Raw genomic sequence first — 143,362 nt, 5'->3', positions numbered from 1 at the left:
TTGCAAAGCTGAGAGTTAGGCTATTCAAGACCTGCATGAAAGCTGTCACACTCTAGAAGGGGCAGCATCTGCATCTGCTCCCACCTGCCTCCTGCCGCCCTTCCCTGCTGTCAAACAGAGAGATGCAAATGCTTCCAAAAACTACCACTCAACAAGTTTCTCCTTGCCTTCTCCACAGCATCTACTGGGTGGAGCAAGAGGGCCCCAGATGGCTGACTAGTAACAGTTTCGTCCATCTAATGGAGGAAGTAACAGTATAACAAAATGGAGCCTACATCTCCAGCGGGCTCCTAGCCTTGGAGATGGTCCAGCACCCAGAGGCTCCTGGAACATGAAGCAGGACCCTGATTGGCACACTTGAGCACAAGGCAGAGAGGATGGGGAGATACCCACGCCCAGAAAGGCCATCAGGTTCAGCTTCCAACTCTCCCTCTATAAAGTAGGAGAGAACACCAGAGCCCTCACCTCCACCCCTACCGAGATATCCCTACCTTAGAGAGCAGATACGGCCACTGAACTCCAAGAGCTCATGCACAGAAATAGGCCATGATTTGGGGCCACATTTCATCCTTCGAAAATTGGTTCCAGACATTATGCACTGTCTATGATGAGCACACCTGCTTCGGTAGACAAGCTGACAGAGGGGACTGTGGAAGGAGTCTTCTACAAGATGTCAGAGGCAGTGCGGCATAGGTACCAGCAGCCTGGCCTTCCTCCAGAGGGGAATCTCCAAGATGACCTTTACACTGAACACTCATTCACTCAGCATCTCCCTCCTTACTCGTCCCAGGTCACCCACACACCCGTGACACCAGCCCTTTCCCATCCATCCTGCCTCTCAGAAAAGGCTGGGCAGGGCATCTGGCTGTGGTGAGTGAATCCCAGTCCTACCTGAAGGGTCTGGAAGATACTGGTGTCTGGTGTGCCACTCCCTCCCTGTGGCCCGCTCCCTATCTGTCCAATAAGAAAATGCAGAACTCTCTGAGGTCCTTCCCAGCCCCAGAAATCGTTATGATTTCATGAGCAATCATCATTATCCCTGGATAAACTCTGTGTCTCCCAACACTGTGGACCAAGAAGTGAGTTCCAAAACCAAGAAGCCCTGTAGAGACGTGATGTACACACCCACAGCGCCAGCCAGCAGGCCTGGCACGATGCTGTGACTACCCGACCTTACATGGAAAATCCACGTCTGAAGTCCTCCTCTGATCATCTGGGATGCATTAGGCTCTGGCCCTTGGTCTGGGCAGAATATAATGCAGGCCAAGGCCAGGGAGTTTATTCCTAAAGTGATGATAAGTCTCTCAGCTTTAAGGAGAAAAGCCCTGGCCAGCCTTAAGAGATCTCTGTCCCTGAGAGACCAGATGCTCCTGTGACTGCACCTCCCTGGGATCAGCAAGGCAACAGAGTGTGAGGGCTGAGCACCACGAATCTGCAGCTGAACAGGGCTGGGTCCAGTGTCTGCCTCTGGCCTCTGCTGCCTCAGCTCGCTCCAGACAGCCCAGAAGTTCACTTCAAAACTGCCTTTCCCTTATCGTTTGCTGTCCCCAAAGCCTAGGATGGTTTTTTTTTTTTTCCTGGACTTGACTCAGCCCCTGCCACAGAACCAGGCCAGAAGAACCAAGCAGCCAGTTCTTCAGAAGCATCCTTGGTCTGTCAAGGGAGACTTATGGAAGGTAAATATCTCAGCTTCCTCTGCCCTCGAGCTGGGAGCCCAGCGAGCATTTGAATCACCATTCTAATGTCCTCATGACTGGGCTCAGACATGCCTGCCTCCCACCCTCCTTCCAGATCTCCTCAAACTATACATGCTTCTCTTCACTCCCTCAGAGCCTTCTGCGTGGGAACTTAGCCTAAATTAGTCACACCACGGCTGCCGGCTTCTTCCTACCCAGCCAGAGGAGCATGGGGACTACATGCCCAGCGCTACCGGAGAAGCATTCCTTGGAAGCCATGAAAGCAGCCGTGTCTGGTGGCACAGACCTGTGACCTAGCTACTGGAGAGACTAAAGCAGGCAGGATGATCTCAAGTTCGAGACCTTGAATGCCCACTGCAGAGTGAGTTCAAGGCCATTGACTTGATGAGACGTTGTCTCAAGATAAGTAAAAGAGGGGCCAATGATGCTGCTTATTGGTGATGTGCTTGTCTGGATTGTACAAGACCCTGGGTGTGGGCTGGAGAGATGGCCCAGCACTTAAGAGCACTGACTGCTCTTCCAGAGGTCCTGAGTTCAATTCCCAGCAACCACATGGTGGCTCACAACCATCTGTAATGGGATCTGATGCCTTCTTCTGGTGTGTCTGAAGATAGCTACAGTACATTCAAATATATATATAAAATCTTTAAAAAGAGAGAGAAAGAGACCCTAGGTTTGACCCCTATAACAGAGAGACAGGGATGGGGCAGAAAGAAGAGCAGAGAACCGGGGAAAGGGGGGAAAGAGAATGAGAGAGAGATTGTGAAAGTATGAAAGAGATTTGCATTTATTTCACACAGCACACAGAAACGAACCAGATATGGTCCTTGTAGAGTTTGCTGGCCCCTCCGGCCCTCCACTTTGGATCGTGACAAAGCCAGGGAACCTGGATGTGTGGTAGACTCCAGGACAGGCTCAAGGCCTTGCTGTCACCCTAAGCACCCCATCCATTCAGCTCACAGTTGGGGAGGATGGAGGGGAACTATGGTAGTGAGCACTTAAGAGTGGGGAGCACTGTGTCGTGCACACTTCTGCCTTGTTCCATGCAATGGCTGTGACCTCTACTTAGCACAAAGAGGTTTAGGGAAGGCAGTCAGTACTGGTTCCCTGCAAAGTCTTGAAGAGCAAGCACTCCTGTCTTCTATAAGGATTTGGCTGAGTTATTCTGACAGTCCTGATAAGCCAGAATCAACCACCTATGCTTAATAAACCAATTAAAGCAGTGAGAAGGGGGGTTAGATTTATTCAATGTAGCCACATTGGGAAAGGAGACAAAGTAATTCCGTGCTCATACTCACACACACCGAGACCATCTTTAGGGTCCTGGCGTGTGGTTTAGGTTTCAGTAGGACTCTGCATAGCTAGACAGTGCCAGTCAAGGTGTGGTTCAGCCCTTCACAGACCCATCATTGTCTCAGCTACAACCTCTCCAGCAAGGTGTCCTGACAAGATGCAAAGCTCTTTCCTCTGGCTGGCTCAAACTTCCACCGAGGACGTGTTGACTTCTTATTTCCTGGTTGTCAGGTTGACTATGTCTGGAATGAACTACAATCCAGAATTGGAAGGCTCACCTGTGATGCAGATCTTGAGGCTGGAAGACACAGGCTTCTGGCCTGGATCTTGACATGAAGATCTTGAGGCACAGTAGCCATGAAAAGCTTCGGCCTAGACAAGGCAGTACATACCTTTAATCCCAGAAGCCTGAGCAAAGTAGAGCTCTGAGTTCAAGGCCAGCCTAGGACAAAGCGAGTTCCAGATCCAGGTATGGTGGTACACACCTTTAATCTGGGCCTCACCTACTGCTGGAGGCCTACATAAGGACATTGGGAGAAGGAAGGCTCACTCTTTTTCACCTGTTTACACTTACTTGCCAGCACATCTGTTGGAACCAACATCTTCAGGATTTCAGCTTATACAGAAAACCAGGTAAAACACCTAGCCCCATAGAAATGAGCAATTATTAGATTTTTAGATTTCTCATTCACAGCTGCCCATTGTTGGGTTAGTTGGACTACAGATTCTAAGTCATTACAATACATTCCTTTAATATATAGAAACACTCCATAAGTTCTGTGGCTCTAGAGAACCCTGACTCATACAACCATATATCAATAGTCTGATAGGCAAAGGGAACACCCTCATTCTTACCAGGATGGCCCCAGGGGCGGGGCCGATCAGAGCTACCATCTTCTCATCAGAGATCAGACTCTGTGGTGGCGTCCTATCAACTTTCTCTAGCTTGCCCTGGAGTCTTACATGGTCAGTCTGAAGCTCATGTGATTGGCAGTGACCTTTCTGTGTTCCTCTGTGATTCTACACACTAGTTACATTCTCATGCGTCTGTCCATATGTAAAGATCTCCTCTTAATGCTGTTTAGTCACATGATCACATCTGCCTGCCTTCCTGTGGGTGCAGAGTTGGATTCTAGGTGTGAGCTACCTAGAATATCATTGTGTGGACACATATGGCATGGCCCATGGGTGCGAGTGGTTCTCCCTGGGAGAAAATGCCAGGCAGCAGCAGGCAGTATATTCAGTCCCAACAGCCACCCCTGAGTGATCTATCTCGGCTACCCTCATCTTGCAGAGTGAGTGACTTACAGGGCTGGCCCATGCATGCTCCCCCCCACCCCCAGGTTGTAGTATTGTCCCACCTGACATTCATAAGCCCTGGATCCCACTTGTGTTAGCTGCTTTCCTGGGTGCTGGGATGAAACACCTGCCCTGATTCGCTTTCTGTTGTAGTGAGCGAAACCAACTTGGGGAGAAAAGCCAAGGCAGGAACTAAGGCGAAGACCGTGGAGGAACGCTGCTCTCTGGAGTGCTCAGTCTGCTTTCTTTTACCACCCGGGACCACATGCCCAGGGATGGTACCACCCAGAGTGCTGGTCTCTCCAGCATCATTGACCCATGATTATTAATCAAGAAAATGCCTCGTAGCCTTGCCTACAGGCCAGACTAATGGGGGCAGTTTTCAAATGAATTTTCCTCTTCCCAGATGACTCTAGCTTGTGTCAAATCAGGAGGGGAATGGTGGGGGGAAGAGGAGGAGCAGAGGGGGCAGCAATAAAGTCATACAGTACCTAACAAAAGCAGCTTAGGGAAGGAAGGGTTCATTTGGCTCACTGTTGGAGGGGACAGTCTCTCATGATGAGGAAGACATGACAGTAGGAGCCTGAAACAGCCAATTCCACCATGTCATTGTAGAAATAATTACAAATTAATAAATTCCAGTGGCTATCCACCCAAATGAAACACACACACACAGCCTTTATATTGTAATATACCTTAAACAGCACAATAGCTGGGCCTCTGCCTAACCTCTATTCAGTTAATCCCGAGCTATTGCTTACTAACTGTGTTCTGTCTTAGCTGCTGTAGACCCAGTTGGGCAGCCCTCTGGGTCACACTCTCCTGGCTCCCTCACATGGAGGCCTCTCTGTTCTGGTGTAAGACATTTAAAAACTAGGGGATGGAAAGACGGACCAGTGGTTAAGAGCATCGGCTGTTCTTCCACAGGGCCCATTTGGTTCCCAGCACCTACACGGGGTGGCTCACAACTATCTTTGAGTTCAATTCCAGAGAATTTGGCATCTGCACACATGTCACACACACAGTAATGGTGATGTTCAAAAGTGCACTGAAACCTAGTTACCAATGAACAGAAAGAACTAGCACACTGCTGATGCCTGCTACTAGAACCACAATCCCACCCAAACACTGCTGTCTAACTACCCCACACATACCCAAACTAAGAGTTCAAATATGAAATTACTAAGCACCTGCAGACATGATAAGGTCACTCACCTGACAAGCTTTAAAATGAAGAGAATATAAAATGCAGATGTGGAGAAACTCATGCATGCCTTAGGTTTTGGTATTTGGTCTGTTTAATGGTTTTTTGTTTGTTTGTTTGTTTGTTTGTTTGTTTGTTTGGGGTTTTGTGGCATTTTTTTGTTTTGTTTTTTGGGGGGAAGTTTGGGGGTTTTCTTTTTGGTTTTGGGGGTTTTTTGTTTATTTTTGTTTTTTGGTTTTTTGGATTTGGTTTTTTCGAGACAGGGTTTCTCTGTGTAGCCCTGGCTGTCCTGAAACTCACTCTGTAGACCAGGATGGCCTCAAACTCAGAAATCTGCCTGCCTCTGCCTCCCAGAGTGCTGGAATTATGGGTGTGCGCCACCACCGCCCAGCTTAATGTTTTATGTGATTTGCCTGTGTGTATGTATGTGCACCACCTGCATGCCCTGGTGTCCAAAAGGCCAGAAGAGGATGTTAGAGTCCATGGAGCTAAAGTTCCAGACACTTATGAGCTGTCACTTGGGATGCTGGGAATTGAACCTGGGTCCTCTGGAAGAGCAACCAAAGCTCTTAACTGCTGAGCCATCTCTCCAGCCTCTGCACAGCAGTTTGCTTTTTTTTTTTGTTTTTTTTGTTTTGTTTTTTTAAGAGACAGACAAACTTGAGCAGCAGAGGGAAAGATGGGGCCAAGGTGATGTGTAAGATCAGGCTCTCCTGATGACTCGGCCAATGAGGAGGCGAAGGAGGACCTGCAAAACTGTTGTCTGTGTTTGGTCAGCACCTTCCATTATGGAGTGACACCAGGCTTTGCAAAATCCTTAAAAAGTAAAAGCTTCCTTGCTCTCACTGTCCTGTCTCCAAGGTCCCCATGGTAGAAAGGGAATCTTTGCTTCTCACAGGCAAGAAGCAGGTGGGTGCTGGCCCGCAGCTCGCCATCTCTCTTTTTAATCCAAGTGCAGGACTCCAGCCCTGAAGGGTGCCGTCATTGTTAGGATGGGTCTAACCATCTCCACTCACCCAGTCTCGATGATCCCTCGCAGACTCGCTCAGAGGTTCACCTTCTAGGTGATTCTAGTGCTAGTCAAGTTGGTAATCAATATTGATCCTCACACCAGCTGGAAATGAAGAAGTAAGCAGCTCTGTCTGACCTGTTAGCCGACAGTCAAAGTGAAGTCGTGCCTGGCTCAGACCAAGCTGGGCCAGCACAGTCCTGTGCATCTCTAGGGAATGTGGCAGGATCCTGTAAGACTTCCCTAACCTCCCAACACCCAGAGTCTAACTTTCCATTCAGTCTCATACAAGGAACAGCACCCAAGGCAACAAGCAAGTGGGACCTCCTGGTTCTACCTCGCTTGCTGGCAGAGATCACTGGACCACAGTCCTTGTTCCTCCCCCTCTTGACCAACCACAGGCTCTTCACACCTCTCTCCCAGTGACATGTACCCTGAGGTCTGCAAGCCAAGAGGCCTTTGCTGCCCAGCCCTCTCTCTGGGCCTCAGTATTTCCTACGTGAGAGAAAAATATGAGTCTCTGAAATGTCAAAATGTCTCATTTACTCCTTAGTGCATCTATTTGAGGTGTGGACACCAGAGAACTTGCAGGTAGAACCAAACTCAACATTTAAAGGTCACATTGGCTAGATCCAGGAACAGCCTAGGATCCAGAGCTCTCAGAGTGATGTGACTACCGTTCTTAACTCAGATATAGATCACCAGCTCCCAGGGCCCTGAAGAGTCCCTTTGCGGAGAGACACTGCTGCCACCTCTTGCCAATGACAAAGGCTAAGTCACACCATAGCTGGTGACAGAGGCAGCTGCACCCCAAAGCAATGGAGTGACCTACACAACAAGAATAGTGGGCACCAGGAGCCCAGCTAAGTGGGTGCTGGGACCAGGGTGCTGGTCCTAACATTGGACAGGCTGAGTATGCCTTAGGTCCACTTTCCTAGGCCACAGAATCTGTGCTTGTCCGGAGAAGTACCCAAGTCATTTGGCAAAGGCATCTAAGGCCTCCCGGCCTGGCAAGAATACCACCTGCAGCAGTGGTTGTATGGCTGAAACAAGCAGTTCTGCAGAAGAGGGGCTTGCTTTGAGACCTCAGGCATCAGGGCCACACACGCCTTGCCACAAACCCTCATAGTATACAGTAGTGCCCCCTAGTTCTGCATGGAGATGGGGTGAGCAGGACACAGGGCAATGGAGCTGCATGACAAGATGGTCACCCCTCTGCCCTCCGAGCTGGGGTACTCTGTGGCTGGACTTGTCTGCAGGGAGAGTTGAAAACAGGCAGCACAAAGTTCTCATGGCGCACCTAGACTGGTCCTTGATTGACAGTGCAGGAAAGTGTCAATCAAAAGGCCTTAGAAGGGGGAGGATCTGCGTCCCCCTGCTCCAATTTCTTTCAGCGAAGCTCAGGAAAGAGCCCCAACCTTGCCCTGGGGCCCCTGCTTTCAACTTCGCTCAAGTTCTGTCTCCAAGGACCATGTGTCCCCTCCCTAGAAAGGAGGGTGCAGAACCGCATTCAAAGCATTTTTTAAATTCGTGTAGCAAGCATCATAAAACCTACACGCAGCTAATTTTGTCTGCCTCGTTTATGTATTTCCTAAATAAATCTTCACAGAGATCTAGAATTTTTTCCCATTCCTAAGTGAGCTACAGAGCACATCTCCCAGGGCGGGGTGAGCTGAACGGTGCCAGAGGGTGGAGGGGACAAGAGAGACGCAGAACAAGAACATGTGTCTGCCTCCAAGAGGAGGACCAGCCTAAAGCCCGGGCTATTTCATCAGCTGCTCCTGCCCCAGATTCACCCAGAGCACGCCAGGAGTGGGTGCGGTGGTTCCTCAGGCCCCAACAGAAAAAGCCGTCCAGCCACCTTCCCCCAGCTGAGTCAGAGACACCCAGGCCACAGCTAGCCCCTTGGTGGCCAGGCTGGCAAGCACAACCTCTCTCAGAGTGACATCTGAGAAGGGAACGCGGGTAGCGGCGGGGTGTGGGGAGGCATCCTTATCCATTCCTCCCCCTTCCAGAAGTCCATGAGCATAGGTCCTCTGCCTGTGCCTGAGGAGTGAGGTCTAGAGCCTTCTAAATAGAGTGGACAAGACAGTAGCTGCCACCAGTTGAACATGTACCATAAGAAAAGTATGAGATTCCCTCTGTGCACGCAGGGAGACTGAAGCATCAAGAGATGAGGAGCCATTTTCTCAAGGCGGGGAGCCAGGCCTTTGCCCTGCTTTGCCCCAGTCAGGCATCCCAGGACCATCTTGCTCACCACAGACAGACAGTCCAGCCTTCGGAGCGCCCACCTACCCAGCCCTGCCCTTCTGCAGGGTGTTCCAAGGACTCTGACCAGAGTTGCTCCCCACAGTCTCCTCAGTCCCAACCCACAGCAGACCCACACACGGGCTGGTTTGGGGAACAGCAGAGTAGGTGAATTACCTGGCAAGGCTGGAGTCCAGTGAAGGATCATGGGAAAAGATGGGACAGGGCAGGCCCTCTGCCAACCAACTTCCTACCAGTGGTTATTCTTGGAGTCACAGCCTCCCCAGGAGCTGTCCAGAAAGAGGGAAAGCCACGCAGGAGAAGGGAAGAAGGCTCCTTGCAAACATGTGGCAGTTTCCAGACAGCCCTTCCTTCACCTCTGCGCATTGGACGTCCTAAGAGGACGGGCAGGGTCCTCTTTGTCTGACCTATCACCTGGCTTTCCTTCCTGTCATTCTAGACACCTTCTCACACTCCTGAAATATAAGAAAGATGTGCTCGTGTGTCTCTGGTCCACAAAAACCTGTTCTCCTCCAACAGCAGAGTTTTTCTCCCCCTGTTAACAATGACAGATGGGTCTGGTTCTAGTTCCTTCACCTAACAAGGAACAAGCCTGCCAGGCACAGTAGGTGGCCGGGAGGTCTCCTAAAGCGAGCCGGTCTGACACAGGGTGTGGTACTAGTCTTCGTCCATATCTTGTTTGAACCATAAAGAAGAGCTATCTAAATGTAGCCAGACTCCTGGTAGCATCCCTTCCACATTCAATAAATACTTTCTCCTCTCTATCAGTAGTGGCCTAAGTCCCCTGATCCTGTGTCACCTTTCCCTATCCGCCCCACCCCCTTTTCCTCAAATAAAAGGACCTAAGGTTGGGCTTGCCGCTCATTCAAGAGGTAGGAGGAGGATGAACTGGAAGCCGGCCTGAGATACAGAGTGGATTGCTTGCTTCTGCCCAAGGGTCCACCCTTGGGTTTCATCTCTACAACCAGGGTGAGTCCTGTGTCATCCCATATAATGTTTCTAAGGGGGAATGTGGGGGCCGTGACAGGAGAGTAAAGGGTAATGGTGAGGTAGCATCAGAGAAGGGCCCACCCAAAGTGAACCTGAGGGCAAAGGTAGATGTATGGATCCCAGTGGAGGGTCTTGATGAGGCCAGCACAAGAGGCCAGGCTAAAGTAATACGGCTCCATCCAGGGCCCTGACCTTCCTCCTGCCTCTTGTTCTGTGAGGGCCAAGAGAGCAGTCTAGAGCTCTCTTGAGCAGTCTAGAGTCTTGGCTTCCAAGTATCAGGGTAGAATCTCCTTCTGACTGTGTGTCTTCTCAGTACACCAGTTGGAAGGACTGATTTTTTTTTTTTTAGCAGGCTCGGGGTCTCAGTGAGGACAATTGACTTGCCAAAGCTAGGGGCACGCTAGCAGGGAGAGAATGAGAGATCTCCAAACTTACTTCAGGAAAACCTCAAGGGCAGACTCAGGGGCCCTCCCCAGTGAGGCCACATCTTCAGCCTCCCAGCTTCCCTGCCAGGAATGTCAAAGATCCTAAAAGTAAGGCTTAACTTTCATCATCAACTTCATGGGATTTAGAGTCACCCTGGAACTAAATCTCCAGGTGTGTCAGAGAGGTGTTCCCAGTTTAGCTGAAGAGAAGAGCACACTGAATGTGACTGGCATCATCCTGCAACTTTGTTTTCAAAACCTATTTTTAATGATGGTTCTTAAATGCTGTAACCTCCTTTGTAGCCCACCACCCACCAGAGGTAAAGGAAAGAAAGGATACAGTGGATGGGGGAGAGTGGACCTGTTTAGAAAGGTTCTTTGGAGCAGCTCCCATCTGAGTTATCAGGAAATCAGCAGTTTAGTTCATAGGTCCACAGCAGCAGCTCCATCCACTCACAAACACTTCACAGATACACCAGCAGTCCAGCTGAGTAGAGTCACGATAGCAAACACCGAATCAGCAGTGGTGGCACTACCTAGCGGAGACAGCCAGATCTCAGCCTTGGCTCTAGTCAGCAGGAGGGACCCAGAGGGACACCAGGAGAAGTTCTCGGCTGTGCCTCTCTCTCGGGGAAACAAAGATCAGCAAAGATGCGAGACCCAGGAACGTTGCACAGCTAGCTCTATAAGCAAGCCTAGCTCAGCCCCTGTCACTCTCTGTTGAGTGACATTTATACCCTCCATTTATAGCCTCCAACCATCACGTGACCTCCACAGGTCTTGCCTCAGCACATGCATCTGTCTCGGTTGACATCACTCCACCAATCAGCCCGAGTCCAAGGAAGTGGCACACACCAGAAGTCTTTTGGTGTGTTTCTTTCTATGGAGTCCTGACAAATGGAGCTCAGCTACACAATGTAAGGCAAACCAATGCATGCATGTCATTAGCAAAGAATCCTTCATCCCATGTCCTCTCACGTGCTTGCTTTAGAAGAACATCCTCTCTCCTGTGTCTGCTTCAGCCAAATGTTCCTTCGTGAGTCTGCCTTAGTCTTTCACCTGTGTCCACTCCAGGAAAACACTCCTTCACGTGGTCACCCCAGCAAAACACCATCCAACACAAATGACTTTCCAAAGAAACCTTAAGTTTCTACTTCACCATCCCATGGACCTAATACAAGGGAGAACTGAGCTAAGCACTAGCACCCACCTCTCTGCCTCCTGACTGCTGGTGCTATCTGATGAACCCATTTCCTGCCATAAAGACATCCCTGACATCACAGATCATGCACCTTCAAATTGCTAATCACAATTCCTTCCTTCCTTGAATTGTTTTTGTTGAGTATTTTTTTCTCATCAATTAGTCTATATGGCCTTCAATAAACAGCTCGGCATATCACAGAATGTGTCTCTGACTGGTCCAGCTTCTCTGTGGCAGCTGACACTCCTACACCTCAGAGTAAGGTATTCTCAGGGAAGCCGGATGACAGAGACCAGAGGGCAGCCCTCGAGGGACACTGGAGCATCTGCCTAAGCTATCCCCATCCCACAGTATCCGCAAGTCACCTCCATGCAAGGCAGGTGTTTAGATTCAGTTAGAGACTGGGGGTGCAGAATGCTGTGGTTTGAATGTTAAATGTTCCCTACAGGTTCATGTGTTCCAACACTTGGCCCTCAGTGGTGGGCTCTGGTTTGGGAGGCTGTAGAACTTCTAGGAGGTGGAGCCTTCCTGGAGGAAATAGGTCAGTGGAGTAGGTCAGTGGAGTAGGTCAGTGGGCTTTCAGGACTCATAAGTTGGCTGCACTTCCTGTCTGCTCTCTGCTTTCTGACTGCAGATGCAATGTGACCAGCTGCCCCGTGTCCCTGCCACCATGCCTTTCCTACCATGATGGTATCAGCTCAAGTCAGGAGCCAAAACAGATCCTTCCTCCTGTAGATTGCTTTGGTCGTGTATTTACTGCAACAGGGAAAGTAACTAAGACGCAGGGCCAATGGCAGTCATGGAGTCAGTAGCTGCAACGGTGTCCTCTGCGGCCCTGAGGACAGGGAGGACCTCCAGCGGCATCTCAGAGAAAACCGCAGGTCTCACTTGGCCTCGGAGTCTCCTCCCACAGGCTCCAGTGTCACCCTGGCCTACTTGTTCATTGCCCCCAATAAATACAGAGACAATGTCTGCCTTCAAGGGAGTGGCTCAGGTACCCAGCATCTTCTGAGTGTGGACTCACACCTCCAGAACCCTGCCTGCCCCTCCCATCCATGTGTGAGCATGACTGACCCTCACACCTCCATTACCTATCACTCTAAGAGTGAGCCTCGTGGGTCCCTGTAGCTCCAAGAGGAAGACCACAGTGGGCCTATCCTGGTGCTGCACTCCACAGCCACCAGATCCATATCCCCAGCTCCCACAGGATGGAGTGTACAGGCAGAGGCCAGGACACCAGTGTGGCCACTGTCCTGGTAGGTTTATTGGAACAGGTGCACATGCACCTCTCCGGCTGAGAACGGAGAAAGGGTATACCAAGGAAGGACAACAACCCTGTGTCTGTACACGTTGCCCGGCCTGCTCGGCCTCCTAACTGCCCTGTCAGCTTAGCGTGCTGTCCACCCAGTGGCTTCCCCAGCAAGGACAATGGAGAGGGCTACCCAGGAACCCACAGACCCCACTGAGCAGCACTCAATTCTATATCAAACTGACATGAAGCCCGACCTCCTAACCAGGGAGATTGATTAGCAGCAGCAGCCCATGCGACTGACTGGGAAGACCAGGGCATGTGGGAAGTCACAACCCTGAGGCCATGAGGGCCTCCTCTGTGTCCGCTTAGATCCTCCGTGACCTGTTTCCTGCCTGGCTGGGATGGTTCGCTTGTTCCCCTACATAATTTCTCAAGAGGAACCATACCCAAGTGACTCCTTCCTGTGATTTGGGATAGGACCTGACTTCAGAGAAGTTAGCATATCCCAGTCAAGGGAAATAAACAGAGAGCACAGGGTAAACATGAGACTCGGGGCCGAAATGTACATGGTGATCATCAGTTACTGTTGAAATGGACCTGAAAAACCCAAGCCGTGCTCCTAACTCAGTTCACATACTTAGCTAGGGAAGTCTCAGGACACTCCTGGTATGAGAAAGGCCAAAAAAGAGAGAAGGACCAGGTACTCACAACTGAGACTCCGGCTGCAGATGCTGGATGTGTTGAGTCCCTGAGCTATAGGTGCATGACCTCTGTAGGCTGTAGATAATTGTTCCGACAGCAGGGGTCAGTGAGTGGAGGACCCATAGGAACACTGGGAGCCAAGTAGAATAGGCTCGCCCCAGACACCTCGCTCCAAACAAGTTCCGTGCTGGACGCCATGGCACTCGGGGGACTTGCTCAGATGTAACCTCACCTACTCCTCAGGAACAACCAGGCAGAAGAGAACCCAGGATAATACGCACACACATACACACACACAGACACACACACACACATACACAAACAGACACACACATACATACACAGACAGACACACACACACACACACACAAGGGCTGAGAACTCGGCATGAGTACAACCTTGGCTGCCACTGTACTCACTGCCAGCTCCAAGCATCCGAGACCACGCACAGGAGAGTGGGCCCAGAGCTGCACATAAGCACGGGGCAGATGGAACCCCGCCCTGTGAGCTTCATCGGCCCCCAGGTGCTGCTTCCAAGGTCTGTGTCAGAGACGCAAGCACAGGAGGCCGCGTCTGGTCCCCGTGCTCAGAACTGCCTTCCTGGCCTTCTCCAGGATACTCCCGTGGATTCGGGGCCTGCATCTTAACATATTGCCGCGTCCCCCAAACTCCTCAGTGGGTTCAGACCCAGTTACTCCCTGCCTCTGTCTTTAGCTGCCTATCGGGAAAGTAGAGCAGGCCTGTTCCCAGGATGCTGGTGGGGGAGGGTCAGGAAGAGACAAACCTAGGACTCCCAGGCCTGGAAATGTGGTAGGACCCCAATAAAAAGGTTCACAATGGACCTGGGGCCTCTTCTCTTTCCTCCTACTCCCCCTTCTCCTAAGCCCTCCCCTCCCCCCACCAAACCAGTACTGGGCCTGAATCCCATGGAAAACAGTCCCACACATATTTTTCTGAGATGTTTTAAACCTTGTTTTGGCAACGCTGCCTCTGTTCCACGGCCCAAGCTGTCCTGACATAAGACAAGCCTGACCCAGAGTCTTGGTCCCAGTCTGTGGGGTGGCCAGTAGCCAGGGCCACACTCCACCTCCTAGCCAGCCAGTTCCCCCCAACTGTTGCCTACCCATTAGCTCCCAGACTCACGCTTACCCAGATGCAGGACACAGGAGCAGACAGGAGAGACCCGTCAATCCTGGCAGTGGCTTTAGGAGTTTCCAAAGCTGCTCTGCATAGCACATCATCCTGAATGTAACAAGACGCCCAGGTTGACGACTTCATTCTCTGCTGCTGCCGTGAGTCAGGAGAGGGTCCAGTCCAGTTGGTAGAGAGAATTCATAGTGCTGCTGAGAATTAAGTGCAGAGGGACTCTCCAGGGCAGAGAATGGCCAGCTGGAGGCGGCCTGACCGTGCCTCCAGCAGGCAAGTCGGACTTGGTTGGGGCGGCACCATCCTGCATCCGGAGCTCATGTCACCTTTACTCCTGTGCCTTTCTGTTAACCCCACAGAGAAGGCAATGTCACCCCATTTCACAGATTAGAAGCTGAAGCTTGGGGAGGGGTCCTAGGTAGAGCTGACATTCTGTGGCATTGGTGTCAGGGCCAATCAGGCTGGACCTTGTAGGCAATCTCAGCATCTAGGCGAGCAGGCGGATGCAGGTGGCCACAGCCTCAGCCTTCGGGGTTTGGAGCCCATGATAAGGATGTGCAGCCTGGCCTCGGATCCTGAAGGAAGCTTGGCCTTACCTGCTCCATCTGAGCAGGAAGTGCCATCCTGAGAGCAGGCTCTGGCCACTCTTGTCTTCAAGGGCTCCAAGCAGGGGCCTGTGCCTAAAGCCTGGCCTGGGAAGGGAGCATTGTGGCCAGAAGGGAAACAGGGGAACTGCTGCCACCATTGCTACTTGCAGCTTCCTGGTGGCGTCCAGGAAGGTGACAGACAGGAATGAGGTTTCAGGCGGTCCTGCACACACACCTCCTCGCTGACAGAAGAAGCTCCTGTCAGAGACCACAGGAGTGGTCTTTTCCATCTTGAAGTGCGAGCTGAGCCTTCTTACCTGTCTTTAAGGGTTTTTATTTTATTTTATTTTATTTTATTTTATTTTATTTTATTTTATTTTATCTTAATGAAAAGAAGCATTGAGTTTCAGAGTGTGTAAAGTTTCCGCTATGGAGAGGTCAGGAACAGGGGTTTGTAGCCTTCACTGACACAGGCTCTTCTGGAGGGTGTGGTCTGCTACCAGGTTTCCCTGGGTGACCAGAGCCTGCCTTGTCTCACCATGCCTTCTCTATGGCCTCCTGCCCCTGGGAGCCATATTGGCTTTTGTATTCACGGTTAAGCTACTATAGAAGTTCATTTTTATCTTGCTCCAACAAAACTGATGCCCCAGCTCTGGCAAGCCATCATCTACCTGCAGACCTAGAGTCGTCATCGTGGTGACTGTATGAGGGGACAGGAGTACTGAGACAGAAGGGGCAATTGGGCCCGCCAGCTCCCCACAGCCCATAGGCTCTGCTGGTAGACTGTCAGGAGGAGCTCCTGCCCCCTTGGCACTCTCCAATATGAGGACACACCTCCCCGAAGGCTAAGGTCGAGCGCAGGTGTGCCACAGCCTGGCTACTGGAACTGTAAGGCTCACACTGAGCATGCACTTGGCCAGGTGCCTTTCTGACACTACTTTCTGGCATCCAGGGCAACTTCTGTCACTCTGCTCAGCTCACATGTGAGGAGGCTGAGGACACTCAAGCCACACCTCCGTCTTGTCGAATATTCTTCCCAAGCCACAACAAGTCATGCAAAGGTCCTTCAGGCCCCGCCTAGCTATTGCCCTGGATGGAAGGCCGTGGGGAAGCCCGGGCCCCAAGCCAACTCAAACACACCTGGCTCTTCTTGCCAAAGAGGGGATCCAGGCACTCGCTACATGGGCCATGTCCTCAAAGGCCACCTTGGAGAATGCCACTACTGGGGCCTGGCTGAGTTCAGGACAATCCAAGGGGTCAGGTGACCAAAAGAACCCTTTGGGGTGACAGTGTATGACATCTGAGGCTGACTGCTCAAAGGCAGATCTGCCTTGGCCAGATGGGGGTCTTAAGCCAGGAAGGATAGCACCATATTGAGGGCGCACGTAAACTGCTCTATGCATCTGTGTGGGGAGGCCCAGTTGCATGGTGATCACTTGAAAGTATCCTGATTCACCTTCAGGTGATGCAGGCCTGGTGGCATCTAGCTGCAGCCAACACACTGCTCCTGGGCATGGAGGAGACCACTGTATAAAGGACACAGTGAAGCAGCAGAACCCTTTGGGACACTGACTGAGTAGAAGTCCTGTATAGTATGAGTGCTGGAACATTCTAGAAGGATTGAACACAAAGTTACAGAAAGGCTGCCTTTTAAGGACTCAGCTCCAGAAGGCCTCATCTCTCTCTCTCTCTCTCTCTCTCTCTCTCTCTCTCTCTCTCTCTCTCTCACACACACACACACACACACACACATTCACACTCACACTCAAACATGCATATACACTCACACAGTCAACTTAACACTTAAACACACATACATACCTATGCACACTCATACGTACATACACTCATACACACTCACACACACTCAGATACACACTCACACACATGCACACTCACACACTAATACTCACACACACTCCAACATGATTTGTGCTAAGTCCACCAGGCTCAGAAGCCAGATGGAAGTCAGTCTGAGTTTGAGTCAAGACACGGACACTGCCATTAGCTACCTATGCGACCTCAGTGGGCACCTCCCTTCCCTGGGCCTAAGCCTCTCATGTGTCACCCAGCAGATCTCTCAGATGGGGCCTGAAGTTCAGAGTGTATGACCTTCATGAAGGATCAATAGGATCAGCGAGCTCTATGGACAGATTTCTGACGTCCTTGCTCCTAAGAGCCAAAATTAGGGCCCCACTCTGGGTTCAGACTTGATTCTGATCCATGCCCCACTTTCCAGACGATGTCCTCAAAAGCAAGGTGAGCAGTGAGCCCCAAACTACGGCCAGAGACCCAAAGTCATTGTCATAACTGTGCACAGAGGGCAGAACTAACTACACCTAGTGGTGGTGCTACACACAGCTCTGAACACTGCTGTGTTAACAGGACACCCGGAAGTCCCTGTGGCCCATGTGCTGAATTCGGCAGAGTCCTGCAAAGGAGGAAGTTGGACCTGACTGGGTCAGCCTTGGTGGATTTCCTGGAAAAGGGTTTGCCTTGGCAATAAGGACAACTCCCCTTAAAGATCTCCTCTCCTGTGATCACGGCTTCCATGGCTACCTGAAGCCTGGAGCAGCCTCTTAGTCCACAAGTGGGGTAGGAGTGTGTCTCAGGCCACCTGCAGATTCCTGACCTTCAAACACACCTGCTATTATAACCTCAGCATCACCCAAAGCGCATCTGCAGGCCTAGGGAATCCCAGCTGGCTCTGGGAGACACAAAGGTTTTCCAGCACACTGTGGAGGATCTCACTGACCGCTCAGGGTTCCCAGCAGAGACCTAATGGGGACCCAAGACAGACAAGTGCCTCCCACAGTGATGGGTAACCAAGGTAAGGACTCCATCGGGAAATCTCCACAGTGGCTGCTCCCTGGGTCCAGCAGTAGTGCCAAGCAGCAGACATCACTTGCCAGCCTCAGGAGAACAAACACAACTGCCTAAGGCCCACCAGCCCTTCCCTCTCCTTGAGCAGGTTGAAGTTGAAGAGACAACTTCAGCCAGCCAGGTTAATCCTCTTTTAGGCCTGTCTAAGATGGCTGCCGTGCTGCCTTCCAGAAGGCCTCTATCAGACAGGGACCAGAACAGAGGTTCCATGGAGAAGTCCTCTCTGAGGCACAACTAGGCCCAAGTCCAGATGTCTGCCACCGAGTGGTGCTCTGACTTCAACTCAGGCTGACTGAAAGTCCCACAAAGATGGACAGCCCCACTAGTGCTGAACAACAGCACAGTTCAGCACCAGGGCCCCCAAAGGCAGTGGGAGGGGTCAAGAGCTCAGGGCTCCCAGCTATTTCCACAGGGGGAAAAATGCCTTCAGGCCTCCCAGGGGCTCACATCCCAGCTGTGACTCAGGGATCCCTGCTGCCAGATGGCTTCTTGTCAGATTGCTTGGGCCCTGGCTCCTGTCACAGTGAGGGCTGCTCCAGGCAGGGCCCTAAGGTCAGCTACATAGCCTACAGGAGCTAGGCCTCTCATCCTGGCAGAGACAGGAGTCAATGGGGCCCAGCTGATTTAAGTCCAGTGACAAATGCTATGACCTTATAAAGTGCACCATCAAGCTGTAGAATGGCTCCCAGGACCCTAAAAATCCACCGGTTTGTTCAACCCAGCAGAGCTATAGGGCCTGAGCCCTGCAGGGCTGGGTTCCCAAGCCCAGCCTTCCACAGACACAGTTTCCCTGCGCCATGGGCATCTCCATCAGACTTAACCTTATGCCACATTTTCAAAATCAATATGAGGCTGTTTGTCAGACCTATGTCTGTACCATGTACAAAGATGGCAGCACCCATATCCCGCATGTCCTCACCAGCGACAAGCCTCTCCACCCCTGAGAAGCCTTGGCTGCAATGGCAGAAAGTGGGCAGGCCCACCAGGGTGGCCGTGGACCCCTCCTGGGGGGATGTACCTATTGCGTGGGCCAGAGTCCCTGGGAGCCCCTGAAATCTTTGCAATACCTCCTCGTACAACCAAGACCACATGGGCAAGGCACCCACCTAGCTCAGAATTGTTCCAGATCAGGAGAGACAGAAGGATGGTCGGAGCCGCATTCTTCCCCATACTGCACAGCGGCCAAGATCTGAGGACACCATGAGAGGCCCAGACAGCCAGCCCTGGAAAACCACAAGAAACACCAAAAAGCTGCTGGAACCGGGGGGACAAGAAAAGAAGGACAGGATGACGGACGGCCATATCCCTTGCCAGGCCCTGGGGGTGATGGAGGGACAGCAGAGCTGGAGAGAGGCTGGGGTGCTTCTACCCACGGGCCTAGCAATGTAAGAATGGGGATGAACCTCTGTGCTCTGCCTCCTGTGGCATGGAAGGGCTGGATGGGAGGACCCGGTACGTCCCTGGAGAGAGACCCTGGACTCTGCACTTCCGGGAAAACCCATGCGCCATCCCACTCCAAGCAGGGCTAGGAGAGAGCTCGGGATGTATTTCATGTTCTGTGTCACCAAACCATGGCGAGCTTCATATTTTCCCACTGACGTCAGCGGCGTGGTCTGAAGCGGCTGCAAAAGCCTAGGCGGCATAATTGCAGCTGTCTCCGCAAAGCGAAGTCAGATGGATTTTCCGACCTCCAGCCCCCGCTCCTCCCCCAGGCCTCCCTCCTTTTTATTATGTTCCTTGGGCCCCATCCAGATGTTCCCTGCAACAACAACCCTCCAAAAATTTACAAAAAGGGAGTGAGAGCGAGCAGCTTCCTGCCGGCTAGGGTGGAAGTGGCGACGTGGCAGTGTGGGGCAGCCACGTCGGCGGGCCTGGCGGGCGGGGGAGCGGCCACATTCAAAGAACCAGGCACGCCAGACACCCTTTAAAGCCCATGTCTCCTTCACCCCATGCCTTGGGTCCTGGGGACATGGCTGAGGGGCCTCTGGACCCTCACTGCCTCTGGCTGAGACGGGGAGGCCTCAGCCCAGGCTGTGACCGAGCAGAGATCAAGACACTGTGGTCAAGACCCGGCCCATGTTCAGACCGATCTGGCATCATGCCAACTACATGTGTAGCTAGGGTCTCCATGCTGTGGGGGCGGTGGCTAGAGCTTTAATTAAGATCAGTCTTCGTCCGAGCGGGCAGCCGGCATCACCTCACCTGGATGAGAGCACCCAGAGACAAACACGGCCCCTGGCCAGGTAGACACTGGAGCAGAAGAGAGAAGGAACAGACTCTCCAGCTTTGGGGGACAATCATCAGAGCCTCCAAGGCAAGCAAGGGCCACACAGGAGCATGCAAGGGCGGACATTCCTTACAGAAGAGCTTTGCTCAAGGCTCAGGACTGGACCTGGAACTTCTAGGCCACAGGCACTTTGGGAGAGCTGTCCACCTGGCCACATGCTATGTTCTGCCAATCCTGGATGCCAGGAAGACTAGCCTCTACTGCCCCACAAAACGATAAGCCCCAGTGCTATCTTAAGGGATGCTGGTCCTACCCAGTACATCCTGCCCTGGCGTGCTGACCCAAGAACGCAGAGTAGAGAGAGGGAGTTGAGGCCAGCAAGCTAACGAAAGCGGTCAACAAACTATAATGCACGGCCTATGAACCCCATGCCGCGACAGAATGACCGGTGACACCTCCCTGTCTCCTGCCCTCCCAACCAGTCACTGAAATGCTAGCCCTGAAGCTCTGGGTCCCCAAGACCACCTCAGACGCAGGGATATGCTGAGGGTCTTGGAGCACCCAGCAGTTCCCATAATGTTTGGGGCTTGCTTGGGAACAGAATGCATGCAAACACCAGCAGAGAGGAGAGAGCCCAGGAGAGGCCAGGCCTACGCTGTCGCAGGTTCCCAAGCAGAAGAGGCATGCCATCTGCACTGCCTCCTGAATGTGTAAGCAAGCCAGGTGAGCCTCTGCAGCCTCCAGGCTGGGGTGGGGGTGTCACTGGAAGTGGGCTGCACTAACGTGCCTCAGCACCGTATAGGAAATTGCGGTCTCAGCTCTGCTGGGATCAAGTGACCTAGCATGGCTCAAGGCCCCACCATAAATCACACTGTCAGCAAGGACCACTGAGGTGACCAGAGACCATCAGGCAGACACAGACACTGTCAGGCCAGACTCTCCAAGTGGGCTGAGGTCAGAGGTCACCTACCAGGAGTTCTGTAGAAGCCATGCCTTTGGGAACTGTGCAGGGTGTGGCCAAACCAAGCCTGCCAAGTTAACCCTTGACTAGATAGTGTCCCCAGAGCAAGGTGGGCAGGGAGGCCATCACCTCATCTCTAATGAGCCCTGTGGGGGCAGCAGGAGAGACAGATGGTGAAGCCTGGAGGAAGTTCGTGGTGCTGTAGGGGGAAGGTGAGGTTGCCATGACATGTCCAGGGCCCAAGACCACCTTGACAGAACCTAGATTCAACTGGTCTCCCACTGCACACTCCTCCCATCCCCAGAAGCTTCTGGAACAGGGAGTAACTTCCAGCATCCAAAACGGGCATTTCTGGAATAGGTGTGGCCCCTCTTGAGAAGGACCACAATTTCTTTCCTTCACTTAAGAAGGACTTAGACTTGAATATTAGAGTTACCATATCTGTGGGGTCCCACTTGTTCCCTCCGGGGTGGGGATGGGCCATCTCAGCCCTGCAGGGAGGCAGGTAGTATACCTCCCAGCTGAGGGAACCCTGTTATGGGGGGAGGGCTGTATTAGATACAGACACTTTACTGCTTCCTGCTGGGAATCCAGCCCCACAAGAAGAGTGCATTGAACCAGCAGCAAGAGGGACTTCAGTTAGACCCGAGGAAGATGGTCAGAGTACAAGCCTGCTTACAGATGGGTTCCAGGAATTCCCTCTGTGTCTGAACCACATGGGAGAAGTTTCTGGAAGCTTCCCAAGCATAACACAGTGGTTGAGAACAGCCTTGATGAGCTCAGAAAACCCTTAGGAAACAGTAGTCGGACCCAGTTAGAAGAGCCCCAGCCCCCTCCAAAGTGCAGAAAGGAAGGGCTGGACCTGCTCCAAGCACAGTGGACAACTGGCTCTGCAGGGTCTCTAGGGCACCACCTGCAGGAGAAAGAGTGAGTGTCTGCTCCACCCAGATGGCCGGGGCAGCAGCAGAGGCAGACAAAGGCAGACCATCGGGCCTCCCAGCAGCCAGGAGAGGCTCATGTCGCACAGTAGGGGCGTGGAGCTTGGCTGTGGCAGAAGACTTCACTACATGGTTTCTTCGCAGAGCCTGGTGGGAGGGCCACTGAACACACCTGATTCCTTCTGTCTGTTGGTGATCTTCTGGAGACAGAGCCAGAAATGACACTGAAGGCTCTCTTCTCCCTGTTTTGTCTTTGAAGAACTCCTATTCATCCTTCAGCACCTAGCTCAATTGCCACATCAACCGGGAAGACTTACCAGTCCCCTTGCCCACGGTCACTCCACTATAGTGGCCCGCTCGCCTGTACCTGCCACCGGGATGCAGGCTGGGAGAACACTCCAGAGCCTGCCCGATCAGATGGTAGAGTGGGTCTGAGAGCCTGGCCTGTGGCAGGGCCCAGCGGAGATGTGCCAGAGAGGTCAGGCAGGCACCCGGCCTTGAGGACTGGAAACCGACACTCAAGCAAAAACCCTTACTTAAGCTCATATTGAATTCATGTGGAAATGGAAATGTTCACATACTGGGCTAAATAAAATACGAAATTCATTTCACCTGGTTTTAATGTGGCTAGCAGGAAGTTTTCAATTTTCAATTGCATATTTGGTTCATGTGAGTTTTCTGCTGAACAAAAACTCCGCATTCGCCTGCAATCATGCTCATGACCTGGCCACATGCCTCCCTCCCATGGCATTTTCTGAGTAGATGAACGGATGGAGGACGGGTCAGTGGATGGGTGGGTGGATAGGTAGACGGATGGAAAATAGGTAGATATGTGAATGGGCACTCAATGGAATATGGATAGGTGGATAGCTAGATGGACAGATAGGTGGATTGGCGAGACCGCTGATGGGTGGGTAGACAGATGGGCAGATGGGGACTGGGATAAGTGGAGGGACAGATATATGGGTGGTAGATGGATAGATACAGATAGATGATGGATGGATGGATGGACAGATGGACAGATGGATGGATGGACGGATGGATGGATGGTAGAGTAGATAAATGGATAGGCAGATGAATGGATGGACAGATGGGCATACGGATGGATGGACGGAAGGATGAGTGGATGGATGGATGGACGGACAGATGGACAGATGGATGGTTGAGTGGATGAGCAGATGAATAGTGGATGCGTGAGTGGGTAGGTGGGCAGATGGAGGTATGCACGGATACACAGCTGGGTAAACAGATGATTATGTGGAGAAGCAGCGCCTGGAGACAAACGTCTCCGGTTGCCTGAGGCCCTGGCTAACTGCCGCACGCTTCTGCCCTGGCCCAGCACAGACAGCTAGTCAAGCCCACAGAACCATAAGCTCCCTTCTCTGGGTCTGCGCTCAACCTAGTCATCTGATTGTCCCCAGCGGGCCCTGGGGGCCTGGGACAGCAAGGGACTGTCAATGTTTTCTAGCACACTTCCAACCATGCTGAAGGACTGGTGCTCTATGACACAGGAATAAAGGTCTGCTGAACTCATCCTGCTCAGCGCCTGCCTCTCACACCTTGCAGCCCTGCACACCATCAAGGATCATGCAGGGGCTCTGCTAGCCTCTAAGGTCATTCCCAGGCAGGACCTTGGCCTCCTGTGTCTGGGGCAGCATAGGTGAACTCAGCTGGGCCTTGAAAGCACAGAGGGTTGCTAGGAGATGTGTGTGTGTGTGTGTGTGTGTGTGTGAGAGAGAGAGAGAGAGAGAGAGAGAGAGAGAGAGAGAGAGAGAGAGAGAGAGATTGGCCTGCACTTAGTGAGGTGATACTGCCCTCTGGTGGTAGATATGGGAACTGCCAGATAATACACAGGTGCCTCATGTACTCTGCCTGGTTCACAAGTGTACTACAAATACCCAATTTACAAGGGACAGAAACAGAATAAAAAATCAGGGTTGTGGTGAGTCCAGGGAGCAGTCTGTCCCTGGTGACATCAAGTGGAAACATCTGGCTACAGGACATAGTTTGTGAAGTCCCTCTTCCACTCACAATAATCCATGGAAGTCTCCCCTTCAAAGCTGTCTTCAGTCCAGCTTGGAATGAAAGACAGCATAGCCTGCTGTCAGCTCCAAGATTGGCACCCCAGCTTGACAGACTGCAAAACTTCTGCAGACAGAAGGGCCAGTCTCTGCTGGGGAAAAGGCACATAGGGAGTAAGGAGGTTTCTAGAGCTCTCCAGTGGGGCTGATACCTGATCCCACCAACAGGTATCAACAGACCCTTACCTGGAGCCTGGGATGCTTAGGCCCTGCTGAGAGCCTCTCCTGCCTGCACTCAGCCCTTCGCAGGCAGCTGACGAGTCACCATCTCCTGTGCCCAGGCAAGGTCTCTGATCTTTCTTCCCAACACAGTGGCTGAAGCAGTCGGCAGCTCAGAGTAGCGCCTTCCTCACGGTGCATTTGCCGGTTGCTTATTGTGCACTGACTTCCTTTGCTGTTTAGAATGACATGTGAGCGGAATTCAAAGCTCACCTGATTCACATTTACTGTCAGATTCCTGGACTTTCCCACTGACTTGTCCCCACTCAGGACCCTGGCAAGTCACAGTCCTCCGTGACAGCATGACCCTCAAACCTTGGAGAAGTCTCCACCACCCAGCCCAGGATCTTCAATCCCAGAGAGCCAACTTGCCGTCCACCCACACCCTGCGCTGCTCTGCCCTGCAGTCCAGTGTGCCTCGCTCTGTGGACACCTCTAGTTCCTTGCCACAGTGCCTTGATTATCGACACCCTTAGGTCTGTAATAGATTCTGTGTGTGCTAATCACACACATAGAAAGCACTGAGTCGTCAGGCAATGGGACGCACGCATGGCCACCCACAAGCCAGCAGTCACTTTATAAAGCAGTGTGTGTCCCAGCACACCTGAGCAGGAGAGTCATTAGAAGTAGGGAGCAGAGAAGAAGAGAATGGAGAGGATTTCCCAGGAAATCCTCTCTGCTTGCCCCACACCACAGGACGCTTGCTCTTCTCTTCCTCCCTGTCTTCTCCTTGGACAGGGACAACGCCACACGCGTTTTTTGAAAAGCCATGTCCTTATTTATTATAGCTAGGGTATCTCACAAGGCCTTCCATTGAACAAACTGTTCCTAGGAAACACACAGGCAGCAATTTCTCTAGAACTCACCATGTAGACAGGCTGGCTACACACACACACAGAAATCTGCCTGCTCCTGCCTCCCGGGTGCTGGGATTAAAAGTGTGTGCCACCACACTTGGCTGTAATCTATTATTATATAGAATTAATATATGCTAATAAAAACATTAAACAAAAACTACCTGGCCTAGTTCCTGGTGGCTATAACAGGGCCCGCAGTAGGTATTGTATAATGACCACACCCCATAATACATTTTTAAACCTTAGAATGGTTTTAGGTTTGCTGAAGACTCGCTGTCACAGAGATTCTACCCATTCAGAGTGTGCCTCCCTTCCTTCCTCCCTTTCCCTCCTCCCTCCATCCTCACATCCCTCCTCCTCTTCCTGCCTCAGTCTCTCCCCTCTGTCGGTCTTTAACACATCCCTTAACTGAGGTAGAATTGATAGTTTGTGATCACAACATCACTGCATCACATTTACTCAGCATATCTCCACAGGGTTCTTGGGATGTCCTTAAGGGGTCTGGAGTGCCCCGTGTGGAGTTCATCCTCCTGGCCAGCTCCTGCTGTGACTCTGTACGCTGGAAGTACATCACTGCCTCTCTGGTTCTACTGGGGCCTATGCAGAGGGAGCTTTGGGCTGGGTTTTTTTGTTTTGTTTTTTAAAGAAAGGCTCTTAGAACGAGCCAGGCCTCAAAATTGGGATGTGATGCTCCTGCCTTGGCCTCTTGAGTGAGGGAACTACAGGAGTATTCCACCATACCCAGCTTGTACTGGGACTGCTTCAGACTTCCGGGACTTTTAGTGATAGACTTCCATGAGTCTTTGAATGAAGACTTTTGGCTTTTCAGTGTCAAGTATCTCCCCCAAAGGCTCGCCTGCTAAAGGCGTGGTCCTCAACTAGTGGCACTACCAAGGGGAGAGTGGAGACTGAAGCCACTAACTCTGAGATGGGACTAACCCACTAGATGGGCAATTGAGAGCCGGTGGCTGGCTGATGTTCACAGGGGACCTGAGTTAAAGGCCATGGCTTACCCTGGACCCTCCCTCTCTCCCTCTGCTTCCTGACTGCCACGAGATACACAGCTCTGCTACTCAGCATGTTCTGCCCCACCCACCCCTCCCCATGTGATGAGCCCAGAACCAGCATGACACATGGGCCATGACCGAAAATGTCAAAGAGTGATGGACAATCGTCCCTACCTGTTTCCCCCAGGACTGGTCAAGTGAGGGGGCTAACGTCCATCCGGGTGATGGCGGATGTGCTATCAGTGTTGCCCTGGGTGAGTGTCACTTTTCTCTCCCTTGCACACCAGACTCCTCCAGGGAAGTCACTGTGCAGGCCCCACACGCGGGTGCAAACGGAAGCTTCCACTCCATATCTGCTGAGGGCGGCGAGGTTTGTTTGAAATTTCCCTTCCTCTTCCCCACTCTGTTTATTTATTCAATCATTTATTTACATGAGCACAGCCTTGTGGATTTCAAACTTCGAGCTACAATCCAATTACTGCACTATTCTGACATGGCAGGCTTGACCTCCGCTGGTTCACCCTCCCCGGCTGCCAAGGCCAGGCAGCTGTCTTGCCCTCCAGAGAGGATCTACTCGATGACAGGCTAACCACGTCCTCCACCTCTACCTCCACCCTGGGAGCCCCTGACCTCCTGTGAGCAGTGGGTTGTCTCACGATGTCAGAAGCCTCTGGGGTGCTGACAAGTGCCCACTGACCCTGGAGAGCCCAGAATAACTTTACTGCTCTACAAAGGGCCCTGGCTTTCAGCAGCTCTGCCTTCCTCTTCCACACTTTGTGGCGCTTTGATCTTTCCATCATGTGAAGCCTTTAGGATGCTCCCATGTGTATCCAGGGTGCCCCAATCCCACCCACTTATTGCTGAGCAGCCCGGCATGGTGCAGGGGCGCGGTCATCAAGGAAAGCCTTTGTCACTTCTAGCTTGGAGTTATACGGAAAGGTGTTACCAGTGTTCCCTGGCAAGGTTGGGGGTAGAGGTAAGTCTTCGCACCTGAAGGGTGCATGCCGCGGATGGTGACCCTCGGCCATCTTCGTCCTCTCAAAAAATGTTTGCCAATGGCTGCCCTCAGGCCTACATCCAGTAGGGCTATTGGAAGCCTCTGGCGGCAACCGCCTGTCTTCTTTTTGAATCCTCAAATGCATCTTAGGAATTTAGAATATGTAACACACACACACACACACACACACCAGGCCTGCAGTAACAGAAAGTTGGCTTCACACCGGGCATTGGTGGCACATGCCTTAAATCCCAGAACTTTGGGAGGCAGAGGCAGGTGGATTTCTGAGTTCAAGGCCAGCCTGGTCTACAGAGTGAGTTCCAGGACAGCCAGGGCTACACAGAGAAACCCTGTCTTGAAAAAACAAAAAAAATTAAAAATAAAAAAATAAAAAAAGGAAGGTGGCTTCTGCAGCTGTGCTCCTTGCCCATGCTGAGGCCCCCAGCCCTCCTGCCCTCCTGCCCTCCATCTCCATGCTTGACTCTAAGCAGCCCTGGGCTGCAGGCCCTGAGTGTGTAGCTCCAGCACCATAGCTGTGAGGTCCCCAAAGGCAGGCATTGGCCTGGGATCAGAGGCCTGCCGGCTGACCCCGAGCAGTGACCCCTTCTCCTGGACAATTTCTAGCCTGAGCTCTTGGCTAACTATTCTTGTGATTGTGTCCTACAGGACACAATAACTGTGGCAGATCTGACAGCACCCATAGGTGGAAGTCTGAAGCCAGGACAAGAACCCAGGCCTGGTTTCCTGGCCCTCACACCAGGGCATGGGGTACCACTGCCCCCACACAAGCTGGACCACACACTGACAGCTGCTGACAACAGGATGACAGAGGTGATGTTCCAGCATCTGCTCCAGAGGACAGAGCTCCCTCATCTTTCAGCACCTAGGACATTGGAGCTGGTTTCTTGCTGTGGCATCAGTCACACTGCTTGATGGTGACAGGGCCAAGAGGAAAGCAACCTAGAGTCTTAGGGATTCCAGCTGATGATGCCTTCTGTCCTGAAGGGACAGATAAAGCCCCCTCGAGGATGGGACCCCAGCCTAGGAAATGTTCAGATGGAGAGCCAATAGATAGGGAGATGGAAAGATGGATGGACAGATGGATGGATAGTCGGCTGAACCAGCGGAAGAGTAGAAGAGCAGCTGGGTAGACAGTGGGCGAGCAGTTGGAAAAAGAGGAAGATAGACGGGCAGAAGGCTGCAGAAATGGATGAGAGCAGGAAGAAAGGAAAGGAAAGGGGGCGAAAGATAAAAGGAGAACCAGAAGGGAGGGAAAGGGGAGGGGAAGAAGGGGGAGGAGAGGGAGAGAAAAGAGACAGACGGGAAGGAGGAAGGGATGGAGAGAGGGAGAGGAGGAGAGAGGGAAGGAAAGTGGAGTGAGAGATAGAGGGAAGGATAGAAGGGAGGGAGAGAGGAGGGAAGAAGGGAATGGAGGGGGAAGAGAGGGTGAGAAAAGAGAGGGAAGAAGGAATGGACAGAGAGAGGGAGGGAAGGAGAGAGGGAGGGAGGGAGGGAGGGAGGGAGGGAGGGAGGGAGGGAGGGAGGGAGGGAGGGAGGAAGGGGAGAGACAGAGGGAAGGGAGGGGAGCTATCACGTTTCCTCACAGTCCCAAGCTTTCCCCTATTTGACCTCGGCGGGCAGCTCTGAGACTCAACTGTTCACCTCTGAGGGTGCCATGGTGCCTCCTCTTCCAGAGCCTTCTTCCAGGAGACAAGGGAAATGGTGCCTTTTCCTGGGGCCTGGGCTCTCTCAGCTGCAGTCTTCAAGGTGGGTCTCAAGACTGGTGTCTGAATCCACACTGCCCTACATTAGAGCCTCTTTACAGCAGTGGCACCTGAGGACCATCTCCCAAGTGACTAGCACTCTTGTTACCAGGGCCCTGGGCATGGGGATCCTGTCCTTGCCAGAGATGGGGAAATAGACCCAAGGTTTGCCCCTGCTGCCAGTCAAGCACTGGTGATAGGAGCCTAGCCTTGCACATTCCCCAGGGTCCTGGTGAACGTTCCAGATGCTACAACCCTGCCGAGCCCTGCTCTTGTCAGCATGGTGAACTGTCCCCCTTGGGACCAGGAGTCTTCTAATCACAGGGATACATGGCAGAGCACAAGGCGGGACCAGGTCCTGGAAGCAATCAGCCCTGTCCAAATATTTCCAGCAGGGGGCAGCGCTGCCTTACATTTGGGAACTGATTATGCTGCGGTCAGTCCTGGGCCACCCAGGCCAGTTTCCAGGCTTCTCATCCACATTGCACTCCAGGCAACTTCTTTTCCTCCAGTGCTCTGCAAGCTGGCAAGCTGGGCCTTCATCCTGGACCCCCCCGGAGCTCCCCCCCCCACATTTCTCTGGGCCTCTGCATCAGCTGACAATCCACTTGACTGAACTGAGTCAGCCAGGATGCACTCCCTTCTGTGGATCGCCACCTCCGACTCCCTCAACGCTCCAACTGCCCCAACTTTCCTGACACAAATTAGCCCTTGCATGGCACTGCTGTCCTCAGGCCTGGAGGCAAGGCTAGCCCCATTTGCTACAAGATGTGCCCACTACTACCACCACATACTCACTTTACCACTATTGCTTGCTGATGGGCAGGTCTGTTCTTTCCTTTCCCTTGGTTCCTGGTACAGCGTATAAGACTTGAGAATGAAAATTGGGGGGAGGGGGTCTTGGTGATATTCCATGAAAGCATCATGTGTCCCAGTCCTGAGGCCCTACTCCACCCTGGCCTCTCAGGTTACACAGGCCTAGGGGCTGGCTCAGCCTGCTGCTGCCTGATTCTACTGCTGATAAACTTATCAAGCCCAGCATCTCTGGTCCAGAGGGACTGCCTGAAGCAGGCATTGCCATGGCAACCAGAGGCAGCAAGGAGGCCTTAGACCAGGTTGTTAAGTGATGCCTGCCGGCAGGCAGCCTACTCACTTGGTGGACCATTCTGCAGTACTGTGTCCCTGGAGGTGGCCAGAACCACGTACCACCCTAGGGAGACCTGAGCTAGGGCCAGCCCTGCCCCACCCGGACTTGCCTTCCTCAGTCCCTTCTTATGCCATTACCCGTAAGTCACTAAAACCCAGCACCAAGGGCCCTGAGAACTGTTCTTTCTGCAGCTGTTGACCAGCTGGTTGTTACCTTGCTCTCTGCCCCTGATCTGAAGGCTCTCACAGCGTCCCTTGTCCTTTCTGACTTCTGTAGAAGGCTTAGGGCCAACAGAGGACCGACCTAGCTTCTGACGCATGGTGAGGTCAGTACAGAAGGGATACAGAAGCCAAGTCACCACTCCTCAGAGATGACTCTCTATCCAGACCAGCATGATCCTTGAGCACAAAAATTTAATCACAGAGGACCGGACTGGGCTGGCAGAGGGACTGGATTCACCCAGAAGCATCAGGTAGACAGCTCAGCGATTCAGAGACCCTCCAGGTGTCCCCAGCTCTGGACTGCCAAAGGCCCACACTGACCCTAGGGGTGACACTGGCTCAAGTCAGGGGAAGTCCTGGCTCAGGACAGAGACCCTCCTAGTAAAGAGGAAAAACCGCATCTTGCAAAGTCTCACTAACTAGGGACCTGCGGACGGCTATTTCAAGGAACAGCAGTTTTCTGTTTGGGGATTTATTTGGGGGGTGCACACGAATGTGTGTGTGTGTGTGTGTGTGTGTGTGTGTGTGTGTGTGTGTCTGAAGAAGTGGGAATGGCTGTATTAATGTTCTGAGTCCCAACAGTCTGAGCCCAGCTTCTAGAACCTTCTGCAGCTAAGGAAGATTAACACACAGGGTATTACAGTGACACATGTATGGAAGTGTACTGTGACTGAGTGCTTCTAAGCAGGGATCTAAGGAGCCTGGCTCTGCAGGCTGCTGGCCACAGCTAGAAAGTTGTCCAACATCACAAGGCCCCTTAGTGCCACTGCTTCCAGCCTCAGACTGGTACCCAGTGTCTCCCAGGTGTGTACCCATCAGCTGAGAGGGGCGTGAGATGACAGGGCAGTGTCACCAAACTTGGGGTCAGATGCAGCCCAACCTGCAGACAGCACGGAGACAAAGGGCATTTATCACATGCGATGGCACAGACGGAGCGTTGTTAACCTGTAATTAATCAGGCAGTTAGATGACATCACATATCTGGGCCCCTCCGTGTGAACCTCCTGCCCACTCCAGCACAGAAGCAGAAGCTGGGAGCAGGGAAGCCCGGGGCTTGGCAGGAAGCGACCCATGGATTGGGAATGGCTTTGTACAGGCCTCAAAGGGGCCCCAGAGGAGGGCAGTACAGCAGAGCAGGCATGGAGGAGACCCTCCCCAAGGAAGCCGGGGACCAGAGCTGGCCCACAGGGCGGCCCACTCCCCAGAGAGGACTCCCCAACACAGACAGATGAGAACCGAATGGAGATATATTTTGAAACGCTCATATTTGTCTCTCCTCTCACGGTTTTTGTTTCATTTCTACAATCCTGAGACTGCTGTTCATCAACTCCCAGCGTCTGCACCACAATGTCCCAGAGAGCAGTTACGCAGGGAAGTCAGTTCACAGTCAGACAAGCGGCAGCGAGCCGGCAGGCAGGCACCGAGGGCAGAGACAGGTTGTTCAAATCACCGAGAAGAGGAAGGAAGCCCTGCCCATCGTGGCCCTCCCTCCACCAAAGGAAGTGTCTGTCTGTGCTGTTCTCACGAGCGCGCGTCGGCCTCCTGGTAAGGGCCTCCTCTGCTGTCTCGGCGTCAGGGTGTCCCGATGCTTCTTGACACTCAAAGCAGAAACGAAACAGGTCCCCCGCCATGCCATCCAGTTTACACGAGGGATAAAATTACATTTGTACAAAAATAGATTCATTTACCCTTCCCGGTGCATTAAACATTCCTCTATCTTTACTCCCTGCGGACACAGCCTCCTCCCCACGGTGGCCGCACATCCCAGCTAAGGCATGGCTAGAGATCAGGGCACTCCAGCCCTGAAGCATCTGAAAATAGATGCATCCCCTGCCTCCAGAGAGTCAGCAGAGCCCGACTTCCCCACACACAGAAGGGGACCCCAGGTCCTTGCTCACAAGAAGCAAATGTACAGGAAAATGGGAAAGTCTTGATTAAAAAGAACACAAAACATCAGTAACTGTGCCGCATCTCCCGTCGCCAGTAGGCAGTCTCTGTATAGTACATCCGTGTTCACACCACACACCTGTGTGCATAGGGACCAGGTCACACACCCCAGCTCTGCAATGGGGACAGCAGATGACTAGCCATTGGTTGCCTGCTTTGGCCGGGTATCCTGGGATGCCAGGGAAGGGGGCTTGGGTGTCTCTTGGCACTGTCACCAAGTTGCCCAGTATCCTGGGGAATGCTGTCGTTTGGAAAACTGAGGGCATGGAGCCAAATTCCCCCCAGTGACTGTGGTTTCAGGATGACATAGCCCAGCAGCTGCCACCGGCCCTGTGGTCATCATTGCTTCTCTGCCACAGGAGCCCCCAAATGAATCTCCAAGCGGAATGGTGACACACATGAGGAATACGGCCTGAGAAGCTGCAGTGTGGAAGTCACATGACCATTGGTGGCAGCCGTTATCCAACCAGGCTGAGGTTGGGATGGGTGCAGGGTAGCTAATGAGCTGATGTTAGTGCTATCTTTAGAAAATTAAAGATCGCTCCACCAAAATAATAACAATAATAATTACAATCACCTTAATTGAGCCAGATTGGTAACACGACTGAAGGGATGGTTAAATGAAGCCCCAATTTTCTCCTTAGTGACACCACGCCCAAACAAACAGCACTACCCCCATGACCGTGACAATGAGGCTAAAGGGGCAGAAGGCTCACCAGGGAATCTAGTGACAAGCAGTGGCAGGTAAGGCTATGTGGACCAGTGGGGCTTGCGGCCCCAGTGCCTGACAGCCAGCCAAGCCCAGACATGGCTCGGGCCCAGGACGTCCTCTGCTGGAGCCACTGAGCATTCTCAGAGGCACAGAGGGGCAGAGCACAGTGTAGAGTGGGGCTGGCATGAGCAATGGAAGAGGAGTCTGTAGAAGGCACGGGGCTGGGGCTGGGGCTGGACTGGGGAATCTGCTCCTCTGCCTGAAGCCACCAGTCCCAAAGGCTACACAGATTTTCTAGGAAAGCCCAGGAAAGGGGCAGCCAGCCGGTCAGTCCTGGGACCTGGGATGTGTCCATGGACAGCTCCCATGCCACTACATGGAGAGAAGGGGTACAGGGAAGATGTTTCTGGAATCTTTTATAGGTACCTCTGCTGGTTATGGTTTAGGATTTTGAAAGGGTGGAAAATCAGTGTGTCCTTCCCGACAGAGCCCAGAAAATTGGCTCCTCCCACCCACCACCTCTAGGTCCAATCCCCTAGATGGTCTGTTTCACGAGGGCCTTCCTTCCCCCTCCCACCCCACACACCAATGCGAGCCCAGCTGTGGGGAGCCAGTATGGCCATGCCCACTAAGCCACTTGTTCCTGACAAACCTAGGCCCCCGGAGTCTGAGACTAGATCGTGAAGACTGGCAGCCAAGGAGGCCCCACCATGCAAACAAGGCTGGCCAACTGGAGAGGCACACTCAGCCACATGGGACAGGGCTGAGGCCCGAGTCTGCAGCCTGCCACCTGAGCAGGCGTGACAGAACCCTTGGGTCATATTCTGGGCAAAGAGACACTACCATACCAGAAGGAGTCCCAGAAAGTCCCCATCAGGACTCTTAACAGAAATGGCCAGTGCAAGAAAGGGCCCATGCTAGAGTCCCTCACAGAGCCTGCTGAGTCAGCCATGTCTGCACGGTTCATCTCAGGCCCCAGGCCCCCTTTCCAGAGACCAGACAACAGCTCTCCTCTCTTCCCTGAGCCTCAGTATGCCCAGTGTCCCACAGGACCACTGAGGTGGAAACCCCATTCTACATGAGCCAGCGCTGCCCTCCAGGATGATCCGTGGTGCCACCTTGCAGAGCAGAAAGGAAGATCTGTGATAGGGAAAAGCCAGGCTACCAGAGTTGGCTAAGCCTGGGTTGGTGAGACATGACAGGGGCCGAGGACATAAACGGGAACTGGGGGACGTGACAGAGGACCTCCAGCCTCGAGGTGGACCCAGAATCCTGCTCAGGGTGATATCTCAAGCAATCTTTGGAAAGAGGCTTTACAAGTCAGCGCTGACCCAGGAGGACACGACTTGTCCCACCCGCTCCCTCTTGACCCCAGGCAGATTCCCACCCTAGCTGGGTGCCAGGACTCTGAACAGGCAAAGATGGGGCACTGCAAACAGAGGTACCACGTGGGCATGTCGAGAACCAGCAACAGCAACCAGCAAGCCCTTCTCCCAGGTCTTGCAGCTCCAGGTGCTGAAGGCCCCATGACGTACCCCAAGGCCCTCAGGGTGACAGCAGCACAGCCTTACAGCCTGATGTAGGACAGGGGGCTAGCGAGGTGTCACACCAGCTCCGCCATGGCTCTGGGCCAAGGCAAGCACTAATACAGATGGCAAGGATGGTGATGCATCTTTTGGGACCATAGGGACACTGCACCCCAAAGATCCACACAGGCCATCAGAAAGGGCAGGGACAGGGCTGGAGCTGAGCAGCTGTGTCCAGGCAGGGCGCGGGACCGGCACATGGTGGCAGGGCCCTAGGTGGCTTGATGTGGGGCCTCCAGCATCTCCATGAGGAAGGTGTCGATGGGCGTGTCCCCGATGAGCTTGAAGAAGAACAGGTGCTCCAGGCACTTGAGCCCGATGGAACGCAGTGCAGGCAGGCGGAGCAGCAGCTTGGCAAACCTGCAGGACGGCAGAGCGTTAAGGGCAGGCCAGGAGGCAAGGAGTGCTCCCCTCAGAGTGCTCCCTGCTCTCCTTGGTGACTTGTAGCTTCCCTGGAGACCAGCCACGCCCAGTGCCTGGGACAGAGCCTTCAGAAGCTGTGGGAACTAGAGAAAGGAGGTTCCTTGGAGACAAAAGAGCGCAGGAGAAGGGGAGTGGCCAGGGTGCAGTAGGGGTGTGGCGGGGTGAGGTGCATCGAGATCCATGAGGCCCTGAAATGAGAAGGAAGAGCCAATGGAAGACTACTGTGGGCCAGGACAGGCCCAACAGGGTTACAAGTGTGGGCTTGCTCCATGGGCAACGGGGAGCCAGGACAAATTCCAGCAGGAAGAGCATGAGGGCGTTGTGCGCATCGGAGGGGCCTCGGCAAGAGCTGCTGTCTGTCTGGAGGCAATGGGGCATGTCCCAGGAAGAGGCAACAGAAAGATCTGTGGGCAGCCTCGCTGGTAGTAATACGCATGGAACTCGGGGTGACTGACAAGCCACGGGGTGGAGACCCCCACTGGAGGTGGGGCCAGTAGTGAGGGGTGTGGATTCTGTGCTTCAGCAGGAGCATTGGTTCCTCTACCTGGAGTGTTTCCTGGGCAAAAGACTGATAGGCATGGGAAAGGAGTCTAAGAACTCACAAAAGACAGACAAGAGAGGAGAGTAGTGTGGGGACAGGACCTGGGGTCCTACATGTGACCTCTGTGTCTGCTCAGGGCCTCCCTATATACTGGAGGGGGCTCTGGGTCTCATTAATTATTAACAGTGTCTTTCATTTCCAGGGAGGAAGCCTTGTGGCTGGCTGCCCCGCAGTCCTCAGTTTAAAGGCACAAGCTTAGCTTGGAGGCTGGAGGGGCGCCAGAGAACAGGCTGTTTTCTGCTGAGCTGGCGAGATGGGCTAAGGCAGGAAGCCAGGAAAAACAAGCCGCTGCCACCCTCCTGTCCTCCTCCGGGAAGTTTCACTTTAAACCAAACCAGATGAGGGCTAAACAGCAGCGTGGACAGTTAACCATGTGTGTGCCAGGCAACAAGATGGGTTAGTGTGCACGTCTGCCCAGTCGTCCGCTACCGTCTCACACCTAGCCTGCAGACTGGGAGACTGCAAAGGGAAGAAGCAGAAATGAATCCTTGGAATGCACCATTTCTCCTAGACACCTACTGTGTGCCTAACACTACACTGTGCACCCAGCACCTGGATCTGAACATGACTAGATGCCAGTCTTCCACAGGCCAGCAGACTGAATGTGTTCTCCAGACTCAGCCACCTACTATGCACAACTGTAAAGCACCTACACTGTGCTGGCATTTCCAGGTCACCTAACAGGTGAAGAACAGAAGGCTTCATATTCGTAAGTAGCAAGGACTTACCACGCACTAAGAAATGGATCAATTCTCTCAACTGGGTACAGGGGAAAGTGGGTTGGCACTCCTCAGAGCTCATGAGTGCGAGGGCTGCCTAGCTCCCGTCAAAGCCCACAAAGCATCCCAGGCTGGTTTGAGGAGGACGCCACTGTTTGTGGCATACAACGGACTTTGGAGATGTGTGGCTGAGCCCAAGGGTAGAGGCAGGGGGTTGTCCGAGGATGGAGCTCACCTGCCCGGCTGCTCGGGGTACTTGTGTTTGCAGTATGCTTCTAGTGATGCATACACCTTCTCCCTCAGCGCCTCCACCTCAGCAGGGTTTGAGAGCCCCTTAGAGTCTGTAGAGAAAAACAGGCTCAGGTCAGAGCCCCCAGACTGTCTGCTACACACATGCAAGCACAGCAAAGAGCATGTATGCCACACAACTAGATATGGCTACCCTGCAGACCCAAAGTGCCCAGGCCAGGCGGATGGGCATTCTAGCATCATGGATACCTCCACTCAGCCACATGAAAGTCAAGTGACCCTGAACCAAACCTTGTCGTTCGAGGACTTAGTGTCCCCCTCTTTCTCTAGGTAACCATGAGAGATAACCAATCCTTTCACTGCCCTTGTTTCTGGGCCCCAGTGAGGGCAAGAAAGCTCTTCCCTGAGGAGCTCCCCACACCATGAGCACAGGAGGCCCCTCCTCAGAGCCTAGACACTGGCCACAATACAGACTGCAGAAAAGCCACAACCACAGTCATCAACACCATCAGGGCACAGCGTGCCAGTAAGGATGCTGGCAGTGCCTTGGGATCTGGGAGTTCCTTAGAATACATAAGACACCTTCAACTGACCTGGTCCCTAACAGTTCCTCCCTATCACTCGTGGTCCCAGGCCCCGGCCTCCCTGGTTCGCCATGCTTCTAGCCAAGCCACTCAGACCTGACCTGGGAAACGATGAGGCTGGCTCAATTACTACAGCCTGTGAGCTATCCAGGGTGGAAGTCTATGCCCCTTCCCTCATATCTTCTACTCACCCTGCGCAGGGCTGGTGAGCTCCATCAAAGCTTCCAACCCACATTTATCCCTTCCCCGGCAGACAAGAATGAACTTTCAAACTCAGAAGCCCATGCATACATACCCTGCTGCAGCAAGGGCTCCAGCCTCAGCAGCTTCCTAGGGCCTGGAAAAAGCTACCCACAAGCCTATGGGCCATCCGTGAATCCCTGAAGTCCTTCCCAGCAAGAATCCCACACCTTCAGCTGTGTATTCCCATCACCACGTGGGCTGGCCACCAGTGGCATCCATCTGCCACCAACCCAATGCTCTGAGCACAGGCCTGGGCCACTCCTCACACTACAGCACGGTCCCACAGAGAAGATAGCAACAGCTGTGTGACAGCAACAGCTTGGAGGCCCCAAACACCACAGCTCCAGAGGTACCGAAAGGATTTGCTGTCCTCAAGAAGTGGCTCTGCTCTGACCCCAAGTATCCTTGAAGCCATGGCCTGAGACTGTTAGCTATCCTCAGAACACCTAACAAGATGGACTGACCACCAACCCCATTCTGGGAGCTCACTCTAACATCAGACCACTGCAGGCAGGAGAGCCCAGGAGGCTCAGCTGGAGAGCACTAACATCAAGTGCATACTCTGGCTGCATAGAGTGCCACTTGAGCCTCTCCATTAAGTCTCCAGACAAGTGGAGGCAGGAGATTGGTGTCTGTTGTGATGTAGACACTGGGCCTTGAAGGTCAAAGCATGAGGCGGAGCAGCTGGGAAGGCTCTCACGCCCTTGGCCATGTGGGAGGCAGGAGGGCCGTACCAGGGTTGAACAGGACAATGGCTCGTAGGCAGCCCAGCTCCGTCTTGTCCATCTGCATGTCGCGCATCTTAGACACCAGCTCCGTTAGCACCCTGCAGGAAAAAGCAGGTGCCAAGGTCCACGTTAGACATGTCCTTACCAGAGCCCCACCAAAGTAGATCCACTTGGACTCGTGAAGCCCAGGTTAGACCAAGAATAAGTGGATGCACTGGGCCTGGCCAGGTCCACAGGAAGGAAGCATCACCATGAGCTCACAGTCCTCTGGAGGATGGGGTCCCCCACTCCAGCAGAGCCTGGGAATCTGAGCCTAGGGGAGGAACCCCAAGATTGACAAGCCAAGGAGAACTAAGATGAGATCTCCTGCTGTGTGGCACTCAAGGTTGTCCTGCACTCAGCACTGTTTCCTTTAGCTCCAGGTTAGACTTCCCTGGGACAAGGCCTCTCGGTGGGAGTCATTTTTCATTGGCAGGTATCACAGAGCTTCCTCAGCAAGACGGGGTCCTCTCCAAAGGACCTTCAAGCATGCTTAGACCGCTCGACATGTGTGGAGTCTGGAAGAATCCTAGGCTCCACTCCCAGGTCAGCCACCTAAACCAGAGTCTCTCTGACCTTGGTAGCCAGGAGGAGCCCTGCCACCAAGGGTCGGACTTCACCGTCCACTCACTTTAACAGCAAGGATAAGCTAGGACCTCTCCAGCCAGTGCTCGGTGTCCCCAGAAGATAGAAGCATAAAGTCCCAGTACTGTCACTTCACATTTCCCCAAATCAGACCCCATCCAGCTAAGCTCCAATACCGTCCCCTGTGGAACAGCCCCATATGTTAGCATGTCAAAGGCTTGCAGCACAGAGCCTGGTGCCGAGCTGAGGTGAACATTTACCTGCCTGTGTGCTCCAACGGGCCTTTCCCTGGGGAGAGCTCAGTCTGTGCTGTCCTTGCCCTCCCAGAGCACTGGTGGGTGGCTCTGCTCACCTCCAGTTTTAGAAGCTCAGGAACTCCCCTGCTTCAGCTCTGCCCCACCCCCTGAATGGGCCACCTCATCCCTACACACTGCCCTATGCCCCTGTACCACCCCTGACCCCCCCAAGCTTCAGCTGCCAGCAACTGACATCCAGGTCCCCAGAACACTGAGGTGTGCACAGGCCCTTAGCTTACACACCAAGGCTGGGCATCCAGACATAGGGACAGGTAGTCACAGTCCCTCAGGGGTGGGCACAAGTAGGACAGGCTGGCCGGGCCGGGGCCTTTGCCTGTGGCTGCACTCCAGGCAGCCTGTCCCTTTGAGCATGTTTCTAAAGAGCAGCTAAGGCATGTGCAGAGCTGCCTCCCATACTCAGGTCTACTGGGGTTGTGAGGAGCAGCAGACCAGAAACACCAGTTTTCAGTGACAGGTCAGGGCACAGGCCACCCTGGGATGACAAGATGTGCCACTTATAAAACCGTCCCTGTGGCACATCTGTCTTTGTTGTACTTGGGGATACCCAGCTCACAAAGGAAGAGGGCTGCCTGTGGCCTCAACTCCCCAGACAGTGGACTCCACAGGCAGCAGTCTCCATTTGTCTGCCCTGCGTTTTTCACATTAATGTCTTTATACACAGAGGCTATGTCTAACAAAACAGGAGGAGACTAAGGGGCCTGTCCCGCCTGTCAAAGATAGTCCCTACCCGACATACCTGGTCACGATAGCCCACCTGTTGACAAGGATACCCACCCAGCTACCTGTTGAACACAATCCATGCTCAGCCTATCAATCAAAGACAATCCCCAGCCCACATACCACTGAAGATGATGCTATATCACTCACGAGCTGAAGGCGACACCCACTCTTCCCACCTGTTAAAGATGGTACCCACCATCCACACCCTGCCCACCTATCCAAGACAGTGCCACCCAGCTCACCTGTCAAAGATGGCGCCCACCCCGGCACTGTGCGCGCTGTTCCGGTGTACGTGCAGGCCGGTGGCAAGCAGGATCCCGTCTCTCACGGCTATGGAGCGGTGCGAGAAGGAGGCGATCAGCAGCTCATTCCAGCCTGGGGGGAGGGGCAAGGAAGCACACGGTCACTCTGCTGTTTCTATGACGCCATCTCTGTCCCTTCCCCTCACCCACAGCCAGATCTCCGGGAGGAGCATGTTCTAGACTCATCTCTTTCCACACTCAAGTCAGGGTTCCTAAAGTGGGACCCCAGTAAGTGTACCTAGACAAAGGTACCTAGACAAAGAGCCTCTTCCTTCTAGCAAGTACACATTCTATCAATGTTCCAGCCTGGGAAGATCGCCCCGAGGACTCCCTCTAACAAACACAGAACATGTGCCTCAGTAGCTGGGAGACGTCCCAAGGACGCTCCCCGTGACGGCTATGAGAGGACTGCTGACAGTCTGGAGCATGCAGAATGCCAGCAGAGTTGAGAACTGAGAGGAAAGGCACCTTGGAGCCACAGGCCCAGTGCCACACGTCCAGGCTGTAGCACCCACCAACCAGAGCTCTTACAAAAGCACTAATAGGGGCCTTGAAGAGGGAGAGAAGAAAGGACTCTGTACAGAAGCCAGGGGCTCCTTGATGAGGTGACACGAGCCATTTAGCAGGTCCAGAAACGCCCTGTGTCCTGAAATCCCAGGCCCTGTTGTCCCCATACCACAGCTCCAAGCCTACTGACCCGTTTTCCAAGGGAAATGGAAGCGGTCAGCACTTGAGAGATGAGGCCTGATATGCTTCTTGCTACAGGGGAGATCACTCCAGAAACGTGACCTCAGGGTCCCCATATTTAGGCACCTGATCCCCACACAGAGCAGGCCATCTGAGGCTCCACCCTAGGGCTGTCCTCCATGGGACGGCATGCCTCAGTGGCAAGGCTCATTGAAACACCTGGTCAAACCATTGGTCCAAGGCTAGAAGGCCAGGCAGCTTTGCTGTCCCCATAGCCATGGCAGTAAAGACCTAGGCAGGGGTGTTCCTCCTGGACAGAGTGCTTCCCAGCCTCAGAGAAGTCCTATATTCCCAAAGTGCCTCATCCCAATGGGACACAAGGCCACCTAGGCAGAGGCAAACATGGCAGGATCCATCCTGCTCATCTCGGCAGGAAGGTCAGGGCCTATGTGAGCTTCACCCCAACTAAATAGATCCCGAAACACTCCATGACATACAGGGATCCACCTCTGTTCATTTTATCTACTGGGGTGGGCTGAGGCTGCCCTTAGTGCACGCAGAAACCTGAAGCAGGTCAGGGCATTCAGGCCCCTCAAGACAGCATGGTCTCCAGGGTCCTTCACCAGAGTGGGGCAATGTCGACTGTCACCACAGCTCTGCAGAAAGCAAGAGCTGCAGATGCCATTCTCAATATATCCCCATCTCTCCACAGACTGGAGAGCTAAGTCTCTCACTCTTAGCACCCCTACTGGTGACTTGGTGGGATCTGAGCAACAGTCAGCGTGCCCCAGTGCCCAGTTAATAAACAAGGATCAGGGCAGCCTGCAGACCGAGCCTCATCCCAGGTTCCAAGTCTACACTCCTCCCCAGCAGTCCCCTTGGCGATGAGAGACATATTCTTATGTTCCAGACACTCGTATCAAGACCTCTGCTCAGAAAAAGGCCTGAAGCTTCCAAGGTGACATGGCTGCAGAGGTCACACAGACCTGGTGGGCAGCCTGAGGAGACCCTTTCCTGACTTTCTTTGCTGGAAGGGGAAAGCAGCTCTAGCCAGCAGGAGTGGGCAGAAGCCCAGCGACGCACTCACAGCCCCCGCTCCAGACTGGCTTGCCCACGCCACTCACCTGCCCGGAGCAGTATGACCTGGTCGTCCAGGGGCAGCTCAGAGAAGTGCGGGATCCTCTTGGCCCACTCCACCAGAGTGAAGAGCTGCTTGTCTGCTGCTTGACAGATGTTGGTAACAGGGTCATTTGGCTAGAGTGGAGGAAGAACACTGATCAAGCCTCGCACCTCTGACACCCTGATAGAACCACCTCACCCCACACAAATCACCCATGGGGTAGAGTCCCAGAATCTGCAGCCCAAACCCTGGCATCTGAGGCCTGGCACAGTGAAAGGCCTCCGAAGAAGAGATCCACCACAGTACCAGGGATTGAGGGAAAGACCCTGGCCATGGCAGCAGTCATCAGAAGTAGGAGGCTTGAAGTCAGAAGGGATGTAGCAGGAAAAACAGATTAGAGGACATGGCTGACCTGAAGCTGGCAGGAGTCCCAAGTCAGGGGGCTGGGGAACCTCTAAATGCAGGCAAGGCAGGAAGAGAAGAGTCAGCGCTGCCAAAATCCTGACTGAGGTCCACCAAGACAGATTAGGGTCACACAGCTCAATGGCTGAAGAAAACACAATTTGTACCATGGGAGCCTATCAGGTCTTCCCCACCCGAGAGGCAGGTGCTGGGGGAAGAGGAAGAGGGGCATTTAACAGGTGAGGGACCCCATCTGTAAAGGTAGCAGTAGCCCACCCAGGAGAGAAGTCCTATCAAACGTGCAAGTACAAGCTTGGGGCTAGTCCTTGCTTGACCCGAATTCCAGGTTGCGGGTAGAGATGATGTCACGAGAAGCCTTCTAGAAAGTTCTGTCCAGAAGAGGAACACCCAGTCCTTGTCATAGTGAGGAGCTCTGGTGGGCCCTACAGTAGGCCGGGAAGCCCATCCCAGTGCCTGGCAGATGGGCCAGGGTCACGGACCTCTGATCTCAGGGTGTGGTGGATAAGAGTACCCAGGAACAGGATGCAGGACTCCTGGTTTTGAAAATAGAAGTGGCCAAGCATCGAATAAGGAGAGACTTGCTGGCTTTAAAGGGCTTCGGCTGACAGAAACCATCTGCTCAGCAGTGACATTCAGTCTAAACACCCGGCCCCGTGTGAAGGGCCTGTGAAGCGCTCAGTGAAGGCATTGACAAATCAGTTTCACGCCACTGGCCTGTCAGGGCCAGCTGCAGGGGCCCCAGGACAGAGTCCAAAGGAACGGGTGACATCTCCCAGCCACACGACCCTCAGCAAACCTAGGAGGCAGGAGAGCCCCAGACCAGCAGGAACTAGGGACTGCCTCTGTTTAACATGAAGACTGTGCAGCCTGGCTCTGACTCTCAGCCACAGGGGGTTGCTCCATGGATGCCTTCCTTGCCTGCCATCTGACTGGGAGCACCCCCAAGATAGGAGACAGTGAGGGCCCTAAGCCAGCTGTGAGTATGCAGGTTTCATACCCAAGCTCTGTGATTGCTGCCTTGCACGAAACACCTTTCTCCTGGCCACCTTCTTGAGTCCAGTGCCACAATGCTACTATGATTGGGAAGAAGAGCTCAAAGTTATTCCTAAGCTGACTGTGGCCTCTGCGACCACATACACATGTGCCATTTGCCAGGGCTGAGCACAAGGCTTGAGCAGACGACCAGGGAAGGAAGGCAGCAGGGGCCATCAGGTGTAAGGGCCCAAGCCCAGGAGGCAGCCACTGGAGGGCCACCTAGAAGGGAGGGGCTGGGAATGCTCTGGCTCTGCCCTGGTCCATCCCACTGCGTAGCTTCACTCCTCTCAGCAGACTCCACAACAAACATCGAGTGAGATACTGCTTCCCAGCTAGGCATGGTCACAGACCACCCAGGCAGGGCCTAGAGGAGCCAGCAGCCCTCAGTGAGGCTAGGCGCTGCCATGAGAGAAGCCCACCAGGTCCATGTATGGAGCAGATCAAGGCCAGTCACAAGACACTGGGAGGACAATGACCTTCCTCCACTGTGTAGCTCTGAAAACCTGAACCCTCGTGGAAGAACAACTAAGGCCATGTCTGACACCATTCCCAACAATGGCCTTATTTGAAATAGGAAAACCCTCGTCACCCTTCAGACCCCAGCCGACCACCCTCAGGTCCTATTCCACCCATCAGAGTCCTGAAGCCGTTTTCCTCTCCCTCCCAGGACTGGTAAGAGGGCTTAGGGAACAAACTCCCACCAGAGCACTGGGCAAGTTCCAGTAGGCAAGGGTTTTGGGGTCTCCCTTCATCAGGAGGTGTCTTAACACAGCCAGGATTGGGTCCAACAAGAAAGACTACCTGCATGGCCCTATGCTGTAAGGCAGCTCTAAGATTAGACAGAGGAATGCTGGGTAATGCAGTTGGGGGTGGGACAGGGACGGTGTCACAGGTCCTCACAAGTATGCAATGGAGGATGTCCACTCACAGACTACAGAGAGAAGAGACATGCCTGAGCCCCTGGGACAGGGCAAGGCTGCTGACCACACTGGGATAGTTCACTATATCGCTGCCCTGTGCCTGGAGGTGAAGGGAAAGAATGGGAACTCTGTGTCCACCATGGCCTTGGGCTGAGACAAGGGCACTAAGATGCAAGAGAAGGCCAGTGTACGTCTGCTTCAGAGGAAGAAGCCAATAGGGCCATCTGTGATGTCTTCCTAGGCTAGATGTCCAATGGTTAATGGCAGGACTCTGGTCCCAGGTCTGACAGGCCCACACAGGGGGTCCAGATGAGGTCAGGATACCAATAAAAAGCACACATGAGGCAGACGTCGCTGGACTCTGAGACTGAGACAACATGAGGCCTGTGGCCCTATGCAAGGGCTTGTTCTTGGATTTGCACAAGAAATGTCCCAATCTGGGACATGGCTGCAGCCTCCTCTCTGGGGCCTTGGGCAAATAGAGCATCGAACCCAAACAAGACCACACTGGCCAATGACCCCTGAAGTGACATAAGGAGCAGGGCAGGGGCCCCTGGGGGAATAGTGAAAGTCCAGGGACAGGCATGGAAGCCAGAAAGATCTGAAACTATGACCTTGCAGGCAGCCAGGAAGAGACCCAGCAGTGGAAACTGTGGCCCTTCCGGTTTTGTCTGGAGGCTACGACACCTAGAGGTGGCAGGTGGCACAGGAAGACTGGGGAAGGTGGTTGTCTGGGCCATTCCTATAGGTGGCCAGTTTGATGGTGACCAGCTGAAGGCCAAGAGACACTTTTGCTTCAACAATAGTCACAAGAGCTGCTACCCACGAGCGCCTCCCTGTTGGCTTCTCCACCTTCTCACAGCAGTGAGTGGAAAGGGAGGCTCGAGAAAGCCACCCTGTGACCACGAACTGGTGGGAGAGCCAGCCTGGAGCCCACGGCTGCTTCAGAGCATGCTGCCCGAGTTTAGCTCCTCACAGCTTCTCTGAAGGATTCCCCCACACCGCACACAGGCCTTGCTGTGCATGTAAGCCAAGACCCCACAATGACAAGGCCCGGCCCCGACCCTGCTGAGTATTTAGATGAGACGGACAAGCAAGGCCAGCAGGAAGGCTGGGATATCCCCCACTCACAGGGTCACCCAGCTGGACAGAGGTCCCACCAGTTGGGACAGAGGCCACAGCAGCAGAAGGGCTCGAACCGTTGGCTGCTCGAGCAGGAGGGTAAGCGAGTAAGTACAGGGGAAACTGAGGCAGGTGAGCATCTGACACTCACTGAGCTGGGGTTCAGCCCCATGTTTGCCTCCACGTATGTCTCAGTCTTGGGCTCAACAGCGAGCTCAGCTTCCAGAATCTTCTCTACAGGCATGTCCTCGTTGGCACTGCTGGTGGACTCCACCTCGTTCTCATTCCGGTCTTTGCCTCGTTGCCGCTCCTCCTGCACGGCTGCAAACAGGAGACAGTCACCTGGGCTGGCCAGCCCCACAGTTCCTGGGACGTCCCCCACATGCTCAGGGCAGACAGGGCTAGCTCCAAGCCAGTGCCTTGCCACTGCATGGCTGTATACCCTGAGCACACTCAACTAAAAATATAAATACACCAGATCCATCTGAAGTCAAGGCAGATGGCCTTTCCTGGAGCTGATGGGTCACAAGAATACTAACATGGGTTTTCAAGACATTGGTGGTCTGAGGATGTGGGGAAACCCAGGAAGGCTTCCTGGAAGAAGCAGGAATGGGCCTGAATGGGGACGTAAAATGAGGAAACTAATTCAACGGAAGAAACAAGGTAGAAAAAGGCCCAGAAGAGTGCAGGACATGCTCCTGATCAGGAGCAGGGGGTGGTGACTGTGATAAACAAGTGACCAGTGAAGAGCAAAGGACAATCACACTCTGTCTGTCCCACTGTCCCATGCTCTCCATGCTTGTGTCTGTCGAGAAGCACTCCAGCCTTACACAGCCCGTAGCTAGGCCCCCTTCCTCCACGATGCGTCACACCCAGACAACAGTCCCCACGTAGCTGTGAGCAGCCTGGCTCTCGGGATGGTCAGAGGCAGCCCGGAAGGAAAAGAACTAGTGGGGTGGGCAGGCTGACTCCGACAGCTTCCCGGCCTGCAGCACCTCTGGAAAGCAGGGCCAGTGAAGAGCCTGGGGCGGAAGCAACAGAGCGTGCTTTCCCTCCTGCCTGCCTTCCCTCCTGCCTGCCTCTAACAGCTCCTGTGATCCTATTCCATTCTGTTCCTGCCCGGACAGACGCCAACAGGCCCCTCCCTCCATTCTGCAGCAGGCTAGGTGCAGACCTGGATGGCCTCCTCTCCACACCAGTGCCCTAGGAGGATGCCTTTCCAAGGACCCAAGGGTGTGGCCTGAGGGATCTTCCAGACACTGCTATCTCAGGACCTAGGTCAAAGCCTCCTACCCAGGAGTTCCCTAGGTGGCAGGGCACAGCTTAGCAGCCTAAAGATCTCAAGAGCAGGCAGCACCAGCTTCCTCTGCAGCCAGCCCCACCTCCTGGCCCACAACCTCCTTAAATGCAATGCTTACAAAGTGAAACCCAGGGCCAACAGGAGGGCTGAAGCAGAGGTGGGGGGCTTCGCACAGGGCAGCGGCCTCCTTGCCCAGCTAGAGCTCCGGGCAGCCACCTTCTCTCCCTGCCCATCTCCCCTCAGTCCTCCCAGGCTCCCACTGTAAGGCTCAGCCCAGTGGTTCCCTTTCTTGCCACAGCTCTGTGACTCTGAGTGCCATTTTTAATCTCCTGGCTACTGCTCCTTGCTGGGCCCACCAACACCATTCTGCTGGGGTTCTCCCACATTGGGGCTAAGCTCCCCAAAACCCAATGGCCTGGTTGTAGCAGAGACTTTCTACCTGTGAACAAGCCAAGCATAGGAGGCTGGTCTGATGCCTGTGGAACACCAGCTGGGCTGCGGAACTGGGCAGAGGCTGCTGTTTTGCAAGCTTGGCTCTTTTGGAAAATCTGACAGCAGGTTGGGGCTGGTGTAGAGCTGAATGCCATGGGCAGACGGTGCCCAGTCTATGGGGGCTGCAGAAGGCTGCCAGGCTCCATCCCTTCCCAGCTGGGCTTCTACGGGCCCTCCATGTGGCTGCCAGCACATCTGGGTTAGGGTCATTCCACAAGTCACTGAGGACTCTGGCCACTCAGCCCACCAATACTAAGCAGCCCCACTGAGAGGCATCTGGACAGACCAATCATAGCCAGAGCCAGGCAGCCCTCCACCGCCACCCCATCCTAAAGCCAGATGACAAAACTCTTGAGCCTAGGGCTAGGACAGTGTCAACTCAACAGCCTCACCTTCCCAGGTGGGAAAAGCAGACTCAGAGCCACAACAAACTGCAAGCTCTGGACCGAGCGGTGTGCCTGGAGCAGCTGCGGTATGCTGGGAACTCCTCTGGCTTCTCTGTACCCACCTTCCTGTAAAATGTCCGTGCAGAGCCTGCCCTCCAGGGGACCCTCAAGGAAGCACCTGAGCAGGCTGGGCCCCACCCTGCTGGCCCAGTTTCATTCGCCAGTAAAGGACTTCCTTGCTCTCACAGACAGCCTTGGGATATGGGAAGCCCAGAAGGCAAGCCCGGGTGCAGGCCCTCGCAGGAGCCAGTTATCCCTGAGTGCCTGGCCATGGGCGGGTGAGGGGCTCCTCACACCTGCCTCCCATGCGGGGGCAGCTGAGAATTAATTAGCAAATGTTTTGTGAAGCACTTTGAAGCCTCCAAAGGCCCCAGCAGCTCAGGGCGGCATCGTTATAAATATTATCGTTTTATTTATAGACAGCGGAGGGGGCAGAGGGAGTGGGGGATTTATGTTTTGCCAGCTCAATCACCTTTTAGACACACTCATGTTTGACTTATGCTCCACTGGCGCCGGGAAGCCTCGGGCGGGAGGCGTCTGTAAATACAGAGCCTCGTTATCCTTCCAAGCCCGCGCAGGCCTTGCGGGGGAGGTGGCTGCCTCAGAGACTGAGGCTCCCTCGGCCGGCCGGCCTGCCAGTGGAGCCTGAAGCCTGTGCTGAAGATTCAGATGCAGGCTGAGCAAACGACCCTCCTCCAGCACACCTGGCTCCCACTTAGGACACAGAGTCAAAAGTGGAGTGTCTGGGGGATTGCTCAGCCACTGGGCCCCAGAGGAGCAGGATGGAGAGACAAACAGCTATCCCAGATCCTAATGCTGCCCAGGCTTGGGGCTCTGCCAGAAACTGTGGCCTGCCTCTGCCCCTTAAAAGCCCAGAGCTGGGCCATGAAATAGGCAGGACCGGTTCTATCAACATGTGCTGGCCTACTGCCCCTTAATACACAGGCAGGGTCGGACCAGAGCAAGTGGCTTCTTCCCAAGGTCCCAAGCTCAGGGTATGGTATTCCCTCCCTCAAGGACAAATCCAGGACAAGCCACAAGAAGAGTGAAGACAGACAGGCATGCATACATGCACAAGCACAGGTACAGCACAAAAATACACTGTGGCCGCCATGATCCAACCTCATTAGCAGCTGTCTTCTGCTCTGTTCCACCAACAAGCCTCAGGGGACTTTTTACTGAAGCCCCAATGTTCAGATGGAGGCACTAGGTCCAGAGAGGTAAAGGCATAATCCTAGAGAAACAACTAAGACAGGGCCATTTCCCTACAGTAGAAATGGTGGAAATGGTGGGCTCTCCCTTGTCTGTGTACTTGTGTGTGTGTGTGTGTGTGTGTGTGTGTGTGTGTGTGTGTACACGTGTGCGCCTGTGCTAGAAACTGCCATTTCCGCACCCAAGAGCTCCAGAGCCAGAGGACAGGGTGCAGGAAGCTAAGAGAGTCAGGAAGGAAATGCAAAGAGGCCTCAGGGGAAGGGAGCTGAGGATGGGGTGTGTAGTGTGCAACCTCTCCAGCCTGCAAATCATCACACCTGCAGGCCCCCCAGCCCTACCACCACCTGCCCCAGCCAACAGGCCCAGGCTCAGCCTGAGAAGGGCACTGCCTACCCCCAGCTGGAGAATGCTGCCAAACAAGTCCCCACGGCTGCTTGCACACGCAGGCCCCTGCTATTGCCCAACATAGATGCTATCAGCCTACAGTATCCTTCATCAGCCTGAAGACAGGGTGCCTTTCCCAGGGCAGGGCCACCCCACAGGGAGACACAGCCTTCTTGTGGTCAGCTCCCCCCTCACAGCACCTCTACACCAGCCTCAGTTTCCAGGGTTGTGTGTGATCTGGAAGACAGAGATCTTTAGATTCAGGCTCCGAGGGTTAATGACTGCTCCCCGCCAGGGCTGGGTACTTGGGAGCTGAGCTAGCACGTCCTGCGTTCTCTGGGCCAAAGGCCCTGGGTTGGCAACCAGCCTCATACTTCTCCAAAGGCTGTCAGACTATCCAACTCATACAGCCAACAGCCCCAACCGCTACTCACAGAACTCTCCTAGTGGTTAGCCCAGGAGAGCAGAAGGAACCAATATTAATTCATTCTGGGGACTGGTCCAGATCCCAGGGTGGAGTGGGGGCAGTGTCCAATACCTAAATGCAGGCAGAAGTAGGGACCAGCTCTTGGGAATCCTCTCAGAGACCCCTGCAGGGTGAGCTCCGAGGCTACTCTAGGGCCAACCACCTCAAGAGCGGGGCTGGACTGGGAAATATGACAGGTCTCAGGTAGGCAAGAAAAGTCCCTTCCCCTAGCCAAGGGCCAGACATGGAATGGCAGTGCCCACCAGGCCTGCGGACCTCCAGACATCTTAGAGAGGGCACACAGATACCTGTGCAGCCCAAGGGGCCAAACTGCACGGCTTCTGTGTCTAGCACAAGACAGTGCTTCACGGGGCTTGTACTAAACACTCATAAATTCATCTGGAACAAAGAGGCACGGGGTGGGGTTGGGTGCATCTCTCCAGAGGAATGGGTAAATCATTTCTCATGTGTCACACACACACAGTGTGGCCCAAGGAACAGAGCAGGCTGCGGTGGAGTCCTCTTCTCTGCACCCCACTTCCACTTCTGTGCAGGATAGCATTCAGCACAGGCATGGGGGGGGGGGTAGGCACAAGGATTTTATGTTCAAGGACTGGACAGGGAGTGCTCAATGCCACACCCACAGGAAGTCCACACAGTAAGACCTAAGTGACTCCAGCCTCCCTACCTCAGACTTACTGCTCTTCTGGATTAGGGGGCATCATGTACAAAGCCCACACCTCTGGAAGCGCAGGCAGCTGGTGTCTCAACACCAGCACCCAAGAGTAACCACAGGAGCAACGGAAGAATGGGCCATGTGAGCTAGAGAGTCCCTCTCTGGGGTCCAAACTCTAGTATCCACCACATGCCGGGTCTGTTGGTAGCCCTGGCTTTCACGGACACTGCTCCCTCGAGCTAGCACACAGTACCTAATCTGAGCATGCTCAGGCATCAGCCTGGGTATCTCTACACAGAGCCATGCTCACCACCCAAGTCTGGGTCAGGTACCAGCTCCCAGGCTCACGCTGACCAAAGCCAGGAACCTACCTGTTTATCTGGTGGCCACTTTCAAGGGACAGGAGATCATACCCAGAGATCATTAACAGTGCCCATCATCAGGAACAGCACCAAGAAAGAGTGCACGCGGGGCGGAACTCAGCTCCTGAGAGGCTCGCACAGCCTGACGCCCACCTTCTGGACAGGCACACACCTAGCCACAGCCCACCCCAGGTCTACCACTCAAGGGCTTGTCCTCCAGAGGGTATTGGCTACTCCCAGTAAGCGCTCCCTTGAGGGTATGTCCCCAAGGACAGACAGTGTGTCCCCTCCATTTGCAAAGCACTCCCCACCTCTGCTTACTCATTACAGAAGGGGGGGCAGAAGGGGGGGTCTAGCTAGGCAACTTGTGCTAAGACTTGGCCCCTAAAGGCCATCTGTGGAAGCCTCTCAAGGAGGACCAGAACATACCAAAAGAAGGGGTCACTGTGAAGAGAAAAGCAAACTCCAGCACTGGCCCTACTCACGCTGGTCCTGGACAGGGGCAGCTGAAGAGCTGATGGGAAGGTGGAAGGACACACAGTAGGCATTGGTCCCTACACACAACCCAGGCAGAGGACGCTGGGGGCGCAGTGCTGAGTGCAGAGCTTGCCTCAAAGAGTACCCAGCCCTGTGAGGCCTGGGCCTCAGACTGATGAAGCAACCTAACCCAGGCACCCATATAGGCAGACATACTGATAGACAGACAGATACACCCAGACAAACAGACACACCCAAACACACACACATACACACACATGCCAGAGAACTACTGTCCCACATGGAGGGCCAGGAGGACACAGAGTGGCTCAGGAGGTCGAGCTATACAGCTTGACATCTGGGACCTCTGGGGAGTCGCCTGGACTTGTCACCTAGCCTCCCTCCTTTGTACATACACATCTTGCTGATCAAACAGGCTCAGAATCCTGTTCCTCAGAGGACCGGTAGGCTAACAGGCAACCCTGCCAGGGATGAAACAGGAAGTGGCCTTGAGAAGAAGGGAAGCCCAGGATGACCCTCACGTGAATTCAACAGGCTCTGGAGATATTGGTGGTCTCTAGCCCCTTCTCCCACTCCAACCAAATGTGCCTCGTCTCCCGGCCTCCCTTCCCATCTCCTCCCTGGGCAGCCAGAGATCCTCAGACACCAAGCCTCTCTTCCCACCTTCCTGGCCCTCACTTCTGCTTCCAACCTCTCCTGCTATGCTTCTGGCCCAGTGTTTGGTCTCCAAGCCTCATCTCTCCCGGCAATACCTCAAGAGTAGACTATCTGCTCAATTCTTGTCCTAGGAGCCACACTGCCAGTGGGGCAGGCCTGGTCTGCCTTGTCTGTTCTAAAATCCCAAGACTTAGATGCAGAGCAAACATTTGGTGACAATCTGGTTGGGAGAAGGGAGAAAGGCTGGTGTGAAGGCACGCTATCCAGACCGCCATCTTCACAGCATAGGCCAGGGCTCTGCTGAGCAGGAGGCACACCAAGAAACCCGCCAGGCTAGTCCAGAGTCGGGCACACTGCAAAATGCAGGCCTGGACTCTGTATCCAAATCCCTCCACATGAAGAATGCTGAGGAGGGGGTCAACAGAAGCCCCTGGAGTCGGATGAGAAGAGCGTGCTGGGCAGGAGGGTGCTCAAAGCCTACCTTCCCGCTTCATGCCCATGGCCAGGCACTTCTGGTAGCGGCAGTACTGACACCGGTTCCGCTGTCTCTTGTCGATCAGGCAGTCCTTGTTGTCTCGGCAGGTGTAGGTCAGGTCTTTGCGTACTGTCCTCTTGAAGAAGCCCTTGCATCCCTCACAACTGTATACCCCGTAGTGTTTGCCTGTAGGGCGGCGATAGAGGACATTGAGCTTAATGACAAGGCCCTCGCCCATGTGCCATGCTGCAGGCCAGGGCTCTGCGTCCAGGCTTTAGAATCCCTGTCTGGGTTCAGGCTGGACTCTGCCTGGCTCCCCCTGCTCATCAGAGAGCAGGTCCACCTCTCTCTATAGGCTGGGGCTATGGGTCACCAGCCCTGAGGACCAGGATCACCAACAATGGTGGTCTTGTGCTCTCTGTGCCTGAGCTATTGTGCCCTAGAAGAGGATGGGGACTGTTCTCGGCTCTCAGGCTTGGCCCAGAGTGGAGGCCAGCCGACACTGCACCTCAGCTATTCATGCCTGTGTCTTCTTGGCATGCCTCTAGACCACCCTTCCCACCCTAATGTCCATCTCACTTAAGGACAAAGTGAGATCCCTGGAGCTCCCAAACCACCCCTTATTCTATCAGGCACAGGGAGCTGCCCTGGGTTCTTGCTTCCCTGCACCCAGCCCAGTGAAAAAAGCTGGGAGACACGGTGAGCTGTGCCCAGGTAGCGTGCCCCTGCCCCACCAGGCAGTCCTACCTGAGGAGCGGTCCCCACAGATAGCACAGATGTGCTTGGTGAAGGAGGCCATATTTCCTGAGGGATGGGCAGGAACCTTGAGGACGCCATTGAGGCCTAGTGGGGGCTTGATATCCTCACTGCTGCTCACGGGGTTCATGGGTGAATTGAGCTGCAAGAGGAGAAGGGGTGGGGTAAGTCAGCCCTGGCAGGCTGGGGATGGGCACGAAGAAGAGAGAGCTGGGTCTCCTACATGGAAAATCTCCCCTCTACAGAGCCTCACTCAGGCCAGAACGGCTAAGGGCCCGCAGGACCACCATCTTTCAAACAGGCCTCAGAGTAGCCTCAGAGTAGCCCCTCAGCAGACTCAGGCCACTGCGGGGAACCAAAGACCTCACATCTCGGTGATCTCAGCACCATACAAGAGGGGGGGCTCACTTACTCCCCACCACCCACCAAGGAGCCTCAGCTGTCACCTAACACTTGCCATGGGCCCTAGACACATGAGAGCCCAGTCACTCAGCACCCCTCCCCTCCAGGTGAGGATGAGAGGCCCAGGCTCAGGGCTGCAATCTGGCTGAGCTCCCCAGAGTCACACATGTCCCCACCACCCTGCATGACAGTGGTATCTGGGAGCAGAACAGGAAAGGAAAGCCAGTGGACACCCCAGACATCAAGCCGTAGGGCCCATGTGGCTATCTTGGCCTCGGGCACACCCCTTGCCTCTCCCTGCCCGCTGGCCACCAGGGGCAAGCCTGGGAAACTCACCCTGTCACCCAGGCAACAGCTGCAGCGTCGCAATGACACAGCAGTTTTGGTTCCGCAGCCTCCAGCCTAGCTCTGCAGTAAGCACAGGGCCCAGAGGCACTTCCCTCTGCCTGCCTGTCTGCCAGGGCGTCAGAGCCCAGCTGGGTAGTCCCCCACTTCTGAAAACCCCTGACGAAGGCAGAAAGCCAGCTGGACAGTCTGCACTGGCCTTGTGTAGCCCCTGCTGCCCCCTGCAAGGGGAACCTCACCTCCTTCCTCAGGGCCTCCTGCCCCATCCCCCACCCCATTCTCACAGGACAGGAAAGAGCAGAGGCACCAGATTTCTATTAGGGGGCCTGCGTCCGGAAGGATTCTGCAGCCCTAGCTGGCCAGCATGTGAGACAGTGAAGCTGGCAAGGATGCCCTAGTCCTGGCTAGCTTTAGGTGGACTGCTAGGAAGCCTGGAGGTGTGGCAGAGGGAGTTGTCAGGACGAGGAAGGCCTTGGTGGCAGTCAGGACATCTCACTGCAGAAGAGAGCAGTCCATGAGCTGTTTACTGGTTGAAGGCCCTCTGTGGGAATCCTGGGGCAACAGGGAGACATAGGTTTCTGATGGTCTTAGCTCTGGGCAAAATAAACAGCTTGGGGGCCCCTAAAACCGGGTGTCAGGGCAGACAAAGGCTGGGCTGTAGCACCAAACCCTCCTACTGGCGCATGTACGTGTACACACACACACACACACACACACACACACACACACACACACACACACACACGGTTCTTCAGAGCTCCTCTAGTGGCAATCCGGGAATCCCATGACTGGGAGGATGCTTTTTTGCCCTTCCCAGATCTGAGCTGATGGACAAAGACAGTTTCTATTCTCCCCTTCCTCAACATCCCCCATGAACAACAGCCCCATTCTCCTGGGTGCTTCTGGCCCATCTCTCAAGAGACCCAGGACAGGGCAGCGCTCTGCTGGAGTCCGAAGCCTCCCTGGGTGGGGGCCATCCCATTTCCCCTTTCATATCCTTAGCATTTATTTCAGTTCCACTCATCACTACCGCACCTGGGTCCCCACCTCTCTTCCACTCCTACGTCATCCTACCCTCCCAGGCCCGGGCCAGCCCTCAACTAGCTCCACAGGGATGAGATATCCAGAGCAGACCTGCTCTCAGCCTGTGTGCTCCCCACAGCTCGCTCCCCATCTGGCTGGCTACAGGCATCATGAAACACCCTGCTTACAAAGTCACTGTAGCCTCCACAGTTCGAGATCCTCCCCGTAAATCAGGACAATCAGAGGCCTCAATGCCTCACTCTCTCCTCATCTGGGCAGTCAGAAGTGCTTCCCTGTTGTAAATTACCCAGGGAAGCCAGCATGGCCAGACAGTTGGGTTTGGGAAGTAGTAGGGAACATGTACCCCTGAGCCCTGTGCTAGTAGAGCCCCCAAAACAAATGAGACACACAGATGGATTGGGCACCAATCATTAGGTTCTAATAGAGCTAGATCCAGACCCGGCAAGGGGTCTACGGAGCCGAGAGCCAAGGGGGACCACCACTGAAGCCAGGGAATCGCAGAGATCAGATCTTCATCTACCCTCACTACTCATGGCTTCCAGAGCTAGCAAGGGTATAGAGAAGCTATGATGATAAAAAGAACATGACAAGCCAGGGGAGCTGGCTGGGTGGTCAGGCCTGCTTCATGCCTGCATGCAGGTAGTCATGCCACCAGCACCTTAGACCTTCTGTCTGCTTCTGAAAAGCAAGGTGGGGAGCTGGGGACAGTGCAACAGATTGCTCATAAATAGAACCCTAGCTCTTCTATATGTTCAGGTACTTGTGCTAGCATGCATGAACACACACACATACACACATACACACACACACACACACAAACTAGGGCAAAGAGGCTTAGATGGAATCAACCTAGAAAAAGCAGTCAGACTGTCTTGAGGAGAAGCTTAAGAGGCTCAGACCAGTCTCAACAGGCTACCTGGTGAGGCATGAGTGGTCTCTCCACACACCCCAGTACCAGGAAGGGGGCACAGAAGACGGCATGGCTCAGGGCACAAGGCTTTGGAAATCTAAGGGACACATAGGTGCTGTTGGCCCTTTGGTTCTAGTGAGGACAGTCCCTGGTATGCCACTGGGAGGTGGCACAGCCAAGCTATTGGGGGTGGGGAGGAAACAGAACCCAACCTGAGAAGCTCAGAGCAGAAAGGGGATCCCTGACCTGTTTCAGAAAGGGTAAAAGGAACCCCAAGGAGCTGGCTCTCCAGATGCAGAGTTTCATGTACACTAAGGACAAAAGTCCTGTTAGAAACTCACCAAGACCCTCAAGAAAATAGAAGCAGGGTGAGGCTCTATAAGATACCCAACAGGTATTCAGGGCCCTGGGAGGAAGGGGCTGAGCAAGACCCCTAGGGTACCCACAGCAGGACGAGGGCCCACAGAAAAGGAAGTCACACCTTGCAGACAGCCACAGAAAGCCAGAGGCCGCACACAGGATGCCACCAGGGGTCTCTGTAGAACCTAAGGATGGGCATCCCAGGACCAGGATGCGCTTTCCCTAAAGGCCTAGGGATACTGAATCCAGTATCCCGGGAAGGGGAACCTATGAGCCCAGGGAGCCCTTGGGGATCCCTGGAAGACCCCTCTAAGCCCAAGGAAGCAGATACCCCAGAGTTCCACAGTTATGGGGACAGGCTCCAAGCTGAGTTGAAGACCAGCTGCAAGAAATGTCAACTGACAGCGCTTTAGAAGCCAGTGTGGGCCAGCCAGAGTAAGGCTCAGCCCTACCACTACCAGCATGACTCTCTGAGGCTAGCTTTCGCTCTGTAGCCCACTCTCATGAAAAAAAGTAGACATCTTAGTTCTGAACCACTGGTTCACAGCCTACAGGTAAAGCTCCCACTTTCTGTCCCATGTCCCCAAAGTTCAGCCCAGCACTCACCTGGGGGCTACCAGTCCCAAAGCCCAATGTGGGTGTGGTGGGTACTGACATGGAGTGCGGGCCCATGGGGGAGCTGATGACAGAGAAGGGTGGACCCATGCCATTGATGGGGGAGCTCAGGGTGCTGATAGGTGAGTGTAGCTGCCCAGGGGAGCCCAGTGGAGAGCCGATTCCAGGACCCAGGGAGGGGTGCAGCGAGGGGGCAGCCATGGAGCCTCGACCCGTTGGAGAGTTGAGGGACGAAGAGTTCACCTGGGTAGAGAAGTCTGCAAGACAAGAATTGGCAGGAAGGAGGGTTAGAGCATCCTCTAGGACCTGGGAATCGCCCACTCCCCTACTCACTCAAGAAACAGGCAAGCCTAGGGTGCCAGGACTCCTCTCCACACTCTAAAAGCCAGCCTACCTTTGAGGAGCCCAAGAGGTGCCGTTGGCATCCATCTTGGACTCTCTGGGGTTAGGGCGAGCACAGCAAGCTAAAGGCTCTAACGTCTGTAACCCTTCCCTCTGACCACATGACCTGGACCACAGCAGGGCAGCCCAGGCTACAGGCCCTTGGCTCCTCTCACGCCGTGCACTGGAGCACATCTGACTCTTGTGGGGCCTAGAAGGAGGAAGGGACCAGTGGAAAGGAAGGTACTGGCACTTCCCGTGTGGGTGGGGGCCTCCAGGTGGCCTCGTGGAGGAGGCGGGAGTGTGCCAAGCAGGAGACTGCAACCCACGGAGCAGGGCTGGACCGGGACCTCCCACACACCAACAGTCTTGGTCTTCCCTTCCGCCTGGCATGGCACTTACTCCTGGTAAGTCGGGGACAATACAGGCACATGAAATGAGTGACTAACCCACCCTAGGTGTGGGCACCCCAGGAAGACCTCGCCACTCTGAGCCTAACTCCTAGAATGTGAGCAGAGCAGGAAGAAGGCCAGAGCAGATGCTGGAGGGCACCCCACCAGCCTTAAGACAACACAGGCACTGTGGCCAGGACTCAGAGCAGACTTGACTCTGGACAAAGCTCATAAGCTGGTTTTGACTCTGGTGGCCAGCACAGTACAGGGTGATCCAATTCCAAGCCAATAATGGCACAGAGGCCTTGCTACCAGGACCAGGACCCTCAAGAGAAACCTAACCAAATTCCATCCCGAAGACTCCTACAACTCCCTCCCTTCTTCCCCTCAAGAGGAAGAGGCAGTAAGGAGGTCCCACTGTGACCAGGTCTGCTATGGTGAAGCCAAGCTGGCTTGTGACTGCCCTGATTGACAGAAGGGATCAACTCCATCAGCAAATGAACCTTACTCCACCTGTCAGAAACCCCTGCCATTCACAAAACTTGGAACAAACCAGCTTGCTGAACTTTAACGAGAGAGAGAGAGAGAGAGAGAGAGAGAGAGAGAGAGAGAGAGAGAGAGAGAGAGAGAGAGAGAGAGAGAGAGAGAGGCAAATTTAAGAATCCAGAACTAGTTAGGTGAAGTGAGTTGGTACATGCCTTTAACCCAGGAGTAGAGAGGTAGAGGCAGGACGATTTCCGTGAATTCAAAACTAGCCTGGTTTACAAAGAGCAATCCTGTCTCAAAAACAAAGGGCAGGAGAGACAGCTCAGTGGTTAAGAACACTGTCTGCCCTTCCACAGGACCAGGGTTTGGTCCCAGCACCCACACGGTGGCTCACAATTACCTGCAACTCCAGTTCCAGGGGATTTGATACCTTCTTCTGACCTCCATAGGGACTCTATGCACAGAGTGCACTTACATACATGAAGGTAAAACACCCAATACATAAGAAAAAATGTTAATAACAGAACCAAGCGGCGATGAGCACACGCTGGCCAAGACATCAACTACCAACCAGCTCTACCGGCTATTACACACCGCAAGGATTTGAGCAGAAGAGCCACAGGGAACGGGGGTGTCTCAAAGGAACAAATACAAAATCCAGTTGCTTATTCAAGCCAGGGACGTCTTTGTGCCTTTGACGTCAACTGAATTATTGTGACCACGTCAGGAAAGTCTCTGCCTCCGACCTATGACAGAGGAAGGCTACGCAAAGGTTCACGGATAAGAACTGCCTGAAGGCAGACTTACCACATCTGCAGCTGCTCCTAGGCCAGGCAACAACAACCTAGTCCACACCACTGGGACACCTGGAAGCCACTGGGCCTCCCCTGTGCCCTGCCTTTCCCATCCCATGCTGGCTTGCTTTGAACCACTGTGGGACCCTACGAAGCACCAATCTAAGCCTCACTGTGCCCTGTTAACCTGTCTGAGAGACATTTTGCTGAGCCTGAGCACCTTCTGCAGGCGTCCCAGAAGAAGGCAGGGTAATGCTGTGGGTACCAGGAAGGAGCGGGGCTGGGCCCGAGAGGGTCCACTCTTCCTGGTCTTTGAAAACAAGATGAAGCGTGACCAGAAGTCCCTCAGATTCCTCAGCTCTTTAAACCCCCTGTTCGTGGGAGGACTTGGACACCAGGAGTGACGCAGGGTCTAGGGCAGCTAGGCACACCAAGGGTGGCTCTCATTAGTTAGCTGTCCCCAAGCACCAGGGAAAGCTGGTCACTCTCACTACATGAGAGTGCTCCTGCCCAGGGAGCCAAGGAGGGATCCTTGCAGCCAAAGGACCGCCTGCGGTAGGATGTGCAGTCCACTACTGGGGCTGTGTGAAAAGCCCCAAGCTGGAGCGGCTCCTCTGGCTCTGGGCTTTGCTATGGCAGCAGCAGGAGAGAATGAAGGAGGGAGGGAGGCAGACTGTAAGGCTGCCAGCTACCTACCGGCTGTACCCCAGCTCCTCAGGCCCTGCAAGGTAGTTGGAAACTGCTAAGGAGGGAAAAACCAATGGAGGAGAAAAGAGGCCAAGGTGGCACAGGCAGAGACTTCAGGAAGACAGGGAGACAGCAGGAGCAAGAGCCAAGCCTACAGTCTGGGAATGTGGCTGTCCCAGTGTGAAGGTTCCCCTAGGCACCCTTCCCCCAGCCCTCTCCCCTGCCTGCAGCCTGATGGTGGGCAGCCAAGCCTCCCACAGTTGTTCCAAACTGACTGTGAGTCCCTGGGGCTCCAGTGTGTGTGTGGGGTGTCACCAGTGCAATGCCTACCTTGGCCCCCACCCCACAGCCCCAGGCCTCCGCCCCAGGCTTTCCTGTTTACAAAGAATGTCCACACTGACACCTTCCTAGAGCCCGGGTGACAACAGACTGGGTGTGGTTTCTGGAACCTTCTGGAGGGAGAAACTTTCTAATCAGGAAGAGAATGAGCAAGAAATGCCTTTACACCCTCACAGGGAAAGCCTCCTGGCCCATCTTGTATGTATACAAGCCATGTGCACATAAGCCATGTATGTGTGTATATGCACACGTGCTAAGTGCATGCTCTGCTTTGCCTGGTACTTAGCAGTCACCACCCCAAGAAGCCACGGCCCCCATAAGGCACACTTTTGACAGCCTCACTTTGAACCTGCAGGACTGTTAGCACCGGCTTCACACCCGGGAATGCCAGGACACAAAAGCCTCAGGAACGTGAGTAGGGGCAAGTGAGTCACATAACCTCAGATTGTAAGACACAAGGATCCCACACATAACCCTACAATCCGAGATATCTCTGCAGGACCACTACCAACATAGCCGGGGACCCTGGGGAAGGAGTTTAGCCAGGGGGCTTACATGTACCTCAAGGACAAAGAATAGAAAGTCCGTCTTCACAAGGAAGATGCCATCCCACACACATCACGGGCAGCTGGCACTACAGTCCAGGAAGGGTGAGTGGAGGAGGGGCCGGAGAGTACTCCCTTGGTACAAAACGGACCACACTGTGAATGCTTGGAGGTTTAAATCGCAAGCCAGCACAGAGCAGAGGTGGACTGTTCCCAGCCCAGCACCCAGGGCCATTAACTAGATGGGTGGGTGACACGAATAAAACTGAAATACTGAATGCTGAAACACCTCTGGTGACTCCAAGATGCCAGGCACTAGTGAGGTCATATGCAAGTGAAAAGCACCACCCCCACCAGCTCCTATGCCACACAGTGTCTGCAGAGTGTCTGCCAGCAGCAGGACCCACAGCAGGAGGCCCAGGAAACCCCACGACCCCCTTCCAGCCTGGCAGGAAGGGTGAAGAACATGCCAGCCCGCTGCAGCTGGGGTGGGGAGAGCCTCACAACCCCTCAGGGAACCCCAGCTCCTGGAGAGGGGAGCACAATCATGCACAGCACTTTGGCACAGCAGGATCTAAGCAGGCTGTGTGTCTGTGTGTCTGTGTGTCTGGGTCAACAGAAGTGGACCATGTGACTGTTCATCTAGAGCCTGGCAGGAAGGACCGATGGGTCCAATGGAGAGCACATGAGAGATGGATAACATGGGACCACCAAGGAGGGGCCTGAGGAGGGTACCCAGCATGCGGCCAAAGCCCACGAGGTGAGCCAGCATCGAGAGGGCTGTCATTCTCTAAGCTCCTCGCCTGGGGACACCCCCCGGAACTGAAACTTTGCAGTGGGTAGCTCATGGGTCCTCAGAGCTTCCTGGGCTGCCCACCTCCAGCCTCCACCTTCCGGAAGTACTGCTTCCCCTGAAGCCCCGGGAGGGAGAAGTGGTGGCCCTGAGGAGCAGCAATGGGAACGTGGCAAGGACCATGGCGCCAGGGCTGGAGGGCGGAGGAAGCCAAGGGCGGTCAGAGCAGGAGGGAAGAGGAAGGCAGGCCACAGGGACCCCTCAATACTGCTGAGTCTCGATTTCCTTCCCTGTAAACCGGACTGGGCCATTTGTACCAGCCCAGAGGACAGTCCCCAGCAGCCCTGTGTGCCCAAGCACACTCCTTCCACTCCCTGAGGAGGGACTCCCCAGTGGCCACCTGCAGCTGTGACTGTCTCCTCTCCTCTCCTCTCCCAGTGTCAGCTTACCACTCTAGGGGCCAGTTCTGGAATCACCATGCCTTTCCCTCAAAAGCCCAGCCACTATCTGAGCCTCCTGTCAGGAAGCCTCAGGCCAAGGAGACCCTCCTGGGTGGTCAGAGAAAGAGAGACTGATTCCAACCCAATTAGCACAGGCAGCCACCACAGGGGCCCCTCAACCAGAGAGAACTGAGCTGGTCAGTGAGCCAGTAAGAACTCTCATAGACCCAGACCCAGAAAGTCTGCCAGCACACAGGGGCCAGGGTGCAGCAGACCCTGTTTCTGAGCCTGTGATGCCCCCAGTCCACAAAACCCTGAGAGAAGCAACAGGGAGAGGAAGGCAAAGGCACGGTAAACAGAAGTGTATTTCCTTCAGCCCCACCACCCATGGGTAACCACAGAAAGTGAACAGCAATCCCAGGCACCCATCTGGGCTTTATCCCTTCATGCCCCACAGGGAAGGGCTGACCAGTCCAAAGCTAACTTCCTGGCCCTGCTCCATCCAACCCACCTTTAGCTTTGCAGAGATGCCCCAGAGGCCCAGTGGAAGGGTCAGCCATGATCATCCTGAAGAGATCAACATTTGTCCCTGCAGCTAAACACCAGGCCACTAGCAAAGAGGAAAGGATGAGGTGGGTAGTAGGGGGGGAGGGGACACAGGAGGCTGAGCTCAGAAAGAGATGGTTGATTCCCTGACAGCCTGAAGTATGCAGACCTAATATGCAGGTCTGGGGCTGGACCAGTTTGTAGTGTTGGCTGTACCACTCCTACAAGCTCCATTCCAACCCCAGAGCTCCTCTGACCCAGGGGGCCTCAGAGACTCTGGATGTCAATCCCACCTTTATAGTCACTAGCCATAAAGGCACCCTGTCTTAAGTTCTGTCACACACTGAGCCATCTCTTTGACCTCATCTCCCACCACTACCTACCCTCCTAGGCCAGGAGGCCTTGATGGTGGCAGTGTACTAACTCATAGTGGGAGACAAGGAAACACAGGGTGGCAAGGAGGTCTGAGGTGACGGTGAGGGGCTCAGGGGTATTACTCAAGGCCTCTGATCCTGAGGGAGGATTATAGCAAGTGCAGAGGACTGGCTGTGTGGCCTATCATCAGGAACAGATGCAAAGGCAAAGGGGTCCACAGCCAGATCTGCAGGGGACTCCTCAAGAGCCTCTATAAGGAAGGGGACAGCCCTTCAAGGAAGGGCCGTAGCATCCCTTGACCTTCTCTGAACTTCCATCAGAGTATAGCACGCCAGAGCCCCACTGTCCTGGCCAAACTTAACTGCTAGTGTACAGCGTACCCCTGCAACGGCATCACAGAGATGGGATTACCAAGGGTGTAAGCATGGCAAACAATATCCACCGTAAATCTCAAGATAGGAGGATGGCTGTGAGGGCCTCAAGAAGCACCAATGATTGTTACTTCGATATCCTCACCATCATCAAAATTACCATCCCTACCATTAATATAATCAACAGTATCACCATCAACATCAATATTGCAATCATCATAATCCATATTGGCATCATCACCATCATCTTCAACATCATCAACATAGTTATCACCATCATCACAATCGGCATCACCACCACTATCCCAATCAACACACTCACTATCAAAATCACAACCACCACCACCACCATCACGATCATTAACAGCATCACTGCCATCACCATTATCATAACTATCAATGCTGCCATCATCATCACCATCACCGCAGTCACCATCAATATCATCATCACTACATTGTCACCACTCTCTCCACCAACAGCAGCATCAGCACTATTAGCACCATCACCTAAAGAACAGCCTGTTCTACTCCACTGTGCAGATGGAGGCTGGAGCCCAGAGAGGCTGATGGGTTCTGCAGGTGGTGAAGAGACAGTGCTTTAGTTTCTCTTGACCACAGTCAGTGAGTTTGGGGCTGTCCAGGGAGGGGCACTGGGAGGAACAGGAAACAGTACCTAGTCTAGCAGCTACCTCCCATACAGCCAAGAATGGTACTACAGTTGGGCCTGCTGGTGACAGGTGTAAGAGAAGTGGGAAGTATAGCCAGGACAAAGGAGGTGAGGAGGAGGTCCCATGCCCAGGCTGTGTCTGTGCCAGGCAACATGCAGGTAAGAGGTGAGAAGTGACGATACCAGTGTATTCAGGCATGAAGGCTAAGGTGCCAATAGGTGGCTACCCACAATGCCAACTCTCCCTGAAGCTCACAGTCCACAGGCCTCCCACCTCACCCGATACTTGCAAATCAGTACCATTACCCTCTGGACCAACCATGGTGGTCACTGTCTGAGACGTCTAATTGCTAAGGTGCCTACAACCCCAGGCAGTCCTGCCCAAACCACCAGGCCATCTCCATTCCCAAACTCTTCATGCTTAGAGACGTGCCGGTATGCCATCCATGGATATATCTGTATCTGTACAGAGGGCACACTGGCCAAGAGTTGGGTGATTCCAGCGGGACTCCCTCTAGCCCCTGGCTGTATGGCACTTTTCCTTTGCCTGAATACAACTAGGGGGCAGCAGAGAGAAGTCTCACAGCTGTTCACAGCCTCAGGCTTCTCAGGTGTCAGTGTGCCCGCTGCAGGCACCCCTGCCTGGCTAGAACCTGACCTGACCGTACTATACAGACTGCCTAATTGCTGGCTCCTTCGCTGTTGTGACCTCTTGTGAGCTCAAGGTGTCTTGAGAGAGCAGGGGACTTTCTTTGGCAAAGATAAATGAGCACCCGTGGAGGTAGACTCTAGTGAAGTCCTTTAGGTGGGCTCATCCCTGGAGGCCTGCAGTGCAGTGTTACAGGGCCCTGGCTTGTGCAAGCTCTGGAGGAAGAGTATCATTCCAGAGTGCTTTGTCTGCCACCAGGCTCCTGACCTGAGTACTTTCTCTCACCTACCCAGGGGAGAAGAAGGCTTAATGGATGCTTGTGCCCAGTCTACCGGCCACATAGCCAATCCTGCAGTAGAGAAAGGTGGGTGCCTTTCAGTACAGTTGCTTCAGAGTTATCTGAGAGGACCCAAGTTCCGGTCTGGCGTCCCAGACTGTACTGAAAAGCACCTTCTTCTCTACTGCAGGGATGGCTACAGGGCAACAGTGGCCTCATTGCCCCAGCCACTGCTGAAAGTCAGGAGGGCAGAGGAACAGGTACCACTCAGCCCCAGGACCCTAGAAAGTCCTGTGAATTGGCTTCCCATCCCAAGCAAGAGACCCACGCATGGCTAGCCGTTCTCTGAGCCTATTCCAGTCTGCTGCCCAACATCCACGCCAAGCCTCCCACTCTGTAGCCTGAGATGTTCTGTCAGGGGCAGGGGCGGGGGCGGGGGCGGGAGTGGGGGGGGCAGGCAAAGAGAGGGAGTCAGACCAACTCACCCTCAGGCTGCCTGAATGAAGAAAAGCCACAGAGGGCCATGGGCAGAGAGACAGGGCCACTGGGGAGCAGCTGTGTGGTGCCCTCCCTACTCTGCACCAGGCGAAGACACTGATAACAGGAATCACTTCATACTCACACAGAGCAGGTGACTGTCAACACCTCAGAAACAGACTGCAGAGTGATGAAGAGACATCTGGCAACAGTCACTGCAGCTCGGGTCCCCACCCTGCATCCTTGAAGCTGGCATGTACCATGTGGGCTAGCAGAAATACCACAGGAAAAACCTGTGCTCTGTCCTGCAGCAAGGAAGGCCTCAACTCCGGGAGAACTGGGGCTTCCTGAGCCTGGAGGAGCTGCCAGCCAGCCTATGCACAGTTTTCTGACAACCCTTTCTCTACCACAGCTCAGCCCTACAGAAACTACCCTAAGCTTGGGTAAATTCCAGTCATGACGTCCCAGGCTTGGGGACAGGGGTGACAGCATTCCATCCTGGGAGCCTTAAAAGGATGCTTACCGTTCTAAGGCCAGGCAGGGCTTCTTTCTGAACAGTTGAAGCCTCCCTTTCAGGCTGTCCCCTTGAACTGCCTGCCTATCCCCAACACTCTAGGGTGCCTGCCCAGACTCTGGAGGAGAGCAAGTAGGCGGCAGAGGAGGGGGGGACTTCAAGAAAAACCCCAATGTCAGTGAGGAGAGGGGGCCCTGAGGCTACAGACTCTCGAAGGCAGTTTCTATTTAACAGGAAGAGAAATGATTGTTTCAATTTGAGCCTTGTATGCTCCTGGTGGCTCAGAGGTCCCACCACCCACCTGCCCACAGCTCTGTCGTGGAACCCACAGAACCCCGCCTGGGCTTCCTGCCCTCCCTCACAATCCTCACCTTCATTTGCATTCCTGACTGGTTTCAAATCACACTTGGGGGGAATCTGGGCCAAGCCCACCCGCGTCTCACCCACCTACCATGAAGTGAAATGACTTCATAGGATATAGACGCTGGGGACTCTGGACGCTAAGGATCAAGGGATACTCCAGACAGAGAATGCCCCTGTGGGGACATCCCCAAATCCTCCCACACCACCGAACATTGATATTTTCCACACGTAAGCATGATGTGGTGTAGTGGGTAGCATCCAGAACCACATGATAGACAGAAACAGGGCTGAGCCTAAAAGATGGAACATCTGTTGGGCACCAGGTTCGGAAATCAACCTCCCCACCCCCCACAGCCTCTGCAGAAGACCCAGATCCAGTGTGCATACCTTCCCCTCAGCAGGGGCTCACCCATGCCCTTGTGACTCCTCATCATACCACGCCAGCACATTTATCTTCCCCTTGACAGGGGCTTGCCCATGCCCTCGTGACTGGCCAGAGCATACAATGCAAGTAGCCCACAAATAGAGGGGCCTGGCTGCCAGAGCTTCTTTCCAGTGGGACAGGATTTCACCATCCACAGCCCAGATAACTGCACTGTCCCTAACACCACACCAACAGAGTCTGCACTGCACATCATGGAAACCAACAGAGACGCTACTCACCATGTCCATCCATAGGATAACAGGGCTGTCTCCATGTGAGGACATGAAACAGGTATATGCCACTCACAGCCTGGAGCCCCAGGCTAAGCCGCAGTAACCTCCCTGGCCTCTGAGACCCCCATGTCTGGCTTAGCTGGGGTCTATAACTCCCATGAGGCTGCACCCCATCAAGAATGTCACCCCAGTGGATCTCTGCACACAGGCTGCATGGTTAGGCTCCCCGTACACCCTCCTCACCCAACAGCAAGTAGGAGAGATTGCTACCTGGATGACAACAGCTAGTGAGAGGGCAGGATCGCCCACCTGCTCATCACACACAACCTCCCTAAAGCTGAGAAAAGAGACCTTCACAGTCTCCCACTCCAACCTTGCGCACTGCAACTCAGGGCTGCAGCAGCCCAGGATGGACAGGAGACAGGCAGCAGTATGTGCTGCAGCCCATGCCTCAGAACCTGAGAGGAGTGTACAGTCAGCCACCAGCATAGAAGGGTCTCAGGGACAGGGGACAGAATAAATGACAAGCTGCAGGACAGCCTCTCGGCAGACTCTGGGGACCAAAACCTCCATCCAGATGGGTCTCAGATTAGCTTTTTCTATCCCTCTATACAGGTGAGAGGCAGCAATGTGCAAACATAGATATAGCCTCCGCTAACCCCCAAACCCACACTGTCTCCACTCTGTCTGAGAAGATCACAGCCCGCCCACCCCTAGGAAGCCCTCAGCATCATTTGGTAAAGGTGACAGAGGACAATAAGGTATCCTCTTACTGACAGAGGTGAGAAGCTGGACCCTCTTACCTACCCATAAGTTCGAGAACAATGCAAATGAATCAGAAATGCCAGACTCGGGGTGGCTGCACACACTAGGCCTAATTAAGATACCTGGGCTCAGAGCCTACTGACTTCCCTGCATACACCATGTCAATGTGCCACATTGGTCTCCTTCCTAGAAAACAAACAACTGGGAAGAGGTAAGAGCAAGCCAGAAAGACACACAAGGGCTGAGACAGCTCAGCAGTTAAGGTGCTTACTGCTCTATAGAGGACCAGGGTTCGGTTCCCAGCACTCACACCAGGTGGCTCACACACACCTATAACCTTAGCTTCAGGGGATCCCATGCCTTCTTCTGGCCTCTGTGGGTACCTGCACGCACGCAGTAACCCAGGTCTGGTTCCCAGCACCCACATACATCTACAAATCCAGTTCCAGAGGACCTGGCCTCCTCTGGCCCCTGCAGGCACTGGGCATGCACATGATATAGTTATATGCTTTCAGGCAAAAACACATACACATAAAATTCAAGGAAGTCTTTAGAAAAGAAAGGCAGCAGGAAGTGGGGGAAAAGCTAATACTCCAGCAGGCCAGGGCAGCTGCCCGAAGAACCCGAGGGCTCTGGGCTCCTCTCTGCATGTAGCCTCAGCGTGCTGCTGAGTTGTCTCAGCTATACACTACGAACCACAGAGGAGACTCTGCAAAGGCCCAGAAAGAGCACATGGTCCAGTGTGGACCCTGGGGCACACCTCTGAGCCTCCCAGTGGCTTTGGAAAGGTGACTTCCCCTCTCTGTGCCTCAGTCTCCCCTCAAATGTGGGCAGAAGAGTGCATCCTCGGGTTATCTATAAAGACATGAGAGCGCAAAGCATGGCCCAGGGCACGCTATACAAAGGATGTCACTGCTACTAGACAGAGGAAAGAGCCAAAGCCGGTCAACCCGCCACCAAGCAGGAGCGGTAGAGACAGGGCAGCCCTTCTACCCCTCAGAGCACCAAAAAGCTCCCATTTCCACCACCTCAAGTGGTCACAGGTAGCCTGGCTAGCCGTGTCTCACAGCACCAGGCAGGCCAGAGCTCTAGTGCCCCCTCAAGGGTATATCAATGCCGGGCCCAGGAAGAGAGGCCCAGTCCTCTACATCCCTCCAGCTAGAGACAAACCTCACAGTTCACCTGTCCTGTTTCTGCATCTGTAAGAAGGACAATAAGCCAGACCCAGGAGAGATAGGTCCTACCTAGAGCCCCAAGATAAAAGAATCTCCCTGACTTAGCGACAGCCTAAAGCCTGGACCTTTTTCCTAAAACGTTCCTGACCCTGATACCCAGATGAGGCCCAGATATTTGGGTGCTCTTGGGACAGGCCTCAGTTTGTCCATTGCAGGCTGAGCTGTGCAGCCTAGATTGGCCCAGCCATGACAGGCTGCAGGTATATGTCAGGACAAGGTCTGTACCTAGACTCCTGAACCCAGACTCTTCCCCTGGGGTCCCCAATCCTCTCCTTCCCCAAAACTCCTACACCCTGCAGGAAGATCCCCTATACCACACCAAACCCTACCCTCACCTGCCAGCCACCTGTGGTCCCCTGCCCGCCACGCCAGGCCCCCTCCTGAGAAAGAGGCGAGAAGGCGCAGCCTCATGGTGAGGGCAGATGAGAGGTCCCACCATGGCGGGGGCACCATCAGTCCCCGGCCTGCCAGCTCGGGGTCCCACAGCCTCAGGCGATACAGCTTGGTCAGGGAGCAGGAGCCTAGGAGGGAAAGGCAGCAAGCCGGGCGGGCGAGCCTCTGGAAGCAGCCAGGCACTCAGGAACAAGTGTCGTTGGCACTGGCCCTATAGCCCAGTTCCCCTTTCCCAGGACCCGCCCGGCCCTCCACCCTCGCCAGACACCTGTGACCACAGGCAGCTCCCGATGGCCGAAACCAAGGGCTTCTTGGAAGAAGACTGGGAACCAGCCTCATTTCCTCAAACTAAAACAGACAGTACTTGGTGCAAACAGACCCCTACCTGACCAGGACCCAGAAGCACTGACCCGAGTTCAAATCTACCGCCACCTCCAACCAGATACCTGACTAGAAGCAGATCAGGTTACCTGTGCCAGCTGGCACTCTGCTTCATGATCTGACAATGTGCCTCATCCTGGCCTGGGCCCTGGGGAAGGCTGCTCCTCGCCTATGCCCTCACACAGCGAGCAGCACTCTCAACAGCAAGCCAGGCAGTCGAGTCCTAGGCAAGTCCTACAGAGCAGATGCAAGGCTAGGCCTGGAGGCCTGGAAATGCCAGTGCTAGGAAGTAGAGTGAGAAGCAGCATGGCCAGAAGCTGGGAAGGCCAGGCCTGGACAGCAGTGTCTGTGGAAGTGCCGTGAGGGTGCTTCAAGAACATGGCAGGAAAGAGGCTTTTGTACCTCCAACTACCTTCCATCTACACAAGGGCTCATTCTTCAGTGTACAGGGCTCCTTCTGTGGCCTTCCAGTCAAGGTCCAAGCCCAGGCCCAGTGATGGGGGGCTGAGCATGGGGACACAGCACACAGTCTTCCACCCGAGCCCTTACACAAGTCTAAGACTTAACAGGCTCTGTCACACTGGGCTTGTCCTGCTCAAGCGATAGGGACCCGCAGTCCAGTCCAGCCGACAGGGGCAGCTCTAAGTAGCAAGCACTTGCTGCTGGCCTACACACTGACCCCACCACAGCAGCCCTGGGAACAGGGAGACTAGCAAGAGATTCTCAGGTACACGTATCCATCTGAGATTCTTCTGATGGGATCTGGGGCTGGAGGAGCAGCTGGCCAGGGACAGAGAGTGGGAACTGGCCAGGCCCAAGCATGTGAGAAGCCCACGGGTCACAGCTGGGATAGTAGGATGCACGCAAGAGGGTTCTTTTTCCTGGTCTGATAGCCGGCCAGCAGCAGTCCTACTTTCGCCCATCCCCCAGAACTGCATCCCAGAACAGAATCCAGAACTGCAGGGCCACCTCTCAAAGCTAGCAAACTTGCTTCCAGCCTCAGTATGATTCCTTGCTAAGCTCTGAACACATCTCAACCACACCCCCAACTAATCGCTAAGAGAACCCTTTCCTCTGTTCCCAGACCCAGCTACCTGAGGATGAGGTAGAAGACCATGAGAGACATCCCAGGGTTGTCACCTTGCAATAAAGCATTCCCAGGATCCTGGCTCTAAGTCAGAGAAAACACAGCATATTTTTGTGCTTTTATTTGGCTTGGGTTTTGTGTTCTTTTCATAATGACACAATACCCAGACAGAGAGATCTCAGGCTACTGCCCTTCTGTAAGCTAGCCAGGACCACTTCTTCTATCTGCTTTGGCGGTTCCAGACCCTGTAAATTTGGTTCAGACAGGATTATACCCACATCAGCCTATAGCCAACAGCCCAGGCAGTCCTGACTGGAGGGACTACCATAGCCAGCCTGTCTGGTTCCGATCCTGCTCTGACCAAGGCTTTATCACAAGAGGTGAGCCCCGCCACCATGGCTGTGCCTGATGAACAATTATGACCCCTAAATCCACCTGGCTTGGGTCTGGTCTGTAAACAAGGCCTGTACTCAGGCGAGGGTAGGGATGAGGTGGTGGGTCTTTCACAGGATCATCTGGTGACCATCTGTGCCCACCAAACCTCAGAAAGCTGACTCTTGCCATCTTAGCATCCATGGAGGGCGATGCTTATTAGTGTCACCCTTTCTACCTGTCCAAGGCTCAACCTTGACCCCACAGGAGGTGGAATCCAGAACTGCAGGGCCACCTCTCAAAGCTAGCAGACTTGCTTCCAGCCTCAGTATGATTCCTTGCTAAGCTCTGAACACATCTCAACCACACTCCACACAACCCCATCCATTGTCTTCTGCACTAACAGAACTCACTGAGAACACAGAGCAAGTCCAGATGACTAGTCTCAGGCCGCTGTCCACTCGCTGAGGGTCCTCTTGTGAGGCACAAGCCTTACCACAGCCCACATGAATGTGTTACGTGCCGGAGAAGTCTCTAACAGGAATAGCTGCTCAGATGTATTCTTACCTCTACGATGAACACAGCCATGTCTGTGTAGATCATACATGGCCTAAGATCTAACCTGTGCCTGTACCCATGACACAGCCAGGGGAGCCCATCCATACCAGGCCTCATAGTCGGGGTCTTATCTGCCAGGTGCTGCCTGGGCCAAGCCCAGCCGTAGGTCCTCTGACACAGAGCAGCGTAGCTCTGGAGCAGGCCTGTAAGCACTATGATCACTCTGAGGAGGCAGAACGGCAGGACCAGTTCTTCTGTGGTCAGTTCTTTAACATGGTGACATAACATCACATAAGTGGCTTCAGGTCAGCCATGGTGGTGTTCACACCAAGAGAACTGAAAAAAGGCTAAAGTGAGCACCCTCGCCACCCAGGTAGGATGCTACACACTTACTAGCATAACACATCCCTCACATGAGGGGGGTAAACGTGTGACCTAAAGATCCCACCTCTTACCCCTCAAGCAGACCCACTGTTCCTGGGAGGCACTGGGGCTGACTTGACTTCACCCTTGCCTCTCACTCCTCCTTTCAGTCCAAGGAATCCAATGCCTCCCCAGGCCTCACTCCTCTGTCCCCAGTCAGGACAAGCACCCCCACCCAGACCTCAACTTCCGTCCTACCACAGGCAGCCATGCTGAGCACAGCGGGCAGAGGGGTAGGAGGGACAGGAGAGAGATCTAGCTCCTGTAGGCTAAATTTAGCCACGATGATGTGGTTACTGTCCCTCTTCCTCTACCTGACATACTGACAGATCCTCAGCACGGAGACCAAAGGCTATCATAAGGCCTAGTCAACCAGCTAGTGTGGCCTCAGGGTAGAGAGGAGAGTGGAGGACCTTGAGACTACCCACTGAGTGCCACATCTGACATCAGACACTTTCCCTGTCCCCAGAAAGACTCACCTCTCCCTGAGCAGTGTCTACCTAAGGGAGGGGTAGGGTAAATGTCCCTGCGGGCCCCACATACAGAAAGCCACATGACCATCAGCCATCAGGGCCCATCTGGTCCTGCCTGGTTGATCCTGCATGGTCATTCTTTCTGAATTTTCCCACCAAGGGTGCCTCCTACCTGCTCCTCTTGGAAGACCCAGCTAGCCTCGAGATTGAAGACAATTCGGCAAACTTGGCCCAGTCGTCAGCGGCCACTAAGGTCTGGCCTCATGAACACTACTGGCCCAAAGGAGGCTCCTTACTTCCTGTGATCACACAGCCCTGTCCAACCATGTCTCAAGCAGGCTCCTACCTGGCTCCATTAAGCAGCTACCGGCAAGCCTTGGCCTGTCAGCCTGAGCCTCTCAGCTGCAGCCAACCTCGCCACCCCCACCCCAGGATCCGAGTGACTCACGGGGCCAGCACAGCACCTCCGGCCCACACCGCAGGTATCCGTGGAACACTCACCTGCCCAGGCTTGCTGCCGGTAGGCAGCAGCGGTGCCATAGCCAAGCTTGGTCCACTGAGAGGCAAGATAGGAGATGGGGACCAGGGCGTCCTGAACTCCACCAGGCCATCCAGTCACACAGACAGAGAGGGGCTTCAGAAAGGGATTCCTGAAGGTCATGCTCAGGGAGGCTGGGCTCGAGGAGACCACACAACAGACAACTGCACACAACACGACACTACACACCTTTGGACAGACCAACAGAGCTGTAGTCCTGACTCTGAAGCTGAATGGCCTATGAGAACCACAGACCTTCCAATCCCCAGATGACATGGCCCTGAGGTCAGATGGAGCCTGCTCTGTTTGCCTGTAGGCCTAGGGAAACCTCCAACCTAGATCAAGGGAGCTGCTGGCCCTCCCCTATGAGAGTCCTGTGAGTTTTGAGCCTGAGGAAGCTCATATTGATTCCCACACTAGGGCAAGGCTGGCCAGCAGTCTAGCATAGGCCACGGGGGGGGGGGGGGGGGGGGGGGCAGCAAGAGTTCCAATTTTGACCCGCCAGGGCCTGGCGTCCTTCCATTGAGAAACCAAGATGTCCTATATGTCTCCCAGGAGTAAGGGAGGCTAGGGACAGAGTGAGCCCCGGAAGTGCTAGAAGCTGTACAAGCGTCTGTAACCCAGAACCAGACACTGGCTCAGACCAACTCACTATCCTGTGGGGGCTGCTCCCAACCCAGGGCCCAGACACAGAGCCCACAGATGGCAGAGTGAAGCACATTCGCACAGTACCCCAAGGTACCTCAGCCCTAGCCTGAGCACCCACTGCGCAGCCTGCTTCCTCTACACTGGTCACTGCTCACAGCCCCATGTATCCTCCAATGCCATGCTACGGCAACTGTGCTTCTGCCCGGAGCCACAGGTACAATTAAGGTGGGCTCAGGTTCCTGCCACTCTGGGAATCTCCAGGACATGGGACAGACTCCTGAGGTGTGGAAGCTGCTCTCACCCAACGCCTATGAAGGCGTGTAGGGTGGGATCCAGAGGAGAACTCAAAGGGAAGGAGTCAGATGGGACACAACGAAGCACAGACAAGCAGGCCAACAGGGGACAACATGACATCAGTCCTGCTGTGCAGAGGTGTGGCCAAGCTGCAAGGGCCCTCCGGCGGGCTGAGGAACCTGGATGGAAGCCACAGAACGGAGCCAGCAGGCAGGTGACCTGGCTGAGGTGCATCTGCTAACCAGTGGACAGATGCGGAGAAGACACATGAAGACAAAGCAGAGACTCCGTCCTCACCTGGACACAGCAGGGCCTCTCTCTGGCCAGGACGTGGGCAGAGCAGAACAATCTGACTTGAGGAAACAAAACAAAGTCACAGCAAGGATCTCTCTAGGCAGAAGGGCACAGCCAGGCTGAGAGGACTCTGAGGCAGGGTGAAGATGGCATCTTGGAGCCTGTGGCTTATGTTGCATAGAGCCAACGCCCCCTCTCTGTGCCCAGCCATCCACTGGACTTGGTGGCCTACCATCTGAAGACCAGCTATAATGTTAAAGGCCATTCCTGTGGTCCTTGTTACAAGACTGATCCACAGCGACAGCAAATCTGCTCCTTGGAAAGGAGGGCCAAGGCCTGTGCTCTGGGCACACTGGAGTTTGTCTCTTAATAAGCTAGCAAGCATTCATGTCCCTAAAACCCACGGGGCCACAGGCCCAGGCCGCTTCTCCCTGTTCCACTTCTGAACACAGGAAGTGTAGGTGAATAGTCCAGGAGCTGTGAAGAACCACAGCTGTCTGGGCTTCCAGATGTTGGTCTCATGGGAAAGGATGTGCCACTCTCCCTGAGATAACAAATCCTCAGTGCTCCCTGAGATGGCCCAACACCCCAGAAGCACAGGGCCTCACAAGCTCTCCTCCCTGGCCTGGCCCTGAACCAGGCTTCCTGCTGGGTTTGCCTCTAATCCCATCAAAGTCATTGAAAGCCTGCTCCCCGCCCTCAGCCCCACCCTGGCCCGTGCAGCCACCTCTCCCAAGGGTAGTAGCTTACACAGCCCTAGTCTGCACCAATGCCAAGCTGCACATCAAGGCTTCAGCCAACCTGGGTGGCCAGTGCCACCTCCAGCTCAACTCAAACCAGCACCAGATCCTTCTCCCATACAGGAAGACCCTCTGCTGGAGAATCTGACACTTCACTGATAGCCTCTGCCTTGCTCCATCTGGGAGGGCAGGACAGGCTCCTGGGTGGAAGGGTAGTGTAACCAATGGCAAAGGGGGAGAGTCAAGCATGGAGAGTTTCTGGATTCCCCTCAGTTCACAAAGCTCAGTTTTCAGCAGCTAAGATCCTGGTCCTCATTGTAGAATTGGTGGTGCCCACTGTATAAGATGTCATCAGTGGATACAGGAATATCCTGCCCAAGGGGTGTGACCTGTCACCTTCGGGGAACACTGGCAGTAGCAAACACATCGCAGCAACCATAACTCAGAATCCTGTATTCAGACAGGAGTCATCATGGCATTGGTCCTGACAGCCCATTGCCAACCTCACTCACTGCAAGGACAAGAAACTGGGTCCGTTCATACAAGAAACAAAACAAGCATGAAGTTACATCTTGAACCTCGCGGCTTCCCTTATCCCACTGCCAGGAAGGATCCTAACGCCAGCGTGGGAAAGGAGGGGGCCGCTGTGGGGGCTGCTGAGAGCATAAAGGAGCCTCCGGCAGCCTCGATGGTGGAAACGTCGAGCCGAGTGGGAAAGGTGTGTGCCTCTCACAGGACGCGGTGGTTCCTCCCATCAGGGCTCCTTCAGCCCCAGGCTTGCTCAACACCTAGCAGTCCATCCACACTCACTCCACCCAGGACACCCCTCACTTTCCACCTCTTGCTACAACCGTGCACCAGACACGTGCTGCCCTCGCCGCCTACTCTGATAAGTACCACTTATCGGGAGGATGACAGGACTATCGTCACTCTCCACCCGGGGGAGAGGGCAGTGAGATGTGGGGAAGGCATCCAGCTTTGCTGGTTCAACACAGTTGCCCTCAGTATTGCCCAGAGTTCCCTGAAGCAGAAGATGAGGACTAATGAAGCCAAGGGTCACCCTGGTTATCTATTTCTGAAGCCAAGAAGCTGGAGCTCTGTCCCCCTAAAAGTCCCAATATCTGAGCCTCCTCCAGGCTGAGCAACCATCTGGAGTCTCTGCACCCCTGTGGCAGCCTTGAAGCCAGCCTAGGTAGGAGTCAGTCATAGCAGCAGAGAGCATGCCTGCACAGAGGGCATGGGGCCAGGACAGAGGAAGGCTGGGTGACACACTGCCCAGCCCTCCTCTTGGCCTGCCCGCTTGGCCGGCTGCCCAGAGGAGTAAATGATGCTTCCTTCCCCAGACCTGTGTTCACCTGGGTCACACCAGACTAGTTTTTTCAGATCCTAGACTCTTCACTAGACTCAGCTACAAGGAGCCAGGAAGAACCCCAACTCCTGATATCCACAGTTGGACATGCCCAAAATCTACCTGTAGATAGCAACCAGAAAAGACTATTGCCCACACTCCTGATAATCCAGTATGCTCCATGCACAGCAGCTGACCACTGGGACCTCTCCAGCTCTCTCGAGCCTCCAGTGAGCCTGACTCCTTTTTGCAGGAAGGATGGAAAGACTCAGAAGTAAAGTGCAACCTGCCCAAGGCCATTCTGCTGGCCAGAGGCTAGCTGGCCAGGAGCCCAAGGCCACCTGAGCACAGAAGGCAAGGGGATCAGAGGGGATGAGGAGGAGGAAGGGAGAGGGACAGAGCTGTAGGAGGGAGGGGACAGGGAGCAGAGGTATACAGGAAAAGGGAGAGGTACTATTGGGGTGGGATAGGAACAAAGGGGGGACAGGGTCCTGTGGAAGGGGCCCAGATATAACCACCTCTGGACAGCAGGACACAGCAGAGCTAAGCCAGGGTGGGGCACTGGCAGACCCTGCCCCCAGGGGGATGAATGAAGAAGAAATAAATCCCACTGGCCTAGGGGTCCAGAGCTTCTTGAGGCCCACACAAGGTAGGGTCATTGGGTGGGTAGCTATGTAGGTACAGGACCCCCCAAATCAGAGGGCACCCATTTGGGGCCTGGGACCCCTTCTTACTCTACACCCAATACTGGTAGGGGCTGCTTCCCACTGAAGTTCTCACCACTACTAGAAGCCACACTGAGCTCCTGTAGAGCTCTAGCCTGAACATACCAGCTCTGCCCTGGGGCTGGGGGAAGGGGGCACATGACAGGTCTGTTTTCCCTCCAGCTTCTATGACAGTCTCAGGGTGACTGGAACTTGTTTTATCTTGGTGAACCTAGACATCTGACACATATTCTTATACCACGGGGACTCTGGCTGTCCTTAACCACTCTGAAGCTCACTGTTCCACAGACCCAGGATGGTATCCCACCCCCAGGGATCCTGGACATCTGAGCACCACCTGCCCCCAGTCTGGTTCGTGTGTGTGTGTGTGTGTGTGTGTGTGTGTGTGTGTGTGTGTGTGTATGCCAAATAGACGTTTGCTGAAGGATGGGATAACTGAGCATGTCACACTGGTCAGTGCCAGCTGCAGACCCATCAGAAGTGTAGGAACCAGGCAACCACACTCTAAAGTTCCAACTAAGGCCTAGACTGTAAGGCTGTGTGACCAGACACAGGCTGACCAAACAAACCCTCTGGGACTTATTTCCTCTTCTGCAAAGAGCTGCAGGCTAAGGAAGTGGCCTGACTGTAATGCTCTCTCCTATGCCCCCACCTGCGGAGCTTCAGAGGCAGCTGTCCCTCCGGCACCACCTCCTCTGGGCCTGCTCCTAAGGCTGAGTGTGTGAGGCCAAAGGAAGCCAGGGACGCTCCATCACCGGACCACAAGACCTTCCTCAGGCTCAGGCTCAGGCTCAGGAGGACAGAACCCCTAGGGCCTGCCCCCCACACATAGGAGTAGCCTGCCTGTCACTTGTCCTCTGGCCAGCTGGGGGCCAGAGTCCTTCTCTTGCAGACAGCCTGGAGCCACACGGGGGAAGTAGACTTGTGGCCACTGAAAAGCTGGCTTTGCTGCATCTGTCACACGAGTGCTGAGAAGCAGCGGGTAGCCCACTTCTGTCAAGGCACCTACCATCAGCAGGTCTGGCTCAGGCTCTGACTGGGAAACCTAACTGGAGCTGTGTGCATCTGACTCAACTCTCCACTCCTCGGGAATGTGCGCCCCATGGACAGATGGACAGCAGAGAGGACTTGGTAACAGAACATCTTCATCCCCAAGTGCTCATGCCAGGAAGAACAGACTGGCAAGACTGGCCCTGTCAGTGACTCCCATCCAGTTGGAGACAACCTTGTCTAGAGCCCCAACCCATCCAGCAGGGTGGTGGCCGGAAGCAGACATCAGAGAGGCTTCCTGACAGAAGCATGGCTCATCTCCCTCCAGCTACAGTACAGCAGGCTCCCACATTCCCAAGCACAGCTGGTGGGGTGGGCAGGACAAACCTGCATGCATGTCACTGTGAAAAGCCACCTCAGCACAGTCCAAGGGCCAGCAGACAGATGTTAGGGATCCCAGAAACAGGACACAGAAGGCCCCAGTCCAAAGCCAGAAAGTGATGTCAACTCTCTGGCCTGTCACATTCTCACTGGAAGGGTGACCAGAAAAGCCTGGTGTTCATGGCTACAGGACATGAGGAGGCGTGCAGAGCTGACATAGCATAGCACAAGGTTCAGACCCCAATAGGGGTGTGTGTGTGTATATGTGTGTGTGTGTGTATAAATAATAGATTGCAACCCTGTAACTAAGGAGACCTCTGTGTCAGTGCTCTGCCCTGTCATGTCTGCCACCTGAACCACATGTATCCTCCAACCCAGTCTTGAGCATCAAAAATTCCACTTTCAGAAAGCAAGCTTCAGCCTTCTCTCCACTGTAGCCCTGGGGATACAGTCGCCATGCCCAGGCCCTTGCTCTCAGAGCATCTGCTTCCTCATCTGCAGGGCCCCGCCCTGCTGATGAGCACAGGGTAAGCACTACATCTTGGGAAGGAAGGTTAAGCCGTGAGATTCCTAGAACCAAGGTCACACACATACACACACCTGATGGCATCACTGGGTCGCACTGTGCCTGCTGGGGGGATGGTCTCAAGCATACCCACCCCTCAGCTCAGAAAGCCCCCATCCTGGCCAGATCAAATAAAAGCCACAGGCCTGGGGCCATTGAGACCACGAGGGCAGAGCCAGCATCTGCCCCAAGGGTATGCAAGCCATCCCCAAATTAATGACTAGATCTTCATGCGCCAGCCCCTGGACATCTGGTCATCTGGTCACAGGGCTGTGTGTACACCAGGATGGCCACAGGGCCTCCCTGAGCTATTTTCTCTCTAAACATAGCGTAGGAACCTTCTGTGAGACGGGAAGACTTTCCAGGTCAAGGGCCTGCAACACAGTGATCAATGAGCTTTTCAACCTGCCTGGCCCTGGCCACAGGGACAGAGGAACAACACTGGGCACTACCATAGGTTCCTACGTCCCACAGCCTCCAGCATCCATTGACACAGAAGGGGGTCCACATAGCTAGTGCAGGCTTCTCTCGGGAGGGCACACACTGTGCTGAGTGTGTCTCTGTCCACATAGCCAGTGCAGGCTTCTCTCGGGAGGGCACACACTGTGCTGAGTGTGTCTCTTGTCCCCTTGCCCTCACCTCTCCAGCTGGCACACATGAAGCATCGTGCCACTAAGGTGCCCACCTCATCCTGCCATCTACTCTCACAGGCTCAAAGGCCTTGACATCAAACGCCGCTGCTCTGCTTTTCCTCAGAATCCTCCTCCCCTCCATAAAACTGAGCACTATTAGGATTTCTTGAGTCTGGAGTATTGTCGCCCTCCCCTGATATCGTGACCTCAACTGGTGTCCTCAGCAGCAGTGGGGGGAGTGCGGCCTCTCCTCTCAGGAAGAAAATGAAGCCTAGGCACCCCATGGGGGAGGCACAGGCCAGGCCTGGCACCAGGCACCTGACAATCAGTCCTGTGACAGGCTGGCAGGATATTGGGAAACTCACAAGAACTTATTTCAACATCTTGGCCACGTCAGAGATGGGTTTCAACACGCACAGCACCCAGGAAGGACGGTGGCCATCTCAGCCTGTTTGCCTGCCCAACACACAGGGAAGACTGTGCTCCCCATGACTGCCCAACAAAGGGATAGGCAGAGACGTGAGAGGGCCGTCCCTTAGGAGCAAAGCTGCACTCCCCCCAGCACCCAGCTACAGACCCCAGGTTCTCTGTCCCACCTAGGCCTCAGAAGACCTGTCCAGAAATGGGAACAAGACCCTGCAACCTGCCAAGGCTGAGGCTTCAGATCACAATCTAGAAAGAACAACCCTGTGGCCCCCAGCGTGGATACCCAGAGCACCCAGTACACCAAAGCCAGAGAGGACTCTCCCTGTACATGCAGTGACTCTGGGCAACCTGGAGGCCTTAGTTGATAAACAAAGTCACAGAGCCCTGAAGACAGCAGGAGCCACTTAAGGTCACCACTTGAGTCCACACTACCACCCCGTCAGACAGGGGAAACTGAGGCCTATGAGTTGGACAACCTTTTCCCAGGACACAAACTTGAGAGGAGCTGAGCCTGACACCCAGGAGGAGAGACTTTTAATGGGGTGGGAGTTAGATGACTAGTGTTGGACCCAAGGCTCCTGCTAGAGAATTCTACAGTCTTGAGGCCCCAAGAATAGGGGCAGGGCCCCACCAACAACTGACACCCTGTGGCAGCCAACCTCACCCATGTTCCATTTTCAACTCCAGAACGGACATCCCAGCCTGAAAATCTGACAGGTTTCCAGCCTAGCCATGTTCTGATAGCCTGGGTTAGAGATGATGTCTCTCCTGCTGCCAACCCCCCAACCCAGGTGGCAACAGCACTCTGTAATGGGGCACCCAGAGCCACCATGTCCACATTGCCACCCACCCAGTCTCTGAGGCCCAAATGTAGCTATGTCTATGGCCCAGTGACAGCATGCTACAGTCTCTGCTTGGCCCAGGCCCTGCACCACATCAGGTTCTACATGCAAACACTTCTGTCCAGGTATCCCCCATTCAAGTATCCAACAAACACAAGGATGATTCTTGGAAAGGAATGAGGTAATCAACTCCTATCAGCTCCCTGAGAGCCTCTGCACAGCCAGGTTAGAAATACCAAGAGACACAGAATCTCATACAAGGACATGATGGCCCCATGACATGTGATCTGGAGGCTTGGCAGAGATCTGGAAAGTGAAGTGCCACCTAGAGAGAGAGCGTGAGAGACCAGCATGTAAGAAGAGAGCTGGAGACATGAGGATCAGAAAAGGAGGTTCGATCTGGACCCTGAGGCCAGAAAAGAGCTGGCTGGGACCGAGAATAAAGAACTACCATTTTTCTCCCAGCTGCGTGAAGTTCTCTGTAGGTACAGAGTCTGTCCCAACCTCACGATGCTCTCCTCACTTGACATGGCTCCAAGTCACACAGCCAGTTGGAGGGGGAGTAGGATTCTTCTCAGGAAAACATTGAAGCATAAGCTACCCCAGAAGATGGTGGCTGCCACCTTACATACCCCTCTGGGTTCCTCCAGAACCTCTTTCTATGGAGGTCACACCCTGCTGTGTCCCAAGAAATCAAGCAATCAGGTGCTCTTCCCATGCCCTGGGCCCTGCTCAGGAACCCTAGGGATCCCCCAATGGGGAAAACTACAGCCCCGTGTTTGCCTGGGACAGAGTCCTGAGAGCTCACTGCTCAGCTCTGGAGTCTGGTCACGTTCACACAGATGGAAACATATCCCCACATCATGACAAGGACATCCCTAAAGCTTTAGACTAATCAGGCCTTGAACCAGCAGAGCCATATCCTCACCCAGCTGTTCCTCTGACACCTCCAAAGCATGGCACAGAAAGCAGGGGAACCAGAAAGCTTTGGGGAGGATGTCCTGAGGAGGGTAGGGACTATGTCTCCTGGTCACTTGGCTAGAGAAGAACCAGCTGGCACAGCACTGTCCTGGAACCCAGGGAGACCATAAAATCCAGGTCCTTGATTATGGAAGAGACAGAAGGTTCAGGGTCCTGGGGATTGAACAGGATGCTAGGCACAAGAGGTTCTCACAGCAGAGGGACCAACATGCACACATAGTAACATGCTCACTTTCAACATATGCACATGTATACATGCACACACACCCACACACACACATATACACACACACACTCTCACATGCTCACACACAAGCACACAGATAATCTTGTATACATGCATACACATAAAACCACATGCCTGGATTTTCACACAGAGCAGGGCAGTAAGCTCCCCGGGCTCACCACCTTCACCAAGGTCCTGGAAGGAGACTGTAGGTTCAAATAGCTGGCACTCCTCAAGAGGACCTGGTGGGAGCCACAAGGAACCATTCAGAGGGGAACAGGCAGACCTAATTTTCCTCACTGCAAGACCACTTCACAGGGAGCAGGAGGAGGGCACAACAGAGACTGTATGGCTAGTGGGTCCCCTCATCACCCACTGGGGAAATCTTATCCCATCAGAATTCATCCTAGGGGTATCTAGGAGAGCCCAGGGCCCCTCTGCAGGCAGCCTAAGCCAGCAGGCTTGGCTGTGCTGGCAGACTCCTCCAGACAGGGGCTTGTGCTTGCCAGTTCTGTCTCCAGCGAGGCACTCACCACAGGCACACCCCTAGAGCTCTGGGAGCTGGCTTGGTAAGCAGGATCTACAAGGTCAGCAAACAGTTAGCCAAGCCAGGTTTGACTCCCAAAGGACCCCCTGTGGGACTGCCAACAGCTCCTCCCTCCAAGGGAAAACCAAAAACCTAAAGGTCTTGGGCTCCTCTTGCTTGGCTGGTGGCCTCTTAAGTACTATTCCCACAGCCTCCTAGCTCCTAGTGTCTGCCACGGGGACTCTGGAGTTTTCTTTCAACCACCTCAGCAGATGGAAAAGGAAGGATTCTGTGGGCAGCCTGTGAGGCCTTCCTACCCCACACTACCTTTACAGGACTAGGTCTGGAAGCAGCAAGCCATCCAGGGATAGTTTCTGCAGCCCCGTCCAGAGGAGCCCCAGAGCTTCCTCCACCCCACCCCTCTGTACCCGGCCACACTGGCCCTGCTAGCTACTCACATGGGGCACAGCCCAGGGGGTGGCTGCTAGTGGTGCTGAGCAAGGATGGGGAGACTGGGGGAGTCTGCTCACACCATGACAGGGCCATTCTACAGTTGACACCCTATGTAACTCATTCCAGATGGGCTGGGGCAGAAGCAACAGGCACCCTTCTGAGGAAGCTAGGAAAAGCCAAGCACATGCCATTCCTGAACCCATGCCAAAGCCTGACAGACCTGGGGGTGGGGCAGCAAGCAGCAGCAACGGAAAAGGTACCCCTCCCCGCTTCTCAGCAATCCTACGTCCAGACACTACCTTTGGGCCCACGGCAAACAAGCCTAAAAGGGCCTTGAAGCCTGTCTCCAGGAACCATGACTCCCTAGGTCCATGCTGAGGCACTGGGCTGGCCTCAGAGATGCTAATCAAATGCTGACCCTCACCACCAAGAAGAGAGGAATGGGAGTGGTTAGCAGATTAACACCTACTCTCCCTGCACAGTTCTGAAAGATGAGCATGGAGGGCCATGCCCTCAGGACTCAGATCCCCGACAGAACTCCCAGTTCTGCCTCTTGCGTTCACACTTCAGCCTCGTCCTGTGCCCTGCTCCTTCTTCACCAGGCTTCTTGGACAGTGTATAGCAATCGTAACCAGCTTCAGGATCCTCACATGGAATCCTCTTCCTGTATAGTGATCACTAAAGCAAGGCCATGCCAGGGAAGAGGGCAGCCCAGCCCGGCCATCAGGACTCTCCTCCTCCTCCACCAGGATTGGAGGCCTACAGCGTCTGTCTGGACCTATAGCTGTTATTGTACAGTAGCCCTGCTGTAGGTGTGAGTGAACTAGGTCTGCTCCAAACCTCCACCAGGAAGGGATCCAGAGAATCTGCAGGAGATAGGGTGAGGCAGCTAAAGCGGAGCCCCAGGGAGGCCTTAGCTGGGCGTCTGGGCCTCAGTTTCTGTAGCTGCGAAGACACCGAGGCTGAGCTTCTAGGAATTGCTCTTACATGGAGTAAGGTAGTGGACCAAGAAGGATCTACTGACATTACCTCACCAAAGACACTACCCAGGCCCTGCCTGGAGTCTCCTGGGTTACCTGCCCCATCTAGCAACAGGGCTCCCTTAGGCACCAGCACCTGCTTTCCACAAAGCCCACTGCACAGTACCTGCTGTGCATCAGCGCACGCCGGCCATGTGCTTAGCCTTGTTCTGTACAGCCCATACATAGAGTCAAAACACTGAGGCCTCGACTACTTGGCTGAGTAGTGAGCTACTTTAATTGTCCTAGATATGTACAAGAAAGATCAGCGTCACTACCGCTATAGAAAAATCTAGAAAAACAGAACAGAAAACCCCACACAGATGTGCAAGGTACACTCCTAGCCCCATGCCTCCAACAGTATCCTTTTCTTTCTTTTTCCCTTTGCCACTTTGATGGTCATAGGTGAGGTTCTAAAAACCCTAAAACTGAAAGTAGGAGCCCCAGGCCCACCAACCTAAGTGCTCTTTAGGGCTCCAAGCCTCAGGACTGTGCAGGGGGTCTTCTGATCAGTGCTACCTGAAGATGCTATCCCTGGATGCTTCCGGTAAAAGCTGGGGGTGAGGGGGCAGCTGCTGAAACTGGACCAGTCACAGCAAGATCTGTACTTGGTCCCCAGCACGGCACAGGGATGAGCGTACATGGTCATCCTTACCACCACTGTGATCCCACATTCCACCATAGGCACCAATGGGGGACCCACTGAAGGACAGTCACCCCAGTCACTAACTGGCCCACAGAAGGAGCTCAGGGTCCTATGAGGCCAAGGAGGGCTGATACTCAGAGCAGAAGCATGCAGGGGTGAATGGACACCTAAATGGACACCTCCTGCACAGGGGAGGTGACAGGTGGGTCGCTCCTTTAGTAGGGAGTACACCTCAGAAGCTCCAAGCAGCCCGGTGGCCCACCACACTGGGAGGGAACAGAGAGTGACCGACCTCTCCTGCTGCCCACTGGCCTATGACCATTACTCAGGTCACACCCATTTCTAGGGTTACAGTGACCCCAGCAAGGTCCCCATCCTGCAGTGCAAACAGTGAAGGACAGAGAGCTCACCCCCTACCACCAACCCCCTGTAGGCCGAGCCTACAGCTCTAGACTTGCCCCTAAGGCAGCCTGGAGGAGTAAGAAGGAGATGCCACCTTTGCAGAGCCTTTAGTCCTCTAAAGGACAGAAACAGGGCCATGCACATGACGGAGTGCAGAGCATCGGGCAGAGCGAGGATGACTCCTCTGAGAGCGGACTTTGGAGGAACGTTTGTATGGAGGGAGGCTGCCACAGGCTCAGACATGAGGCCTCTCTCTAAACGCCTGCCCTGCATTCACAGCAGTCAGAAGCCAGCCAGGAGCCAGCCATGGCAAGTGGGAATGGGGGTGGGTATCCAGAAAGGGGCTCTGCTATACCAGCAGGCAGCCCAGGCCAAGCCATGTGGCAGTGCCAAGCCAAAGGATGAGTTTAGAAAAACAGAGAGTCGAGGCTCAGAAGGGGACAAAGCACCCCTGCCTTTGTGCTATAGACAGGACACTGGGGACAGGTGGGAGGGACCCCTTACCAAGTAAGAAGAAAAAAACCAAAGCGCTCACTCTAGGATACTATTCTGGAGACTTCTACCTGTGCCTGGTCACTTGGGCAGGCAGTAAGCAGCCTTAGAATCCACATCCTGCTCCCAAATAAGGAATCCCTCTGATTTTAATCAGAACCATTAGGCACTTGTTCAGTAATTAGGAGACACAAATTACAGTGTAAAAAAGCTCATTACCAACAAATGACGGGCGACAGCCACACAGAGGAGGACGCTGCAGGCCCTGACAAGTCCCCAAGACTGGAAGCATCTGGCCTCCAGAACTACACTTGGTCACCTGTATCTCCTGACACTGTTCTTGCTGTCCCACCGTCCCTGCTAGTCAGGACGCTTGCTGGCCAGGCCTCTGGAGAAAGAGGGTGTGAACTCGGGGATGGGGGGTGGGCAGGCCTTCAGCAGGGAGGGCATGGTGGATGGGGCACGCTGCAGGTCAGCAGACTACAGAGGAGATGGGAAGGGAGGCAGAAGGAGAATGGCAGGTCCCGAGAGAGATGACCCAGAGGTCAAGGGCACTGGCTGCTCTTCCAGACAACCCAGGTTCAATTCCCAGCAGCCACAGGACAGCTCAGAACCATCGGTTACTCCAGGTCCAGGGAACCAGATGTTCCATTCTGGCCCCCATGAGCATAAAATTTTGACACATAAAGGTTAATCATTTTTATAAGAAAATCTGCAATCCAAGCCTGGGGGTACGCACTTATAAACGCAGTTATTCCAGAGGCTAAAGCTGGGAGATTACTTTACATTCAAGGCCAATTACAGGCTTTTTGTTTTGTTTCAGAAAACAAAACAGGAATAAGAAAATATCTCCAAGGGCTTGGAGTGTGGGCCCAGAGGTACACCCCCTGCTTAGAGTATACCAGGTCCTGTGTGTTCCACCCCTGTAAAATTGGGGGTTGGGGGACGAGGGGTGGGGGGACTGTAAATTTCCTTCTGGCTCTTAGGCCCAGAGAAAGTCCTAAAACCAATTAGTAATTAGCAATATGGCCACCAGTTTAACTGTGAATCAAATGGCAGCACAAAAAGGTCCAGTCTGATGGCAAGACAGGGCTGATGAGCCTGCCAGCCAATCACAGGGCGCTGCCCCTTGTGGGCTTCCTTTCTACAGGGAAAGCAGGAGTCCATCCAGGGGCTGGGGCTCACCAGGACTCCCACCTTCATTAGGCTTCCCTACTGGCAAGCCTTGAGGGCTCTGCCTGCCCCACAGCCCCGAACCTGCAGGCCCACCTGACTACAGCCTCCAGCCATCCTCTAGCCGTGGGACTGGGGCCAGGCGAAGAACGCCACGTGGCCAGCACTGGCTGCCTGCTTTTCTCCCTTTTCTCTCAGAAAAGGGAGCTGGAACTCAGAGATGGAGCAGGCCTTGAAGAGACAGAATTTGAACCTAGGGCCCCACCCTCTGTCTGTACGGCTCTGGCAACCTGAGCCAATGCTTGGGAGGGTTAGGGTCCAGGAGTTGTTGGGGCTGATAGCTGGACAGGGCAGCCACATCCTGCCTCTATGGCCCAGTCTCCCAACAAGCAGTAGTGTGCATCCTGTCACCTGCTCATGCCAGTGCCCTAAGACCCGCACCCAGAGCACCAAGACAACAGACAGCTCTAATGCCCCTCCAAGGGACTCTGGATCTCCCAAGGCTCGGGGACTCCTGGGACAATATGACCATGCCAAAGCTACCTGCCAGCTCCAGAACCTCCCAGTGGCTCCTCTTGAAGTTGCAGTGGCCACGCCTTACCACACCCACCATGGCTGTGCAGGACAAGGGATGTACCGAGCAAGGGCCCAGCCCACAGAAAGGTGGACCAGCCCCACCCTTCTGAGGTGGGTAGCCCAAGACCTGACACACCCACACTTGCCCTGGCCAGAGCGCACACACACCATTTCATTCTGGTCTCCAGGATCACACATCCTTCTTCTATGTCAACTGCAAGGCTTCTGTGATGCCAGGGCTTGTTTTATTTATTGAGTAAAGTGAAAATACTCCAGACCCACTAATGGAGGTAGACAGCCGTCTTCATGGGGTCTCTGTAGCCAGCATCTGTAGCCAGCCTGGAGAGAAAATGCCACAGTCAATATCCCTTGAGAGGCCAGAAGCCTGAAGATCAGTTAAGTGGATAATTTGTGGGCTCTATTTCCCACTGGGGTTTAACAACACAGGACTACGTGGACCTGCTGGGGGATAGACTGAGAAGCCAGGCATGGTGGCACACACCTCCAATCCCACACTTGGGGGATGGGGACAGAAGGATCAGGAGTTTAAAACCATCCTGTACTGCATAACATCCAACAGCAGGCTGGGCTACATGAGGCCCTGTCAAGAAAGAGAAGAGGGGAGAGGAGGGGAGGGGAGGGGAGGGAAAAAGAGAGGGGAGGAGCAAGGCAGTAAGAGAGGGAGGAAGCGAGGGAGAGAGGGAAGGAGGAAAGGAAGGAGAGAGGGAGGGAAGGAAAGAAAGGCAGGCCAATACAGCAGGGGGAAGAGACTCAGGCCCTCACACCTGCAACAACTAATTAGCTACTTACTCTGTTTTATTAAAAATGAGCAAAGGCCGGGCAGTGGTGACGCACACCTTTAATCCCAGCACTTGGGAGGCAGAGGCAGGCAGATTTCTGAGTTTGAGGGCAGCCTGGTCTACAGAGTGAGTTCCAAGACAGCCAGGGCTACACAGAGAAACCCTGTCTCGGGAAAAATAAATAAATAAAACAAAAATAAAAATGAGCAAAGAACGTGTCTTTCACATTCTGTGCTCATTTTTATGAGCAAAGATGGAGGTGTGGTGAGGCGGGAGGGGGCCTCGGTGGGCCCATGCTGAGGCCTCCCTTCCCCCTAAGGTGTCAGTCATACAACGGTATAGTATAGAATAGAGTTTACCTAGGATCTGGGAATGGGAGTTGAGAAGGGAGTAGAGGCAGAGAAAGAGGGAAGGGAGGGAGAAGAGGGAGGCAGAGAAGGAGAAGAAGGAGGGAAGAGGAGAGGAGAGGAGAGGAGAGGCCGGGGGCGGGGGCGGGGTGGGGTGGGGAGAGAGGGGGAAAGGGGTCAAGGGAGTGAAGAGAGTCAGAGAGAATAAGAGAGCGAGGGGGGGCAAACAGCCCCTTTATAGTAAGCCAGGCCTACCTGGTTGTTGCCAGGTAACTGGGGCAGAGCCTAGAAGGAATGCTAACACTTATTAACAATTAACGAAGAGTGAACTCTGAGGTGTCACATACGCATGCATACGTACACATGTGTACATATGCACAGTGTAACACACACGCACACACACACACCAAGCTCATGCCTAAAATCCCATCAGGGCCCAAGACTACTAAAATCCCTGCCAGGCTGCTGACGTCTGAAGAGGAGGGTTAAAGACTTCCCTGCTGGAACAGCATTCACATAGTGCCTGGGAAGCAGGTCACCCCAATGTCCTGTTGCCTCTGAGTACAGCACTCCCACAGCTCCGAAGTACCACAGAGTCAAGGTCCCACCCTACATAAGACCCCTGAGAACTTCCCAGCCTCTGGGCTACCCCTTTGCAATGATTCTCTTAAAGCCCTGATCCTAAGCACAAGCTGGCCCCATCTGTTCCCTTGTCTGAACCTACACAGTGCCATCTCCTCCAAGAAGCCTTCCTCCAGCTCCATCCATCTCAGCTTAAGGGGGGCCCTGTGCCCCAGACAGCAGCTGCCACAGCTAGATCGGCAGGTCCCCACCCACCTGTTTGTGCCCAGCTCACACCCATCAGTCACTCTGCGGGGAGGATGCTGTGACCTGAGCAGGCAGTTGTTCCTGGCCATTCCCCAGCTGGTGACATGCCCACTGGCAGCCCTCTCTCTGTCTGAAGGAACAGGTATCAAGTAGGAAAGCCATTAGGGCCTGTGACCTGGGCTGCCACACCCCAGAAGGACTGTCTCCACCCAGAACCCAATCCCTGCCACTTCTCTGTGTTCTCGGGAACAGGGGAGGCATACAGCGATGTGTCCTCAGCCCTGCAGCCCAGACCTCTGGCAGAACTCTGTACCTCCTTCCCCGTGACTTCTCCCTCTGTCAGGGTCGGCCACAAACTGCACCCTCGCTCTACTCCAAGGACAGGACAGGTCAGGTTGCTATGGGCAAAGGGATAAAGAGGCCCTTGAGGAAGCCATGATGCACACAATTTTCTAAGAACACAGACTCTGCCCTAAGGGGCCCTTTCTGCCCTAAAAGGCCCACTTCTGCTGTATACTATTCTTCCGGAAGATTCTGGCCAACAGAATCTGACTTCTGTTAACACAATGGACACTTCTGGTGTCCATGTGGAGTAGATGAGAAAACTGAGGTTCACGAAGGGCCTGACGACCCAGCCTGATACTCCCAGCCCTGGACCCCAAAGTTCCCTTTCCCAGGATCCAGGACCTGGGCCATAGACAGGCTGTGGTCGCCTGAGGCTGCAGCCGCCTGCACATTGTGCAGTGAACTCTGGCCAGGTTTCTCCCTGGCTCTGGAATGGCTCTCACCACAGGCAGGTACCAAACCTGTCCAACCGCCCCGACACCCAGCGGCTATCTGCTCATCGCATTTCTCAACCACACAGAGCAGGCGATTGCCACAGGCCTGCAGACAGCAGATAAGGAGCTGCAGGGGCTGGTGTGGGCTGGGGGTTGGGGGTGCTTGGGCGTGGCTCGCTCAGCTTTGCTTTGTTTCTACTCTGGCTGTGCCTTCAGACTTCTCTGCCCACTCGGGGCCTCAAGCTTCCTGGGGGTGCCATGCGCAGGGCAGATGGGTAGGGTGAGAAGGCCCCGAGGAGATATCCTATCAGAGCCATCAAGGGTGGTGGCTAAGTAGGACCCCAAGCAGGCTGAGACTGGGCAGGGCTGTCCCGACCTGGGAAAACCACCCTTCCCAACCTCAAGGCCCATGAGGGCCATCAACGAGGCCAGATTCCCACCCTCCCCTGTACGGCACGGCAAGCACACCATAGAGCCCTCTAAGCAAGACCATCACTGGGGAAGGCTCAGCTCTGGAAAGGCTGGGTTCTCCTGTCCTCCAGTGTCCGGATGCAGTGATCAATAGCTCTAAATATGTTGGCCCAGAGGCCCACGCAAACGCAGTCCCACTGCAGAACCTGGCTATCCAGCTCAATGACTCCCATCCGAGCCAAAACTCAACTGGGTGGAAACTCCCTGCTTACTATCTCACTATTGAGAAATGGCTCAAGCAGTGAAGACATTTGTCCAAGACCCCTGAGCTCCCTCCGCCACCTAGGAGTCTGACTGTCTCCTCCCACGCAGGTGTCAAGGCTAGGATACCAAGGAGGTGGAGCTGGAGGAAGCAGGGCTCAGGCTTCCTGCTTTTCCAGGTCACCAGGGCAGGGAGGCTGGACTGACCCAGTACAGCCTTGGATTCTACAGAAAAGGTTGGGGCCCTGCCACCATCTAAGAGCAAGAGCTACCCCACCCTTGGCTGGAGCAGCCCCCAGCCTCCTCTAAGCCTCTGCTCCACTGGAAGGTGGTGCCAGGAAGGTTTCCAAAGAACGCAGACTCCAGGGCAGGGTGAGCCTAGCCTGGGAGGAGCTCCCCAGGCCAGCTGCGGGTTGCACAATGAGGGGGGCGGGCTACCTGACTCTCCAGCCATGCTAGGTTAGAGACTACCTTGGGAGAGGACTCCCCACCCTCAGCAGGGTCCCACAGTTACACAGTTCTAGGCCTCAGAAATCTTTGGGCAACCGCAGTGTCATCCATTTGGTCCCTGCTGCCCCTGTATTCTGGATGAAGGCAAGCCTTTCCCTTCCCACCTCAGTTCTGCAAAGTAGAACGCAAAGGAGACAAAACTGAACAAAAGAGCAGCAGCACGGCCAGGCTGGGCAGCCTCCGAGTGAGCCCCATGTGGCTCGAGGTCATTCACCTCCCCTGGGGCTGCGAGTGGCCGGGATCTGCCCCATACCTCCCTGAGCTGCTTGAGTGACTGATGGAGAGGCAGCTGGAACTCACTTCTCCTATAGGAGGCCAGCCAGTGCGCGAGTCCACACACAAAAAGGATGCTCCAACACAGTCGTGGCCCACAGGGCCATACTGGCAGATCCAGGGCCCATAACAGGCTCTATACACTTGAGCTTGCATCTCCCTAGGTGGCTAGGGACCTGTGGGAGAAACATGGAGACAGAGGGGAACCTCTCACAACACAGTCCTCCTGCCTTCCAGCATACCCTGCTCTGCGTACCCAGATGGTGCCCACGAGATGCAGAGGGATGTTGGGCTCCTGCCTGCATGGATACAGTGGCTCACCTCTGCTACAAATCTCAAAGTCTGTCTATAATCTCAGCCCTGGGAACTAGAGCAGAGCTCTTTGATTTCCAGAATGCCAAGGCAGGACCCTTAATGCCAACAGGTTTCTGGCAGCCTCTCGGTTCTTCTGTCCCGACATCCACCTTGAGATGGGGGCCAAGGGATTATCCGACCAGGAAGAAGCTATGCACACAGGCCTGGACACAGCTGTGGTCTGAGGAGTGTGAGGGAAAAGCTGACCCAGGCTTGGGCCCATGAGCAGCGATGGAGTAAGGAGAGCTCACAGCTGAGCCCAGCAAAGGGATGCCCCTGACTGCCCAGCTGGGGTACCAAAAAGGGAGAACGGCCTGCCGCCACGCCCTGCCCCGGTACTACTGCCCATATAGACTGGACAACGGCCTGGGTACCAGAAACCTAAAGCACCTTAAATAATGCTGAAGACAGGGAAGGCAGGAAGAGCCACTTAGCCAGACAAGCCAGGCCACGGCCCTTGGGGCGTGGTCACCGTCCACTCAACACTGCTGAACTGCTCAACAGTACGATGGCCTGTGAAGAGACGTCAACAAGAACTACAAACATCATCCCTGAAGTGTAAGGCCCCAGGAGACCTGCTGAAAGAGACTGCAGCCCAGGCCCCTGTCTGCGCAGCTCTTCTCCAGCAAATATACCAACACAGCCCTCCACAATCACTGCTGAGCCCAAGGAACAGGCAGGCTCCTGCACCCTGGGCCACAGCTCTCCACAGCAGCCCCTCTCAGAGCCCTGGCCCTAATCCACAGCATCTCCAGGGCATTTTCCATAACTGTTTCCAGGGAGACTTGTATAGGTGTTCTGAGTTGTCTTGAGTCTCCTGGATCCCACATAGGTGTAGCCTCAGACCCAACAATGAACCACATCTCAAAGACACTACTGGGCCCCCACCCCCAACCCCACCCCAGATACCTGGTAACCCCACGCTGAAGCATTTTGGTCCTCCCGGCCTGGGGTAGAGTAAACGGTGCAAACGAATCCCAGTACCATCTTCCCCACCTCACGAAAGGGGGCTATGCACAGACTGGCACATTCAGAATGCCCTAAGTGGTCCTGCTGGACACAGGGCTACCCAGCACCTCTGAGAAGCCACTGAGGGTCTGGAGTGAGGAGCACTTGTGACTGTCCACACAAGATAGAGCTTCCCGTGCATAGTGGTGCAGCATACACATGAACACACAGCCCAAGCCACCAGGGTCTCCTTTTCCGCCTCACTTGCCCAAGTGAACCATCAGAAATTCAAATTCTACCTTGGGAAGACTTCTGAGCAGGACCCAGCAGCCCTTCACACCTATTTAAGAAGATCAACACATCCTCCCCAGCCACACTGTTCAATGCCATGTCTGTTCTCATAAAACTTAAATACTGTCTTTTTCTTCAGGCCAGAAACCCCAGCCACCCCTCCCAGCCACATGAGGACCCTGTGCCCCAACTCTCCAGACACATAGAAGATCTAAGCTGCTTGTCCTCCACCTGTACTCCAGAGCCAGCCCAGTAAAGAGCCGAAACAGGCGTCAATGGCCTGCCATCCTGAGCAGGCATCAGAAGGGCTGAAGGTCCCCAAGAAGAAAGTATGACTGAGGTCAGACCTCCTCTTGCCAAGCAAGGAGGAAGAAAACGCCAAGCACGGAAAAGGGGATGCGAGTCCTCCATGTCCCCTCAAGGAGCCAGGCTTCTGAGTTCCCAGCTGACCACACAGGACTATCGGTACAAGCAGGACCAGCCGGCAGCCACGAAGCCAAAGTCACATTGGACGCTGTGGGGCCTAGCCCTCACACCCTCCCTCTCTGTCAGTCCTGGCAGCCGCTTACTGTATCACCAGGGAAGCTGACTCCAGAGTCAAGCCCGCGTCCTGGGAGCTGCAGGATGCAGCCAGGGTGAGCCTGGCCCCGCCAAATCAAAACAAGCACTGGCCAGCTCTGAGCACAGAGCTGCAGGAGGCCGGGAGGCCCAGACACTTCCCCTCGCACGGCCTGCTGCCTTGGCCAGTGGCCACTCTGCCTGCTGCTGGACAGGGACTAGGCCAGGAAGACAAGGCAATCCAGCCAGGTCCTGTGCCGCCATCTGGGGGCCTGGAGAGGAGCCCCTGCTCACAAGAGTTAAAACACATGACCCTGCCCGTCACAGTGCCTGACAGGCACCCAGGGGCCCCAATGCAGCCCTTTCCTATTCTTATCCTTCAGATTCTAAAAAGTCACCTAGAGGCCAACACCTCCCTGGTCCCCTCTGCCACCTCCTACACACCCTCCCCCGGGGTTCCCCACACACCTATCAAATCCAAGCTCCTAAGAGCCACAGTCAGCTTGCCCTCCCCACTGGACTTAGTAGTATCAGTCTCAACAGCACTCTTCCATAAAGACAGACAGACACACACACACACACACACACACACACACACACACACCACAGGTGCAGCCTGCACCAGGCCTCCATCCATCTGTGACAAAGCCTGCTCCACGTCATCACTTCTCATTCTGATGTTTAAAATTTCATTCACGGCAACAGATTGGTGATTCCATCTCGGCCTTAATTAAAGAGGGCCCCAGAACGACATTTTAAACAGCAATGTCATTTTCTAATTGACAGGGCTCCATTACCAAGAAAAATACGCAAACCCGCCTGAGACACAGTGCAAGCCCCTCCCCCCTCCCAGAAGAAAGAGGGACAGCATAGCTTCAATTTTTAATCTGCTGATGAAATATTCAGGGGCCACAAAAGGATTGCATTTCCCTGAGGCATGGGATCACTGCTCTCTCCAGACTCGCCATGCTGGTAAGATACCAACTTAGGGTGATGGGGTCAGGCAGTCTAGAAGATGGGGAGCCCACACGGGTAGTAGCTGAAAATTGGTCTACTCAGCTACCACGACATACTTGTCCCCCACCCCATGCTACCGTCCCACTGTTAGCTCAGATTTTTCTGTGCTCCCCAACAGTATCTGCTCTGTGCAAGTAGAAGACGTCAATCCAGAGGGACTACATGCCCCAGCGATACCCACCAGGTCTCCTGGCCCATCTTGATACCTGTCTGAGCCTCATATGTCAAGTCCTACCTCCAGCAATCAGGCCCCTAGCATGCTAATTTCTCAAGCAAAGTACTGAGAGCTCAGGACCTGGTGCACTAGTGCTAACGCCTCTCCATAGATGGTCATTGACACCTCAAGCCTACACATGTCTGCACAAAGCCCAGCAGGGTGGGCTTTACAGACAATGACCCTGAGATAGTCAAGAGAAAACTCTGCCTATACTGCTAGGCTCAGTGGCCTGATCAGATACAAGTAGATAACATGAAGGCCCTAGCAGTGCCAGCCAAGCCAAGTCTATGCAAGTCCGGTTGGACGCTGGCTCCAATAGCCACCAGAGCCAAAGTAAAGAGAGGGCCATGGCACTCACCAGGACAGGGACAGGCCCCAGCTCAACCCCTCAGCCTCTCCATTGCATCTCTTCATGCTAGGCATGGCTAGGAAAGCAAAGTCTACCTTCCATCTGCTCCCACTTCTGCCTCTCAACCAAGAAAACGTCCTGATGGATGGATGGCTCTAGACCGCACAGCCAGACTGCTCTCAGGAAAAAGTGGCCTTACCTGGCCAGGGGGCCCCACTCAGCAGGTGCCTTCACCCCTATGCTGGCTCACTAGTGAGCTCAGGCGGAACACACAGGCTGCACCCCATCCTCCATGTGGCACTGGCTGGACCACTAGGTCCACTCAGGGAAAAACACTACCGGAAACCACAGGAAGAGCTCTGGTAGTCCCCACAGGACATAACCATCAAAACACCACCAAGGTTGCTGTTGTCTGATGCGTCAGACTCTAGGCTACCACCTCCAAATAGAGTCATTTTCCCCTTACAGAAGGGGAAACTGAGGCTCAAGGTGGTCAAGGGTTTGCCAATAGACACCACTGAGGAGTTGGGGACCGGGGAGTGAAGCCAGTGTTGTACGAGATGCATCATCGTGTAGCGCAAGCCCAAGGGCTCCCTGAGGCCGGATCTTCTCTCCTCTGTGGTTTCCACACCCAGTGTAAAGTGGGGGCTGATGTTGCCCAGCTGCCCAGCCAGCTCCAGACAGGCCAGTTAATCAAACACTCTCTAAATGATACAGTCTAATGCTGCTGGCCCAATGTGCCTGCCCAGCCATCTGGTAGACCAGCTTTCCCTGACCCTGGAGCTGATCATGCTCTAAGAGAAGCAATGAGTAAGGGGTCCAGGGAAGGGAGAGCAGGACAGGATGGAGACAGGAGTCAGCAGGCCAAAAGGAGAGTGAAGTATTGAAGACAAAACGAGTAGCACTCACTGTCTACACCACTTCTACCCTACAGTGGCCTGCATGCACTCCGCCTACCTCCCCAGCCTGCCAGGCTCTGTTCTTCTTCTGTTAAGCCTCCCAGAGGGACACACACTGCAGACTCAGCACCAGGGAATTGAGATGTAGAGCTACACTTCTAAGGGAAGGGAAAATGCACATCTAGTGGCAAGTCGGCAGGCGCCCTTAGGACCCAGACCAAAACTGGACATCACCTGGGGGGGAGGGGGGGAACCACCGGCAGGAAGTCACAATACCATGGCAGCCCTGCCTCCAACCCCAAGATGATGGGCCTAAATCCACACAAGTTCAGTACTAACACTAGCACGCATTTGGAGCCATCAACCTTCCCTGGCACACCAGCCAGTCTGTTACACAGAAAGGGGCTATCAGCCTTGCCAACAAAGCTAACCAGGATCACAGCTGGGTCCTCTTCTTCCCAACCTCCAGCCAGGCTTCCCAACACCCAGGATCATCCCCCTGTCTATTCCCTCCAGGTCCCTTTGGATGCCAGTTTTTTCTTCTACCAACCCCAGCCAAGCCTGCCACACAGATCCAATTGTCCCCTCCCAAAGCTATCCAAGGCTAGACCATTGGCAACATGCAAGTGACATGGTAAAGGCAAGGGTTAGTTAAGGCAATGGGAGGCAGTGGTTCTAGGTCAGCTGGGAAACGGGTGTCTACGTGGCCAGCCAGATCTTCCCCCAGGGAGAGGCTCCAATGGGCTGAGTGAAACAGGGAGGCCTACATTGCCCTGGGAAATTGTAAGCATGCCCTACTGGCCAATACCCTCAGCAAGAACCAGCCTTTTCTACAACTAAGTGGCATCTGCTCCTTCCAGAGATCCACAGAGAACTATAGCCTCCTCTCTGTACATAATGTACAGTGAGGGTCCTACAGGCTAGGAAAGATCCCAGGGCTGGGGAGTCTGGAGATTTGAGCTATGCACTGAAACTCAGCTCTCCCCGGGACTATGACTTGGCCCAACAGGCCCAGAATCAGCATCCAGCCATTAGGCCAGGGCACCCAGTGGCATCCAACAGAAGGGTAAGCAGATGTGGTCAGATAAATCAGGCAGGAGCTGGAGAGCCACCTCAGTGGACAGAGAGGTGCACTTGGGTTCAGCTAAAACTCACCAGTATGTCAGCCACTCATCCTTTCAGAAATCAGACCAACCTGAGAATGATGGTCCTCAAATTGTCAGCTGACACAAGTGGCCAATGTCCATCTTAGGGACCTTTCTAACAACTGCCCTGTGTTTACTAAGAGCCAGCACCTAGCTATGTATCCAAGACTTATCATACTACGACGGCAGTGCCCACTTGAATCTCCCAGTTAGGTCATCAAAGTGTCCCACCTGACCACAGAGTTCCACCTCCCAGGAGGCCTCCAAGTCTCCCTAAAACCTGTCAAAGTGCCTTGCTCTCCTGCCCACAGCAGCCACACTTCCGTCCATACCCTTGACAATCTATGTTCCCACAAATGCACCGCCAGCAAGCCCCAACTGTGTGGCCACACCAAGTCGACACTCGAAGCCTACAACCCTACACATCACTGCAATCCATCAGCCTCCAAACACATAGCTGCCCCAGCCTCTGCACTCACTCCTGCTTTTTCTCAGCAGGACTCACCAGACTCTATAAACAGAACCCATTTGGCACCCTGCGACACTGAACCTGGCTCTACTGCGTAGGCCTCTCATTGTCTGTTCTTTCCCCCAGAACCAGCAAGACCCACCTCAGGGCCTTTGCACACACTACATCTCCAGCTGAAAGGTACTTCCTCTCCATCCCCACAAGTCTACTCCTCATTCTGTACGCTCTACTCAAATGCTACCCTGCAGAAGGTCTTCCCTGGCTCCAATGGCAAGTAACCCCTCTACATACCAAGACCACACTCAGTGCAGGACCTGAGCACACTCAGTATAGGCTCCAAGCCACCTAGATTACTCACCAAAACTCCAAAAGGTGAGGGGTAGGTGACACAGAGGGTGGTATGTCCAGCCAGGCCACCCAGAGCTCCTCTGCAGCCCTCCTTGACAGATGCCCAGGTGTTCCGGCTGCCCATCCGGCCAGGGAGGTGGAAGGAGGAACGTGTCTATCCCTCAGTGTCCGGCCTCCCGGACAGCAGGAAGTACCAATCTGCTGGGAGCGCAAAGACAAAGGCAGGCTGACCACTGAGCGCCCGCAATTCATCTCGGTCAACACTGTGGCAGTGCAGCCGTCCACCCAGCGATTTACATTTTTATTAAATCACTCGGGGAAATTAGAGACATTATTACTTGCCTACACTCCTTAACCCTTCCTCTGCCCATTCCCCATACTGCTGCTGCATGCTAGTGAGGATGCAGACTATAGAACCCCAAGCATCCACCGAGCATCTTCATAATGGCCGAGTGTGCCCTCACTAGAGGTGATGTGCATAGCACTGGTCACACACCTCCTCCAGCTGCCCCTCTGCTGCCCTATGCTGTCCTGACTCAGCTTCCCCAGGCTCCTGAGACCTCAGGAGAACCCTCCTCAGTCAGGTTCCACAAGCACCTGAGGATGAACACTGCCCACTACTGAGCCAACACCAGGGAGAGAGGCCAGGCAGCTGCTAGGTCAGTGGACCCAACGCACCAAACCCCATGGTCTTGTCCAGTTCCAGGCAAGCTCAGAGCTAGACAAAGTGCAGGCAGCCAGTCAGATACATCATTGTCAGTCACCCAGGGGACATAAACCCTGTACAGCTGGGGCTTTCAGTTACTGGCCTCATCCCAGCAATGCCCAAGACCACTGGAGAACTGTCCTCCTAAGCCACTGCAGCATTGCTGGAGACGCATCTCCTACAGATGCCAGACTATGCCAGCATCTGCCAGCTGAGGACACTAAGGCCTCACTAAAGTCATAGTCACTGGGCACACCCACTCTGCTCTGTCTTCTCAATGGCCACTGGTCTAGAGCTCACCAGGAAGCAGTTCCCGAACAAGCCTCTAGGCAGCTACCCAGGCAAGGCCTCAGGGCTCCAACCCCACTCTCCCTAGGCACCTCTGTCCTAGAAATGTAGCCACAAAGCTGACTCCTAGGTGGTAAAGACCACAGTGGGAGTGTCATTTCCTCTGCCTCCAACTCCACATCCACTGTCTCTTGCAGTCAGGGTCCATACTAGGCCTTGGCCTAGCACTGAGCCCCTAAAAACACAGGAGTCATGGGCAGGGTGGGAGGAGCCTAGCCTAGTGGGGCTGTTTGGTGGAGGCGGCGTACAAGTAACGCCTATGTCTTGTGAATTCCCACACAAGTAGATACCTGTCAGAAACAGAGAGGCTGGAGGGCACCAAAGAGAGCAGCAGAGTTCCGCAGGCATCCACAGGGTCCAAGGAGGAGTCTAAAACCTAGGATCTGGCCCTACCCTGTTCTTCTAGGAACTGGGGACTCCACACCCACCTTCATAAGAGGAATCTCAGCTGTGGGAGGGTGCCTGGGTTGGGGTTAGACAAGAAACCTCCGGTTTCCCCCACCCTGTGGCTGCTGAGTCAGGCACACGGGGCGGACCCCAATCACAGCCCCTTCCGGGAGGTGGCGAGTATTGAGGCAGGAAACTGAACCCCAAGAGAAAGCATGAGGCCTAGCTGGTACCAGTCCACACAGGCTATAGAAACTAGCTACCCTCCCCCGATAAGCCCAGGATAGACACCCTCCCACAGAAAGGGATAGGAAAACTGGGGCCTGGAGAGGGCTGTGGGAAAGGGCTTGTCCATATTTATGCTGCAGACACCAGACACACTAGGTCCCCACGAACCCCTACATGATGAACTCATGAGGGCAGAGATGGGGCTCACTACTCTGTTCCCAAAGACGTTGAGTCTAAATCCCCAGGGATGAGAGCAAACCGCACAAGGGCCAGGGAGGCCACCATCCAGGAGAGAGGGCCCGGAGGTGGGAGTGCACAGGACATAGACCTGTGGCTCAGCAGCTAGACCCAGCACAAAGTCAGTCCTATAGCCGGCATGTTGTACATTGGTAGGGCACCAGATCCATCTCATCGGCTGAGCATGCTCCTGACTGCTGTCCGCGGGAGGAAGCACGCTTTCCCACCATTACAAAAAACACTTGTGCAGAGGAGGAAGAAACCCAGTGTTGAACACCCTGGCTCAAGGCTACTTTCGATGCAGACTAGTGAGGACGACAGGCCAGGGATGGGGGACCCTGCTGGATAAGTGTCTGTCTCCAATGAGGCTGGGTCACCAGGAAGGCCAGTGGGGCTTGGACAATGACTTTACTCTCAAGTCCCTGTTGGGGCTACAACCAGTGTGAGTCTCCCCTCCTAGCCCTGGGAACCCCTGCCCTCTGAGATAGAAGCGGCCATCGCAGATGGCCCCTCCAGAGAAATACTCCTCCCCAGATCTGCACAGCTCATCTCCCTCCCCAGTCCTATGGGGACTGCTCTGATCCCAGGCTATTGACCCACAGGCAACTCCTCTCCTGCTCCTGGGACTAGGACTCTGCAGTTCCGAGAGGCCCTCAGCCATCACTTCCTATTTCGGGCCCAGAACCAAGAGATAAGCCCTACTTCAACAACTCTCATAACCACTCTAGAAGTGAGAGCCCTGGCCCCACACACAGAGATGAGAAAACAAAGACTCAGAAAAGGAGATACGCTAGTCAGGTGCACGTGCTGCCAAGACACATCTGCTGCCCGGGGTGTCCTTGCTACTGATGGCTCCCATGATCCCCAGGACTGATATACCATCTAGAACATACACACTGCCGAGGGCTAAATGTTGCCCAGCCCCACAGCCACTTACACAGCTCTGAGGCAGGAGCACCCTCATCCCTACAGGCCAAATGCCTGAGCCCAGGGCACCCATGGGCAGCCACATGGAAATTTGTAAACTGGTGGGCCTCTCCAAGAAAGACCTACACACACACACACACACACACACACACACACACACACATACACACACACTGTGAGGTTCTGTTTCCTGGCCTCTAATCAAAGGATTACCTGAAAACCCCAGCACCTACACATGCAGGCTCTGCCAACACCACCACAGCCACATGTCCCGTGTGGCTCACACTGAGGGGAAGCCACTACTACCACCTGTGCCAGCACCAAGCCAGCCAAAGCAGGAAGGACTAGGAGGGAACCTGGAGAACTATTCCTACTGGCTAAATGCCCCAGACCTGATGGGTGGTCTAGCTCGCAGAGACAGTAAGTCCAGCTATCACAAACTCAGCAGCTCTGAAGCTCAGGGACACCTCTGTGAGCCTCCCCCTCCCCACCCAGTACCCCACCTCCTGGTGAACAGGGCAACTCTCTTCCCAGAATTCTTAAGAGGTGGAAAGGCTTAGCAGGCTAAATGGAGAGAACCTAGTGAACACAGGTGTCCATGAAAACAGCCTTCCCCGGGCTGGGAGTCAGAGCCTGGCTGTCCCTAGCCTAAGCAGAGTTCAAGATCCAATATATGCCAGTCACCAGCACAAGTCCTGGTTACATTGAAATTGCAGCTGACAGGTGAGACGCCCCTCACCCCAGGATGAGCTTTGCAGGTCCCTAACACAGCATACACCACTGTGGCCTGGGGATGGGCCAAGGCTGGAGAAACAAAATCCACACAAGCATAGTGCAGCAGAATACCATCCTCACTGTACCCTGCCTAGCCAGGACTCAAGCTGGACACACTGCTGACACATTTCCCAAAGACCATGCCCCACCTCCAGCCAAAGCCAGAGAGGCGAGCAGAGAAACTGAGTCAGGCCCCGAGGCACATGCCTGCCACCACCCACTGCCCAGAATATGAGGACGGGAATCACCCTTCTCATCCCAGCACAGGTGTGCTGTTCTCATGCCACACAAACACGCACATGAGCTCCTGTTCAGAGAATGAGGCTTGGGCCAGGAAGCCGGGTGGAGATTGGAGGGTGGAGCCCATCTAACCCAGAGTTTCTGAAAAGAGCCCACGAGGAAGTAAAAATAGGAAATAAAAATTAAATTGCTCTGACCAGCCCCAGTTGTTTGTGAAGGAAACAGGGTATCTCCTTGCCTAGCAAGGCAAGCTGGCTCCAGTACCTCCCAGATACAAGGCGTCCCCACCCCTGTTGACACCATAAGGCTAAACAGGCGCCTGGGATCCAGCAGGAAGTGTTAAAAGGGGGAGTCCTGGGGTCCTGGATTCAAATTCTAGCTCAGCAGCTAACCAACAGCGTGACTTCGGGCCAGGGAGGGCAGAGTTAGTAAGCACTGTGCCCCACTGTGCTGGAGCCTCCTATATGGCCCTGCTCTGCTCCCCATCTGTAAATATGCCTGCTTTGCCTACAGTGGACAGTTGAGAGAAAGGAGAGAGCAGTCTTCCACTGACAGCCTAGCCCCCGTCTCCCCCACCCACACAGCCTGCCTGCAGCTCTCAGACCTAATTTCCTCATCACACAATGAGAGGAAGCCTTCCTTCCTACCCTTCCCTGCCTTCCTTGCCAGCATTCACGCCAGGCTCCTTACACTAAAGTGTGCTCAACTGACCCTGGCTTTAGGCCCTACTAACTTCTTCCCCCTCAGGGCACAGACCTCCTTTGGAGCCAGAAAGTAGGGAAGGGCCACTGGACCTTCACAGGCATTATCCTCCCTACAGCATCAGGCACCTTCTGGGTCAATACTCAGAGACTGGTAGGGATTGCCTAGTGTGCCTCAGAACGGACATGTAGGTGCTGGGGATGACTACTGATGGCCTAGGCCCAGGGACAGCAGAATATAAAACACCGCAAGTCCCCATGCAGGGACACAGGTGTGCATACAAACACGAGGACAATACATGAACCTCAGGCATGAACAGTTACACACAGATATGCACACTCATGGCCATGTACACTCACATGTGGGCACTACACAGTCTCACACATGGACACGGGTATGCACACAGGCACACTTATATAGGGCCACATACAAAGCAATACATGAACCTGATGCATGAACACAGGTGTGCACAACACACACAGCCATGCATGCTCACACATGGCCAACAGACTGAACTTCATGTATGACACAGGTATATACATAGACATGAGCTTACATATGGCGATGTACAATCCACATATAGGCAACATACAGAACCTCCCATGTGAACATGAGTGTGCATACTCATAGATATATAATATAGAGACGCTCAAGCACAGGCACGTGCATGCAGACATATTTACACATGCCATGAACTCTCACAGGTAAATAATATGTAGAACTTCATACAGGGACACAGAGTATATGAAGATACAAGCTCACACACAGCCATGCAGTTATATGAACAATACACAGACCCACATACATGGATACACATATAAAGACATACACACAAGTCGCTATGCACGCTTACATGTAGCTAATATACAGAACTTTATAGATGAACACAAGAGTACATAGAGACACACATACACAGCCATGCACACTCATGTATGGCTAATACACAGAACTTATATACAGACACATCATGTTCACTCACATATGGATGATGCACAGAACCCATTAACAAGTGCATACACAAACACACATGCACAGCCACATATACTCAATGTAGCTACTACACAGAGCCTACATGTGAACACAAGCACACACACACATATAGCCATACACACTCATATGTGGATGGCACACAGAACCTCATATATGGACATGTGTATACACTCAGACACACACACACATGCCATGCACACTCACATGTGACTAATACATAGACCCTCACACACAGACATGAAGCACACAAAGACACTCTCAGACCAGGACTCAGATGCACACCTGGAGGGCTGGGCATGGACACGAGTGCCATCCACACTCACACTCTGCCTAGCGCCCAGTCGCACAAACAGCAGGCGGGCCCTGTGCTCACAGCAGTTTGGACGCTAAAAGCCCAGGGGAAAGTCTGAGGCCGCCAGCATGGCCTAGATACAGGCAGGAAGGCTAGAGGAGAGGGCCACACACTACAAACCAGGTCCAGGCTTTCTGCCAAGTGGGCTGCTGTCTGTAGACCCTAAAAGCTGGCCAGGAGGCTGGCAAGGCTCAGGTCCCTGTGAACAAGATAACAAGCGGGGGCTGAGGACAAAGGGACAAAAGGACCTTCACCCGTCTAGTTCCCCATGTCTCAAGGGCCAATCCCATGTGCTGACCATCAGTCCTGCTCGATACCCCACAGCTGACAACCCAGGTCCCTCAGTCCCCAGGTTCCCACACCAAGTGAGGAGGCCACAGCAGGAGGAGGATGGTGACAACAAGTCACAGTGTTATTCTCAGAAAGGCAGCCAGGGAAACCTGTGGGGGGGGGGGGGGAGACGGCCAGCAGGGCAGCAGCCAGGAGGAGCAGAGGGGTCTTGGGGAAGAGGCCATTTCAAGAGTCCTGGTGGAACCTGAGCTCTGGGAACAGAGAGGGGGCCCCCAAAGACCAGCTCCCACACCACTTCACCCACAAGTCCCAGCAGGTGCAGGGTCCCCCTAGGATCTCCACCATGCCAGGTTGGAATCATGGCCGCGGATAAGAACTGCACAGCCCCCTCTGATAATGACTTCACAGCTTATCAGGCATGTCCATGGCCACGTGGGCCCAACAGCCATCCTCTCCTCTGTCCCATGAGTGACCATGTGCCCGGCTACCCAGCACAGGAGACACAATAACTATCCACAAGCAGATAAGTCCCTAAGCCATCGTTGGCAAAGACGCCACTTCACCAGCAAGGCAAAACCAGCTTACCAGCCACAATTTCGAGAGCCAGATGCCCAAGGGGTACACACCACCCACCAGTAACCTGTCCCATGACCCTATCACCTGGGAGATGTCAGCCTGGGTCAGAGGAACTCCAGCTAGACTAGAGTTGGATCAATAAGCCAGAAGTGGTGTTTATGTCCTGCAGCCAGGTGGACAGAGATTAGATCTGACACAGGAAGGTCCCGAAACACTACAAAATTCTCCCTTATAGACCACAACACATCAGTCACAGGGTATCAGAATGAGCCAACCAGGTCAGACGTCTGGCTGTAGCTGGACCCCCAAACAACTGCCCAGAGACGTCTTACAAATAGCACTGGCCAAGCCAGCCAGGGAAGCTGCCAGTGTCTACAGCTCTGCTTCCCAGACCAGAGTAGCATCATGAACACTCACAAGGCATGGAGGAGGCCAGCCCTCCCCACATGGGCCATCAGAGGAAGGAAGAACACACAGTTAAAGAGGACATCCTGACTCACAAAGCTGTCTGTAGGCTGTATCATCACGTGCATGCCTCATCCGGGTCAGTCAAACTTCTCCTGCAGTCCAAAACCCACAGGCAGTATTGTCAGGGAGAAGAAGCCAGACCTCCTCAACACCAACACAAATCCAGAACTACATCTCCTCTTACTCATGCCAGACCTGGGAGGGGGGGCACCCTGCTAGAGATGGCTTAGCCTTGTGCTATACAGAGCCACCAAGACAAGAGTCCATGACACCCAAAAGGCAGTGTAAGTATAGGATACAGATGGAATAGAGTCCACCCAAAATCTGCCTCACAGGATCCTCTAGGATCCTCTAGACAGCTGTGAGGGACCTCAGCCCTCCTCAGGCCTACCCCAGGCCTCCCCTACTTCTTACCTAGTAACCATTTCTCATTTACTACACCTGCCTTGACAGTTGTCCCTTGTACAGGAGTGGAGTCTTTACCACACGTCTCCTCCACAGGCTCTACCTCCTAAGAGATTCAAAGCATTTGAATCCCAGTGTCCAATGTCCTATCCTCCAGCCCTCTGTCCTCAGTCACTCAGACCCTGAACCCACACTCTCCCTGGTCAACGCTCCTAGACATGTCTGTAACCACACAGCTTGCCACTAGTCTCCCTAAAGCTCCTCCTGAGTACATATTCTCCTACGCTGCATCAATATATCCTGCTGAATCCCGGCTGCCAGGTGCCTGCTCCCACATGTCTCCCTATATCCTGGCAGCTAGAGGGAGGCCTCGCCTGTGCACCCCAGAGAGGTCCTCTATGGCTGGGTACTGACAGCCCTCCCTCAGCTCCCTAGCCCCCTGCAAGACTGCCACACAGCAGGCCAAGTTACAAGAAACCAGCCTGTCTGACTTCTCTTGGGATTCTCTTAAGACCCCAGAAGTCTTAAAGCTGATCACCACAGGGGAAAGCACACTGCTGTCAGACTCGGGACTGGCAACATCAAACCAGTCTGTCCCAGAAGCCAGGGAAGATACCACACTAATTCGGGGTAGGGGCTCCGCAGAGGGCATTACCTCATTCCATAAACACCCTGCAGTGTTTGTGGCACATAGTACTGCAGATTCTGCAGCAAAAAATCCCAGGAGCCACCTGCCCTGAAGGACAGGACATGCAGAGACAGCATACCCAGAAAGACTCAGCCCAGTTCTGCCATAAGCTGCCAAGGACCCTGGAGGGCACCGCAAATATGTACTTCCCACCTCTGCCAAAACTGGGTTCCATCCTTCCTGCCTACCACCAAAGAAACCAACTGAGGAAGAGAGTTGTACACCCTGATTCAGAAAGCACATGCAGCAGAGAGCAAGGGACTGCGGACCCTAAGAATCCACAGGGCCTGAAGACCACCATCACCCAGCCTTTCTAGGCCAGGTCCCTGGGGTCCCAACCTCAAGTGGTGGCATGTCCAGAAATCATGCCCAGGGAGCCCAAGAGCGAAGGAAGCTCTGCTCCTGGTATAATGACTAAGTCCCCACTTCTCAACCCTCCTCAACCTTGATCCTGGGCAGAAAGTCCAGAGCAGGATGGGTGGGAGTGGCTCTGCCACCTCCCCTGGACTCTGGTCCCAATCAGAGCTGTCCTCCAACCAGCAAGGAGGGACTGAGCCAATACTTCATGTAGTCTCTTTGACAGATGACACCAAAAATGCCCATGGGAACAGAAATGGGGTGGGCCTGAGACGTGGAAATTGGCTGGCTGTAGGGGCAACCCCACTGTTCCTTCCAGAACGGGCCTAGGGGCAACCCCACTGTTCCTTCCAGAACGGGCCTGAACCCCAAAGCTAGCACCCTCCAGCGAGCAATGACCTGTAGTGATCCAGCAAGGTCATATTCCATACCCAGGAAGTCTTGAGAACCAGGAGAGGGGACGATCATCAGGGGAACAGCTCAGAGGGTCTTGCAGCCAACATATCCCCCACCAGGCTCCACCTCAACTCCACATAGAGTTAATCATTCCTACATGAGCCAACCATACACACACATTCTCTCTCTCACGTGGTTTCCACAGCACATACCTGTGACTCAGGTAGCAAGAGGCAGGCCAGAGAAGCCTGGCTAGGCAGATAGATCCTTCTGAAGCCCTTGAGGGGAAGACCTAGACCCACCTGGGCAAGTCTCTACTAGACCCTCAGCTGGAGGAGAGCATAACTCCCTGGAAAAGGTCTGCTTTAATTCCACAGCTTGTCTAGCAAACTTGTGAATTGTGACTCAAAACCTAACTGCAAGACCACCATCAAGTGCCCCGATTTCCAGGGCACCTTATAGGTGAAGCAACTGAAGAAGGCCAAGGAGCTGATTTTTGCCAGTGGTGGCCCCGACTGTACTAGACTTAGAGAGAGCACTCGCCCACCACACAGGGTGGTCTAGTCACAAGTATTAAACATGAAGAAGCTGGGTGGGAGAGAAGGGAATGGCAGGTACCTGGTGGCTACAGAGCCACCTGACTCCAAGTGTAGGGCTTACTAGAGTGAACATGGAGCCATGAAAGGTCTAGGTAGGGGAGGTCAGAGCCCAAGGACAGAAAGCTGGTCCCAACTTAGACAAAGAAGGGGCTGACCCACTCATCGCTAGGCCTCACGCCCCTGCCCTTCACCACCCCTTTCTTAACAGTCACAATATCTGCAATGCATGCTCATTACCCTCAAAGTGTCTTGTCTAATGTCTCCAGTTCAAATCCAGAGCCATGTCCAGCCCCATCACCAATGGCTACCTAAGTGCCCATGGCTTCCTGGGTCCTGGGGACATCTCATTCTGATTCCTGTCCCCCTCCGCTAGGAAAGGAAGCACAGTAATTCCTGAGTACCTGCCGTGGTACGTGACTGAATGGCCACCAATCTAGAAGAACAAAGCCAAGGTGCCAGGAGAGAAAGGCAGCGGCCTCCAGCTGCCAGGAGTCCTAGGGGGACCCAGGACCCAAGGAGCTTCCTAGGAACACATGGACAGCTGGGCAGAGAGCGCCTTGGCAAGGCAGAATCAGGAGTTCAGGGGGAGGCCCCCAAACCAAGAGCAGTTACAACATCTCTAAAAGGCCCTTCTGTATAGCTACATGACAAGAGGGTATGCAACAAAGAAAGTATGCAACAGACACATGGAGTCTGAAGGGAGCGCACTCTACCGAGGCCCCTGGAGGAGGCCTTCAGTGTGAGCTCCACCTCTTTTCTCAACTCGTGGCCCACCCACAAGGGTACCGAACTAAAGGAATGGCTTGTGTCATTGGGGACAGATGCTCCATGGTGCCCAGTGCTGTCCAGGGAGCACCTGTCTGGTGACGCATCTGGACACCAGGCCAAAGAATGAAGCTACACGGCCCTGCCAGCCCCTCTCCAGGGCACTGGGCAGCTTCCAGCCCCAGGAAAGCCAGAGGTCGAGCCATCGGCTCAAGCTGGGCGACATATGCTTGGCCCTGCCCTCGGGAAGTTTCAGAGAGAGAGACACAGGAGCGATGTTGGCCACTCAGAAGCCACATGGGCTAAGGATACCATTCAGTCTAAGGTCTGGAATCCATCCCACAGTCCCTGTAGGGAAGCAGGCAGAGAAGGGACAAAACTGAAACCCAGACAGCCTGATGCTACCCTTTGCATGACCTAAGGCAAAAACATAGCAAGCGGCCAGTTGGTAGCCAGTGTGGGAAGCCAGCTAGCCTGCAGACAATGGGAGGGGTGGCCACCAGGACTCTGAGGCCCAAGTAAGCCTCCTAGAGCTTCGCTTCAGAGGGCTTGGACAAATGAAGCACCTTCTGAGCCTGTGAGCAGCTACTCCAGCCACCTGGACTGTCACCGCCTGACCTCTGCCCGGGGCCAGCACGGACACTTAAGCTAAATTGGTCAATTATGGGATACTTAGATCCCTCACGGGGCTTCCCAACCTCCCTGCACTCTGGGCTGCAGCACCAGGAAGCCAGTTGAATCAGTAACCTCATTACAGCGAGCGCACACACAGTGGCTTTGAACTCCGCAGGGCTTATCCACAGGCACTGCAGGATTTACACACACACACACACACACACACACACACACACACACACAAAGAAAGAGAGACAGAGAGTCAGAGACAGACAGAGAGACAGAGACAGAGACAGAGACAGACGGATAGACAGACAGACAGACAGAAACAGGGCCTAGCCTAGACCCAGCCTACCATGCTCCCCTCCCTTCCCGCTCATGATGCTATAGCCTCTGCTGAGAGCCATCAGCACCAGCCCTGGGCTCCAGGATGCTGTCTGGGAAAGTTGAGTCTGGTCTCCACGGAGAATAAGACATTGAGCCTATGGCTCCTGAGTCACTAGCCCATCTGAGAGAACTTGCCTCTGAAATGGGGGGGCATCATGAAGGACAGACTTGAACTTGAGCAAGGAAGACCCTGAGCTATACACATCTAGAGTCTCAGTGGCCCAATGCCAAGCCCAGAAACCTTTTCCTCACCTTTAGGGTCTTGACACTGATCCCACAGTGGAGGCTACCCCAAGACCAACCTGGTCCCTAGCACCATCAAATACACTGGGCCTGTCTGTCCTCCCAGAGCAGGGCACAAATTTATGACCACTAAACTGTTCCTTCACCTTTCTGGGAGACCTGACATAACAAGACCCAGGCTTGGGATGCATCAGCCAGGGTGTTAAGGGACTTCCCCAGGAACGGGCCAAAGCACGAGTGCAAAAAGGAGCAAACTGCCAGAAATAGGAAGAAAGCCATCCTCTCCTCCAAAGTAGTGCCACTAACGAGGAAAGGAGGAGACTCTACAGGCCAGTCCAGGTCAGCCTAGGCCTCCAGTGTCTGTGGGAGTCCCCTCCCCAGCCTAAATACTGCAAGGATGGGTCCAAATTAGGGCTCCATAGCCAGCAGGAGACATTTCCCCCTTAGCCCCGTGCACTGCCTCTAACCACCTCTGCATACTCAGGGGGCCTGAGACAGCTCCACTTAGCTCTCATCCAGGCCTGCCTCATGGCCTTTGGTCTGGCTATGCTTTGTAATGCACCCCACCACTCCCACCAACCTCACCATGGGCTGAAAGACAAGGAGGCTGTGCCAAGTAGGTGCACCCTAATTACACAGGGATGGAGACCACCAACAGGCTTGGAGCCCCCTTAGAAGAACTCTGCACAATGCTGCTAGATTCCCAAAGGTCAGGCCAGTGCACTTGTGTGCATACAGACACATGTAACACGTTCCAGACAGAGACTGCAGATATAACCAAGTCTGTGCCCTGCCCTGCCCTGCCCTGGGGGCTACATGGGGCTGCCTTCCTCTGGTCCCCTGCCACAGGCCCCTATGAATCTTACTGCCAGACAGTTTGGCCCTGGCAGGCTGAGGCAGCGTAGCCAAGCCACTGGGTCTTCAGGTAGAAAGTACCACTGGCTGCCCCACCACCACCACCAATCTTCGATAACCTGGTGGGGCCTTGCAACTTTCCCCAGCATCCCAAAACGCTCTCAGCTTGACAATCAAGGAGTCTCCACTCTCCGGTGACTCTTGAGGAAGGAGGGCAAGTCTCCCAGGGTCAAGGGTCAACAGCTGTGATAGTGAGACCTCAGATCTTCCCATCAAAAGGAAAATTAGCTACTCAGCCTAGGAGTGGAAGCAGTTCAGGACTCCTGGGGAACTGGACTGGGCATGGACCCGACTCTTGTAAGCAGCCTCCTGAGGTGCTGACAGAACAGGACCCAAGCAAGTTCAAGAACAAGTTTTGGCCCAGCTGAAGATCAGGGCTGGGCCCGTCTGGGAAATCAATTTGCAGAGCAGAGAACCACACAGAGACATGATACTGAAGTGCCAAGGCAAACAGACCCTACCACAGGGTTTCCCATCACTAATCAAGGCTGCCTCTGGGTCAGTCCATGAGGTCCTGAATTAGGTACCAGTTACACAGCAGGCACCGAATGGATACATATCAGCACCCTCTCCAGGTGGGCAGGTCCTGAACCAGTTAGGAGAGATTGGAAAGAACGGCAGCCAGACTCACAGATCCACGTGACGCTTGGGAGGCCCTGGGAAGCCCACAGCACCAGCCTGCTGCCTTATGGTGGGGTGGAAGGCAGCACCAGGTAAAGTGTTGGGGGGGGGGGGTTACGTGTCTGTGCACACCCAGGCCGCTCCCCACACATCCTGGGCCAATTTTATTTAGCTGCTTTCTGCTCCGTTTCACGCTCATTCAGCTGCTGAGCTAGACAATTGCTTTGTAACTCTAGGGTGCAATTTCCCTGTCTGTGAGGCGCTGGGGCACGACTACTCAGAACATCTCGCACCAGGCTTGGGTGGGTGTGCTCACGAGAAGTCCTGCGCTCCACCAGACTCACTGAGCCTTGGGGAGAGTCGTGTAGCATCTGGGGTCTGTCCAGGGAGCCTAGCAGGGGAGGGGAAACCTAGGCAGGGACACCCAGCCAGCGGGTTGCAGCTGTGTTGCCTTAATGCCTAATTTTCACCTCTGTTCCCATACCCAGTGGCATCGGGGGTTCTCAGGATGGTTTTGGCTCTGTGCTGGTGACCCGCCCCTATCCTGAGGCAGAGACCCAGAGAGGACTTGGATACAGGCCTCACCTTGGGAAAGAAGGAGTCACACCCCACAAAAAGAGCTCTATGAACTCCCAACCAGCCTAGGACAAAACAGGCTACATGCCCAACAGCCTTTATAAACAAGAAATGCGTCCATTTTACAGATGCAGATGGCTGATAGCAACTGTCCAGCTGCATCTGTCCTTCAGGGTCCTCTGTGGCTGTGAGGGAGAATATGGCCGAGGAAGGGAGTCTGAATAAAAAGAAGGAACCGGGAAAGAACAATTAGACCTTATAACCAGGAGGTGTTGCAGGCCCATGGGCGGGCAGACAGCCCATCTCCCCCAACACTGAAACAGCCTGTTTTAAAAGCAGTGGGGGCTGATGAGGCGGCTTAGTGGGTAAGATACTTGCTATTAAGGACTGAGTCCGACCCCTGAAACATAGTGAAAGGAAAGAGGCAACTCCCAAAAGTTGTCCTCTAACCTCCATACAAATGCTGTGGCACATGTGCCTGCATGTACACGCGCGTGTACACACACACACACACACACACACACACACACACACGTTATTTGTTTTTAAATAGCATTGGGGCAAAGGTTTGGAAGATGATCCCCAAACGGACAAACTCCCAGCCACAATCCAGCCACCTATACTCTTAAGAACCACAACTCCTGCTTTGATCCCTGGCCCCGGCTGATAGTAGTTCCCATGAAAATCCAGCAGCCAATCTGATACCTCCAGGCCCTGCCCAGCCCACAAGCTTGAGGCCTAAGGAGCAGGGAAGGAAGGCAGGTCTTGGCTCGTCCAAGCCCTAGGCCATCTGCAAGGTTCCAGGCCTACATCTTAAGAGAGCTGAGCCAGGTCTACTATTCTCTGCAGACCCTGGCCTGAACATGCATATAACAAGACCCCATTCTACTAGAAATAGGAAGCTCCAGGCTGCCTCACTGACTGCTGGGCCCAAGACTATCTCCTACACCTGCTATGCAGTTTGATTCTGTCTACACCGTGGGTACCAGAGTTCCTTTGGTATGAGGGGCCAGCCCTTGGGTTGAGAGATGCAGGCTTGAGCACCCCTACATTGTCTACAAAGTAACAACCCCTGTGGAACACTTCCTCTCCTAGAGAAAGGTGTGAGGGATGGGGTAGGGGTCCAGAACAGGTGCAGCATGGACTGTCTGAGGAGGCGCTGGCAAGGAAATCAGAGGGGCCTCTGAGGAGGTGCACCTAGCCCCAGTCCTGACAGACATGCACAGCTGGAAGAACCGCCCGGGCCCTAGCAGACCTGGGAGCCAGTCCACGGCAGCTGCCCCATGTGATCAAACTGCAGGCTCGACTCTGCACCCCACACACCCTATGCACTCTTGAACAGTGCAGACCTGGGCTGTGTGTAGAGCTCCCCGCCCTCGGTGACTCCTTCCTGTGGGCCTAGCTCTCTGAGCCCACATCTGAGGCAAAGGTTTGTGCCCAGCACAATAGTCAGTGCCAACCCAAAGAAGAATACAGCCAGGCAAAGCCACCACCACAGTCAGACCACCATCAGGGGGTCACTTTTCCTCATCCTATCCCTTCCTCGGTCAACAACAGAGTCTCCTCCAGAGTTTCCCAAAAGAAATGCCCAAATCAGTAGGCAGCCGGGGGCCTAAACCTGAACTGCCTAGTCAGGCCCAAGCTGGACTCCAAGTCCAGCCTCCTGAGAGTCATGTGACCCTGTTATTTCGGGACTCCCGGAATGTGCTCTATTTTGGGTCACAAGGGCTCTGATGTTACTAAAAGCCCCCTCAGGCAGGCCCCAAGCTTACCAGCTCCCCAAGTACCACACAAGAGGGTGGTTGGAGGTCTAAAGCCCTCCTTCTGGAAACCTGTTACCCTCACAAGCAAATGAGCCACTAACAGCTGAGAGGGTCAGTGCAGGCTTGAGACCTTTGGACTCTGAGGCGCAGCCTTCCAGTCCCACCATCCAAGCTGAGGCCAGCCCTTACCCCAACTCCCCAACTGGCATGGAGGAAGACCAGCCCTAGACAGCAGAGCCAGCAAACAGGGGCTGCCTAGGGCAAATTCCCCAACCTCCCTTTCTTCCCAGATCAGCTCAGTTGCCAGAAGCTTAGAGGCTCCCTGGTCCACCAAACCCACACAGTGCATACTGGAAAGAACCCTCAGTCCTGAACCCCCAGAGTGACAAGGTAATGAAAAAGGGATAGCCAAACTTTCTGAGACACTTCAAGTCGGACCCAAACAGCCTGCGGGGACCCTGGATGAGCCAGAGCCCCTGACACGCAGCCCCCAGGAGGGATTAGGCTATGTTGACAAAAGGGCTTAGGCAAGTAGCCGCTTAAATGGACCTTCAACTGCACTGGACTTCAGAGCTGGTCACAAGCTTAGTAAAAAATAAAATGTAATCAGAGCCCAGGACTCAGCCCTCAGCCCTGGGGCATGGGCTGCCTGGGCGGCCACAGGCTGGTCCTGAGAGCCACCACTCTGTGGAGCCAAGACAGCAGCTCCGAGACACAACTCCTCTTCATGGAGACTCCCGCCCAGCCGCCCTGCAACCTCGTTCCCAGTTCTGTACGTGTCAACTTTGAGAATGGGCCCTGTCTCTCCTGGGGTATTGTTCCCATCTCAAGACCTAGGCAAAGCATTGCCGGGTCCTAGCTGTGTCCCAGGCCAGAGACTAAGCAAAACATTCCTCTCCTGAAGAACCCAACTCTGTGTGCACATGAAGGCTTGGGTGGAAGAAAAAAAGATGTCTCAGGACACCACCACCACCACCACCATCACCACCCCCCACCCCACCCCCAGTCCACCAAGCCCACACCAGGCCCCACAGCAACAAGCCACAGTAACAAAGCTTTCTTGTCAATCGACTTTGGCAGGGGGTTCCAATGCCAAATCCACCATGTGTAGCCTCTAAGTGAGGCCTTCCCCGGTCAAATTCTCAACTGCAACACGGACAGGAGTTTACAGCCGGGAAGCTAGACCCCCTCCACCCCCCAGGCTCAGGTATGCCTCCACTGTCACCATCACTGCTCATAAGAGAGTCTGAAGCTCTGACAGACTTGTAACACTAGCCCAGGCACTTTGCAGCAGATCTGTCTGTGAGAAGGCTGGGTGTTAAGGAGGTGCCACCTCTCCAAATCACTAAAAGTCCTTGCAGCTATACTGTGTTCTGATCCCTTTTGGCTACCCTTAGGGTAGCCAAAATGCATCCCAAACCTCACAGGGGGTGGGCAGGCAAAGAGGCGACGAGTATTGCGGAGCTTCGTCCATAATCAGCTGTCCTGATTTCCATTCAGCACAAATTCTTCAGCAGCCTGACAGCCTGACTGCTGTCCTCACCACCAAATTAATATCTTTCCCAGAGCTCATTTATAAAGAAAGTCTCCCTACCCTGCTTCCCTCTGGCTCCCAAACCCCAGGGAGAGCAATGAGTGGGGGGCTCTGCTCCTGCGTGGTTCTACTCCTGGAGTTGGAAGGCTGTTTGGGGCTGGGCGCTGCTGACGGGAGGCTTGCAGGACAAGAAAGCGATCCTCTGCTGATGTGCTGTCCCCCCCCCCCTAAATACAGAAAACAACTAGGGGTGCCAGAGCGTGGGGCCCCAATTCTGGGTTTAATCAGAGACCCCCTGAGTGACAGAGCCCACCTAGGTTTGGTCTGCTGTCGGGGAACGGCAAGATCGCAGACTCTGTCCTGGGCAAAGAGACAGCCAGGGGCCAGCGGCCTTCTCCAAGCCACAGCCCGACGAGCCGGGAAGAGCAGTGGCCTCCCGGAGCCCAGCGCGTCGTCCCCATCCCAATGCCAGGGAGGCCCGGAGCCCTCCAGCGAGCGCAGAAGTTGTTCCTCCGGCGCGGCCCAGTTCCCTGGCAGCTAGAGCTGGGCGCCCCGGGGGTCCGCGTAAGCGCGAGGCGCAGCGTGAGGGACCCTCTCCACGTCCCGAGCGAACCTGCGCTCGCGCCAGCCCCGCCGCCCACTCCCGCTCCTCGGCAAGTCAGAGGCCCGGCGTCCTCGCCCTCTCCCGCCGCGCGCCCGGGCCCGGGAAAAGTTGCCCTGTGCCCACTCGCCTCCTCGGGCCCGGAGCGCTAACTCTCGGTACCGCCACGGCGCGGGGCCAATGGGCCCGGCCGGACCCCCCGCGCGCGCTGCGCACGCGCCCCCGCCCCGCCGGCCCCGGCCCCCTCCCTCGCCCGCGCCGCTGCGGCCGGCACTCACCGAGCGGCAGGAAATGTTTGGTGTCCATGTCTGCGACTAACTCATGCCCAGCCGGCGGCGGAGCAGCAGGGCGGCAGCGCGGCGGCCCCCGGCGCGGCCCGCCCGGGGCCCGGGCGGCGGGGAGCCGGCGGCGGCAGCGGCGGCGGCGGCGCGCGGAGGCCGCGGCGCGGCGAGTTGTTGCAAAAGTCGCCCAACAATGTAAACTACTTGTGCCTGCGCGCGCCCCGCGCGCGCACCCGCCGCCCGCGCCTCCGCCGCGTGCCCGCGACCCGCTCCGGCCCGGCCTGCAGCGGGGGGAGCGGCGGGGGGCCCGCGACGGGCGCGGACTCGGCGCAGCGCCGCCGCCGCCACTCGCCCCGCCCGCAACCGGTGCGCGCCCCGCCCGCCGCCGCCACCACCGCCACCCCGCGCTCGCAGCCCGGCCCCGAGTTGTGAGCGCCCTGCAAACTTGCAAGTTTGCGTCTGCCAAGGGTTCCCGGGAGCCGTGGGGCGGCGGCGTGGGAGGAGGGCGGGGCGGAGGGGTGAAGCAGCCTTCCCTTCCCGGCTGCCCAAAAACCCGGCGGCCCGCGGTGGAGGAGGAGGAGAGCGGGGGCCGGGAGGAGAGCCCCGCGGCCGGGCCATTGTCTGCGCGGACACACAAAGAGGCCGGCCGTAGCCACTCGAGGACCCTGATCCTGCAGGGCTCCCTACAGGAGAGCCGAGGCCCTGCGCACCCCGGTGGACACATGGGGAAACTGAGGCCGGGGAAGGGCCGTGAGCCAGAGGCAAGCAGCTGGGCTGGGAGATGTTGCCCTTTGGACGCCCCAGTCCCCTCCCACCTAACACACGAGAGGCCCAAAGAGGACCCTGGTGTCTGACCGCAAGCCAGACAGGCGGAGGGGGCGGGGGGGCTGTTCGGGGTACCCACGTTAACCCGAAGGCTCCCACCCTCCTCCGAGGCGCGGGGCTGGAGAGGTGCTGCTGCCCGCTTCGGACATCACCCGTGGCCCCAGGCTATTTTTATACCTTGGGCAGCTCTCAGCCCCGACTTAAATTCATGATTTGTTTGTTTAAAAACGAAAGGAAGCACTCCTACCCAGGGAGAGCCTGGGCCTCCTCCGCAACCCGCCCGCCGACTTGGGCAGCTGGAATTCGGATTTGGGTGTGAGCTACCTGAGTGGAGCCAAGCCAGCCTCCCTAAGCGCAATGTTCCCCCTGCGCCAAGCCAGGCAACCAGCAGTCCCGCCTCCCTCCACTCCCAGCTGGTGCCTGCCAGACCAAAATCCAGCGTGGAGGCCCTGGCAGAGGGGTTTACCAAAGTCCACAGGCTGCACAGAGTGGGTGCTGCCCAAAGAGAGCACCTCCCCTCAAGACAAAAAAGAAAGCCCTGCGTGGGCGCTCTACTGCCACCCTCCAGGACTGCACTTTGTAAAGAGAAATAGTTGTGGAGCTCTCTTAAAGATGCTTTTTAGCAGCATCCCAGAAAAGCCATAGATCTGTCTCAGAGGAAGGCCATCTCTGGGCCTCCTATGGGGTCTGGAGGGGAAAATGGGGCGCTAATGCCCCGGGTTGTGCAGCAAACCAGGCCCCTTTCCCAAGCCTGTCCCATCACCTGGACAGTTCCCTTAGTGTGACACACAACTTGGGGTGCTTCTGGTAGTGCCTGCATCAAACAACACAGTGCCATTGGACCCACTGACCAGGGAGAAAGCCCCCAGATTCCTTTCTTGACAGAGCCATTTTGAGAATCCTCTGGCAGGCAGTGAGTGGGTCGAACTCAATGTGTCAACAGCAAGGCCAGAGAGCAGATAGACTAGAGTAAGCTTTACCTTAGGGAGGTGTTATCACAGTAGAGCTAAGACCTGTTCTTCAAACTCCTGGGCCACTCTGCCAGGGCCACACGTGGTGGCCAACAATAAAGTAGCACCTTTCTACCTTGGCCAGTGAAATCTGTGGGCTGCAGACAGCCTGCCCATACAAAGTTTCAGAACAGAAAGAATAAGGAAAGGTCTGTGGGAGTGGATAGAGAAACTTCAATGAACCCTGTTCCCCAGTATTGTGGGCTAGTCATTCTATCAACAAACATCAGCAGACTCTACTGAAGACTTGACCCTGGGTTCTCACACGGAAGGTGTGGTCAAGACGGGCAGGGCAAGGGCACACCCCAGCTCTGCCTCACAACTATTCAGTGTCCGAGCCAGGCCACTCCGCTCTTGCCCTCAGTTCCCTGACCTGTAAGGTGCAGACAATCCCATCCTCCATACTGGGTCATTGAAATGACTAACCAGGCAATATAGAGACTGTTCAGCCACTAGGTAGATATTTTGTCACAAGATAGGGAAGACATGCAGGCAAGAGTGGCTACATTATGACTGCAGAAGCCAGTTCAGGATAAAGCACCATCTGACAGGTACAGGAAGGCAAGGCCCAGCCAGCCAAGGGCTCTGGTGACTTCCTCATGGCTGATCCTTAAGCTATGCCATGAAGAAAGGACATGTTTGCCCCTTTGAGTCAGGAGGACACACCCAGGTGGAAGGACTGGCATGGTAGTGGCCTGGAGATGGGAAAAAGCAATAAGTCAGCGTGGCCATCACCAAAGCTGGCAGTGGTATCTGAGCTCCCCTCAGATGGTGGACAGCCCGATTCCTCCCCATCCAAACCCCACCCCCACCCTCACCTTCCCACAGGCTTGCTGCGGGAAGCTGTTAGTGCTGGGAGACAGAGAGGCCTAGGTAGGCAGGCAGGTTTCCATGTGGGGACTTTAGTTGGGGACAAAGACAGTGGCAGTTTCCAAAGGTAGTACCTGCTTCTAAGAAGCCCAGCCCCTACAGGATATAAATGGACAGTGGCAATACAGCGGTCCAGACCCTGCTAATCCACATCAGTCTCACATCTAGCCTCAGCAGCCACAGTCCTGAGCACCTCTGAGCCTTGTCCCTAATACAGGACAGGGACACAGGTGCCCAGGAAAGGGCAGGTAGGGTGCTGGAGGGGGGCCCTACCTCCACCCCTCCCCCCAGTTCTGGAATGGAAACATGAACAGGCTGCTTGTTATTTCTGCCCCACTATATCCCTTCTTGCCCTCATCTTGGCCTCTTTGGTGCAACTGAACCCACAAAGAACTACCCGAGGCAGGGGCTGTCCCAGAGTGGCCAGGCCCAAGCTGACCCTGGGAAGACCACCTGGCCTCTGTGCCACGCGTCCTCCAGCAGCCTAAACCTCTGTGCTCAGCCCTCTGCTCATGCCTGCAGTCTGACGGCCTCTTTTAAACTCCCTGAAGGACACTTTTTAAGGCACCTTGGCTCTTCTCTCCTACCGTCTCCGCTCAGCCTTGTAAACAGCCCGAGGATCACCTAGTGAATGGGGTTTTTAAAGGCCAGTGTTGCTGGGCGCCCTGAGGCCACATCAGAAGGATAGCTGGACTCAAGGGGGAGTGGGCTGTCCCATTCCATCCTCAGTGGAAGGATGATCAGGAAGTTGAGATCCTGAAGGAGTGGTAGCTAGCAGGAGGCTGGAGTGGGAGCCCTCGACAAGGTAAAGTGGAGCTTAGCATTCTGTCGGGCTTCTTCTGAACTCCAGTACCCTGACCCTGACCCTTTCAACTCCCCTGTGGCTCAGCTTGGAGTGACAGTCAGCCAAGCTAGATGATGGTAGACAAAGGTCAGAGAGGCAAGGTTACATAGAGCTGTGACTAGCACAAGGGTCCAGGCTCATTCCCCTCTCCATGCCTGTCTCTAGAGGATAAGGGAGAACGCTGTTTGGCCTCTCTTGGTCTCCTATCTGTCCTGACTGGTACCTCTGGGCCAGGGCCTTGGGGAGGGGGGTGTTTTCAATCCTAGAAGGATCCTTATGTCTGTCATCAGTGGTAAAGAAGCACGGGGAAAGACAGATAAGGAATGCTTACAATCAGTAACCTCAGTGGAGAGGAACCAGGATTAGCAGGGACAGGACAGCTCTCAGCCAAACCCTGTGAGCTCTTGGAGCCTCCAGAGAATCCAAACCCAAGGTCAAACTAAGCAGTTACAGGGGTGCTGAGGAAGAGTAGAGGGACAAGGACAAATCAGAGCCCTGGGAAGAGGATGCTTGTATTTCCAGATGCCAAGTCTGCAGCCCACATTCCTCTAGTGTCTTCTCAGCAGAGTAAGACCGTCCTCCCTATCCCATTGGTAGAGCGTTGATTGAGGCAGAGACAGCACCTCGGGTACTAGCCAGAGGTCAGATTTCCCACAAAGCGGGAGGCCTGCCCCCAGTGAGTTAAAAAAGATAGGTATGTGTGTGTGAGTGTGTGCGTGCGTGTGTGTGCATGTGTGCGCAGTCTTCCCCCAGAAGACTGCCAACCAACCTCACACATCTACACCCAGGGAGACACAGCACCCACAGGCTGTGGATCAGACAGACAGGGCAGAAGATAGCAGGTAACACTGGAGAGCAGAGAGAAAGGACAGCTGACAGAGTTGGAGAGCAGGGTGCTGTGGAGGGTGCCATGAGCAGGAGGAGGCCCAAACCACTAACTCTACTGTAGCTGTTCGACAAAGGGCCTTTGTGAGCTTCGTTCTCTTCCTCTGGAAGACAGGAGGACACACGGCATCAGTGGACCACAGGGCATTTTGCCTGGAAATGAGATGATCACCGTGGCCAGGAGATGGACACATCCCAGGGGCTAAGGACGCCAAGGGAGACTGCAGCCTGGGACAGAGTCTCAGGCTCACCTGCTTATAGGCAGCACACTCTCCACACCGCCCGCACCCTGCCCCTCTCCACACGTAGCCCATCGAGTGAGGAGATAATGTGTTTTATCGGGGCATTTATTATCGACAATTGCTCCATAAATTTCCTGTTCACATACATATACATACGAACTGGATAAATATTCAGAGGAAGTCTCCCTATCCAATCCCCTGATGTCGCCTACTTGCCCCCATAAAGATAACGGGAAATGATTCATAATATTTATTTGACAGACATGATATGAACTGTAATAGTCTGTTGGGATTAAAAATATCCATCTGTCTTTGTCATCCACCAATGTGGTTTAAATATTACGTATGTGGCCACTGCGGCAGCAGGAGAGGCAAGCGGTTATTGATAGTGCCATAAAGAGGCGTCACTTTTGCATTGAAGAATGGGTAAGGTAACCCTGGAGTTTGCTGGGTGCTCCTCCTCTGACTTGCAGCAGGAGAAACTGTACTTAAAGAGCTGCTCTCCCTTGCCCGGCCCTCCAGCTGACAAATGAGGCAAAGACACACCCCAGCACACGTCATCCAGCCAGTGTTGGCTCACATGGCCCAGGAGAGGAGTCCTGGCCAGGCTCCAGGCTGCAGCTCAGCCTGTGGAGGCTGCCATCCCCTCTGGAGGTCCGGGACCAGCTGCAGGCCTTGGGAATAAAGACCCCCAAAGGCCGACGCTTTACCTCCTACTGGTCAGGTTGTTGCCAGCCTCTGCCCAGCACCAAGCAAGCAGTACTCTACACCCACCCAGCCTCTCCAGCCTTATCCCCCTTTCCAGTTCCCTTTGCCCTGGGGATGAAGTCCAGTCTCCTAGCAAAACTCGCCAGGCCTGCCCTCTCCCTCCCTCCCTGAGTCAGCTTCCTCCTGCAAGCCAGCCCTACCCACAGCCACCCCTCCACGGGCTAGCTGAGGAAGGATGGCTGCCCCACACCCCAGCTACTCTGGCCACTCCACATTTTACCTGAAGGCCCAACTTCCATGTGGCACCAACAACAGTCTACGGGCCCCACCCACTTGTCAATATACCCACACCTGTATGCACGCGCACATGCGCACGCACGCACTCACGCACTCACACACACACACACACACACACACACACACACCTATCTCTTTTAACTCACTGGGGGCAGGCCTCTATCAATAGCTCTCCATGTCCGTACAGGACAACATCCCAGCATTCAGAAGGTTCATGGAGGGACACAGAAGCATTGTTTTGAAGGGGCCTGAGGCAGGCATTTCCAATTCCTATTTATATCACAGTCCTCCTCCACTTAGACCCCACCCCCCCAAAGACTTTCCACCCTAGAACCTCGGTTTATCAGTACAGTAGTGTGCCCCCTCCCACCTCTATCCCCCTCACACATACACAGCCCCTGCCTCAAGATCTAGGTCCCTCTGAGACAAAGGCTCATTTACTCAAGAAAATTTTAGGGGCTTGCTTTGGAGAGCAGCCAATGGTCTGCAACTGAGACAATTTCTGAGAGGGGATGGATTTACCCCCATCCTAGGCCTGGGCCCCCAGTCCAGCCCCCATCTTGAGTCCCAGAAACAAGACAGCCACAATCCCTGGAGGAGTCCAGTTCTTAAGCTGATGAATTACTAGCTCATGGTGACAATTGGCCTTTGTTTGTCTCTCTAATAAGGGTCCGGGTCCCCCAAAAAGGCCTCTTCTGAACTGAGACATGAGGAGGGCCTGTCCTGGAAATGAGGTCACCCACAGGAGCCTAGACAGATGCCTGCAGCAATAGGCCGGAGGGCTTAGCCTCAGGCCTCAGAGCCACCCCGAAACAAGGGAAACTGACACCTCTATACCCTCAGACAGGCCTGTACTGCCCATAGCATCACCAGGAAGCTGAGGGTCAGCCCTGGTCTAAAGCTAAACATGTTCCCCTTCATTGCACCCTACCTGGTCGGGTCTGATCACCTAGGGCACCTCGACTCCTACTTTGAAGCACTCACATGGAGGGGGGCCTCCCATGAGGTTGGTATACTCAATAACTGTCAAAACTTGACGGTTCCTACTGCCCTAACCTGGGGCTTCCCTTGGACAGGACACCCATAAACTTCAGGAGCTCTTCTGCCTCCTCCACAATCTGTTAGAACCCTGCCTCCACCCCAGGGTGATGGAAGCCCAGAAAAGGAAAAGAGAGATAGGAGGGAAACTGCCTTGGGTCTGTGGGCTGTACAGGGGCTCAGCAACCAACCCTTTTGATGAATGTCCTTACCATGGAAAGCAGGAGTTAGGTAGAAAGGTCACACTCTGGTTGAAGCTGCCCGGGGAACTCAGACCTTGGCTAGTACACACTCCGAGCCACCTGAGGGACACCCTGGTAGTAACAGATCTAGACAGAATCCCAACATCCCAGCTTCCTGTCCTATGACTTTAATGACTGGAAGGCTATGGACATTCAAGAAGGGAAGCCACAGCTCCAGTGGTGTCTTCTACAACAGCAGAAGGGAAAGAGCCCAGCTCTGCCTGTTCTACACATCCTGACAGTCAGCTCTCCTCGCCCGGCTGTGCACTATTGTTTGGAAGTTTGTAATTATTGAGGGCTGTTTAACTTTTGAGACAGTAACAGATGCTGAGTTTTATTGTTGTTGTTGCTGTTGTTGTTGCAGTGTCTATATCACTGTTCTATTGTTGTGAAGACACACCATGACCAAAGAAATCATTCAATTGGTATTGCATGCAGTTACAGATGGTTAGTTCATTAGCATCATGTAGGAGGCAAGGCAGGAATGTAGTGGCTTTCATGTCACTGGATCAGTAGCTGAGAGTTCCATCCTGATCTGAAGGAAGAGAGGGAGGGGGAGGGAGAGGGAAAGAAGAGGGAGAAGGAAAGGGAGAGGGAGAGAGAGAAACTGAGACTGGACCTAGCATTAACTTTTGCAGCCTTAAAGCCCAACCCCAGTGACACACTTCCTCCAACAAGGCCACACCTCCTAATCCTTCTCAAACTGTGCCGCTCCCCGTTGACTAAGCGTCTAAATATATGAGCCAATAGGGGCCACTCTTATTCAAACCACCACACCAAGTAAATCACAAGCTAAATCCAGACTCAGTGGAAATATGTTAGGCTCCCAGCCCTATGGGGCTCAGGGTCAGACCTATCTGAGCATGGACTCCTCTTCTCCTGGCCAGTCAGGAATCAGGCATCAATGCCCACCTTGGATAAGACTGACCATGTGGCGCTCTTTCCATCAAATGATGTGATGTCTCTGAACCTGGCCTGAGGAATATGTTCTACACGTAGTATGGGCAGCAGGATTCTGATTGGATGGGGGAAGTTTTCTGTGGTGCAAGAGCTGGTTATTGGTTTCATGAAGGAAAAACTTGCCGGAGCTGGGCCACATCTAAATCATGTGTCTGGAAGCTTTGAGATGACTCTACTGATGATACTTGCTCCAAACTTCAAGGCACCATGCAGCCGGACCATGCGGGTCCATGGGAGCTGAGTCTATCCAAGGATGCAGCCTTTCAGGGCTGTGCGAGGGGGCCTCCCCACAGCTTGCTTGGCCTCTGGTCTCAACATTTAGGAAGTTCTGCACTTGGAAAGCCAAGGGGGACCCAAGTACCTCTGTGCAGGTCTGGAAAACCGCTGAGAGCTGTTGAGTGGCTAGGAAAAGCACAGGCTCCCCATCAGGTAACCACAAGGAAAACTGCAGGAAGGTAAATTCTGCTCTGCCACACAGATCCACAGCTCAGCTGAGGGATGGGTGGGAGCACCCGAGACAGCTGCCCTGTGATCAGCAGCACAGAGGATCTGGCCAGCCACAGGGTGCCTGGTTTCCTCACAGGAGCCTCTGCTAAAATTCCTATGCAAGGGAGAGTGATGGGCATATTAGATGCATGGATGGTGGGATCCCCAACCCCCAGTGCACATGGCGAAGTCTGGAAAGAAATGTACCCACTCGGCTCACTGTCCATGGTGAGGCTCTGTAGAGAGCCTGAGCCTGCACAGGCTCCTCTGCGATTTTTCTCATCCTCCTTCCTTATCAGATTTTTATTACTTTCATAATCAGATATAGTCTCCACCACCCCCCTCCAAGTCCAGCATGAGATCTAGCAGGACAACACCTTACCCCATTTCAGCTGTGTTGCCCTTACCCTAAGTATGTAACATCCAGAAGCAGTGTTCAACACCCCCCACCACCACACACAGACACACACACACACACACACACACACACACACACGACATGTTACTCTCTTGAAAAGCACCCCCAGTACCTCAGGCCTTCCTCAGGCCTGGCCAGTCTTCCCCAGGGGTTGGCTCCCCTCCACTGGAAACCAGTGTCTTCCTCATACGATAAGACCATGTTCCTCCTTCTCTCTCTGCACTGCAAGGAGATTTATCTGATCTGCCTACCCTGTCACTGAGCCAGGCAAGATTAATAATGCACTTAATTTCACAAGCACAGAAGGTTGCATCTAAATGGCCAAAATATTTGGACCACAGCATGACAAGTGAACTCATTTCAGTGCTTTTAAAAGCTGCGGCAGACACAGCTTGGCTTGGTTCACAGTTGACTCGTGCCAGCACAAGTGAATGTTTGGCACCTCCAAGAGGTGGACCCCAGCACTCCAGACTCTAGCGGTGCAAACCGACCCCCCTCAATGCCATACTCTAACACTTCAAATCTGAGTAACTGAGACTTTAGTACCCCCAAGCTAGCACTTTAACCCCAACATGTTGGACTCAAGAACTCCAGATACCACCACCTCTTCCCACAGCACCCTAGACCTTAAAACTCCCAGTCCCACAATTCTAGATTCAGGCAGTATGAACCCTAGCACTTCAGATGTCAGCAACCTACACTCAGTACCCCCCCCCCCAAGCCCATCACTCCACAAACACTTCCCAGGAGAGTGCGGAGGACCAAGGGTGCATGCAACAAGGAATGCCACTGTATGGCATACCCCAGCTGACACACTGGTATTAGACACGTGGGCCAGGTCCTGTCCAGAACAGATAAGGAACCCAACACACAAGGAGATGAGGGAAAAGTAACAGCCAAGGGGGGACTCCAGGACCTTCTAACCAAGAAAGACTTAGGACACCACACAAGCTCCCAAGCACTTGGAGGTCTGTTCCTTCTCACCCTCCAATTTTAAACATAGAGACTGAGGTCTAAAGGATTAGACTCTCCAGAGGCTGTCCAGGGCATAGGGCACCCAGCGCTGCCCAGCCCCAGCAGCCCTGGTTGTCATCCCTCCCCTGAGCTGCCCTGTCTTGTTGCTGCCCCCAGGAAGTCTTGGAGCTGCTTTGTCTGGAGCCACTGGATGTGTGCCCTCTAGACAAAGCACTAACAGGATTTGTGGCTTTGCCATTTCTGTGATTATCCTTCTGAGGCTGAAGAGGAATTAGCCCTGACCTCAGCCCCCTGCGCCACTCACGGGCACTTTTCTGTCTCAGTGAGCCTTCCTCCAGACGAAGTTGCGCACCCTGCATGAGCAAAGGTTCTAGCTGTTTGTCAGCTCTCCAGTGAGTCCCCCAGCCCTCTGTCCTGTTACCACATAGTCCACTCTGGCTAGGGCGGAGAGAGCGAGGCTTTCCTGATGCTCTGGTTAAATCCCAAATCCTGAGGCTGTAAGACCAAGGCCAGCATCTTCGGACTCAGACCCTTCTTTCCCTCTAGCGAAAAGCAGATTACAGAGCCTTTTGTGAATGCTGTCACCCCCTTGGAAAGGCAGTCTCATAGGTTCTGGAGAGTGTGGAGAGCTCTTTGGGTACACTCCCAGATAGGGGGTACTTCAGAGAGTAACTGAGTCTAACATCTCATACATGGACTTCTTGTGGACAACACTGGCTTTTCTCTATCTCCTTATAAAAGGTACCCACAGTGCTATAACTGCCTCCAGGGCTTATCTGGGAATACTGAGAAGTCCTGGGCAGGTGTCTAGGTTGTCACTATCTCAGAGGCTTTCTGGTTGTCCCCAATTGGTCCCTATGTCTGGATCCCCACCCCAGGATAGATGGGCACTCATACAAGTGAGGGGTTTGTGGCTAAGCCTGTTAGGACCAATGGGTCAGGATTCTACCACCTGTTGCCTGAAAATCCTGGAACATAGCCTCAGTTTCCCTTCTGCTTCAGTGGACTTAATAATAGACAAGATACATAGCACAGTGTCTATTATCACAGCGGTGAGGCTCGTGTTGTGTTGGCCTCTGAGCGCCAAGCCTGGGAAAGATTCATAGTGTTTCTTCATTGCTTTCTGTCCTCTATCCAGTTGGGGCAATGACGCCTATAAGGAGGCTGGAGTAGGATGAGGACAGCAGTGTGAGTGTATCCAGTATTGTTGTTATCAGGTCTCAGCCCAGAGCAGAGGCAGGATAAAGGTTCTGCTATGCACAGAAGCACATGCTAGTAGCACCCAGTCAGCAGGTTGTCTGAAGAAGCCAACGTCTCTAAAGAACACAGGCTGGCACGTGATGTTGGATCAGAGGCTTGGAGCGATGGCATAGGAGCTCAGCAGGATAGAGCTAGTGGCACAGAGAGTGGCTACACATGGTTTCTGTCTATATATAGTTCAGGGACACAGCTTCCTAAGAGGAGAAAGATATGGGGTCCGAGATAGAAGGGGTGTGTTGCACCAGTGTGGGAATCCACATAATTTCCGTTCCTTCTACAGCTCCCAGCACTGCAAGAATCCATCCAACCAGGGGCCCACTTCTGACCTAGTGCTTTGAAATCACACACATGATCCCTAAATCCAGACTACCCTCTCCAGCTATAGGGATAAAGTTGTGATACCAAGTTACAATGTGGAAGATGCAGCCAAAGCTATGCTTAGAGGAAAACAAAAATTTCAAAGCTCCTTATCAGAGAAGTCCTAAAATCAACAATCTGAGGTTTATTTATTTTAGTAAAAGTTTATTTTTAATTCTTATGTGTGCATGTGTGGGTGTATGTGCACATGTGTGTGTGCACAATGCACAAGTATGTGAGTGGTGCCCTTGGAGATCCGAAGAGGGCATCAGATGCCTCTAAAGTGGAGTGACAGGCACTTGTGAGCCACACAGCCATTTCAGGATCTGAACTCTGGTCCTCCAGGAAAGCAGCAAATGCTCTTAGCCTATCTCTTCGGCCCCACTAAGGCTTATCTTGAGATAATTTTTTTTAAAAGGAAAAATAAAATAAATCCAAAGTAAGAAGAAGGAAGCTTTGAAATAGTCAAGATGTGAGCAAAAGTCAAGGCAGCAGGGGCAGGGTACAGGAAAGGGGAAAGGCGAGACAGCCCAGACTAACCAACAGAACAGGACTGAGCCCAGAAGCATACAGAACCAAGGATGAGAACACCACTGCAGACTAGAAACACGGAGTGAAGACTCCAGGAGAAATAAACTCTCAGTCCCAGTACTGGCGAGATGGCACAGAGGTTAAGAACATGTCCTGGTCTTGCAGAGAACCTGAGTTCTGATCCCAGTACCAGTGTCAGGTGGCTCACAGCCACTGAAACCCCAGCACATGGAGATCCAATGCCCTCTTCTGGATTCTGGGCACCTACACTCACATGCACACATCTCTTCACACATATACACATTTAAAAAAAAATCTAAGAAAAAACCCTTTAACCTTGATGTGTGGCAATCAGGCCATCAAGATGGCTCAGTGAGAGAAGACATTTGCTGCTCAGGTCTAATGGCTTAAGTTAGATCCCTGGAGCATGCACACACACACACACACACACACACACACACACACACACACTGGAAAGGCAGAAGGAGAAAACTAACACCATGACCTTCCCACATGCGGTGGCACTTGCCTCGATGAACACACATTATACATATACATAGAAACACTAAAATAATTGTTCATATGTAACAATGCAGGGAAAGGGACATTTTCTTGAACAGTACAACATACTAACAGGAACATGTTAAGGAGCCAAGATCCAATCAGCTCTATAACTATTGGAGACCAAATTCAGCAAGAAACTTCCCAAAGAACAACCCAAACCTCAGTGGCTTCCCTGATAAAAATGATCAATCATTCAATTTTCTTCCCCAAGCTTTAAGAGAAATATTTTCAAAAAGTTTCACAAAACCTTTACTAGAACACCAAATCAAACAATGTAGATCAAGAGGAATGCCACACAACCTGGAGAGATTGTCACAAGAAGGAAATGACATTTGTAAAACAATCAGTAGACCTCACTGTATCAACAAACTAAGGCAGAGAAGCCACAGGAACAACTTATGATTGTTTCTTGGGGCTGGAGTGTGCTGCTTTTCCTGAGCCTGGAAATTCCATTTCCAACATCCATCTCAACCAGCTCACAGCCACCTGTAACTCCAGCTCTGGGGATCCCATGTCTACTTCTGGATTCCTTGGGTACCTGCACACATGTTGCATACACACACGAACACACATAATTAAAAATAATAAAATAAGCCAGATGGGGGTGATGTACTAGGGAGACAGAGGCAGGAAGATCTCTGAGTTCAAGGCCAGCCTGGTCTACAGAACAAATTCTAGGATAGTCAAGGCTACATAGAGAAGCCCTGTCTTGAAATAATAATAATAATATTAACAACAACAACAATTTATTAGATGTGGTGGCACCGGCCTATAATCCCAACACTCAGGGGACAGAAGCAGATGCATCTCTATGAGCTTGAAACCAGCCAAAAGGAAAAGGTACTAAGGAAAGGGAAAGGGCTGCGTGGTGTTTTGAGTATGCCTAGCCCAGGGAGTGGCACTATCTGGGGATGTGGCCTTGCTCTAGTAGGTGTGTCACTGTGGGAGTGGGCTCTAAGACCCTCATCCTAGCTGCCTGGAAGTGCGTCTCTGCATAGCAGTCTTCAGATGAAGATGGAGAACTCTCAGCTGCACCTGCACCATGCCTGCCTAGATGCTGCCATGTTCCCACCTTACTGGTGATGAACTGAACCTCTGAACCTGTAAGCCAGCCCCAATTAAATGTTGTTCTTTATAAGACTTGACTTGAATCAAAACAACCCTAAGATTTCATCTTACACCAGTCAGAATGGCTAAGATTAAAAATTCAGGAGACAGCAGGTGTTGGAGAGGGTGCGGAGAAAGAGGAACACTCCTCCACTGCTGGTGGGGTTGCAAATTGGTACAACCACTCTGGAAAGCAGTCTGGCGGTTCCTCCGAAAACTGGGCACATCACTTCCAGAAGATCCTGCTATACCACTCCTGGGCATATACCCAGAGGATTCCCCACCATGTAATAAGGATACATGCTCTACTATGTTCATAGCAGCCCTATTTATAATTGCCAGATGCTGGAAAGAACCCAGGTATCCCTCAACAGAAGAGTGGATGCAAAAAATGTGGTATATCTACACAATGGAGTACTATTCAGCCATTAGAAACAATGAATTCATGAAATTCTTAGGCAAATGGATGGAGCTAGAGAACATCATACTAAGTGAGGTAACCCAGACTCAAAAGGTGAATCATGGTATGCACTCACTAATAAGTGGTTATTAACCTAGAAAACTGGAATACCCAAAACATAATCCACACATCAAATGAGATACAAGAAGAAAGCAGGAGTGGTCCCTGGTTCTGGAAAGACTCAGTGAAACAGTATTTGGCAAAACCAGAACGGGGAACTGGGAAGGGGTGGGAGGGAGGACAGGGGAAGAGAAGGGGGCTTACGGGACTTTCGGGGAGTGGGTGGGGGCTAGAAAAGGGGAAATCATTTGAAATGTAAATAAATTATATCGAATAAAAAAAAAAAAAGACTTGACTTGGTCATATTGTCTGTTCACAGCAGTAAACCCTAACTAAGACAGAAGTACCAGGGACTGGGGTATTGCTGTGATGGACTTGACTATGATTTTTGTTTGGAAGAATGTGGACTTTCGATTTGGAAAGCAGTGGAATGCTTTAAGTGGGGCTTAATGGGCCATCCTAGTAGGAATAAGGAAGACTTTGTTTCTAGGAGTGATTTGAATTGTGGCAATCTGGTTCTAGAAGTTTCAGAGGAGAATTTTATTATGTGGCCAAGAGACTGTTCTTGTATTTTAGTGAAGAATGTGGCTGCTTTTTGCCATTGTCCAAAGAATCTGCCTGAGGCTAAGGTGAAGAGACTCAGATTAATTGCATTGACAAAGGAAGTCTCAGAAACTTTGTTCTCTAGTTAAATCTGGAGAAGAGCATTTTAAACAAGTGTAGCAAGAAAGGAAAATAAAAAGTATATGGTTTGCATATTAAAGGGGCATCAGGAGGTGAAATGGAGCTGAATCCCGTGTTCAAGGATATTACATTGAATTAAAGGAGTAGTGACCTTGGGACAAGTCCCACCCAGCTAAATTTAGGTCTAAGCATTGCTGTATATGCTTTTAATCCCAGGAGGTAAAGACCATCAGATCTCTGAGTTCAAGGCCAGCCTAGAACAGAACAAGTTCTAGGTGAAGAAAAACTTAAATCCAGGCTTGGTTGACCACACTTTTAACCTCAGTGTTTAGGAGGCAGGCCTGCAGATCTCTGAGTTCAAAGTCAGTCTACAGAGCAAGTTCCAGGACAGCCAAGCTTAGGCAGTGAAGGAGTTGGAAGTCAGAAAGCTAGTGATGATGTAATAGAACAGGGGGGCCATGTTCCTGCCCCAGCAAGCAGCAAAACTTGGCAGCTTTAGCCATGTGGCTCTGGTTTTAGACTCCAGACTAGAAGGGACTACTGAGCAATTGATATTAGTTAGCTAAAGCTAAAAAATTAGTGGTGATAAAGAGACCAGTATCACTGAGATAAAAATCTTCTGTTCTGATAGGACAAAGAAACTATGTTCCAAAGATAGCCAAAGTTGTACCTCATGCTGCTATACTTGGTAATATAAGAGTCACCCAGGCGGTACTGGTTTTGAAGGTATTAAGGAGTCATGAAGAGCAGCTGAGGTTTGGCACTGTGAGAGGCCAGGAAAGGCCCTTGGTGAAGGTACAGCCTCAGTTGCAGTTGATGACCCAGGACTGAAGGGGTCTTGCAAAGGATTTGAGGCTTGGCACCATAAAGAGAGCCTATGAGAGGCTATTGGTGAAGCCTAGTTGCAGTGAAAGACCCCAGCATATTGGATATGCCAGTACCATGGGATGATTACCAAGAACAGCAGCAGCAGTGGAGTGGATCAATCTGAGCTTGGAGTGCTACAAAGAGCAGAGCTGGAGGCGATTCCAGCTCTTTGGAGAAGCCCAGAAGATCACTTGTGGATCCCAGACATTTAAACAAGAAGCTGTAACATTGAAGTTGCCTTGGAGACCCCAAGATGCTCGAGATGCCAAGCCGTGGGCTATCTGTTGAGGAAAGCTGCTAACAGGGAGTGGAACCAGCCCAGGAGAAAGAAGTTTGTTGCAGTCAACAAAGATGAAAAAGGAGTTAGAGATCTGAAGACTGCTTTGACATCAGACATGGAGATGCAGAGTTTGGAATTTGCCCAGCTGCTTTCCTGTGATTGGATGAATCTCAGAAGAGATTTTAAACTTTGGACTTTAAACATTGTAGAGACTGCTATAGACTATGGGGGCTTTGGAAGTTGACTAAATATGTTTTTATTATTCTATGGATAGGGATGGCCCAATAGCCTCATAGGCCAACAAGACTATGGACCAGGGAGTGGAATGTGGTGGTTTGAGTTTGCCTAGCCTAGGGAGTGGCACTGTTTGGAGGTGTGGCCTTGTTCGAGTAGATGAGTCACTGTGGGTGTGGGCTTTAAGAACCTTATCCTAGCCACCTGGAAGAGAGTCTCCTCATAGCAGCCTTCAGATAAAGATGTAGAACCTTTGACTATGCCTGCACCATGCTGCCTGGATGCTGCCATGCTCCCATCTTTGATGATACCTACTGAACCTCTGAACCTGTAAGCCAGCCCCAATTAAATGTTGTCCTTTATAAGACTTTCCTTGACCATGGTGTCTATTCATAGCAGTAAAACCCTAAGACAGGCTGTAAATAAATGAAGGCATATTATGTTCATGGATTAGAGCCCTTGATATTAGATTATGGCTTTCCTAAATTGAGTCCACACAATCTAATAGAAAATCCCTACAGAAATTGACAATGTAGTTGTAAAAACAAAAAACAAAAACAAAAAACAAAACAAAACAAAAAAACAAGTAAATTACCTAAAATAATCAAAGCAATTTGTGAAAGAAAAATGAAATTGAAGGATTTACTCTACCTGATTTTAAGTCTGTCTACAAAAATGAACACAAAGTAGTTTGGTATTGATTTAAAATGAATAAACAGGGGCTAGAGAGATGATTCAGTGTTAATGGAATTCTTCTCTTGCAGAGCACCTGGGTTCAGTTCCCAACACGCACATCAGTTAGCTCACAATTACCTATAACTCCGTCATTCTCTGGATCCTGTGGGCACCTGTGTACACACACACACACACACACACACACACACACACACACGCATGCATACGCAGGCACAGACATATGCAGGAGTTCACACACATTTTTGAAAGAAATCGTAAGCAAATGAAAGATATTATGTATATTTTAGAATACTGAAATAAGACCTCAGAAAAACTGACACAGGAACAAGACAATCTGGTAAAGAATTTGTTACAGAAAGGCTTTCAAGGGTAGTATCCACTACTTACCATATAAATAGTTAAATATCAATCCCAAGTTTGGACACAGAGCTTAATTTGAATCAGATCACAGAGAACTAAATGGGAAATTAACATTAAGAGGTCTCTAAAAAGAAATAGATGAGGTCTTTGCAAACTTACTGTAGGAATAGAACGCAAAATCCTGAACTCTTTTTAAAAGGTAAATTGGACTTCATCAAAAGTAAAAGCCTAGCCGGGCGGTGGTGGCACACGCCTTTGATCCCAGCACTTGGGAGGCAGAGGCAGGTGGATTTCTGAGTTCGAAGCTAGCCTGGTCTACAGAGTGAGTTCCAGGACAGCCAGGGCTACACAGAGAAACCCTGTCTCAGAAAAAAAAAAAAAGGTAAAAGCCTTTGATCCCAGCACTCAGAGGACAGAGGCAGGCAGATCTCCATGGGTTCCAGGCCAGCCTGGTCTACAGAGAAAGCTCCAGGCCAGCCAGGGCTACACATGGAATTACTGCCTCAAAAACAAAAAACAAACAAACAGAAAAGGAGAAACCTTCATTCTGCAAAGCATGTCATTCAAAACAGAAAAGCCAAGACACATTGACAGAAAAGATGTACAAGGCATAGATCACAGAGATATGTGTGCACGTGCACATGGTTGTGCATGTGCATGTATGTGGTGGTTTGAAGATACTTGGCCCAGAGAGTGGCACTATAAGAAGGTGTGGCCTTGTTGGAGGAAGTGTGTCCCTGTGGGAGTGGGTTTGGAGACCCTCCTCCTAGCTGCCTGAGGAAGCCCGGTCTGTTTCTAGCTTCCTTCAGATGAAGATGTAGAACTCTCAGCTCCTCCTGCGCCATACCTGCCTGTGTGCTGCCCTGCTCCTGCCTTAACAATAATGGACTGAACCTCTGAACCTGTCAGCCAGCCCCAATTAAATGTTGTCCTTATAAAAGTTGTCTTGGTCATGGTATCTGTTCACAGCAGTAAAACCCTAACTAAGACAATGTACATGTGTGCACACACGAGAGAGAAAGAGAAAGAGAGAGAGAGAGAAGTATATGAAGAAACTTTGAATTCAATATCAGAAGAAAACCAACAGGAGTGAGGCCTGTGAGATGGCTCAGTGGCTCTGAGCTTAAGAGCACACACTGCCCTTGAGAGGACTGGAATTTGGTTTCTGTCAACCATCTCAGGTAGCTCACACCCACCTATATTCCAGCTTCAGGGGATTTAACACTATCATTCTTACGGCCTCCTCTTGCACCTGTTCTCACGGGCACATGAACCCACAATCATGTACACACACACACACACACACACATATTTTAAAAGTAAAATAATCTTTTAAAAAGTGGGTAAGAGGGGGCTGAGGAAACAGTTTAGTCATTAAGACCACTGGCTGCCCTTCCTGAGAGGACCTGGGTTTAACGCCCAGCATCCGCATGGAGCCTCACAGTGTTTGCCATCCCAGTTCCTCTGGGAACTAGCACTCTTCTTTTGCCTCTCTGAGGACGTCACACACAGGATACACACACATTCATACAGACAAAGACTCACACACATAAAATAAAAAGTAAATAAATCTAAAAATCCTTTCTAAAGAAATGAGCAATATTCTTAAATATATATCTCACAAAAGAATATGCACAAATAGCCCAAACCACAAGATTGCACCACGAGGCCTGGCAGCTAAAATTCCAAAGACTTTTCCTACTGGTGGCAAAGATGTGGAACAAATAGAACTCTTTGGCCTTCACAATGGGAATACAAAACGGGACAAGTACCCTGGGAGAGAAGATGGTATTCTTTTTAAAACTTAAATGTAAATAAAATTAAAAACATGGCCCAACCACTCACCCCTAGAGCATACATCACCAAAAGACACATACAGGAATGCTTACGCAGTCCCCTGAAGCACACATGGGCTGTCCTACCTGTGTCATTCAAACAAGCAAGCTGAGAAACCTCAAGGTAGTCAGGTAGGAGGCCCTGGAGATCCACCCCTGCTCCTGACACATATTGGCTGCATGACTTCACTCCAACAGCTCCATCTCCATGAGTGGTGGGCACCCTGTGTGAGTGAGGGTCCCAGCGACTGCCAACAGTGCAGGTCCTCATGTTCACGGGGTACATCCACGGCAAGTGTGTGCCCTGTGTGTGCGTATGTGCGCATGTACCTGCCCTCAGTGTGGTGCTTATTTTGGGGTACCATTGAAATACATAGGGAGTGAAAACAGGGCCAGTGGTGAGCAGCCAGGCTGAGGGATGGGGTAACTCCAAGTCACACCTATAAGGGCAAAGGTGTGTATCAGACCTCAAACCTCAGAGGATGTAGTGACTGCAGAAAAAGATGTCAGATGGAACATGTGAGGCAGGCATCAGTGCTCAGGAGTTTGTAATCAGAGCCCCTAGCAGTGACGGAGTATTTTTGTCAAAGCCACTTAGAGCCTGGGGTTAGAGAGGAGTCAATAAGTGTTTGCCTGGCCAGCATTTCATCTGAGTTCAGTTCGCAGCACCACATAAAACTGGTGTGGTGCTGGTGGCCTGTGCCTGCAATCCCAGCAGCCTGGAGGTGCATGTGGGAGGATTGGAGGATGTCAAGGTCATCCTCTGCTGTGTAGTGAGTCCAACGCTGACCTCTATAAAACCCTGTCTCAAAAACAAAAAAGAAAAAGAGAAGTACTTGGGATTCCAGGCCTGGTGTCTGCATGACTCTTGATGTCCCCGAGCCCTGGCTCCATACTGTACCCCATAGTGTCTGAAGCCCTCAACACAAGTAGCCCCCATAGGCATACAAATGATGGCCCCAACCTTGCTGAATACTGTAAGCAGAGAGCTTTCTCCAAGTCCTCACATCCACAGCTTAGTATTTTACTGCATTCTCCCTCTAAGCCCCCAAATAAAATGTAAGGATCTATTGCACTGGGTGTGTCCAATCAGAAAAGACTTTGAGCTTTGCCCTGTTGGGAGGTGGTGTCCTCTGCAGGGGAGGAGCCTATTCCAAGGAAATCATGTTCCTCTAAGGAAGGATAAGGAAGGAGAGCTTTTAAGAAAGGTGTCCCTCAGCCGGTCGGTGGTGGCACACGCCTGTAATCCCAGCACTCTGGGAGGCAGACGCACGCGGATTTCTGAGTTCGAGGCCAGCCTGGTCTGCAGAGTGAGTTCCAGAACAGTCAGGGCTATACAGAGAAACCCTATCTCGAAAAAACCAAATCCAAAAAAACAAAAACAGAAAGAAAGAAAGAAAGAAAGAAAGAAAGAAAGAAAGAAAGAAAGAAAGAAAGAAAGAAAGAAAGAAAGAAAGAAAGAAAGAAAGAAAGAAAGAAAGAAAGAAAGAGAAGGTGTCCCTTGTCCTTAACTAAAGCTTACTAGGTTCAGCCTCATGCCAAGACAAGGGTACAGTCTTTGGGGTCCTGCAGATCTCCAGTTAAATTTCAGTCCAAACATTGCGACTTTGGTCCCTGAAACTGCAAGACCCCAAGTTCTCATTTGTGTCAAGAGAGCAACCCCTCCTCCCAGGTGAGTTCTGAGGCTCTAAGAGCACAGGATGGAAACAGTACTGGCTCCCTTCCCCCTTAGCCGGAACAAAAGGGAACAGCGCTGCTCCCCACTTAGGGCAGATACAATAAGCCAGGACCTCCAAGGGCTCCTCATCCTCAAGGATCAGCAGAGCAAAACTCTAGTTAGCATCAGGAACCCAGAATTGTCTGGGCGGCCCCTCCCACCCGTCTCATCCTTGTGATGTTCTGCCACTGTGGTGTCCCTGGTTGTAGCTCCTGGCTCACATTGGTTTTTATTATGGGAATGTTTTTATGATTCTGTGAGTACTGACCTCTCACATGGAGGGACCCAAGGGTCAAAGCATTCTTTATGCAAAGGAGCCACTGTGGCAAAGCAAGGGCAGGCAGGGCTTAGGCCTAGGATACTGCGTTATACTGCTCCCTGAATATGCCATGCTAATCCAAAATGTCGCTCAGAACTTGAAGCAGGCACGCCTCCTCTGCTGATACATTTAGGGGCCCCTACATTTAGGGGCAGCCTACTTTATTCCAAGACTGTGTGGGTCAGGAGTCCACAAGCTCCACCTAGACAATTCTGATACAGTGTTCTGGATGAATGTTCACAGGTATTCAGATGTCAGCCAGCTGCTCTGAGAGACTGGCTGTGGCTTTCCCTTACAGCATGATCAGAGGTGACTCAGCTCAGTGGGTACCATCACTTGGCACAGCCTTCTCAGTATCTATCTTCTCAGGGAAAGTGGACTCCTGAAGTTTCAGCTCAGGACTCACAGAATGTCTTTAAAGGCCTGGGCGGAGAGCTTCAAGGCTTCCTCTTACCTAGCCTTGGAAGTCCGGAGGGATCATTTCCATTGTAGCTTATCGGCTCAGCAAGCTGTAGAATCATCCAGAGTTACCGGAAAAGATTAGACCCCAGGTCTAACAGCAGGGCAGTGACTGTGGAAGAGCTCTGTGAAAGGCTGTTTCCTTCGTTGGCTGTAAAATAAACCAAAAGAAAGGCATTTTAGCTAATTACCATCAAAACATCCTTTTCTTCAGCATTATCCCTACCATCATTAGCAACACCAACTTCGTTATCAAATTACTATCCACACCTAAGCGGTATCTTTACAACCATCGACAGCACCCCCCTCCCTCCATCATTACCATCGATGGTGTCAGCAGCATCACTGTCAGCACAAACAATATCACCATCAAGATGATCATCACTATCAGCCTCATCAGCATCAGCACCAGCACCATCAACAGTATCAGCACTGCCTGATCACTATCAGCATCCTCACCACTATCAAAAGCGCGATGACATTACCATCCACATCTCATCAGCTCCAGCAATTACCGTTAACACTTTCAGCAGCATCACAACCATCAACACCACTATCTACTCCTGAGCATTATCAACAATCACCATCAATTCCCGCAGCAGCAGCACCACCACCACCACCATCATAACCGTCATCATCATTATCATCACCATTAATACTACTGTAATCATCAACAACAACATCATATCATCACCAACAATACCATCGGCATTAATAACAACAATACTGCCATAAACACAGCCATCATCCTTACCATTCTTGTTATCATTGGCAGAACCTATTGTGGTGACAACTCTCCTTGTGCAACATCAACCTGTCTTATGGGCTCTGGAATCATGAAAATACGAGCACAAAGCTGCTGTATTTCGAACCCACATGTTTCCCCACCTAGGAAGGAGTTCCTGGCTGCAGATTGGTCTGCCCTGTTCTCCTCCTCGAGAGCTCTTTCTCCATGCACCTGCACCTCTGGTCTCCTCAGAGTCTCCTACTATGGTTAGCTGGTCATGGACACAAGGTCTTTCTCTCCAAACAATAGGGGGAGGAATCGGGGCACAGAGAAGGGCAGGCTGGAGTCTCTGAAGGCCCAGCCTCTTGCTCTCAGTGTCCTCTCCGCTGAGCAGCTGACAAAGCTTGTGAGGTAGAAGGCAGGGGGATACAGAGCAGACATTGCTAGTGCACTCCACACTAATCATGTTAATTGGATAATTGCCACTTCATGGTGTCTGGTGTTCACACAACCTTGAGTGTGGATTTCTTTCAGAAGCCTTTGTCTAGACCTCCAGAGGCGGCAGCTATCTCTGGTAAAGAGAGCCTCCTGCTCCCCCAAGCCAAGGACCCCAAGGTTTCCTTTCCCAGCTGGGAGGCACGTGGTAGAGGAGAAAGGCTAAATGGCCATCCGAGGTCACCAAGTGACCCGTGGATGAGGTGACACAAGGAGCTGGGTGACTACCCATTGCCTTGGGCTCTGACAAGTAAATCACCCCAAAGAGACTGGTGTGATTTCATTTCTAGTCTATCTGCAGGAGGGGGGAAAAATCAATGTTTGCTAAATGAAAAGGAAAAAGATCGGCAGGAGGAAAATACATTTCCAACTCTTAATAGGATATCATCTGCAGTGATGAGTCAGACGTGAGTGACAAGGCCTGATTGGCTAGGGTGGGGAGAGTAAGGGGAGGGACATGATCTCCTGTGCTGGGGGCAATAAGAAGAAAGCATAGTTTAAAGCCAGCAGACACCCCTGCCCAGCTGGAGTGGCCAACACCTCCAAGCAGGCACCAGAGGGCTGTTCCCAGTGGATAGAAGGGGGACCAGGGGACATCCATGAAAGGACAGAGGAAGAAAGCAGGAAGGACAGAGGCTCTACGAAAGGGGGAGGGCACATGACTCCAGCCCAGGGACCCCTGTGGCAAGAAGCTTGCACCTGTGCTCTCAAGACATTTCCAAGGACGCCCTAGTTGGATGACATGGGGAGGGGGATATTCTCCCTTCCTTGGGTGATCAAAGCAGAGCTCTTCTTGGCCTACAGTGATGGGTGAGCCATGGCTGATGGGTGCTTAGTTCAAATTCTGTTCCCTTTTTCCTTTCAGGAAAGATCCTGACTTTAGGGGTCAGGGGTGTGGGTCGGGGTGTTGACAAGGAAAGGGAGTCAAACCTGTACAAGGCCTCCTGAGGAAGGAGGCATCATGAGTCTCTGGTTGGCCAAGGGAAAAGAAGAGGAAGTTTCTACAGGGAAGAGTCACAGACACGAGGGCTGGGGGCCGAGAGGGTCTAGAAAGGCAGAGGATAAATGGGGCTTCCTTCAGACTCCTTCTGAGCAAGAGGAAGGCAAAGACTGAGGTGTCTGTGTGGATTTGACTGGGACCACGACAGCTGGCTTTCTCAGCACACGGCAGCCCTACTCTTGCACAGCCCTCACCTCCTCACCAAATCTCTCTAAAGCCCTTGTCCTCCCCCTGCATGCTCTAACCATCACAAGCATGGGCCTTCATCTTACCATTGCTGTCCCTGGCGTCTGAACACTCGGCTCCTCCTCGTTGACCTTATCGTGAGTGTGAGAGTGTGTGTGGACATATCTACATGTGTGCACGTGTACATGTAGAGCTCACCCTCGGGTGTCAATCCACAGCCACCATCCACTTTAGATCTTGAGACCCGGTCTCTAACTGGAGCCTGGGATTTGTTCCTTGGGCCTGGCTGGCTGAGCAGCAAATCCCTGGGATCTGCTCATCTTCCACTCCCAGCACGGGGAGCGGCAGGTGCGCACCAGCACGCCGAGCCTCTAGCGTGAGCCCTTGGGCTTGCATAGGAAGCTCTCTTCCGACTGAGCCTTCCCCTCAGCCTGTTGACCTCACTTTGATTTCTCCATCTTAATTCAGTGTCTTTTTCCTTCCAGGAAAGTTCCTGACTTCTAGTGCTCAGCAATCAGCATTTCTTGGGGACCGGGGTTCTACAGTGTCCCTAGCCAGCTGTCACTCTGCTCAGAAGAGTTTAGGCCCTTAGAGGTGACACACTCTCCTTGACCTGGTGTAGCTAGCTCCTGCAGAGTCCGAAGTCAAGAGAACAGCAGGCGGAAGGTAAGTCTGGAGGAGGAGGCATCTGACACAATGTGAGGGGAAAAGCTGAGCCAGGCTCAGAGTCACCCTAAGGCTGACAACAGGTGCTCAAGGATCGCCAGCCTGTTCCTGTCTTTCCCACCAAAAGCTAGAAAGTGTTGTGCATGGGCATGCTAGGGACTGTCAGCATGCTATGACCTAAAAGAGGAGTCCGAAAAGAGGGACAAGCGACCGACCACGGTGCTCACCCTTTGATCATGCTTTGCTGGCTCCACCCTCAGGACCAGCCTCTGAAGAGTCTGGGCCCTAAGAAGCCAGAAGAGCTTCCCCGGAGCCAGGGCCGTATGCTGTGGTCCTCATTCTCTTTCTAAGTGTGCTGCTACCCAGTTCAGAGGACTTCAGCAGGGTTCATTCTCACTGCCGCTGTCCCACGTGAGCCCCGAGCAGGGGTGTTTCTGCCATTGGTACTCAGGCTTGTCAGCCTTCTGGCCTGCTAAGCAGACAGTTTTAGGCAGCTTTAAAAACATTGCCTCTGGCGCGGGGACGCTCCTGAGATCAGCGCAGCATGGCCAATCATGGGGAATTACCGTCAGTCTTTCCCAAAGTTCTAGCAACTGCAGTGTTAAGGCCTTGAAAGGGCAGCACAATTCAGCTCTGAAAGTCTGGCCTTCAGTGTCCACGTCGAGAGTTCCTGCCTGTGTTAACTGCAGACGCCAGGTAGCCCCTATTATGTTTACATCTAGAATGTTCCCCAGAGACTCAAGTGTTCAAAGCGGATGCTGTGACTTCATCCATAGATGGGCTCCTAACCGAACAGACCGATGGGAAACAGGAGGAGGAGGGACCTAGTTGGAAGAAGTGGGTCACCAGACATGTGCCTTTGAAGAATAGATAGGGATATGGCTTTCTCTTTTTCAGTATTTGCTCCAGAGAACATGGAGTGCCATGTTCAAGGACACTGGAGCCCCAAGGAGAGGTGAGGGCTTAGAGGAGCAGAGGCCCACAGCCCACTCCAGCCACCTAGCCATGTGAATGAGCCCTAGAAAGAGGGTCTTCCATCTGTGAAGGTGTGGTGGTCCAGTCACACTGCCCCCAGACTCCTGACCCACAGAGACTTGGAAATGGTGATGAGATGCTGCCGTCTGGAGCCACTCTGATAAAAGGAATCATTTTTATTCCAGCGGGCTACATAGAGAGCTGCCACGAGACATAACTAACGGCACAGTGTGAGACCAAGGGTCAACGTCCAGATTCTGGGTATTAGGGAGAACCCGTTAGAAACACCCAACTCAGTGCTGACCGGGCAGCTTTTGATACAACCCCTGAGAATAAAGTCAACCAATGGTGAGACATTTACAACTCTTCACGGGAGCTGAGGCAGCCAAGCTTCCTTTATGAAGGTCCATTCCAGAGAGAATGAATTTAGTCCCGGGAGACCTGCCCCACCCAGTGAGAAGTCATTAGTTCCTTCTAAGACTTGAACTCCAATGATTGCTTGAGCCCAGTTTCTAATGGTCTTATACCTCTCAAAAGCCTTACTGTAGTGACCACACTTCCAACACACAAGTCTTTGGGTGATAAACACCCAAACCATGCCCTCTTCCATCACTTTTTTTGTTGTGTTCAAGCCCTGGAATTGAGGGATGTTACCCGCATAGGTGGTCACTGGTTTACCCTGTCTCCATCCAAATACTAATCTCATTCAGAAGTGGTGAGTCTCTGAGTCCCTGAGCCCCTGAGCCCCTGAACCCCAGCTTGGCTGCTTCCCTGTTCCTGCTGGATAAATGGATAACCTTCAGTCCTGCTGAGCAGACATGCAAAAATGGTCACAGCATTCCACTTAGGACATTTTAAAGAAGCTGGGTGGTGGTGGTGCACGCCTTTAATCCCAGCATTTGGGAGGCAGAGGCAGGCAGATTTCTGAGTTCAAGGCCAGCCTGGTCTACAGAGTGAGTTCCAGGACAGCCAAGGATATACAGAGAAACCCTGTCTTGAAAAAAAAAAAAGAGAGAGAGAGAGAGAAAGGACATTTTAAAGAAATGGAGATATAACATGGGAGTAGGCAGGAGAGAGAGAGAGAGAGAGAGAGAGAGAGAGAGAGAGTTAGTACAGCTCGGGGCAGGGGTGTCCAGAATATTCACAGAATTATGCACCTATGCCTACTACCTAGTTCAAGGACAGTTTCACCACCCCCAAAAGAAGTCCCCACATCCGGCCACCACTCCCGTTCCGCCCTCCCCACCCCCCACCCCCGCCCCTGGTCTCTGAAAACTATTACTCTACAGTATGCATTCACTTGTTCTGAACACTTCCTAAGAGCTGAGTGACCTTCCGTGCAGGCTTGAGGTGTGTGTCCCTTTAATGGCAGAACCCTGCTGTCCAGGCCGCATGTTGGCCATTGGTCATTGTGACTAGAGGTGTCTCACCCACAGGATTAGAGAAGCTGCAGAACCACTGTCCAGTGAAGATATTATGGATCTAAATTAATATTTTGATCACGTTTAATCTGAGAGCTGTGCCCAGGAGGAGAGGGGAGCCCTTTGGATGCATAAGGCACTTGTTTTATTGAGTTTTTTTTTTTTTAGACAGGATGGGCTAAGGGGCCTGAGCCTGCTTCTTCACGGTAAATCCCCCTGTTAGCCTGGGATGGAGTGACACCAAGAGGTCAGGGGTCAGGAAGGGCCCTTGTCAAGACAAAGCTTCTCTTGACCTCAGCACTTGACCCAGTCACTGAGCCCCTGAACCCCACA

The 143,362-nt window shown here is 53.5% G+C and overlaps 1 protein-coding gene across 5 annotated transcripts; it reads right to left on the bottom strand.

Annotated features, from left to right (window-relative positions):
* Nucleotides 1-31,603: 31,603 nt before the first annotated feature.
* On the bottom strand, nucleotides 31,604-116,285 carry Rxra (retinoid X receptor alpha). Of its 5 annotated transcripts, none has more exons than XM_052181953.1 (10): nucleotides 115,967-116,285; nucleotides 56,828-57,093; nucleotides 53,152-53,302; nucleotides 52,411-52,590; nucleotides 45,588-45,757; nucleotides 41,941-42,070; nucleotides 40,070-40,202; nucleotides 38,173-38,264; nucleotides 36,598-36,703; nucleotides 31,604-34,979 (listed from the first exon to the last, which is right to left on the bottom strand). In XM_052181953.1, exons 1-10 carry the CDS (start codon nucleotides 115,992-115,994, stop codon nucleotides 34,832-34,834), a joined length of 1,404 nt encoding a protein of 467 aa, XP_052037913.1. In that variant the 5' UTR covers nucleotides 115,995-116,285; the 3' UTR covers nucleotides 31,604-34,831. The 5 variants fall into 5 exon arrangements, with proteins under 5 accessions (XP_052037913.1, XP_052037914.1, XP_052037915.1 ...); XM_052181954.1 differs by lacking the exon at nucleotides 115,967-116,285 and adding an exon at nucleotides 115,401-115,423; XM_052181955.1 differs by lacking the exon at nucleotides 115,967-116,285 and adding an exon at nucleotides 68,925-69,148.
* Between the last annotated feature and the right edge of the window lie 27,077 nt (nucleotides 116,286-143,362).

The sequence above is a fragment of the Apodemus sylvaticus genome, chromosome 5 (assembly GCF_947179515.1).
Source record: "Apodemus sylvaticus chromosome 5, mApoSyl1.1, whole genome shotgun sequence".
NCBI lineage: Eukaryota > Metazoa > Chordata > Mammalia > Rodentia > Muridae > Apodemus > Apodemus sylvaticus.
Note: the sequence above shows the minus strand (reverse complement) of the source record. Positions and strands in the feature narration are given on the sequence as shown.

What these genes read in the sequence shown, in the direction of transcription:
- Rxra (XM_052181955.1), bottom strand. Translation starts at nt 69,042, where the DNA reads ATGGTGCCCCCGCCATGGTGGGACCTCTCATCTGCCCTCACCATGAGG. An exon ending in GGTCATACTGCTCCGGGCAG is followed by an intron (nt 40,203 to 41,940) that starts GTGAGTGGCGTG and finishes CCCTCCCCCCAG; the next exon opens with GCTGGAATGAGCTGCTGATC. An exon ending in TACCCCGAGCAGCCGGGCAG is followed by an intron (nt 34,980 to 36,597) that starts GTGAGCTCCATC and finishes GCCGTCCTGCAG; the next exon opens with GTTTGCCAAGCTGCTGCTCC.